This window comes from Elephas maximus, chromosome 4 (genome assembly GCF_024166365.1).
Source record: "Elephas maximus indicus isolate mEleMax1 chromosome 4, mEleMax1 primary haplotype, whole genome shotgun sequence".
NCBI lineage: Eukaryota > Metazoa > Chordata > Mammalia > Proboscidea > Elephantidae > Elephas > Elephas maximus.
The window spans coordinates 97,656,690-97,800,868 of NC_064822.1; the positions used below are offsets into that span (position 1 = coordinate 97,656,690).

At 38.9% G+C, this 144,179-nt stretch overlaps 1 pseudogene; it reads left to right on the forward strand.

Annotated features, from left to right (window-relative positions):
- Nucleotides 1-34,032: 34,032 nt before the first annotated feature.
- LOC126076295 (uncharacterized) lies at nt 34,033-118,766 on the forward strand (annotated as a pseudogene).
- Nucleotides 118,767-144,179: the final 25,413 nt, after the last annotated feature.

The window sequence follows — 144,179 nt, forward strand, 5'->3', positions numbered from 1 at the left end:
CTAGCAATGTGAATACAGAAATTTCTTCAGAAATTGGAAGGGAGGTTCTATGTGCAGTGACTGTTTTTCTCCCATTCCCCCAAACCTGGAGGTGCAGCAAATGTCCTCCTTGTTCTTCGTCACCTCTTCCAGATCATTGTTTCTCCCTCTTCTGTACACCCTACACCCCATATTTGCTGTTCCTGCCCTCAGACTATACCACCTATAGCCTCTCCTTGTTGTAGCTGATCAGAGAGCCCTGACCACTCTCCCTCATTACTTGAGAATTTTAGCTTTTGTTACTGGCTCTCCATCTCCATCGAAAATTCATGGGAATTTCAATATCCATGTAGATGACCCTTCTAACAACCTGTTCTCAAAGTTCCTCGATTGCCTGTCTTCCATATTCTTGTCCTCTATCCCTTCTCAGTCACCAACTCCTTGATCATACGTGCTATAGACCTTTTGATTACCAATAATGGCCCGTCTTTCGTAATATCAATTTCAAGCATCATACTCTCTGACACCATCCTCCTTTATTTCCAATTTACTCCATCTAGAAGTGGGTTCAAACAATTCTTTGACTTGCATGTGTTAAACAATGCACTGATTCTATTATCCTTTCATTTTTCTTAAAGGAGTTGTCGAACCTTCCAGGTAACCTCATCCCATATCCTAGTCTATTCACTAGCCCGTTCATATAGGTGCTATTTCATCACTTCTCTCCTTCTTTCAACTTCTAAACTTCCTCCCACATCTTCACTCTTGGCTTATTCTCTTACTGAGATTTGGAAAAAAAAAAAAAAAAGTTGCTGTTGAGTCAATCCTGACTTATAGTGATCCTATAGGACAGAATAGAAGTGCCCCATAGGGTTTCCAAGGAGTGGCTGGTAGATGGCAAACTGCTAACCTTTTGGTTAGCGGCCAAGTTCTTAACCACTACACCCCCAGGGCTCCATTTACTTACTGAGAACATTGTCATATATTACCACCACCCTACCAACCCATTAGCACTTGTATCCATATCATTAGTGTCCATTTGTTACTATGGAAGAAATATCCATGCTCACATCTATGGCCAGTCCTTCTGATTATGCAGTGGATGCCTTCTCCTCTCACTATTTCAGCAAAATTTCCCTCTCTCTGGAATCTACAAATTTTCCCTCTCTCTGGACACTTTTTTTTTTTCTGGACACAATTCCATAAAAATACAAACATGCTATATAATGTGCCCCAGCTAAAATGAAACAATACCCGCTTGATCCTACTTTCCTTTTTATACGTACTTCTCCATTTTTCACTTCATTACTGAAAACCTGCATCCAAGAGAATAACATTAAGGTTTTTCTACTGAATATGTGTTAGTGGCTAAGGGACCCCAACCAAATTGTAAAGCAAAAACAGCGCACGAGCATAAAGGGAAAAAGGCATGAGGAGAAGCAGGTGTTTTCTCGTCTAAACCAGTCTATTTGATAAAGGTTTCCATTTCTCTCGTCTTTCCCTCCATACACCATAATCATTAACATTCTTGTTCATGAATATCAAACTTAACAGAAATTAAAAACCCAGAATTCAGTTTTTTTCGCCAGTGTTATTTTATGAAACCTGTATTTTACCCCAAGCACTGGTACTTCCAGTAAACCTTGATCAGCATTTTGTTTGGTGAAAGCCTTACAGAGGGTTTGCTGAACAAGAAGTTCAGCACAAGAAATCGGGAAGACGAAGAGTCAGGTAAAGCCCATTCTGCATTTATCATAGTGTCTCTGTTAGAATTTTTGTTTTTTAATTTTTAGAATAGACTAGGTGTAGTCATTGAAGTGGCTACTGGATGACATAAGTTATGTGAAGGATATTTGTTCGCTCATAGTTTTTTGTTTTGTTTTTCTTAAGCTTAAGCAGCTAACATGAAATCCAGCTTTCATAACACTTTTTTTTTTTTTTTTGGTGTTTTTGAAAAGAATGTTTTGAAACCCAGTGCCCACCCACCTTGATATAAAAGTGACTCAAACAGAAGGAAAACAATGTCAGAGGAAAATTCCATGAATAAATGAAATAAATTGGAAAGTCAAAGGAAAACCCCTAGCCAAAGAACAGAGCAAAACAAAACAAGAAACCCATGAAGAGTTGTGTTTTTCAGGGGACCAGGTAATGAATTAGCCACCCTCAACATGGACCTAGAATTGATCCAGATTTCATTTTCATATTCTCGTGGGAAAAGATAAAATGTTGCTGCTACTAAAATGTTTTTGCACCTCTTAGACTTTCCGTCTGTAAAGTTACAGTATTTCATAATGTAACTAGGCACCTGACTAATTCCTGAGCCCAGAAATTAGCATACCTCAGTAGTCAAGAGACACAAAACTGCTGTTGAAATAGAATCTTTTTTGGAAAAACTATTAGGGACGCAGCTTTTTGAAAAACACTGGAGGGTCCCATTGATTTATACTTTTACAATTTATGTATATATGACTTCTGTATTTACTTATTCATTTTTTTCCCCCAGAAAACTCAGTATCAAAGTCATTCCTTGAGGCCATGTATAAAAATGTGAAATCCAAGGCAGACAAGAATAAACAAAAGCCATGTGTATCTGGGTGAGCTGTCTGAAGCAGGCTTAGGAGATGTTGTCTTTAGAAGTCCTTCTACAGGCAGAGCTAAAAGTCATAATCAAATATCATAATTTCTAAAAAACTAAAACTGTTTCATTTTCTGATCAAAACATATCTGTAACTGCCTCAGAGAGCTTGCTTCTTCCTCTTGTCCTCTCCTCCTTAAGAACACTGCATGGTAAGAAGGCGCAACAGTGACTTTGACTTTTTTTCAGTCAATGCCAGTCCCCTCCTCTTCCCTTTGGCACTTCTCAAGTCAGCAAAAGCCTTTCACAGCACTCCCTGAGCTGGGGCCTGACAGCTAGCAGGGGCCAGAGTTCTGGCAAGAATCCAGTTCTTATTATTCAAAGTCACTGTTGTTTCTTCTCTACAGGGGAGAGGAAAGGGAAGACAATTTCATGCATTGCTTGCAGCCAAAACAAGTCTTTATTTTATATCTGTTCAAATAAGATCTTTTCCAAAATTCCATGTATAAAACTTTATGTAAATCTTGAGAAGCCACTTCTATAGAAACCAGGTTTCCTAACAGTTGCTGTGTATAATTCATCGTCTGGCTGTGTAGAAACCTTTTATCCAACATAAAATTGTCTCTTATTAAAATCCTTGTACCAAAGATAAAGTATAGAAAAACCTATTTATAAGGCCCATGCTAAATCTGTTTTTCTCATCGTATCTTAACACAATTCTTCAGTCATTGGATTAAAGACACGAAATGGTATGAAATAATATAGTGAACAACTTTCTCTCTAGCACTCAGTGAAGAAATGCAGCATCGCAAGTGCAGTGGACACCCTCTGTGAACCCTCTCCAGTCCCCTTTCTCTCCTCTCTCCAATCTACCCTAATCCAGAGATGACTGTTGCCCAGAGTCCAGTGTTGACCATTCCTGGTGTGACTGTACTTTCCTTATGCTAAATCTCCAAAACCAATTTAACAACCAAAGTCAAAGCTTTGCCCTCCTATGAGTATGTGGCTGAAAAATATAAAGCTTTACAGTCTTTTACAACTTTGTAATTCCATGATTCTATGAAATGTGCACATCTCAGTGAATCAGCTAATTTGTTAACGTAAAATTGAATCACCATTTTGAAACTGCACTCCATCTGCCCCATTCCTTTAATTAATTCTCATTTATTCATATTCTTATATTGATTAGGTAATCTGTTCTTGGAAGTTGTAAGCTCTGTAATAGAACTGCAATCATAAGTATGTTGTTGTTGTCGTGTGCGGTGAAATTGATTTCAACTTACAGTGACCCTATAGGACAGAGTAGAACTGCCCCATAGGGTTTTCTAGGTTGTAATCTTTATGGAAACAGGTCATCAGGTGTTTTTGCCCACGGAGTTGCTGGTGGGTTCAAACTGCCAACCTTTCAGTTAGTAGCTTAGCACTTAATCATTGTGCCACCAGGGCTCCTCCTAATAATAATTTGTGAGTATAATTCTAAGTATACTGCTTTCCTAAGGACTGTGAGTTCTTCTACTGAATTATCAAATCTGAATTTGTAGCCAGCAGGTCAGAAGTGCAGGTGTCCTGGGAATCCCTGAGTTTGCGGTGGTTGTCCGTAGGGAGTAATCGGAGCCCCCAGTTTATAGCCAGTTGGTCAGAACCTGGAGCTGATGTCATAGTCAAGAGGACCATTTCCTTTAACCTGTGAGATATGACCTAGGTCCAGGTGGTTAGGGTCAGAAGAAAAACTCTATGTAGTCAGTATTAGAACCAAACAGAATTGAAGTGGTTGAAGATCGTGTCTTAGTAATAATGCCATTAGAGGTAGAGAGAAGCTGAAGGAAAAGAACATATGTCTCAGAATTGGCAATCAACTACCATGTTTTTTCTGATTAGTTAAGCAATAAATGCTTATTGTATAAGATTGGGAAATTGAGAAAGGTCAGAAAAGTCCCAAATGAAGAAACTGAATGAAGTTCACTGATAATTCTACTACTCTCCAGCGTTAACCAACTCTGATGTACACGAATGGTACTGCATGGCATATCATGTTTTGTATTTTATTTTTTTACTTAGTTCATTCAGAACATTTTATTTTATGAATAAACATCTCTTAAAATATAATTCTAAATTCTTAAGAAATGTTTCATTTTATGTATGGAATATAACTTATTTAATTATTCTCCTGTTGTTGGATATTTACTCTATTTCCTTTTTTTCTATCATAAATAATGCAATCCACATTTCCTATTATTTCTTTAGGATAGATTCCAAAAAATTGTAATATTAGGCAAAGAAGGCCAAGAGTACATATTACTGCATAGTACATCTTCCAGAAAGATTGTAATAAGTTACTTAATCAACGAATGAATAAGTGGAGATGGAAATTCCTACCCACTAAACATTTTTTTTTTTATTGTGTTTTAAGTGAAAGTTTACAAATCAAGTCAGTCTCTCTCACAAAAACCCATATACACCACTGCTACATACTCCCAATTGCTCTCCCCCTAATGAGATAGCCTGCTCTCTCCCTCCACTCTCTCTTTTCATGTCCATTTCACCAGCTTCTAACTCCCTCTACCCTCTCATCTCCCCTCCAGGCAGGAAATGCCAACATAGTCTCAAGTGTCCACCTGATCCAAGAAGCTCACTCCTAACCAGCATCCCTTTCCAACCCATTGTCCAGTCCAACCCCTGTCTGAAAAGTTGGCCTTTGGGAATGTTTCCTGTCCTGGGCCAACAGAAGGTCCGGGGGCCATGACCACCGGGGTCCTTCTAGTCTCAGTCAGACCATTAAGTCTGGTCTTATGAGAATTTGGGGTCTGCATCCCACTGATCTCCTGCTCCCTCAGGGGTTCTCTGTTGTGTTCCCTGTCAGGGCAGTCATCGGTTGTAGCTGGGCACCATCTAGTTCTTCTGGTCTCAGGCTCATGTAGTTTCTGGTTTATGTGGCCCTTTCTGTCTCTTGAGCTCATATTTACCTTGTGTCCTTGGTGTTCTTTATTCTCCTTTGGTCCAGGTGGGTTGAGACCAACTGATGCATCTTAGATGGCTGCTTGCTAGCGTTTAAGACCCCAGACACCACTCTTCAAAGTGGGATGCAGAATGTTTTCTTAATAGATTTTATTATGCCAATTGACTTAGATGTCCCCTGAAACCATGGTCCCCAAACTCTTGCCCCTGCTACACTGGCCTTCAAATCATTCAGACCACTAAACGTTTTTAAAAATGCACTTTTGCCACTTCATAATAAAACGTACTCTCAATTCTGTATTTCCTGTTGGGTTAATTAATGTCCAACATTCTTGGCTCTGAGAAACAATTTCAGTTATTAGGAAGAACTTGGAGGTGACAAATTTGGATACTTAGGAGTATATGGCTCTGCTCTACCTGCCTAGATTGGGCTTATCACCAGAGGATTTCTCTTAAATGACATAAGTGTGTTTAAAATGTTTTCTCTGAATCAATGCTTGTATTCTGGTAGTAGACACTTTTTAAGAGATGTAGGATAAGAGAGCTCTGCTCCCCAGTCCTGCTCCTGGCAGTGATCAAGCTTAAGAAGCTTCGTAATGCCAAAGTAAGCCACCGTATAACAAACAGTGCCAAGGTCTCTTTTTCGGAGGCATTTGCCAATAATGACTCACTAACCTTCATGCCATCACTGTGGGGTAGGCATAGCTAGTTAGGAAAAACTAATGCATGAGTATAAGGACCCTTTAAGATAAAAAAATGCTATCTAAATGCTAAATACCAAATCATAAACAACAGATTAATATTATTGTTCTGGTTTTTTAGATTGGAGAACTGGCCTTAGGTCTTAAGTAATCACTCACTGGGGCAACATAACCGAGGGTAGAGTTCATAATTAGAACTCAGGCATCCTTCAGTCAGAGACGCTGTGCTCAGAGGTTTGGACCAAGCCTTTTGGCGATGGTATTATGCCCTGGGAACTATTTACTAGGAAAGATCAGCTCCTTGAAAGCAAGAAATTCATAGCTTGTACTGAAGTACTCTTTACATTTGGCCACGAAAAAGAAAGATGCGGTCAAATTCACAGTAGGGTCATGGCAGAGTTCTCTCCTCTGAGCTCCCATTGCACATTAAATATGTTTATATAATAGTATCTATCTTTCATAATAGGAGAAAGATGCTGCAGCTTTCTTCTGCAAAGGTTTACAGCCTTGGAAAGCCTATGGGCAGTTCTACTCTGTCTTATAGAGTTGGAATTGATTTTACAACAATGGGCTTGGTTTTGGATCTTTTATGATAGTAGTTATTATTATTATTTTACATCTATGTCCTTCACTAAAGACATCCCTGAGAGCATGAATTGCATCTTATTTTTTGTATCCCTGGTGCCTAGACTAGATCTTAGTACACTGTAGGTATTAAAGTTCATTGAATGTACCAAAAAAGGAATGAATAACTAAAAATGTGGCAGAATCATACTTTTACACAACAAACTTTCTACCACCTGGAGAGAGTATTCCAGGGTTTCTCAACAGAAAGTTCACATCCAAATCAATTGTAAAGTTTTAGAAATGTACAGTGTGCAGCTCTAATCTGGACCTACTAATTTGTAATTTCTGGGGAACCTTTTGAAAAGTCTACATAATCGACCCCACTGTTCACTGCTGATTGAGAATATACAGTCTACTTTGAAAATCCTTCAGTATCCTGTAGCGACTCCACTACTAAATGACATAGACAGAAACACCTAATGCTATGCATTTAACTTAATGTGAAAAATACTGATAGAAAAGGAAAGGAAAATTGTATTGATTGAACACCGTCTGTATGCCAGGCATTGTCCTAGTTGCATACACAGGTAATAGTACTCAGTCTTCACAACAACTCTGCAAAATAGATACTGTTATGCTACTATTCTCATTTAAAGACGGGAAAATTTGATCTTCATATTTTGAGTTACATGTTAGTTAATATCATGGTTCCATTACATCAACTTCCCTTAAGTAGAATTGTGTACAAATAACAACTAGGTTTTACTTTTTGCTATTTTATAAAGGTTCTTAATGCTTTTGTACTTTTGTGCTTTATTCAGTAAATTTTCAATTTATTCCTAGTATGTTCCATGCACTATGCTAGGTCCTATCTTTCCCATTTTGGTTAAAATTTCTTCAAAGGCAGTACGTATCTCTCTATTCCCTTCCCTTCTTTGTTCTCTCTCTCTCTCTCCCCCACTTCCTCCTTCTTTTCTACTTCCCCTCCCCTCCCCTCCCCTCCCCTCCCCCCCCTCCCCTCCCCTCCCCTCCCCCCCCTCCCCTCCCCTCCCCTCCCTCCCCTCCCCTCCCCTTCCCTCCCTCCCCTCCCTCCCCTCCCCTCCCTCCCCTCCCCTCCCTCCCCTCCCTCCCCTCCCCTCCCTCCCCTCCCCTCCCCTCCCCTTCCCTTCTCTCTCTGTTTTTCTTCATATTCATACACAAAAGTCAATGGTCAGTGTGGAACAGGAGTAGGATTCAATACATCTCTTGCTTAGAACCTACAGGAACAAAAGGGAAATGAAGTGGTTAAAATGCCCTCTAGAAAAAGCAGAGCAGATTTCGACCTCAATGCCTTTTTAGAACTATTTCTCTTTTAAAGTAAGTTTTAACTTAGGAATTAATGACTATGCTCCAAAAGATTTAACCTTCTATTTAACTACGGTAAAAGTTTGGGAAATCAAAGAAAAATCACAACTGTGTCAATGACCCAGCTGGAAGCAAAAAGGCACAAACCTGCAGCCTTCTGTTCTTTGACAGAGACTGGAAGGAAAAAAGAAATCTCCAGTTCAGTCTTTGAGCTCAGAACGATGTTTTTCACAAGAACAGGCACGCTGATCCAAGGGCCTAGGACCAGTAATTACAGCTTAGCTCCATTTTCTTAACCACACTCCCCAACAATGGTCTCAGGACAATTTATGACCCAGCTATTCACTTTGGGGTGATAACATCAGCATGTAATTAAACAAAAGAGGGGGTCTAGGCTTCAGTCTATTGAAAATCCTTGAATAGTGTTAGGCCAACATAAGGCAGAATGGATCTAAATGTCAGGTTTGTACTTGAAAAAAATTGCTAATAATGAGTAACAAGGAGAAGGTGAATGAATCTACTGAAAAAATAAAAATTATTTTATGTTTTCCCTGGTAGAGTAAATCATAAATATGATATACAGGCCTGATTTTTTTTTTTTTCTTTTTCTGTAAGAGTACATTTTTATTCTAGGTCAAAAATAATTCAGAAGACAATTTCCATGATTGGAATATCAGTTGCTTATAAAAGTGGATTAAATGAAAGAAAACATACTCTGTGTGAGTGAAGGATTACCAGAGAGCAGGAGACCTCACTTTAAAAACCCTTCAAAGAGCCCCTCCTCTGAAATTATTATGAAATAAACTATCTCCATTTAAACTGTTGCATCTATCAATCTGTGCCTTCCTAATTATATTGAACATTGCTCTTAGAAGGGGCCAAAAAATGTCATTGTCACTAAAATGGTCACAATCAAAATTTCTGTGACCTTCTGCACATAAATTGCCTCATTCCATGCTTAGAAAAATTCTGTAATCCAGGTTATTGTTTTTATTTTACAAATGATGAAAGGGAAGCTCAAAGGCTTGAGTGACGACCCCAAGTATAAGCAGCTTGTAATTAGCTCAACTGGGATTCAAATTCTGGTCTTATTGATTATAATTCTCATGACCTTTAAACCACAACATCTTGCCTCCTTGCGGGTGCTTGATGTTTATTGAATTATACTGATTTGGATTTCAAATTTTGAAGGAATTCTATGATTATACAGAGCTTTATTTTCCTTAGTAATCTTTTTTTTTTTTTTTTAAAGTAGTCATGTGAGTAAAGAATGGGCTTGGTCCCCAAAATACTGGTAATTTTTGACTGGTGATAGGAAAATAGAACTAATAGACCCAAGACTGTAGAGATTCAACTTCCTGTGATTACTTTAACAAAATAAATTTCATCCCATGCCTTTGGGTATCCTGACCATTGAGGCTGTCTGCAGCTGACTTTGGAGATACATCATCTATTTCTCTTTCCCTTTCCTACCAAATGAGGGCCTAACTTTAGTCACACAATCAGTGGAAGAAGTAAAAGCCTCTCAGTCTTTGGGATGCACATGGAGGGGAAGGAAAAGAAAGAAAGAAAGATATGACTTAGGGTATCTGTCTTTGAAGATACAGATCATTTTAACTGCTGTGGACTTGAGGGATGTGCTCAGCAGTGGTGGCCATGTGTAATTATTTCTCTATGCTCACCTATCTCCTAGGACAGCTCCCAAAATGTTTCAAAAGCTAGTGATTATTCCATTGGTTTCTACCAGGTGGTACAGTCCCGTTCCCAGTCTGACAGTAGTCAAAAGCTGATGGCTGCTTCACTTTGGTTGGTCAGTCCCCTTCTAAGAATTAACTGTAGTGGAATGGGTACGTGAGGGTGTAACAGAGAGATATTGAAGCTGAAACACCAAAGAAATTTGTTTTTCCTAGAAGATGTCTCCTAGATTATTGCCTTTATTAGAAATGTCACAGAAAAGATTGTTTGTATCATTTTTTCTCCAGTCCCCAAAAGCCATTAGTGTATCTTTCACAAGCGACTCTTGTGACTCTAGAACCTGACATTGTTTTCCTTTTGGTATAGATCAGTGACTTGAGGCACCAGTTATAAACCAGGTAGACCCTTTTGCTTCTGGAATGTTCAAAATATAGATCATGCTTGCTTTTTCCTGTGGTCCATTGCAAATTGTTATATATAGTCAATAAATTAATTAGTCTCCTCCTCTTTGGGGAGAGCTTGGGGAGGGCAGCAAGGGAGGGAGGCAAATTAGATGACCAGTCCTTATGACATTTCCTGGCAATAATAAACTCTTGCATCTTTTTCTTTAAGGCGATTTATTTTGTATGCTCTTTCAGAGAGGAGCAGTTTCCTTTTGGCTCTCAAATTCGATGATTCTGTGACTCTAATATCAGTCTTCTTTCAAAATCTCAGCTGTATAGTTGCCCTCATGAATCTATATCCTTGGTTCCATATGGACTCTCATCTATCTTGCATTTAAGAAAAATGCTTTTCTAACATGCTCCTAAGCTCCTCCAATAAACTTAATGGCAAATCACCTCTCCCAAAGGTCAAGGGCAGCAGCTTAATCCAGAGCTTGAGCACTATGGGGATTTGATGTGGCAAATGCCACTAATGCTGCTTTTGGCAAAGCATTACTCATAAAGCTGAAATGGATGGCCTCTGGGTTTTATGCCCTGGGGATAAGATACAACTCGCTATCTCAAAAAAAATTGAGCAAATTTTTACATATTGGTCAAAGGGACATGGAACTAGTCATAGAAAACTAAAATAAAAGCTAAATCTGATTTCATTGTATCTGTGGAAGGGGAGAAGAGCAAGTGCAGAGAAAGACAGAAGGATTTTCATTTTTTTTAACCTGAGTAGTAAAAATTAGGTCAAGTGGTTAAAAACAGCAATGCACATCTAATGTGCTATTAGACCATACCAAGTAGTTTTACAAGCTGTAGCCTACTTACACAGGAGTCACTGTAATTGAAATTCCAAATTTTGGAAACATGGCCTACGGTACATCTACAATTTCTCACCTGATATCACATCAAGTGTTAACTGTTTTTCATGTTGCACCTGGCACATATAATTTGAAACTCTTTCATTTAATTATACTAATTGCATAACTTCAGTTTTAGGCCTAGCACAGTAAAAAATTCCAGTTTGTCAGCTGGAATTTTTAATTGTTAGATATGTACTGAACTTTTTAATAAACAATTAGGACAAGAAGTTTCCAGTCATAATAGAATGGGTTGGAGTGAAGCCATTAAATGCATTCATATCTGATTAATTATAAAGAAGCTCATAAATCATCATCAATACTTCTCAATTTGGATTTGCCCATTGGGAGTAAGGCCTATTTGCTTAGGATAAAAATGTTAAGTACAACTGCCCTGGTGAAATCAGGTGGCTGAAGAAAAATGCCCATCAAACTTGTTCAAAGTCACCAAAGAAAATTAATAAGCCTACACTACATTTCTAATTGGTCTTCAACATATCAATAAAAAAAATTGTTTCAATACACAGAGTGAAAATCTTGGAATTTAGCATCTATCAGGTAAGAATAAGACTGAAGGCTGAAGTTTGAAAGACGAATAGGAGGCAATATGTGCAACTGACTTCCAGTTGTAAGACTGCCTGCTATCAGATAGGATAGATATACAGAATGAGTATACAAAGTACATAAGGGCATTCACAATTTAATTAGTTGATGTTGAAACAAAAATGTCATTATACGTATAGTATTCTTTATCCTATTCAGAGCTTGACACATTTTGCCTAAGGATGTCGTTAAGTTGGAGAATGGGCTTTCTTGGAACCTAATATAGGCAGTTCCTGGGCGACCGACGAGATCTGCTCTCGAATGTGTCTAAGAATTTGTAGGTAAGTGAGAACAGGTGCGCATGGTTCTTATTTAGCCTCACTTTAGTGCAAAAAAAAGGCTGGAAGTCTTTTCAATGACTCAGCAGCTGCACGTGCAGCAAGTGAAGGTGATTGTGATGAAGAACTTGTTGCCTGAGAGTAGGGGTTGGTTCAACCATTTCAAAGCGAGGGCAAATTTCCATGACATTAAAGGGCAAGGACCAGTTGTTTGTAAGTCAGACATGACCTAGGGACTGCCTGTACTCAGGTAAGATCTCTTTTGTTTTTTCAATATAGTGGTGATACTGGTATAAGTCATATAAGCCAAGAATGGGGTGTCTGGCTTCTTCAAGCTCTTGGTTTTCAGGCCGAATAGCCATACGCCCCTAAATTAGTAACCCAAGATGAAAATGATGGACAATAGCTTCAGTGAGCAAAAAGTCATGGCATATAAATCAGGCTATAGTTAGCTCGAAAAGCAGGGCACAGAATACTTTCTAAAAACCATAAAATACCCAATGATTATAGCGTTTCATGTCAAAATATTCAGGGCTGAAATTACTAAAACCCGCAAGAGCAGGTGTTCTGAATGATAATCTAAGGTATAATTAGAGTTTCTGAAGAGCACTATGAGGTGCAGTTAATTGAAAGGGACTACATGGTTAATCATGGAATGATTTATTTTAAAAATTAAAAATAGACTGACAAGCTATAAAAAAAAAACCCATTTCCCAAATCTTTATTTTGACTAAACATAAAGCTGAAATATGTTGCTACTTTGATTAAAAAATGTAAACAATTTAGTTATGTCTTTAAAATAGCATATAATTATTTCACTTTTTATGATATTACACCTCATTATTTACATAATATGTAGGCTGTTTCCAAGATTCACAGAGTCATATTGAGCAGATAGATTATAGGGATAAGTGGTAGGACAGTGCTTTAAATTCCACGTGGATTAAAGGATTCAAAAAATGTAGAATGGAATAGAAATGTAGCTGTCTCCTCTTGATATTTGTAATCATTTTGGATATTCATATTTAAAGCACTGTAATTTTTCTGTGTCTATGAATAACTTCTTAGTCACCGCTTTGATTTTTTTTTTAATTCACCAAAAAAAAAAAAACGGATCCAAAGCTGGATAATTAATGTCAAAGGAATTTTAATGGATGATGTGGGCACTGATGTCACAAGTTTGAACAAGAATCCTTCACAGATAGGATTTCATTTGAATCCTGGTATGTGGGGATAGGGATCAAACAGTATTGATAAGGAGGGGGACAGAAGATTGGAGCTGGAAAGAGTATTATAAGAAGTCACATTGTCCCCTTTCATGAAAATGACAAAATCGAGGCCCAATGAGCTTAAGAGACTTGCCCAATGTTCTAATATGCATCACTAAGTTCATAGAGAAAATAATTTGATCAAAGATTGGTAGCTTGGTATGATTAATAAGCAAGGCACAGAGAAAATGCTGTGGCCCTCAAGAGAAAAGAGGGATCATATTAAGTAGCAGGAATGAAAAAGTCATCATGGAGGGAGTGGCATTCCATATGGCCTTTTACAAAGGAGGATATAGAATTTTCAGTGGTTTTGAGAGGGAACAAGAAAAATGACAATGGGGAAGTATTCTATGGCGAATAAAAATGTTGTGGCAGAAAAGATGCAATACATTAGAGCAGGGTTTCTAAACCTCAGCACCACTGACATTTGGGACTGGATAATTCTTTGTTGGAGGGCAGGTGGATTGTCCTGTGTATTATAGGGTCTATAGCCACATCTAGTCATGAGATGCCAGTAACACACCCCTCCCCCACACCCTAAGTTATGGCAACCAAAAACTATCTCCAGACATTGCCAAATGCCCCCTGGGGTGGGGCAAAATTTCTCTCCGACCTCCCTTGAGAACCACTGCATAAGAGTAACAAAGAACCCTGGGGGAAGAGTCTTTGGCATGTAAACCCAAGTCACTCCCTGAATGTTTGTAAAAATAAAGAAATAAGGAAAGAAAGGAGAAAGGGTAGGAGGGAGAGAGGTAGGAAAGAAGATGAAAGAGTAAGGTATATTAATTTTTTTCCTGAAAATCCTGTCACTCAGTTAAAAATCATTAACATGAAAATAAATATTTCCATTACTCTTGATAGAAAAAACTGTGATACATTCCATCTCAAATTGAGATATCCAAATAAATCCACAGATGGAAAAAATATCAATTTAATTCTATTGCTTTACTTTGAGACATAAAATCTAGTTTAAGGAAGATTTATTGTACTCAATAAAGGAGGAAGAGAAGATGGGATAGTAGGTGGTAGTTGGTGGTGGTCAGCTACAAAGGTGGTGGAGAGTCAGATGATCCACTCTTAGAAGGCAACCTCTTTGTGGTTTGTGGCTATTTTATAATTAAACCACATTTAAAAATAAAGTAATTGCACAGAAAAATATCTTTGGGGCAAAGTAAAGGTTAAAAATGACAGTGCTTTGGAAACAGCACAATAAGCACGCCAGAATGAAAAGGAGTAGAAGCTGATGCCTCTTTCAACCACTTACAAAGCAAAATGTTTTGGGGCTATTCAAATATGGTGGAAAATCCAAATTTGTTCCCTATGATAGACTTAATGGTCTTGCAAAATTCTATCATGCGATCTCTGGCATTGTTTCTATCACCAAGGCCGTCTTTTCCAACTACCGCTCCAACTTTCACATTCCAACCACCGGTAATTATCAATGCACCATGATTGCATGTTTCATCAATTTCCAACTGCAGAAGTTGGTAAAAGTTTTCAATTTCTTCAGCTTTGGCCTTAGTAGTTGGTGCGTAAATTTGAATAATAGTCATATTAAATGATCTTCCTTGTAGCCGAATGGATATTATCCTATAATTGATAGTGTTTTATCATAGGAGATATCTTGAAATTTCCTTTTTGATGATGAATGTGACACCATTCCTCTTCAATTTGTCATTCTCGGCAGAGTAGACCATATGATTGTCTTATTCAAAATGACCAATATTAGTCCATTTCAGCTCAATAATACCTAGGATATTGATCTTTATGCATTCCACTTCGTTTTTGATGACTTCCCACTTTCCAAATTCATATTTTGCCCATTTCATATTCTGATTATTAATGGATGTTTGCAGCTGTTTCTTTTCATTTTGAGCCATGCCACATCAGCAAATGAAGGTCCCAAAAGCTTTACTCTAACCATGTCATTAAGGTCGACTATATTTTGAGAAGACAGCTTTTCTCCAGCTGTCTTTTGAGTGCCTTCCAACCTGAAGCGCTCATCTTCTGGCACTATATCAGACAATGTTCCACTGCTATTCATAAGGTTTTCACTGGTCATTTTTTTTTTTTTTTTTTTTTTAAGAAGTAGATGGCTAGGTCCTTCTTCCTAGCCTGTCTTAAGTCTGGAAGCTCCACTGAAACCTGTCCACCCTGGGTAACCCTGCTATTATTTGAAATACAACTGGCATAGCTTCCAGCATCACAACAACACACAAGCCACCAGAGTACGACAAACTGACAGACAAAAGGTGGAGTTGCTCATATGTAAGTTCAAGTTGAAGCTGAAGAAAATTAAAACAAGTCCATGAGAGCCAAAGTATGACCTTGAGTGTATCCCACCTGAATTTGGGGACCACCTCAAGAATGGATTTGATACATTGAACACTAACGACCAAAGACCAGATGATTTGTGGGATGACGTAAAGACATCATGCATGAGGAAAGCAAAAGGTCGTTAAAAAGAAATGGAAGAAAGAAAAGACCAAAATAGATGTCAGAAGAGACTCTGAAACTTGTTCTTGAATGTGGAGTAGCTAAAGCAAAAGGAAGAAATAATGAAGTAAAAGAGCTGAACAGAAGATTTCAAAGGGAAGCTTGAGAAGAAAAAGTATTATAATGAAATGTGAGAAGACTTGGAGTGAGAAAACTAAACTAGAAGAACATGTTTAGCATTTCTCAAGCTGAAAGAAATGAAGAAAAAATTCAAGCCTCAAGTTACAATGTTGAATGATTCTACGGGCAAAATATTAAATGACACAGGAAGCATCAAAAGAAGATGGAGGGAATACACACAGTCACTGTACCAAAAAAATTGGTTGACATTCAACCGTTTCAGTAGGTATCATATGATCGAGAACCAATGGTACTAAAGGAAGAAGTCCGAGCTGCACTGAAGGTATTGGTGAAAAACAAGGCTCCAGGAATTGATGGAATACCAATTGAAATGTTTCAACAGGTGGATACAATGCTAGAAATGCTCACTCATGCATGTCAAGAAATTTGGCAGACAACTACCTGGCCAACTGACTGGAAGAGATCCATATTTGTGCCCATTTCAAAGAAAGGTGATCCAACTGAATGTGGAAGTTATCAAACAATATCAATAATATCACCCAAACCCAGTGCCATCGAGTTGATTCCGACTCATAACGACCCTATAGAACACAGTAGAACTGCCCCATAGAGTTTCCAAGGAGCACCTGGCAGATTCCAACTGCTGACCCTTTGGTTAGCAGCTGTAGCTTTTAACCACTATGCCACCAGGGTATGCAAGTAAAATTTTGCTGAAGATAATTCAAAAGCGATTGCAGCAGTACATCAACAGGTGACTGCCAGAAATTCAAGCTGGATTCAGAAAAGGACATGGAATGAGGGATATCATTGCTGATGTCAGATGTATCTTGGCCAAAAGCAGAGAATACCAGAAAAATGTTTACCTATGTTTTATTGACTATACAAAACTATGTGGATCATAACATATTACGGGTAATGTTGCTAAGAACAGAATTCCAGAACACTTAATTGTGCCTGTGTGGAACCTGTACAAAGACTGAGAGGCAGCTGTTCAAATGGAACAAGGGGATTCTGAATGGTTTTAAATCAGAAAATGTGTGCATCAGAGTTGTATCCTTTCACCATGCTTATTCAACTTGTATGCGGAGCAAAATAATCTGAGATGCTGGACGATATGAAGAAGAATGTGGCATCAGGATTGGAGGAAGACTCATCAACAACCCTTGATATTCATATGGCACAACCTTGCTTGCTGAAAGTGAAGAGGACTGGAAGCACTTACTGATGAAGATCAAAGACCACAGCCTTCAGTATGGATTACACCTCAATATAAAAAAACAAAAATCCTCACAACTGGACCGATAAGAAACATCATGATAAACAGAGAAAGTGTTGAAGTTGCCAAGGATTTTAGTTCATTTGGATCCACTATCGACACCCATGGAAGTAGCAGTCAAGAAATAAAACAATGTATTGCATTGGACAAATCTGAGGCAAAAGACCTCTTTAAAGTGTTGAAAACCAAAGACGTCACTTTGAGGACTAGGGTGCACCTGACCAAGCCAAGGTATTTTCAATTGCCTCATATGCATGCAAAAACTGGACAATGAATAAGGAAGACTGAAAAAGAATTGGTGCTTTTAAGTTGTGGTGTTGGCAAAGAATATTGAATATACCACGAACTGCCAGAAGAAGTAACACATCTGTCTTGGAAGAATTATAGCCAGAATGCTCCTGAGAAGCGAGGATGGCGAGACTTTGTCTCATGTACTTTGGACGTGTTATCAGGAGAGACCAGTTCCTAGTGAAGAACATCATGCTTGGTAAAGTAAAGGGTCAGCAAAAAAGACAAAGATCCTCAACGAGATGGATTGACACGGTGGCTGCAACAATGGACTCAAACATAGCAATGATTGCGGGGATGGCACAGCACAGCACTAGGTAGTATTTTGTTCTGTTGTATCCAGGGTCGCTACGAGTTGGAATGGACTCAACAGCACCTAACAACAACAATGATAGTCTCACACCAAATACTGTTATGTCAACTAAGTTAGTGAGGGTGCTTTGCCTGAAGCAGTAATGTCAGGTTGTCACTTCTTAGGTGCATTTTTCGGGGGTTAAAATATCATTAAACTGAGAAACTAAACTCATAGTTGTGTTCAAGAGCCTTTATGATAAAAAAATTAACTGAACAAATACTTTGTGATATAGGTCTATAAACATAAGGGCTAATGGGAGACAAAGCTACAAAGGTAGAATAGAGATATATGATTTAAGAAATATTATAGTCAATTGTATGGAACATAAAGATGAAAAAGACATGGAATCTGCTTTCAAAGGAACTAATAATCAGAGGGCAACACAAGGGTATAATCTAGGAAAAAATGCTCTAGGCACCAGAGAAGGATTAAATTAAGTGTGATCAGGAGACCTGAGAAAGTTTCACTGAAGTGGGGCCATGAATGAGAAGAGTCCAAATGAAGTGGGTTGGGGGGAATGTGTGTTCCAGGCTGAAGGAAGGATAAAATAATTGTGAAGAGACAGCAAGGACAGGTTGGATTTGCAAAATAGAAGTGCATCAGAGGTGTCTGCAACATGGTTTGGGTGTGAGGGTGACGTGGGATATAGGACCAGAAGCCAGGCCATGGGGCTGCTCGCATGCATTGTGAACAAGACGGCTTCTGCTGCATAACAAACACCTGAAAACTTAGTATCTTAAAACAGCAAACATCTGTTAGTTCTCACCATTCTATGGGTCGGTTGGTGGTTCATCTGGTTTGTGCTGGATCAGCTGATTTCTGTAGTACACAACTGCGTGGCTGTGGTTGGGGTGTCTAGAATGGCCTCATTCATGTATACAGTGTTTTGCAGTTGGTTGATTGAGAGTATGGGTCAGCAGGATTCTTCTGTAAAGGAATGGATAGTAAATATTTTAGGCTTTGAAGGCCAAAAGGCAAAATCAAGGATATTATCTAGATACATATGTAATAACAGAGAAAATAATTTCCACAAATATTTTTGTCATAATTCAAAATAAAATAACAATTGGGTATACTTTTTGCAATAGAGGTCTCTAGAGAGACAAATGGAACTTTCTTTGTTGGATAACATTGCACTTAATCGGGGTTCAAAGTTAGGGCTACCTATTATCAAATCAACTGTTAATATTTATCTATAAAAATGATTCTTAGCTTGGGCCTTACCAAAATAGCCAGCAGGCTGGATTTGGCTTGAGAGTTATAGTTTGCTTATCTCTGTTCCGGAGGGCCTCAGGTGGGAGGCCTTCTAGGGCTCATCTCTGCTCCATGTGGTCTCATTCTCCAGTACTCTAGAGTGGACTTCTGCACACGAGTTGATGCAGCATTCCAAAGATAACAAGAGAGGGTAAGCAATTTGCAAGTCTCAGATGTGTTGTATTTTGTTCTGTTCCATCGGCCAAAATAAGTCTTATACTAAATCCAAATTCCAGGGGTAGAGAAATATGTTTCATCTTTTGATAGGAGGAGTGGCACAGTCATGTGGCAAAGGGGCATGCACACAGGCATGGGAGAGTTGTGAACATTTTTGGAAACTATCTAGCACACATCACTAAGAATTTTGAGTTTATTTTGCAGGCAGAGAAGCGGTGAAAGTTTTCTGGGCTTCAGGAAAATTAATCAAGTAGCCATGTAAGTAAGGAGCCCTGGTGGCACAAACACCTAAGCACCTGGCTGCTAATCACAAGGTTGGTGGTTTCAATCCACCCAGCAGCTCCACAGGAGAAGGACCTGGCCATCTGCTTCCATAAAGATTACAGCCAAGAAAACCCTATGGAGGCAGTTCTACTCTGTCACATAGGGTCACTATGAGTCAGAATTGACTGGCTGGCATCTAACAGCAACAGCAGCAGCCATGTAAGAGACGTGGCTATGATGGTAACGGGGGCGACTAGAGCAAAGAAGACCAAGTGGTAGCTAATACAGTGCAAGCCAAGCAAGAGGTTTTTTTCCAAAGCCCTGAGCAGAGTAGCAACAGAAGTAGGGAGGAGAGGACGAATGCAGGAGTCACTGCAGAGGCTTCGTGGTGTAGCAGGAAGACACTGAGCTGTAAAGGTGGCCATATCTGGCTTTGAATCCTGACTGTCACATATTTTGTGAACATAAGTAAATTACTTAATCTCTGCTTGTTAAAATAGGCTCTGATGTTGTAAGGTTTAGAACAATGAGTATAATGTGTGCAATATTTCGAAGAAAAAACAAATACAAATGTGCCTATCTCCTTTGCAATTTTTAGCACATCAATGTCTCTCTAGTCAGCTCTTGCCATGCCACTGCATGGGGTCTGTGTGTGTGTGTGTGTGTGTGTGTGTGTGTAGCGAGGAGTATATTTACAGCAGGGATGAAAAGGATGTATTTTTAGAAGACAGCCTTTGGAGATGAAGCATTTAAAAAATTCCTTAATCTCCCACTTCAGCATATCAAGGGGCAGGCCTGGCTGAATTGAAGTTTTATATAAAGGAGATCCTATCCAGCCAGGAAAAGAAAGGCCAGGGGTGGTGCAGGGTGGGGGAGTTGGTGGTTTCAGTTCCAGGAGTTGTGGGAAGAAGAAAAAGATGGATTTAGGCAGGAAATCCAGGGGCAGAAATCCTTGACTGCCTGTTTCTCCCCTGGAGGGATGTTTGACTCAGGGTTCTCCCTACAGGAGTCTGAGGGAGTAGGTGACCCTTTACCAAAGCATCCCCATCTCTGTAGCCTGTTAAGGCAGAAGGAGAGCGAGAGTTTACGTTTTCTGTGAACTAGAACCAGAGCTTCCTCAAGGCCCACAAAAGGCTCAGAAAACAGTCAAGTAGAGAGCCAGTGTGGCCCTGCCATTGGCACAGTCACAATAAGGGACATGGCAACCCACATCAGGGGCTGCAGATGGATGGCTTAGGCCAGAGGCCAATGGAAGAAACTGGAAACAATTGAGGGCTTTTAGTGTCAGCAAGAAGAAAGGTGGTTCTAAAGGAACAGTAAAGATGACTGGGCCAGAGTTAAAGGTCACAGACTCCAACAGTGGATGCCATCAGAAGTCCTGGAAGTGAAACCAGTGACAACCTGGGGTTATCAGCTCAGGAGGCAGCCCAGAGAGCCACTCTGGGGCAGGAAGCACTGAGGAGACAGGAAACACTGTTCTGTCCATGGATTTCATCTCGCTTGCCACCATGAAGAGGGATCACCAAGATGCCATCTGGGAAGGAGCAGAGGGAGAGAGGTGGATATACATGAGAGACAGAACATTTTTACTCCAAGAGGCTTCACAGTACCTAAGGAACCCTTTAATTGTTGCGTTGGCTACATTTATCAGATTGGACTAGTATTTAGTTGTTTTCTGCTATACCCTTAAGTAGGCTTCCTGAGGAAAAACGGCAGTATTAGAGGATAAAAAAGCCACATTTTCTTTGCAAAATCAGATTGTAGTGTGAATAAATGTGACCCCATTTTATATAGACACTGAGGTTGGTACAGAACAGACATTCAAAAAATTGTCGCTATTTTTATAGGACTTGATAACTGATTGGATTTGGATGACTGAGGGAGACAGGAGATTCACAGAAGATGCCAAGATCTTGACCTGAATAATGTGGGAGAAGGAGGGCACACTGATCAAAACTATGCACGTCAACAAAATGAGTTCCTTTGGGGTCAAGTTTTGGTGCTGCTAAAACAAGAGGGCTGATGAGTTCTGGAGAGTGGAATGGTTAAGAATAATGACTACGTAAGTATAAAGTGCTGCATATTTATAATGTTAAGCAGTGGGGGGTCCTGAAGTTCAGGGAACAGATTATTTATAGGAACTGGATCCTTGTGGTTGAAGGAAGACTAATGAAAGTCTTGTGGTGAGTCATAGGCTTTATTCTTTCCTTATTAATTGCTGACTCCAAAAAAGTGGCCTTCCCATGCATTGATGTTGGGATTTTTGTAAGTGAGCAAATGTAACAAATCTTTAGCCATAGTTTGAGATGTGACAAAATAGTAAATGCTCAATTTATATTTAGAAGGTTATTATAGTTATTTTTTTTTTAATTTTGGAAACAAACTAGTTTTCCCTCTTTGACTCTTCAGTTTCACTGAATAGTGGGGGAGGGGTGCAGACACTATAAAAAAAAAAAAAAAAAGACACTATGATCCATCTTTTCTCACACTTTCTGTTTGTTCCCCTCCTCTGCCCCTCAATCTCCCAGCATTACCATTTATAAACACTCCTGGTGGGGAAAAAAAGAAAAAGCCTAGAAATTCTGTTCCTTAATTCTGAGAGATAAAAAGTCTAAAATTTAAGAGTCTGATTCACGGGAACTCCATTCCTTTGTTGTTATTTACATTTTAGTTCTACAGGCGTCTGTTCAAGTGAGCCTTCACAAGTTAATTAAAAAGTATAAAATAGAGGCGGAGCCAAGATGGCGGACTAGGCAGACGCTACCTCGGATCCCTCTTACAACAAAGACACGGAAAAACAAGTGAATCGATCACATACATAACAATCTACGAACCCTGAACAACAAACACAGATTTAGAGACGGAGAACGAACTAATACGGGGAAGCAGCGATTGTTTCCAGAGCCTGGAGCCAGCATACCAGTCAGGTACGGCACAAGCACAGAGACCTGCTCCACCCCCCTGAACTAACCCCGGGAGGGGGACTAGCCGGTTCCACGGGCGGCGTGGGACGCAGCCGTTAGGAGAAGTCCCCGGGAGGCAGTGACTGATCTTGGAGCAGAAAGAGTAGCATCCGAGCCAGGGAACCGTCCCACAGGGATTTGGACTGCACGCAGGTACGCCATAAACACGGAGAGTTGCTCCACCCCCTGAACTAACCCCGGGAAGGTGACCATCCGGGTCGCGCGGGCGGCGTGGGACGCAGCCGGTAGGAGAAGTCCCCGGGAGGCAGCGACTGGTATTGGAGCGGGGAGAACAGCGTTCCAGCCGGGACACTCGGTCGCGGCCCAAGCACGGGGAGCTACTCCACCCATCTGAACTAACCCCGGGAGGGGGCCCACCTGGTTCACGGGGGCGGCACGGCCACGCGGCTGGAGGGACGAGAAGTCCCCGGGAGGCAGCGACTGATTTTGGAGTCGAGAGTGCACCGTCCCAGTAGGGGAGCCTTGACGCTGGGCGTGGGGCTGGAAGCAGAGGATCTGACCGTGACTCCAGCGGGCCAGACCCCCCGGGGGCAATCTCCACACAGACAGCACACATAGGCGACGCGCCCACGGGAATCTCAGATATAAGAGTCATTCCAAGCAAGACAAGCAACTCTGGCTATATTCTGAGGTGCTACTCTCCTATCTCTCTGTTCCCTCCCCCACCCTCCCCAGGCGGCTTCATTAACATCTGAATAGCCTGAGCCAGAGGGAGAACTCTGATAGGGATCTGACTGCAGTTTTTTTTTAGCGGATTTTCTGGAAAAACTAGTTTCCCAGTGATGGCTCGGAGACAACAATCCATATCAAACCACTTAAAGAAGCAGACCGTGACAGCTTCTCCAACTCCCCAAACAAAAGAATCAAAATCTTTCCCAAATGAAGATACAATTTTGGAATTATCAGATACAGAATATAAAAAACTAATTTACAGAATGCTTAATGATATCACAAATGAAATTAGGATATCTGCAGAAAAAGCCAAGGAACACACTGATAAAACTGTTGAAGAACTCAAAAAGATTATTCAAGAACATACTGGAAAAATTAATAAGTTGCAAGAATCCATAGAGAGACAACATGTAGAAATCCAAAAGATTAACAATAAAATAACAGAATTAGACAACACACTAGGAAGTCAGAGGAGCAGACTCGAGCAATTAGAATGCAGACTGGGACATCTGGAGGACCAGGGAATCAACACCAACATAGCTGAAAAAAAATCAGATAAAAGAATTAAAAAAAATGAAGAAACCCTAAGAATTATGTGGGACTCTATCAAGAAGGATAACCTGCGGGTGATTGGAGTCCCAGAACAGGGAGGGGGGACAGAAAACACAGAGAAAATAGTTGAAGAACTTCTGACAGAAAACTTCCCTGACATCATGAAAGACGAAAGGATATCTATCCAAGATGCTCATCGAACCCCATTTAAGATTGATCCAAAAAGAAAAACACCAAGACATATTATCATCAAACTCACCAAAACCAAAGATAAACAGAAAATTTTAAAAGCAGCCAGGGAGAAAAGAAAGGTTTCCTTCAAGGGAGAATCAATAAGAATATGTTCTGACTACTCAGCAGAAACCATGCAGGCAAGAAGGGAATGGGACGACATATACAGAACACTGAAGGAGAAGAACTGCCAACCAAGGATCATATATCCAGCAAAACTCTCTCTGAAATATGAAGGCGAAATTAAGATATTTACAGACAAACACAAGTTTAGAGAATTTGCAAAAACCAAACCAAAGCTACAAGAAATACTAAAGGATATTGTTTGGTCAGAGAACCAATAATATCAGATATCAGCACAACACAAGGTCACAAAACAGAACGTCCTGATATCAACTCAAATAGGGAAATCACAAAAACAAACAAATTAAGATTAATTAAAAAAAAAAATACACATAACAGGGAATCATGGAAGTCAATAGGTAAAAGATCACAATAATCAAAAAGAGGGACTAAATACAGGAGGCATTGAACTGCCATATGGAGAGTGATACAAGGCGATATAGAACAATACAAGTTAGGTTTTTACTTAGAAAAATAGGGGTATATAATGAGGTAACCACAAAAAGGTATAACAACTCTATAACTCAAGACAAAAACCAAGAAAAACGTAACGACTCAACTAACATAAAGTCAAACACTATGAAAGTGAGGATCTCACAATTTACTAAGAAAAACGCCTCAGCACAAAAAAGTATGTGGAAAAATGAAATTGTCAACAACACACATAAAAAGGCATCAAAATGACAGCACTAAAAACTTATTTATCTATAATTACCCTGAATGTAAATGGACTAAATGCACCAATAAAGAGACAGAGAGTCACAGACTGGATAAAGAAACACGATCCATCTATATGCTGCCTACAAGAGACACACCTTAGACTTAGAGACACAAACAAACTAAAACTCAAAGGATGGAAAAAAGTATATCAAGCAAACAATAAGCAAAAAAGAAGAGGAGTAGCAATATTAATTTCTGACAAAATAGACTTTAGACTTAAATCCACCACAAAGGATAAAGAAGGACACTATATAATGATAAAAGGGACAATTGATCAGGAAGACATAACCATATTAAATATTTACGCACCCAATGACAGGGCTGCAAGATATATAAATCAAATTTTAACAGAACTGAAAAGCGAGATAGATACCTCCACAATTATAGTAGGAGACTTCAACACACCCCTTTCGGAGAAGGACAGGACATCCAGTAAGAAGCTCAACAGAGACACGGAAGATCTAATTACAACAATCAACCAACTTGACCTCATTGACTTATACAGAACTCTCCACCCAACTGCTGCAAAATATACTTTTTTTTCTAGCGCACATGGAACATTCTCTAGAATAGACCACATATTAGGTCATAAAACAAACCTTTGCAGAGTCCAAAACATCGAAATATTACAAAGCATCTTCTCAGACCACAAGGCAATAAAACTAGAGATCAATAACAGAAGAACGAGGGAAAAGAAATCAAATACTTGGAAAATGAACAATACCCTCCTGAAAAAAGACTGGGTTATAGAAGACATCAAGGAGGGAATAAGGAAATTCATAGAAAGCAACGAGAATGAAAATACTTCCTATCAAAACCTCTGGGACACAGCAAAAGCAGTGCTCAGAGGCCAATTTATATCAATAAATGCACACATACAAAAAGAAGAAAGAGCCAAAATCAGAGAACTGTCCCTACAACTTGAACAAATAGAAAGTGAGCAACAAAAGAATCCATCAGGCACCAGAAGAAAACAAATAATAAAAATTAGAGCTGAACTAAATGAATTAGAGAACAGAAAAACAATTGAAAGAATTAACAAAGCCAAAAGCTGGTTCTTTGAAAAAATTAACAAAATTGATAAACCATTGGCTAGACTGACTAAAGAAATACAGGAAAGGAAACAAATAACCCGAATAAGAAATGAGAAGGACCACATCACAACAGAACCAAATGAAATTAAAAGAATCATTTCAGATTATTATGAAAAATTGTACTCTAACAAATTTGAAAACCTAGAAGAAATGGATGAATTCCTTGAAAAACACTACCTACCTAAACTAACACATTCAGAAGCAGAACAACTAAATAGACCCATAACAAAAAAAGAGATTGAAACGGTAATCAAAAAACTCCCAACAAAAAAAAGTCCTGGCCCGGACGGCTTCACTGCAGAGTTCTACCAAATTTTCAGAGAAGAGTTAACACCACTACTACTAAAGGTATTCCAAAGCATAGAAAATGACGGAATACTACCCAACTCATTCTATGAAGCCACCATCTCCCTGATACCAAAACCAGGTAAAGACATTACAAAAAAAGAAAATTATAGACCTATATCCCTCATGAACATTGATGCAAAAATCCTCAACAAAATTCTAGCCAATAGAATCCAACAACACATCAAAAAAATAATTCACCCTGATCAAGTGGGATTTATACCAGGTATGCAAGGCTGGTTTAATATCAGAAAAACCATTAATGTAATCCATCACATAAATAAAACAAAAGACAAAAACCACATGATCTTATCAATTGATGCAGAAAAGGCATTTGACAAAGTCCAACACCCATTTATGATAAAAACTCTTACCAAAATAGGAATTGAAGGAAAATTCCTCAACATAATAAAGGGCATCTATGCAAAGCCAACAGCCAATATCACTCTAAATGGAGAGAACCTGAAAGCATTTCCCTTGAGAACGGGAACCAGACAAGGATGCCCTTTATCACCGCTCTTATTCAACATCGTGTTGGAAGTCTTAGCCAGGGCAATCAGGCTAGACAAAGAAATAAAAGGTATCCGGATTGGCAAGGAAGAAGTAAAGTTATCACTATTTGCAGATGACATGATTATATACACAGAAAACCCTAAGGAATCCTCCAGAAAACTACTGAAACTAATAGAAGAGTTTGGCAGAGTCTCAGGTTATAAAATAAACATACAAAAATCACTTGGATTCCTCTACATCAACAAAAAGAACACCGAAGAGGAAATAACCAAATCAATACCATTCACGGTAGCCCCCAAGAAGATAAGATACTTAGGAATAAATCTTACCAAGGATGTAAAAGACCTATACAAAGAAAACTACAAAGCTCTACTACAAGAAATTCAAAAGGACATACTTAAGTGGAAAAACATACCTTGCTCATGGATAGGAAGACTTAACATAGTAAAAATGTCTATTCTACCAAAAGCCATCTATACATTTAACGCACTTCCGATCCAAATTCCAATGTCATATTTTAAGGGGATAGAGAAACAAATCACCAATTTCATATGGAAGGGAAAGAAGCCCCGGATAAGCAAAGCACTACTGAAAAAGAAGAAGAAAGTGGGAGGCCTCACCTTACCTGACTTCAGAACCTATTATACAGCCACAGTAGTCAAAACAGCCTGGTATTGGTACAACAACAGACACATAGACCAATGGAACAGAATTGAGAACCCAGACATAGATCCATCCACGTATGAGCAGCTGATATTTGACAAAGGACCAGTGTCAATTAACTGGGGAAAAGACAGCCTTTTTAACAAATGGTGCTGGCATAACTGGATATCCATTTGCAAAAAAATGAAACAGGACCCATACCTCACACCATGCACAAAAACTAACTCCAAGTGGATCAAAGACCTAAACATAAAGACTAAAACGATAAAGATCATGGAAGAAAAAATTGGGACAACCCTAGGAGCCCTAATACAAGGTATAAACAGAATACAAAACATTACCAAAAATGATGAAGAGAAACCCGATAACTGGGAGCTCCTAAAAATCAAACACCTATGCTCATCTAAAGACTTCACCAAAAGAGTAAAAAGACCACCTACAGATTGGGAAAGAATTTTCAGCTATGACATCTCCGACCAGCGCCTGATCTCTAAAATCTACATGATTCTGTCAAAACTCAACCACAAAAAGACAAACAACCCAATCAAGAAGTGGGCAAAGGATATGAACACACATTTCTCTAAAGAAGATATTCAGGCAGCCAACAGATACATGAGAAAATGCTCTCGATCATTAGCCATTAGAGAAATGCAAATTAAAACTACGATGAGATTCCATCTCACACCAGCAAGGCTGGCATTAATCCAAAAAACACAAAATAATAAATGTTGGAGAGGCTGCGGAGAGATTGGAACTCTCATACACTGCTGGTGGGAATGTAAAATGGTAAAACCACTTTGGAAATCTATCTGGCGTTATCTTAAACAGTTAGAAATAGAACTACCATACAACCCAGAAATCCCACTCCTCGGAATATACCCTAGAGATACAAGAGCCTTCATACAAACAGATATATGCACACCCATGTTTATTGCAGCTCTGTTTACAATAGCAAAAAGTTGGAAGCAACCAAGGTGTCCATCAACGGATGAATGGGTAAATAAATTGTGGTATATTCACACAATGGAATACTACGCATCGATAAAGAACAGTGACGAATCTCTGAAACATTTCATAACATGGAGGAACCTGGAAGGCATTATGCTGAGCAAAATGAGTCAGAGGCAAAAGGACAAATACTGTATAAGACCACTATTATAAGATCTTGAGAAATAGTAAACCTGAGAAGAACACATACTTTTGTGGTTACGAGGGGGGGAGGGAGGGAGGGTGGGAGAGGGTTTTTTTATTGATTAATCAGTAGATAAGAACTGCTTTAGGTGAAGGGAAAGACAACACTCAATACATGGAAGGTCAGCTCAATTGGACTGGACCAAAAGCAAAGAAGTTTCCGGGATAAAATGAATGCTTCAAAGCACAGCGGAGCAAGCGCGGGGGTCTGGGGAACATGGTTTGCGGGGACTTCTAAGTCAATTGGCAAAATAATTCTATTATGAAATCATTCTGCATCCCACTTTGAAATGTGGCGTCTGGGGTCTTAAATGCTAACAAGCAGCCATCTAAGATGCAGCAATTGGTCTCAACCCACCTGGAGCAAAGGAAAATGAAGAACACCAAGCCCACATGACAACTAAGAGCCCAAGAGACAGAAAGGGCCACATGAACAAGAGACCTACATCATCCTGAGACCAGAAGAACTAGTTGGTGCCCGGCCACAATCGATGACTGCCCTGACAGGGAGCTCAGCAGAGGACCCCTGAGGGAGCAGGAGAGCAGTGGGATGCAGACCCCAAATTCTCATAAGAAGACCAAACTTAATGGTCTGACTGAGACTGGAGGAATCCCGGCGGCCATGCTCTCCAGACCTTCTGTTGACACAGGACAGGAACCAAAAGAAAAAAAATAAATAAATAAAAAGTATAAAATAGAGACTTCTAACTCAGTGTGTAAAGAAGTGAGCAAGCTTTACCTATTACCTGCAGACTATTTGGTTCATCTGAAGTGTACATGTGGGTGTCTGAGACTCAGGAGAGACCCTTGTTACTGAGCATCCATTCCTTTCTCTCATAAAACATATGACTAAAAATCTCACTTTCTACTCTATGGCTTTGAGGGTGTGTGGAAAGTGTGCATGACTCTTCGACTGGTGCTAAGTGGTTCCAACTCAAAGCAACCCTATGTATATCAGAATGAAACACTGCCTGGTCCTGTGCCAGCCCTATGGTCATTGCTATGTTTGAGCCCACTGTTGCAGCCACTGTGCCAATCTATCCCAATGAGGGTCCTCCTCTTTTTTGCTGACCCTCTGCTTTACCAAGTGTGATGTCCTTCTCCAGGGACTGATCTCTCCTGATAACATGTCCAAAGTATGTGAGACATAGTCTCGCCATCCTTGCTTCTAAGGAGCATTCTGGTTGTACTTCTTCCAAGACAGATTTGTTTGTTCTTTTGGCAGTCCATTCAATATTCTTTGCCAACACCATAATTTGAAGTTGTCAATTCTTCTTTGGTCTTCCTTATTCATCGTCCAGCTTTCACTTGCATATGAAGTGACTGAAAACACCATGGCTTGGGTCAGGAGCACCTTAGTCTTCAAGGTGACATGTTTGCTTTTCAATACTTCAAAGAGGTCTTTTGCAGCAGCTGTTGTTGTTGTTAGGTGCCAATGAGTAGGTTCCGACTCATAGAGGCAGGAAAAAGGAGACTATTGAAAGTTTGAGAAGGCCCCAACAGAAAATGATGTTGGAGGAATCTCAAGAGCAAAAGAAGATCTAAAGGTTGAAAACAGAATTAAGTCCATGGGAGGGGATTAAGCGTGGGGATGTGGTGTGATGTGGGGCTAGGATTAAGGCATTTCAGAAAATGAACTAAGGGAGAAATTAGAATAGGCAAAGTGTAGAATTTTTAATAATGTGAATATTTTGTTTTAAATCATTTCTTATAGTAGTATGAATATAAAAATAAGGAAGATGATATCCAACAGACTTTTTAATAGGTGACTATATATTTATTATAATGTTTATTAAGTTATCATAAAAGCAAAATAATCCAGGAAGACAAGCTTATCTCTTAATTATAAGAGGCTTTCTTTCTTTCTTTAATGAGTCATGCTGAGATGAGAGACCTTAAAACAGAATATTTAGCAAGCCATAAAGGGTTTTCCACCAGACAGAATTTGCGTCATTTAAATGTCTGCTCTTCAAATGCAGTGAAATATTTCATGTTATCAGTGATCCAGTGAAAACTTGCCCCCAAGTCTGAAACAGAAAGTAATGCTAGTACCTTTGCATGAGTTGCCAGCATCTCTGTTTGTCGTTCATAACTTTGTCCCCTGGGGTTGAATAATTAATTTAATGTCAACCTTTCTTTTCTTTTTCATCAGCAACAAACCTAGAGTATAACCAGGCGGCTGAACATTATTAATAATTATCACGTCCTGTTGATAATGAGCATACACTTGAAAGGCTCATAAAATAGCAAATTTTTGTTGAATGACACCCTTCCCACATATTCCTCAGCCTACTTCCATCCAGCTTCCACCCCCATCATTCCTGAAATGGCTCCTAAGGTCACCAATAATCCTTAGGGCCTCACATTTAAAGGACACCGTTCAGTCCTCATTTTACTTGACGTCTCAGCAGATTTCACAACAGCTAGTCATTCTATCCTTAAAACAATCTTTTCCCTTGTCTTCTGGGACAAAGCCACTCTCGTGGGTTTTTCTTTCCTCCTCCCCTTCTCAGACTCCTTTTTGCTCGTTCGTTTTACTCTACCCATATTGTGGAGTTCCTCAAGGCTTGTTTCTAGGTAGCTTTCTGTTTTCATCCTATACTCTCCCACATTGCTGCAATTATTATCTATATGGCAGTGACTCACTAATTTATATTTTCAGTTTTGGCCGAGTCTTCTTAGTCTTAGACCTGTATATGTGGCCGACTTGATACCTTCACCTGGCGATCTGAAGAGCACCCTAATACAACATGTCCGAAACCTAACTCATGATTTGACCTGAAACTTCCTTCAGTGCTCCTTATCCCAGCAAGTGGCACCATCACTCATAGAGATTCAAAAGTCAGAAATCTAGATATCATTCTTTACCAAATCTAATCCTGTCCACTCTCCATCTTCTTGTCATCACCGTGGTCAAAGCTACCATCATTCTTGCTTGGACTAATGCAGTTCCCTCTGAACTTTCTCCCAGACATTCATTCTAGCTCTTTATAATCTGTTATTTTAACTGCCACCCAAGCAATCTTTTTTAATGTAAAATTTATCACATCAATATTCTGCTCAAAATCCTTGAAAGACTTCCCATTTTTCTTAGGATAAAGACCAAAATCCTAATCTCCTGACACTTCCCATCATTTTTCCAAGCTTCCAGTGACTCAGCCATATGGCCCTTGTTTCATTCCTTTGGATGTATCATGTTCCCTCCTTACCTTTGCATATACCTGTCTCTCTACCTGGAATGCTTCCTCCTCTGCATGTCACTTAACTCATTTCTACTCACTCATCAGATTTCATATCTACTGTCATGGTCTCATGGAAATTTCCATGTTGCCTGCAATATAATAGATCTCTGTTCTTTTCTTTTGTAGAACTTGCTGGGGTTTGCAAATCTCTATTTATGGAATTATTTGCTTAGCGTATATCTTCTTCGCTAGACTACAAGCTCTATGACAGCAGAGATTTTTTTCTTTCTTTCTTGTTTTCTGCTGGTCATTGTATACCTAGTGCCGAGCACAGTGTCTGACACATAATTGATGTTTGATATTTACTTGTCGAATTAACGAAGAGGTTATTTTCTATTTTGTTTTCTGGCTCAAGCAAAAGGAAAAAGAATAAATTTTTTATGCTATGAGTCTTTAAATGAATACAAATTTGTAAAGCATGAGCATGTTAGGGAATGTACTAAAATAACTTTACCCACAATATGGATTGAATTGTTTCTCCCAGTAATATATATTGGAGTTCTGAACCCTGTACCTATGGATGTGATCCTGTATGGAAATAGTGCTTTTCTTTGATTATGTTATGAGGACGTAGCTGAGTAGGGTAGCATTATGAATTGAATTGTGTGCCCCCAAAATGTGTCAACTTGGCTAGGCCATGATTCCCAGTATTGTGTGATTGTCCACCATTTTGTCATCTGATGTGATTTTCCTATGTATTATAAATCCTACCTCTACTATGTTAACGAGGCAGGATGTAAAAAACGGTGTGGCAGCTTGTCTGCCCTCCTCTAACTTCACAAGGAAGAAGGAGAATCAAGATCAACAGCCCAAGGCCCATTCCTATAAGGCAGAGGTCAGATACGCCTCCTCTGTCTGCCATCTTTACCAATTCTGACACCAACCATCCCTCCCATGGCACTGTCTACTTCTCTGCTGGGTGTGATAATTTATTGCAATGGTCACACAGAACCCACAGACAGTACTCACAATTATGGGGTTTACTAGGGAAGTAACAGTTACAATTCAGGCTCAGGAACACTCAGGATACAGTTCTCCCATCAGGACAGCCTCTTCCCAGCTGTGCTCACATGCATGCCTCTCCCTGGCTCTCAGCCTCTGCCCATAGGCACTTTGCTTTCTCTCTCTGTGGCCCGGAAACTCACCATGCTGTGTCCTGCTGCCACGTCTCTGCATTTAGTGTTACATCTCTTTCTCTCTGTCTCCTGGATCCAGGATCTTCTTAACACAGAGATCTCGGGTTCAAAGGACATGCTGGCTCCCGGCTCTTCTTCCTTGGTGGTGATAGAATCTTCTATTTCCTACCTCTGGAGTAGCTTGTTTCAAGCTCAGCAGGGTGACAAAACTGACCAGTCCCTTTGATGGGCCACAATTATCCAATCAAATAGTCACACCCAGTCACCTGGGTGGGAATTACAAGACCAAAGCTAGAAAGGCCACACATGAAAGTGATCAATCACACCACACAGGATTGGAAGCAATTATGTTAATGAGACAGGACTCAATCTACAAGATGAGGTTGTGTCCCTAAGTCAATCTCTTTTGAGATACAAAAGAGAGAAGTGAGTAGAGAGACAGGGGCCTCATGCCACCAAGAATGAAGAACCAAAAGGGGAGTGCATTCTTTGGATCTGCGGTCCCTGTGCTGAGAAGCTCCTAATCCAGGGGAAGATTGATGACCAACAGAGAGAGAAAGCCTTCCCCTGGAGCTAGCACCCTGAATTCAGACTTCTAGCCCCCTGGACTGTGAGAGAACAAATTTCCCTTTGTTAAAGCCATCCCCTTGTGGTATTTCGGTTATGGCAGCATTAGATAACTAAGACAGCTAGGTTCTAAACCATATCACTTTTGAGTTAAAAAAAGAGCAGAATAGATATAGACACAGACACATACACGGGAGAACAGATGCCAAGAAAGACTAAGGAATGCCAAGGAACTGGAAAGGACCCTGCTCTAGAGTTGATGCCCTGACTTGGACTCCTAGCCTTCAAAACTGTGATCCAATAAATTCTTTTTCTTTAAAGCCACTCATGGTATTTTTGTCGTTGTTGTTATTGTTATTGCAACACTAGCAAACTAAGACACCACGGCCAGTGAGAAGACATTAAATCTAGATAGCATCCAGTCTAGAATTTCCTCTAAGATAGAAGTACATTTTTCTGTAGCCTTTAAGGAGCCAACTTCTATTTTAACTATTATTGTTCCTTTGCTGTGGTCCACAGATCAATGTCTGATGGAGAAGGGTGGTGATAGCAATGTGGGTGATGAGGAAGGAGCTTTGGCACAGTGAGCCGTATGCAGTTCCCAGCTCCACCTGCTTCGAAAAGGAATGTGGTTGTGCATGCAGCCAGAGGGAGGGTGAGTCGAGGCCACTAGAGACAAAGATAAGGTGACTGTTTAAAAAGCACTTCACAATTATTCCTTCATCCAACCTGAAGTGAAACATGTAGAGTGTCCAAACTGCAGTACTGTGATCGCATCGATAGAAAAGTCAAAGACTAAAAGTTGGAATCTGCAGGTGTTTCCTTTTAGTTTTTTGCCTCCAGGGAAAAACCAAAAGTAAATAAAAATTATGGTTATTCCACTGGCACCAGAATATGACGTTTTTATTTTTAGATTGCTGCATTTCAGTTAAGCTGTAAAGGATGAAGGTTGGAGCAAAAATGTTACAAAAGAGAACTATCCTTTCTGAATTTCCTGCTTATTTTAATAAGCTATCTTCAATGTGGATTTAATATTCAGAATCTGAATTCTTATAGCAGAACTTCAGCACAGACTTGCATAAGAGAGAACAGACTCCTGTATTTCAAATAACTTTGGTATAGCTGGCCTTGCAGTTTGGTCTGTTTTCTTTTTCAAGGTAAGAGATCTGTTTTTGTTCTGTTTATTTTGTTTTAGTTCTGCTATGAGGAAATGAGGTATATAAGTTAATTATTTTAATCCCAATAAATGATAACAAACTGTAACTACATGATACTCTCCCCAACTGGTCAATTTCCTTAAACAGTCTGTAAACAAGATTTTTTTTTTTTTTTTGGAGATTTGTAAACAAAAGGCCTAAATTGTTCCTCACGGAGGTGGATTGCTTCACAATCATGCTATCCTAGAGAAAATCTGAAACTGAACGAGATACCAACTCTCTTCATATTATATCCCAGAAGGCATTACTAGAATTTCAAAAGATTTAAAACAGTTGTTCAGACCCTCAAGAAACTATGCGAAATTATTACAATATTACCATTTTTACCCCTCAGGGTTACTTTTCTTTATGAGCCTCAGATTTGGTATAAAATCTCATAAAACTTTGTGAGAAAATCTCATAAAATAATCGTTGTCTTAGGGAACATGGATTCCCAAATTAACATCATGCATGTTTTTCATGAAGGACTCAATAATTTACCTTTCCAAGTGTAAAATTAAAAAAAAAAAAAGCAAGCAAACAAAAGCAACTTCCCTCATCTGTTTCCCAACCTCTTTCTCTATCTCACAGTTGTATTTATTGCAAGTGTTGTCTACATTTGCTGTTTCCTTTCATCACATAACATCCACTCCTCAACCACTGCAGTCTGGATTCTATCCTCATCATTCCACAGAAATGGCTTTTGCCAAGTTACCACTGGTCCCTCTTGGCTGAATGCAATGGGCACTTCTCAGCCTTTGCGTCATTCGACCCTCTGCAGCACTGGATACTCTTGACCACTTCCTACCTGGGTTTCTATTAATCTGCATCTACAATATTTTCTTCTTTCCTTTATGGCCACTGTGTCTCAGTCGTTGTTTAGGCTCTTCTTCTTCTATTTGTCCCTTAAATGTTGGTATTTGTTGGGATTCTGCCACTGGTCTGCTTCTCTTCTCTCTCTGTAATCTGTGTGATTTCATTGGCACACATATATTGGCTAATGTTTTCTAAACCTACCTTCAGACCAGATCTTCCTCCTGAGCTTAAGATTTCCTAACAACTCTACATTTTAGGTGAGACATCTCAAATATACCATGAGTCCCTCAAAATCAGTGTGTCCAAAACTGAAATCGCCACTTTCTCTCTCAAACCTGCTTCTCATCTTTCGTTGGTGACCCAGATTGTGGTACCATTTTTCTCCCAGCCATTAAAGTCCGAAACCTGGGAGACATCCTTGATTCCCTATTCCTCTCCTAACCTGAATCCCATCTCTTGATCTGCACAGACAAAACTCTAGGCCCTTTGGTCATCATCTCTCCCCTGACTTTCTGCAGGAGTGTTTTTTCCTTACGCACCTGTGAATGAACTTTGTGAAACATGAATTTGTTTATGTAACCTTCTTGATTAAGAGCCTGCAATATCTTCCCAAACTTTGTAGGGTAAAGTCCAGAGTGGCTGACAAGGCTCAGCGTGTTCCTCTGTGCTCAAGCCAAACGGGAAGCCTCTCAGACCTTCAAGTATGCTGAACAGTCTCCGGATCAAGATTAGATGTCACTCCTGGGAAGTCTTTCTAACCCCAAGCCTTCCTACAGCCATCATGGTACTTATCCCACTGCATTATAATTCTCTGCTTTCCCCACTGGTCCTCTGAAGGGTTAAGACCTTGTCCACCTAATTTACTGTGTATCCCTGCTGCCAACTACAGTGCCAGGAATAAAAAAAAAGTTGCCATCAAGTTAATTCTGACTCATGACAACCCTGTGAGTGTCAGCGTAGAGCTGTGTTCCACTGGGTTTGCAATGGCAGACCTTTTAGATCACGAGGTCTTTCTTCTGAGGCACTTCTGGGTGATTTGAAACTCAACCTTTATTTAGCAGCTGAGCACATTAACCATTGACATTACCCACGGACTCCACCTGCAATAGAGAAGCTAATAAATATTAGTTGACTGAATTCATAAATCCCCATAAATGAAGAAACCAGGGTTTGTAGTAATTAAGCCATTTGGCCAAGCAAATGCAGCCAGGGTTAGATTTTCCCGTTCTCATATATTTCCTTAAAAAAAAAAAAAACTCACATTATATAAAATTAAACACAATTGTTAGAAAACATCACTTAATTCTACATTATAACACATACAACTTAAAACAAATGAGAAAAACCAAGGAGGCTTAGTTATAAATGTTATACCCTGTAACCAACTTAAAGTTAGGTCTTTCTTCTAACTATTTATTGCCTTTGCCCTGCCGTGGGCTAACACAGCCTCTTTTACAGCTTCTAACTTTCCTCTTCAGTTTGTACTACTCAGCTGCTGGTTAGTCCACAGGTGTCAAATGCCACATTCTTCTCTTTGCTCACTCACTCCCAGCACTAGTGGTGCCCTCAAGATGCCTCCTGAACATTTTTAGCTTAATCCATCTATTTGTAAGCTCCGACTCCACTCTGAACTCTTGCTCACCTTGCCTGCCTCTGAGCTGCCTTTGAAGAGGAATGCATGTCGTGGGTCTGAATCTGCCCCAGCTGTTCCTAATTCCTTCGTTCCAACCACTCTGGCCCCAGAGCCCTGCTTGCTTCTTAAAGCAGGGGTTGCGCTGGGAAGAAGGGGGCACAGGCAGGAGCTTATCTCTGCCAGGGAGCCTTCTCCTCTCCTCCTGGCCTTGGGAAACTGCTGACCTAGTAGGTGACACAACTCAGTTGTCTTTTTTTTTTTCCAAAATAAAAATTACTCATGTTTAATAAAGAAAGATATGACTATGGAGAATTCAGGAAATAAATTCCATACACAGAAAATTTCACCAACCAATCACTCCTACCATTAAGATTTTGATATATTTTCTTCTAGTTTTTTTTTTTTTTTTGACCCATGTATAAAACTATGATTTTTGACATAGTTTTGGAGTCCTTGGGTGGTGTAAACAGCTAACGTGCTTGACTGCTAACCAAAAGGCACTTCAGAAGAGAGGCCTGGCAATCTGAAAAAAATCAACCAATGAAAACCCTATGGAGTGCAGTTATCCTCTGACACACATGCAATCACCATGAATCATAATCAAGTTAACAACTGGTTGGCTTTTTCCTCCCATTATGTGTGTAATTTCATATCTTTTATTTTCACTTAGCACTGTTATTAGTGCATTTTACGTAATATTCCGTTGAGTAGGTATGCCAGAGATTACCTGTTTTCCTCCTGTTACACTTTCAGACTGTTTCCATTGCCACTATGAAAAAATATCAGGGCAAATCCGATTTAAACATATAGAAGAAAAAATAAGTAAATAACTTTGTGATAAACCTTTCTAATAAAAAAAAAATCTAATACCCTGCCTTTATTTAGAATGTTTTCCTTAAGATCCATTTCCAAAGTGAACTTACCAAGTTAAAGAGAATGGATATTTGCAAAGATCTGTTTCATTTGCTCAAACTGCTTTTCAAACCTATACCAATTTATACTGCAACCGGCAATCTAGGAGAATGGGTGTTTTAGCCATCCTTGCTGAACTGTGGTATTATTATTTTAAAAAAATTTTCCCTAATTTTATAGATCAAGCATGGAAACATTTCTTTGATTTCCTAGAAAAGCTGAACATTTTCACAAATGTTAGCTTATTAATTGTATTTCTTCGATGAATTTTTTCCATGTCCCTTTGATCATTAATGGATTTGAGACTATTTTTCTTATCATTTTTATATCTCTTATTTAATAAAGAAGGTTAACTTTCATCTGATGCAAATGTGTTCCCTTTTTGTCGATTAAGTTTTGAATGTTTTAACTAGAGATTAAAATGTGTTTAATAAATCTATTTTTTTGTAATTTTACTAAGCTGAAGCTGAAAAAATATTTCTCATTCTGTACTCCCCCACACCGCCCAAATATTTAACAAGTATTCACTTCTATATCATCTTCTAAGATTTTATATCTTAATATTTTTACACATAACCCTTTAACACATCTGAGATTTATTCTGGTATAGAGCGTAAGGTGAGAATCTGTATTTAAAAAAAAAAAAAAAATAACCAGATGTCTCCAAGCCATTTAGGGAGCAATTTTTTTTCTTGTTCCTTTATTTGTGATCCTTTGTTAATCACATTTTCAATTCTCAAATATACTAAGATTCATTGTTGAACAATCTATTATGCTCCTTTGATTTATACTTGTTTTTTATGTGTATGTGTGTGTCATTAGTATTTAATGCATTTAAACTTAGTGTTCACTATTTTGGCTATGGTTTGTACTTATTTTACAAAATTAACAGAAAGCTTTCATTTAGTTTGGATTTGAATTAAATCTGTGTATTTACTGGAGGAAGGCGAGTTGCCATTGCATACAATATTTTGTCTTCCCTCCCAGAGCACAAAAAATCGTGTAGATTACGTTCCTATTAACAAAAATGTTAGTGTCATTTTCGATATTAGGTTACAAAGACTGTCACTTCTGTCTTGCTCTCTGGCTGGCTCACTTGGAGAAAAGTCAGCTGCCATACCGCGAGCCTCCTTTTGGAGACGGCAAAAAACTGAGGAAGACTTCAGCCAACAGCCAGTGAGGAACTGAAGCCTTCACTCCAATAATCCACAAGGAGCTGAATCCAGCCAGCAGCCCCTTGAATTTGGAAGCAAATCCTCTACTCATCTCTTTCCCCACTTGTCAAGCTTTGAGATTTGTGTTCTGGAAAGAAGAAGCAGGTTTGGTGAAAAGCTAGCCAGTCTTTGCCACAGTAAGGCTTCAATAAGTTGTACTTACTTTTCCATTCTCATTTTTTTTTTACTGCTTTCTTACACAGAAACTATTCTCCAGCCCAGTATACAGGTAGATTGTTAATTTCTCTCTCTCTCTCTTTCTACTCTTCCTTCCTTCCCTCCTTCCTTCCTTCCTTTCTTCTCTTCCTCCCTTCCTCTCTCTCTTCCTTCTTTCTCTCTTCTTTTCTCTCAATAAATATTTATTGAGTGCTATGTGCCAGTTGGAAACCCCGGTGGCATAGTGTTTTTTTTTTTTTTTTTATGTGCCAGTTGCTGATCTAGGCACTGGAATTAAAAACAAGAAAGAAAAACGATGTACAAAACACACAAAACCCCTGTCCTGGTGCAGTTTATGTTGTAGGGAAGTGGAGACGGACATTGTAAATATATGACGTGTCAAATTGTGATAGGTGTTATGGAAAAATATAAAGTAGATAAAGGGGACTAGGGAGTGCCAGGTGGGGTTATGGGTCTCTCATTATAAGTCAGGAAGGTTCTGCCTGAGAAGGTGATAGCTGAACAGAGATTTGAAAGAAGAGAGGCGAAGAGCCACTCAGCTATCAAGAGAAACAAGTTCCAAGTAAGGAAAGAAGCATGTATAAATAAAGCCCCCGAAGCAAGCATGTTGAACTCAGCAAGAATGTATCATATTCTAGATATTTACCAAAGGTAAAGCTCAAAAAATTTTCTTATGGATTGGGTATTGAGTGTGAGAAAATGAGGGACTCGAGGATGTTTCCAAGGTGTTTGGCCTGAGCAACTAGAGGAATCAATTGCCTTTTACCGAGATGGGGGAGCTGTGGGGGTTTTTATGGGGAGGGAGGATTAGGCGTTTGTTTTGTACATGAGTTTCTGGAATATGTGTTATCTTTCACCTTTGGCTCTTTGCATACACTGATCACTCATTCTAGAATGTTCTCTTGCGCACTCTTTGCCAGGCTAACACCTACAGGTTGTCCTATCCTTAGTGTAGTCCTCACTTGATTTAGCATCCCGTGTTTATCTAAGTTTGCCATTTGCCTTTGAGTCAACTCTGACTCATGGTGACCCATGTGTGTCATTCTAGAATTGTGCTCCATAGGGTTATCAATGGCTGATTTTTCAGAGGTAGATTGTCAGGCCTTTCTTCGGAGGTGCCTCTGGGCAGACTCAAACTTCCAACTGTTCAGTTAGCAGCCAGTCATGTTAATTGTTTGCACCATCCAGGGGCTCCTACCTAAGTTGTAGAACTGTTTCCTTACTTTCTTCCCAATTTCAATGCAGGCTTCTAGAGAACAGGAGTTAAATTTTATTTATTTATCTATATAAACCCAGTGGCTAGCACGGTCACCAAGCTGGTACTCAATAAAATGTTGAATGAATGAATAAATGTATAAAAGAAATTGAATAACTGAGATAATACAAAGAGTAAAGCATTTCCCAGATATGAAGCATGAAACGGCATGATGTATTTGGTGAACCCCAGGTAGATAAAAATTGCTGAGACCTAAATTATGCAGCTGTGTGGGTTGGTGAGAGTGGTGGGAAATCAAACTGGTGAGGTAAGAGTGGAAAGTGGAGGGGCTATAAAAAACCAGAACCAAATCCATTGCTGGCAAATCAGTTCTGACTTATAGAGACCCTATAGGATTTCCAAGCCTGTAATTTTTATGGAAGCAAACTGCCACATCTCTCTTCCATGGAGCGGCTGGTGGGTTCAAACTACTAACCTTTTGGTTAGCAGGCCAGCACTTAACCACTGCACCACCAGGGCTCCTTGGAGGGGCTACGGTCCATGCTAAAGTGCTTGGTAAATGTGTTGACTCACCGACACGAGTGAACAGAGCACTTAATATGTCTTAGATGATACGTCCTCTTGTTTCTGACTGAGAGATAGTACAGACATGCTACTTGTTTTAATTTTTTTCCCTTGTTTTAGTTTACTTGTTTTTCGATGTAAGTCTATTTTAGAGAAAGACATTTCTACCTAACCTATAGGATATTGTCTCCCTCCCCACCCCACCTTATGCTGAGAAACCCTGATGGCCTAGTGCTTAAGAGCTACTGTTGCTAATCAAAAAGTCTGGCAGGTTGAATCTACCAGGCACTCCTTGGAAATTCTAAGGGGCAGTTCTACTCTGTCCCACAGGGTAGCTAGGAGTCAGAATTGACTTGACGGCAACTGGTTTACCTTGTGCTGCAGAATTTTATTCATCTGCTTCATGCCAATTATCTCGTGTTTATTCATCTTTAAATAGTTAGAGAACAGTTAGGGTGTGCAGATGTCTCATGCTCTCCCACAATCCACTAAATTACTAGTGAATTGAAGCCTTTCAACATATTTATTGGTCATTTTTGTGTTGACTTGTCTGTGATCTTTGTTCATGTTTTTATTTGTATGATTATCATTCTTTATTGATTATCCAGAGCTCTTTATATATTAAAAGAAATAATTAACTTTTTAATAGGTTGTCATTAGATGTGACTGAATTATTTCTAGTATTTAGGAAAAAAAAAAAAGTATTTAGAGTCCCTGTTAAATTTACTGGGTTGAATTTAATATCTACCATCACCAATAAAACAGTTCCAAGGACAAACAGCTCAGTTGGGACCATGAGAATTACACTTTATTCTGGTAATACTAGCACTATTTTTTTCCTAAAAAAGCCAGGGCATATGCAAATGTAATCGTTAAAGCTGAATATTAAAGTCATCAATGTAGTTATCTTATTATTCGATTTTACATAGCATTACAATTTATTTAAAGAGAAGTATCAAGCTCTGAAATAAAAATTTAAATGGTGGGATTCAAGCTCTGAAATAAAAATTTAAATGGTGGGATTCTCACCAAACAGTTCTGTTCTTTAGGATAGCAAGCCTTGGCAAGTAGCATACAAAAAAGAAGCAATGAATAATTACAGAAATTGTTTTCTAGCTTTACAATTCTGTTTCTACTTTTAAAATTATCTCTTGCTTGATGGCATACATCCATTGTTAGAATAATAACCAAGAAAATAATCTTATAAAATGAACTGGGTAAATCAAGATAATGTAGAAGAGACTAGCTCACTTCTGCTCTTCCTCCCTCTGTCCTTCCCTTTTCTCTTTCCTCCTCCTTCTTCCCCCTGCCTTTCTGTCTTTCTCTCTCTCTCCCTCTCCATCTTTCTGTTTTCGGTAATGTGTAAATAAGCAGAGATAATGTGCACTGTGACTTGGGCTTTTTTTTTTAAAGCTTTTTTCATAGACACTATTTTGGTGATTCCAATACCTTCCCTCTTGGTGCCATTGAACTTGTCGTGAAATTCCAACGAACAGGATAGAATAAGTCAGGGAAAGCAGAAAAAATGAGTAAAAAGAATCCAAAGGACAAAGATACATGAAATCTAGACTTCCGTTGCAAATCTGAGCTGACTGCTCCTCGAAGGGGATCACTTACATGCTCTGCTGTCAATTTCCCTGCTGGCAGAGGTAGCAGCTGCCTCCCAGGCTGGTGCCACAACAAATGTGCGAACCTCTAGAAGATATTAAAGCCATTCAAATGCAAACTCTAATTATTAATTTCATTATTTTAACTTTAATTACAGAATACAATTGAAATCTGCAAAAAAAAAAAAAAAAAAACACTTGAGAGAGAAAAAAAAAAGCTATACAAATCCAAGGCATAACTGTTCCTCCATCCTCCTGTCTTGCTGTAGGGAACCAGAAGTGAGATTTATTATGGTATGGATTAGTACTAAAGTCCCTTTCTGACTTGTCCTGGAGAGTCTGGAGCAGGGAGTCACTTTGGCAGGTCAGCTTTTTATTTGTATCCTGGCCTCTCCACAGTCCTGTAAAGTCCTAAGAACTAAAGAAGAATATACAAGTAATAAATACTTACATAACTACATTCTGTTTTAAAAATTTTGTATCCTTCTCTTAAGGGACACTGGAATACTGACTGATCCACAAATCCCTCGTTGGTAAAGCCAAGTTTCTGCTACAAGAAGGTCCCTGGTTACTTCTCTCAGGCCAGAGTAGTTGGCAGGACCTTGCCATAACTGTAAATTATTTTTTTCGATTTGATTTAAAAAACTGAGAAGTGGAAGAAAATAATCGCTCCCACTGGGTTAACCAACCAACCCACTGCCATGTAGTCGATTCATTTCTGTGAACCAGTACCCGGTGCCATCACGTTGACTCCAGCTCATGGTGACCTCGTATGTGTCAGGGTAGAATTGTGCTCCATTGGATTTTCAACATCTGGTTTTGTTTGTTTGTTTGTTTGTCAGTAGATCACCAGAACTTTATTCCAAGGCACCTCTGGGTGGACTCAAACCTCCACCCTTTCAGTTAGCAGCCCAGTGCATTAACCATTTTGCTATCCAGGGACTCCCACAGTGGACTCGTCTGCACTATTATTGTTGTTGGAAACCCTGGTGGCGTTGTGGTTAAGTGCTACAAGCTGTTAACCAAGAGGTCGGCAGTTCAAATCCACCAGGCGCTCCTTGGAAACTCTATGGGGCAGTTCTACTTTGTCCTATAGGGTCACTATGAGTCGGAATCGACCTGACGGCAGTGGGTTTGGTTTGGTTTTTATTATTGTTGTTGTTAGCTGCCGCTAAGCTGGCCCCTGACTCATGGTGACACCATGCACAATGGAATCAGATAATTGTGATCCATAGGGTGTTCACTGGCTGATTTTTGGAAGTAAATCTCCAGACATTCCTTCCTAGTCTGCCTTAGTCTGGAAGCCCTGCTGAAACCTGTTCAGCATCACATACAAGCCTGCACTGACAATGAATGGTAGCTGCACTTGAGATGCGTTGGCCACTGTTAATGGATTGAACTGTGTCTCCCCAAAATATGTGTTGAAATTCTAACCCCTTTTTATATATGTGGATATAATCCTATTTGCAAATAGGATTTTCTTTGTTATGTTAATGAAGTTCTATCAGTGTGAGGTGTGTCTGAAACCTAATCACTGCTGAGTGATGTAAGGAGCAGCATAGATACAAAGGCAAGCAAGCACAAATGGGAAGGAGACAGGTGCCACGTAGAGATGACCTAGGAACTGAAGAATGCAGGGGCTAGAGACGCTGAGATAAGGATTTTCCCCAGTGTGAACAGAACACCTTCCCCTAGAGCTGGTGCCACGAATTCAGACTGCTATCCGAAGCTGTGAGAAAATAAATTTCTGTTAGTGTAAGCCATCGACTTGTGATATTAAAAAAAAAATTTTTTTTTTTTTTTTAAGAAGCTAAGCCAAAAATCAAACCCAGGTTTCCTGCATGAAGGGGAGAATTCTATCATTGGCCTATAACTAAAGTTACATTTTTACATCCAAGATATTTGCATGAGGTGACTGTTAATACAGATACATAAGAAAACAAATTAATAAATAAAAACTCAAAACAATCACAGCTTGAGATGCTTTTTGCTTGTATTAAGAAACCTAACAGCATAGGCTGGGTTTTGGTGAGTTTGGATGTAGATGGGTAAAAAAAAAACACCAGGGTAGAACTGCCCCATAGAGTTTCCAAGGAGCACCTGGTGGATTCAAACTGCTGACCTTTTGGTTAGCAGCCATAGTACTTAACTACTACGCCACCAGGGTTTCCTATAGATAGGTAGATGGCCATAACTCTGATATTTGTAATAAGGCAGTATGTTTTCATCAATAATTAATTGGTATTTCACATCTTCATTGGCAAAAGTGGTTTTCTCTGTGTTTCATCCTGGCCTGAAATATTGTAATTATTTTTCTGGAAACATATACAATGTGAAAAATATTTTGACAACAAAGGCAATTTTCTAAGGAATGTCTACATAATCTTTAAATTAAAATTTAGAGCTAGCAAATTAAAGGATAATTAAGGACTGTTTTGTTTTTACAATCTAAGGGTAAATGGGCCAATTCAAAAAAATAGACCCACTTCAACGTGAGGCATGGAGCTAAGCATTGTAGGGATACAAAGATGAACACAGGGAGTCTCTTACGTTGTATTGCATTTACAGCTTACTGTGCACCTTAAGATTTATTATTTCAGTTGGATTTTTTCAAACACCCTGTGAGCTAGACCAGACAGGTATCATTGTCAGTCTTTGTGGACACAGAGGACAACACAAGACTGGTGATGACAGGTGCCTTGCTCAAGGTCAAGCAGCTAGTGAGGAGTGGGGCTCAGGTTCCTAAAGCAGTGCTACCCCCACCTTTCCAGGTGTTTCTATCTCTGGCCCCAAGGGCAGAGTGTCTTCAGTGAATTACTAATGCGCTAGAGTTTCTATGAAGACCCTGACAAAAGAAAGGTTAATTCCAGCTGGGGGAAATGAAGACACTAAGAAGGACCCTAAAAATGGTATAAACTGAAAAGACTTGGCATTTCAGACAGTGGAAATAGTGTGAAATCAAAGCGTTGATTTGTGATAACTAGGGACCGGGTGATGGAGAGCCTTGCTAAAATGGTTGGACTAGATTTGTGGGTGGATGGGGAGCCCTTGTGTAGTTTTTTGAGAGCCTCGTGCTCGTTCAACAAGATTCATTCTCCCGGGGTTCGAATCCCAGTTCCACCACTTGCAAAATGTGTGATTTGGACTTCACCTAAACCTCAGTTTCCTCCACAGTAAAATGAATATAAACCAAACCAAGCCAAACTCGTTGCCGTCGAGTCGATTCTGACTCATAGAGACCCTATAGGACAGGGTAGAACTGCCCCATAAAGCCTCCAAGAAGCATCTGGTGGATTTGAACTGCCAACCTTTTGGTTAGCAGCTGTAGCACTTAACCACTACATCACCAGGGTTTCCAAAATGAATATAAGAGTAACTAATTCAAAGGGTTGTTGTGAGGGCCTAAAGGAGTAAAACGCACATGCCTGGGACATAGCACCTAAAACTAATTGTTATTATTGATAAAAATGACATGATCAGGGGTATACTTTAAAAGGCTATTGTGGTGTGGACTTACAAAGGGGGATGGGGAGCCAAGAGGAGTGAGTTAAGTTGGAGTTCAAACAGCAAGTTTGGGACCTATAGCAAGAGTTTACATGAGATGCAGTGAGGGCCTGACTTGGGCTCCAACAGTGGAAATGTTAGGTGTCAAACATTTAAAAGCCTCCAAGTGAGAAATAGTGAAAGGTGTGTGTTCTAACTGTCCAAAAATTAAAGCTTCTCCTTATTTTTTTTTATTGGCTAGCTTTAAAATTTTGATGGCCAAATTTGAAATAGTTTGTTCCAGTCCAAAAATCCTGTAAACACACCAGATAATTCTAGCCTTCGCACCTGTTCAAACAGCAACAAAGATAAAACGAACTAGTGGCAAGACCAGCCCCTTCCTTTTCTTAATGAGGCTCCACTGATTTTTGCAAACAAATGAAAGACAGTAAATTGCCCGAAATGCCCTTTTGAAAAGCCAGGCTACAGGACTGACCCAAGCGTTCCCAGCCTACTCCAGGTGATAAGGTCTCACAGCTGGACCATAAAATTCGTTTGCAACTCTAAGGATATTCTCTAAACCCCCTTTGTTCCCAAGAGAGCTTTGGGAGTTTGGGAGTATATCCTGTTGGCCCCAGGACTAACATCTGATTTTTTTTTTTTTCCTTTCACTGGTCAATGACCAAAGCTTCTAAAAAGTCACAAAGGACCTCAAGAGCAGGTCAGAGGCTGCCCCTTAAGCATTTGTTTTCTAAGCTAGGAACTTAGAACAGGCCTGAGGTGTAAATGAGATCTGGAGCTGGAGTAACTCTTAGCGACTTGTCGTTACCCCCGGAGCAGCAAGTTGGCCTCTTCCAGTGGCTTCTGTTTTGTATGTTCAACCCTGCCCAGAAAGCTGAGGTCTGTAACTGTGCTGTCCAACCCAGAAGCCACGCGTTACATGTGGCTGCAGGGTACTTGAAATGTGGTTAGGACTGAGATGTGCTAGAAGGGTAAAGTACGCACTGGATTTCAAAGACTTAGTACAAAAAAAAAAAAAAAAAAAAAACTCATTAATATTTTTATACTGATTACATTTTGAAATGATAATATTTTTGAAATATCGTGTTAAATAACATATATTATTAAAATTAGTTTTGCCTGTTTCTTTTCACTTTTTCCAATGTGTTACTAGAAAACTTAAAATTGCATATGTGGCTGGCCTTGTATTTTTATGGGAAAATGTTGCTCTAGAGGGAGGCTGCCATTAATCTCTCAGCTTCTCCTGATGAATTCAAAGCATTTGGTAATTCATAAGTATTTTGTTGACCACACATTGGTTGGGCATATCACCTCACTGTTAATAGGAGCTGATTTTATTGTCTCTATTTACATTTATCCTGCAATTTGCAATTGTCCTGTCAATCTGATGCTAGTGCCAGATGACTTCCAGTTTATCTTAATAAAAGCTGAAGGGGCCAATTTAGCTGGAAGATGAAAACAAATAAAGGCAGATAGAAAAATGAAAGGAAGAAAAATGCAGTAGTATGTTGGGAAATTTCTACTCAAAACAGCTCTGCAGGGCATATGTTATTATCTCCATTTTTATAGAGGAAGGAGCAGGTTCACACAAGCGAAGTAACTTTCCCAAAGTGATACAGCTCTTACCTTTCAAAGCGATGATTCAAACCAGTTCTAGCAAACTCCAAAGCACAAACCCTTTCTCTACATCACATTTCTCTATATCACAATGTCTCTCTGCCACTGACAACTTCTGAGAAAATCAAACAGCAACGATCAATTTTGGAGATATTTCTTTTATTAATCACATGTGTTCTTATTTGAATTCATGCTTATTGAAAAACAAACGAACCAGTTGCCATTGAGTTGATTCCAACTCATGTGGGTCAGACTAGAACTGTGCTCCATAGGGTTTTTTTTTCCAGAACTAGATCGCCAGGCCTTTCTTCTGAGGTGTCTCTGGGTAGGCTCAAACCTCCAACCTTTTGGCTCACAGCCATGTGTGTCAAATATTTCCACCAACCCAGGGACTCTTTATACCATTGTTTATTTATCGAATACTGCTAATATAGATTAAATTATGTCCAACAAACTTTATTCATGAGAGATTTTATTCATGGGAGATCAATAATTATACCATGAGTCTTCTTCTTTCAGTTCTAGTTGTATACCTTTAAATAACCACTTATACAGCATGAACTTATTGATATATACCTCATACGGCTCTTGAGGGACTAAAGTGCTTTGCAGAATGTAAGAATGCCAGAGTCAGCCTCCCCTCCTCCTCCCCTAGAGTGCCTAAGAGAATGATTTCTCCTTGTTCTGCTACACAGTTATATTTTATTGCCAGACATTTGGGGGCACTTTTCCTCTCTGTAAATGAGATATAAAAAAGCTAGATATAATTTCTGTGAAGTCCTTATGGGTCATCTAGTTCATCTCTCTCTTAGCATGGGAACCACAGACAGGTCTCATAAAGTTTCCCTTTAATAATCCAGTCCAACCTCTTTGATCTTTTTACTCAGGAAGATTTTTCCTCTGCTAACCTGAATTTTTCTCAGCAATTGCTCTGTATGAGAATGAGAAAGATATTGGAAGATTGCTGTCACCCCATAACTTCTTCTTCTCTAGACTAAATAATCCTATGGCCTTTAAGTCTTTTCTTTATATTCACTACTCTCCCCTGAAGCCCCTTGCATGAATTTTTGTTACTACTTTGAAAATACTCAACTGATTCTTATTTATTAAGTATGTATAAATTCTGGTTAGACAGATAGAGTGATGCATTGCTACCATTATTTTAGAAGGGTTTCCTTTGAAGTCGGCATCTTTTTTTTTTTTTAAACTAAGCTAGGCTCTAAAAGAATAATATAAGTTGTTAACCCGACCCACCCATTGCCATCAAGTTGATTCCGACTCATAGCGACCTTACAGGACAGAGTAGAACTGCCCCATAGAGTTTCCAAGGAGCACCTGGTGGATTTGAACTGCCGACCTTTTGGTTAGCAGCCATCTCACTTAACCACTATGCCGCCAGGGTTTACATTTAAGTTGTTAGGGGATAATAATCAATGGTTTGTTGTTTGCTGCTGTTGACTTGGTTGTTTTCCTATTTTAACATTTGAGACTAAAAGCATGTTAAAGGATATTGGAGCAGGAAAGCCAAGAAATAGTCTGTTCTGTTTATTAGACATGACATGGAGTCAGTGTCGCATACAGGTAGTGATGGAACTAAGCTGAAGTGATCATGTGTTTCATTAGGTCCCTTAGGCTATGAGGGCCCTGCTCATGCAAACCTACTCTCACTACCGGGATTATTGGCATTGCTGTAGGTGAATGTATTGATATTCGAGAGGAGAAGATGGAGGTAAAATATGAATGATTCCTCTCATTATTTATCTTAAGGATCCCCCTTGAAAACATTTTTTCTGTTCTTGTAACTTTAGTCTCTACTCATTTAGAGGACTGTCCCCATCAGGGAACACAGTAAAATTTCTACTGAACTAGAAGTCGAGACTTCTACCTGTCCTTTGAGGCTATTCATGCCACTGACTCAGCATGCCAAAGAAATGGGTTATGTTTTAGAAGAGCTGATTGACTCTATCACAAGGAAATTGAGTTGTTCCTACATAACAGCACAAGGAATGAACATGCTTGAAACTTGGAAGATTCTCTGGACGTGGTTCTCAGTTTTCCCTTGTCGGTTGGTAAAATGATACAGACAGAACTGCTAATGGCACAAAACCTGCAGGAATAGAGATGTAAGTTACTGTATCAGACAAACAACCAGGGGTAGCTGAAGTACTTGATGAAGTTAAAGGGAGTAAGAACTGTAGAAGTGCCTTGCTTTGATCTGACTATCCAGTTGCCCTTGGTTGTCTCTGCCTCATGGCGAGCCCACATTTGTCAGAGCAGAACTGTGCTCCATAGGATTTTCAATTTCTGAGTTTTTGGAATTAGATCACCAGGATTTTCTTCCAAGGTGCCTCTGGGTGGACTCAAACCTCTAACCTTTCAGTTACCAGCCAAGCAGTTTAACTGCTTGCACACCCAGGGATTGTGTGTATATATATATATATATATATATATATATATATATATATATATATATATATATATATAATTCCCCCCCTATTTTTTTTTACTCATATTACCTAGTTTAAGGTGTATGAATAATTATTAACTTTGTATTTCAGTATTAAACTATGGACTATCAAAGGGGAGTGTGAATCATCTAGAAGAAAAATCCTTGTCACCCGGAAATGAGTACAATAGCATATGGGACTTTGCATTTCATTTTTTTTGTGAAGGTCAGCATGTTTTCAACTGAATGAAGGATAAAAGGTTGCCACATATTAGGTGGAAACATAGCATTATTGTCTTTCTTTGGGCACTTCCTTGGTAAAGGATTGTTTGTGGATATTGAGTTGACCCAACCATCAACACTTCTAAAGTTGATAACTACGTTTCTCAGAATTTGTTTCCCTGTATGTTTCTGGTGCAGAGTTTGCCAATGAGAAGAATTACTGAGAGATTTAGAAGTTGTAAATAAAGTAGAAACCATTATTGGTGGGGGTACATGACAGGAAGGCATGGTGGTTCTCTAGATCTCTCCCTGAGCTTCTCCTTCTTGACCTCCACTTCCTCCAGTGCTGGCTTGTCCACTCCCTCAGTGCTGTGGCTGAAGTCAAGAGTAATTGTTTCTCCGATGTTCTAGCTGCAGCCTTTCAGGCTGCCCGGCTCTTCCTGCATTCATGAAACCTCTAATTCCTATTCATATCACTTTATTCTCAATGCGTGTAACGGCTCTGTTTTCCTAAGTGAACCCAAAGTATGTGATCATGTGACCAATGGACTATATAAATATTATTTCCTCATTTTGATTTCTCCAAGTTTAATTGTCATTAATCTTTGGGCCAAATATTTTAATATAATTATATATACTTATAATTTATGCTTATAAATTATTGAAGCTATTCTTATTTGTAAGTAAGTAGACACATACAATTTTTGATTGCTAGAACATTGACCTGGACATTTTTGGATACAGACTGGTTAAAAAGATGTTAACATTTAACTCCTTCTGACTCTTAATGAGTTATATTTTCCTTGTGTTAGAAAAACTAATAATAAGCCATGTGCATTTTCATACTCATAGAATTTGCTTCCAGGTAAGATGAATTTCAGTACGCAATAGTCCTACTGATTCAAACCAAAAAACCAAACCCACTGATGTTGAGTAGATTCCAACTTATAGCAACACTATAGGACAGGGTAGAATGGCCCCATAGAGTTTCCAAGGCTGTAATCTTTATGGAAGCAGACTGCCACATCTTTCACCAGCACTGCAGCTGGTGGGTTTGAACCACAGATCTTTCAGTTAGCAGCCAAGTGCTTAACCACCGTGCCACCAGGGCTCCTGTGTCCTACTGTTAGTGATACCAAAACATCTACTTGAATATTGAAGAAATCAACTATTATCTGAATATTGGTTTACATAGTGTTAAACATTTTGATGCTTTCAATATTTTAAAGTTTTTACATTTTGTAAATAAGCAAAACTGATTCACCAAACTTTTAATACAGACATTTGTCATGGTGGTCTTAGAGTAGAATAGGAAAAGCTAAACTGTTATTTGTTTTAATTCCCAGACTAATGCAAAAGAAATCTAATTAGTCTAAATGCTGACCCACTGAATTAAGCTCTGGTTGTATAATTCAGACAATTTCATCAAATGTTCTTGCTGTGTTTCTGGACTCATATCAAATCACTTTGGTTTAATGCCAGTTTCATGGATTTTCATGGCAAGAGAATGACTAGTTAAAATGTACCTAAACATGAATTATTTCCCATTACAGTATTGTAAGCTAAAGCATGTTTAGGTGTGAGGTGATAATAAAACATTAATAAATATGTTCTCAAACACAAACCTCCATCAAATCAACCCAGAAAATAGAGGCTTTGCTAAATAGATCTACTGTATCAGGATAATTTCAGCTCCAAATGACTGCGTATCTAATTGAAACTGACAATTAACACCGAAGATAATTTAGGATTTCACAAAACATGGATTCGGAAATTCCCAAGAACCAAGTTATGCTAATTCTTTAGACTTGTCTAGAAAATGTTTAGGCAAAGCCTCGGTGATGGACTTTTTAAGAAGCTACCTTGGAGGAATGATTTGGCTGCGAATTGTTCTGTTTGAGGGATCTTTGAACCTTTTAAAAGCAAATCTTCATTACACACTGTAAGTCACTGTGATTTCTGGAACTCTGTGTGTGTGTATATATATATTCAATAAAACTCTTTACAGAAAAATCTCTGTTGCAATTAGTGAAATATTCTGATTAAAAGAGATTTATCATATGTCAAATTTAGAATAATAGAATCTCAGGACTGGGGTGGATCTTAAAGTTAATCTATTACAAGAATTATATATACATACATACATACATATTAATGAATTATATTTAACATAAACTATATTAAAAAAATTTTTTTATATTAAAACTAAACAAAACCCACTGCCGTCAAGTCAATTCTGGCTCATAGCGACCCCATAGGGTTTCCAAGGCTGTAAATGTTTATGGAAGCAGACTGCCACATCTTTCTCCTGAGAAGCTGCTGGTGTTTTTGAGCTGCTGACCTTTTGGTTAGTATTCGAGTACTTTAACCACTGCTCCACCAGGACTCCTAAGCTATATTAAAAAAAAATTGCACTATTTAATTTTTGTTGTTGATAATAAGGCATTTAAGGATCTTGCTCACAGTCCTCTTCTGATGACCAATTATTATTTTCTATAAACACAAAAATATTAGTTAATGTAGTGTGCAGATAATAGAATGCTATATAAACCAACTCTATCCATAAATCTAAATATCATTATTTCCAAAGTGTTCTGGGAAAATCATATATAACACCAGACCTTTTTTGGTAATAATAATCAAGGTGGCACTATTAGTAAGTATTCCAGGACAATCGGCATAAGCTGGGACTGTCCCAGGCAACTCATGACCTATGGTCACACTAGCTACCCCTGGAGTTCCTGGGTGGTGCAAACAGTTAACCCACTTGGCTGCTAACTGAAAGGCTGGAGGTTCAAATTCACTCAGAGCTGCTTCAGAAGAAAGGCCTGGTAATGTACTTCTGGAAGTCAGTCACTGAAAACCCCATGGAGCACAGTTCTACTCTGACAAACGTGGGGTCGCCGTAAGTTGGAACCAGTTGACGGCAGCTGGTACCGGTAGCTACCACCAGGTCCTGGATTCCTCAGCTCTGTTACGCTCAGCAGTTGGTATGTTTTGTGCTGTATCTTCATGATTGATTGTCTGGCTGCATTTGTAGTTCTTGCAATAAGCTACAACCTTAAATTCTCTGCCTACTAAACCTTGTTATAATGCTAGTCAAGAGAAATACTATTCAATACTATTTATAAAAGTATACTTGCAGAGCATACAGCTTTCCATTTCTCAAAGATGTTCCAGAAGCCCTGGTGGTGCAGTGGTTAAGAGCTTGGCTGCTGACCAAAATGTTGGCAGCTTTCATCCACCAGCCACTCCCTGGAAACTCAATGGGGCAGTTCTACCCTGTCCTATAGGGTCACTATGAGTTGGAATTGGCTAGATGGCAACGGGTTTGATTTTTTTGTTTTTGTTTTTTTAAAGATATTCTAAATTAGGCCCTATATTAAACCAGGCCCTTAAGAGTTCTGTGTTCTTGGAACCTAGTAAATTGCAGAGTTAGTGTTTTTTTTTTTTTTTTTTAGGATATATTAGAGGCACATTTTAAAAAATAGGTGTTTAAAATTTGTTGCTTTATTAGTTTTAAGGAAGGCAGTTTTTTTTCTCATTGTGTCATTCTTGTGAGAACAATGACAGAAATTTCTCTTCAATCCTGATTTAAGGAGAAGCAGCGATGTCTCTTCTGGGCCACTAGTTTGTTTATATTTTATAGACACTGAGCCTTGTAACATTTTATGTTTCTCTCTTTGCTTTGGTTGCTAGGAAGCCCAGAGTCAAAATTTAACTCATATCTAGAAAACGTACAAAATTGTGTATATATAAATATATATATAAATTATACCTGGCTTTATTGCTTTATTGTCCTTAGTCTTCTTAGCCCAAATTCCCACTTCTAGTTAAAATTTTTTGTGGAAGGGAGTAGTATATAAGTAAGCAAATAATCAGCCAGAAAGTGCTAATTATAAGGAGAAATAGTAATACTAGATTTGGGGAAAAATTATGTATTTATAACAAAGTCACATTCAGGGTATTGCTTTTTTTTTTTTTTAACGTGAGGTCACTGATGCTGTATTCCTTCATGCTTTTATCTTTAATCTCTTCTCTTCCACAGGTTCCCTTCTATGAGTAGCTAAACAATACCGCCTTACTCTTTTTAAAAACTAAAAGCTTTTCTTAGCTCCAGATCCCTCCCATCCTCTGCCTTCTCTCTCTCCAGGACGAAAGAAGTCTCTGCAGTCACTGTCTCCGTTACTTTTTCCCGGTTTCCCTTTCACTTTCCAGTCCACCGAGACTGTCCTATTGAAAATCAGCAATGGTTTCCTTAACACTAAATCTTATGGTTACTTCTTAGCCTTTGACTTACTTGTCTTTCAAATCTTCTTCCTCAGAATATACCGTTCCCGTGGAGTCCCTAACGCCAGATGCCCCTGGAATTTTTCCTTACTTTCATTTTCTGGCTATTCCTTCTCAGCTTCTTTTGCAGGCTCCTCTACCTCCATCTTTTCCATAAATGTTAGTATTTCGCAGGATTTTGGCCTACGTCTTCTTTTCATTCTAGTCACACATCCTGTGTAGTCTCATTCATCTCCTAATTTTTATCCAGAGACTGATGTCTTTCCAGATTTCAATTGTCTATTAGACATGGTCATCTAGATAGCTTGCAGGTACTGCAAACTCAGCAGCTCTAAAACTCAACTTTTCATCTTGGTCTACCTTCCCTGAATCTGTTCCTTCTTCTGTTCTTCCTAGCTTTGATAATGGTACCACCAGAAACCTTGTTGCCAACTCCAAAAACCTAGGACTCTTCTTTGACCTCTCTCTCTTGGCATATCCAATCATCGTGTCATGGTGATGTGGTATCTAGACATCTCTTAAATTTGTCTACCTTCCACTCACATCTCTCCATCCCAACCACCACCGTTGTAGCCTGATCCTATCACAGGGACTATATTCTAGCCATCTTAAAGTCTCCTGAGCTTTACATACTGCCGGGGACATACTTTACTGTTACACAAATAAGGTGCACCTTCTACGAGGCATTTTTGTAAGCGTGCTATGCTGATTTTTTTAACCTCCCCCCAATGAGATATTTTCATAGGTACTGCTATGCCAATTTTTTTTTTTTTATATGTTTCTGCAAAAAAATTAGCCTAGTCCACTTGTGAGAATACCTTCTGAGGAGGGAGGGCACGGTTGGCAAACAAATGTAGAAGGCGGGTGTTGTTTACATAAAAATATGGCAGTAAAGTGAACAAAAAAAATGTCTTAGATGAGAAGATAAATTAATTTTAGAAATTAAGAATAAGAGCTAAAAGAAATGGAATATGATTAACAACAACAACAAAAAAAACCTTCATGTCATTAGTACAAGCCAAATGAGTCAAATATTTTTCACATTGAATTGTTTTTTGGAACATCTATGTCGAAAACATACACTTAGAAATATATTTTTAATGAATTCCAGAAGACTGTTTTTCCACGTTTTGTGTGGGAGAATGCTATACAATGAGTAATTTAGTCATATGAGCCTTTGGCTGAAATTTAACATATAAACATTTGATGTAAGAAAACACCAAAACGAAGCAGCAGTATATAAAATGAAGGTTGGTATATAAAATTTCATGTACTATTTGCATTTAGGGAAGCAAGAAACACATTTCTTAGTATCTTTGAAATCTGCTTATAAAATTCATGGTGAGAGAGGCTCTTTAATGCATTCTAATTGCAAAAGTAAGTCCAACTTCAGTTTAGTGATAAAATTCCAATTGTTCTACATACATATATTCATAATGAGGCAACAAAGAGTGTGGGTAATTGGGTAGCTCTTTTGAAAATTGAAGCCTGATAATTTCTTTTTCTAGTAATTAGTAACTCAATGCTCCACTTTCCCAAGACACTAGTTTCACAAAATTTACTGAAGACTTCTGAAAAGCAATATTCACATGGATATTCAGTCTTTCGGATCATCGCATGCTATGGGCCTTTAAAGACTGCAAAGATGAAAAGATTTCTTATGAGAGGTCTAGATGCAGAAGAGTGGAATTTCTTTTTTCAGTTGTGCTTACATGACAGATCTGTATAGGTTTTTCCCATTTGGCAGGGAAATTTTGGAGGCTCTAATTTGCCACTTTGGGTGAATATTTTGTTGAGACCCTTTATAGCCAGGGGAGGGTGTAGTGTATAGGGAGGTGGATTAGAGATTCTTTAGCCTGGGTGCTGTTTAGAGACTGATGTTTAGAGATTGATCTTTCCTGTGGTGAACATCCCTGTGAATATTCCTGGAGATAGAACAAAAGGAAAGACATTAGCTAAAGTCATCACAGTCAATGTTGTTAATAAAACATGTTGTTCTCAGTCTTTAGAATCTGGATGCTGATTTGGTAGTGTACTAAATGAACTCATTAACTTTAAAGTTAAGGTTGTTTCGACATTGGGTGGGCAGAATTCCAGTAATCACTGGATGTTCGCATTTTTTATTTGCTGGAGATTCCTTTGGCCTTGGTAAAAGCCAAAAGAGATGAAATAGAATTCAAGGAGGCAGAACTTAAAAATGAAAAACACATGAAATAGGAGCTCTCTGTGGAATTAAAGCATGGAATACTGACAGGGAATGTGGTGGTGTTTGCCGTTGCACAGTTTGGCCTGATCACATGCAATAGGCATGATGAAAAAGAAGTCATGACTTGGACAGTATAATTTCTTATATATTTTCCCAAAATATAAACATATTTTGATCATATATGCATGTCTGCAGCGTTCTGTGAATTTGTTAATGGCTGTTAAGTTCACATGTGTCTTTCATTTTGCCCCTTTCAAGACATCAAATTAAAAGTCCGTTGGTTCCTATGATCCTTCTGTATTGTATGAGGGAAAGCTTGTATAAAAAAAGTGTGTACTGTATTTACAATTTAGATATGGGAGATTTGTTACAGGTGTTTCTGACTGCCTTGTAGCAGATACAATTTTGTATTAAAATTACTTATATTGTTAACTAATATTTATTGTCTCATATGATAGCATTTTCCTTTAAAAGGAAGACAAATCAAATACCCATCAAAATTCATCTGCTTAAATTAGATTTAAAAAATAAATCCAAAAACAATTTTCTGCCACCCTTCAGGTAGAATATGAATTGTTGTGCACCCAATTTTTTAAAATTTATTCATTATATAACCAGTAGAATTTGTTTCAGCTTAAGTATATTATGACATCTTCTTCTAGTATTTTTTAAGATTTTTCTAATTTTACTTTAGATGACAGTTTATAAGAAAATTAGTCCCTTATTAAACAACTAATACAAATATTGTTTTGTGACATTGGTTGGCAACCCCATGACATGTCAATACTCTCCCATTCTTGACCTTAGTTTTCCCGTTACCAGCTTTCCTGGCTCCTCCTGCCTTCTTGTCCTTGCCCCTGAGCTAGTGTGCCCATTTAGTCTAATTTTGTTTTATGGGCCTGACTAAGCTTTGCCTGAAGGGTGAACACCAGGAGTGACTTTAGTACTGAATTAAAAAGGTGTCCACGGTTCATACTCTTGGGGTTTCTCCAGTCTCTGCCAGGATAGTAAGTCTGGTCTTTGTGAGTTAGAATTTTGTTCTACATTTTTCTCCAGCTATGTCTGGGGTCCTCTATTGTGATCCCTGTCAGCGCAGTTGGTGGTGGTAGCCAGGCACCATTTAGTTGTGCTGGACTCAGTCTGGTGGAGGCTGAGTCTGTGGTACCATCTGTGGTAGATGTGGTCCATTAGTCCTTTGGACTAATCTTTCTCTTGTGTTTTTGGTTTTCTTTATTCTCCTTTGCTCCAGATGGGGTGGGATCAGCGGAGTACCTTAGGTGGCCACTCACAAGCTTTTAAGACCCCAGACACTACTCACCAAGAAGAAAGTAGAACATTTTCTTTATAAACTGTGGTATGCCAACTGAGCTAGATGTCCCCTGAGACCATGGTCACCAGCCCTCAGGCCAGTAATTCAGTCCCTCAGGAAGTTTGGATAAGTCTATGAATTCTGCTAGTATTTTTGTCTTGAGTTTTTTAATGAAAGATGATGTTTATAATAAAGTTAATAAGTTAGATTCATTGCCCATTATAAAGTGCATATAACTGAACAAATGGCTTCTTATTAAATGACAAGTCAGCTCTATATAGGAAAGAAAATACTATTTCTTTCATCTTTTGTCTATTCTTCTAGTCAAGAATGATGAGGAGATTTTAAAACCTGTATTTCACATGACCTTACTTATCCTGTTTTCAATGTTAATTGGTATTTTCTTTATTCTGTGCTTGGTGAAACCCTTAAACTCTTGTACAAAAGTCATCTTCCCTAGAAACCCTCTTCAGAGGAGAATTCAACTTGCCTTTGCTTGTGCTCACCTAGCCCTTGGCCAAAGGGCTGGAGTAGCACATTTAACAAAGATGAGCTGTTTGCTACAGTTTTTAGTTAAGGTAGAGATGGCACTTTACTATATTCATGGCCTACTGGGTGGAACAGAAGGAGCCCTGGTGGCACAGTGGTTAAAGTGCTCAGTCGCTGTCTTAGTTATTTAGCGCTGCTATAACAGAGGTACCACAAGGGGATGGCTTTAACAAACAGAAATTTATTCTGTCGCAGGTTAGGAAGCTAGAATTCTGAATTCAGGATGCCAGCTCCAGGGGAAGGCTTTCTCTCTCAGTTAGCTCTGGGCTAGAGTCCTTGTCACCAATCTTCCTTGGTCAAGGAGCTTCTCAGTGCAGGGACCCCAGGTCCAAAGGATATGCTATGCTCCTGGCTCTTGTGTCTTGGTGGTATGAGGTCCCCTGTCTCTCTGCTCACTTCTCTTTTTTCTATCTCACATTATATCTTATGTCTTATTGCCTTAAGACAAAACCTAATCTTGTAGATTGAGTTCTGCCTCATTAACAGAACTGCCTGTAATCCCACCTCATTAACATTTTAGAGGCAGGATTTGCACCATTGTAAAATCACACGTGACAAAATGGTGGACAATCACACAATCCTGGGAATCATGGACTGGCCAAGTTGATGCACATTTTTTGGGGGAACACAGTTCAATCCATAACACTCCACCCTTTGACCTCCCAAAATTCATGTCCTTGTCACATGTAAAATGCATTCACCCCATCATATCATAGCAAAAATTTTAGATCAATTCCAAGTCCAAAATCCAAAAATTCCTCTTCATCTGTAAAATCTAGAATGCAAGTTATATGCTTCCAAAGCACAATGGTGGAACAGGCAGGCATAAGCTAGACATTTCCATTACAAACGGGAGAAATTGAAGGGAAAGAAGGGATAACAGGCACCAAGCAAGTCAGCAGAATATATTACATTAGCCATCAAGGCTTGAAAATAACCCTCTGTTCTCTGAGACCATTTATACAATGGCCCTGCCCTCCAGACTCTGGGTGTTGGCAACACTTTCTGGATTCTGAGGGGAGGTCCCTTGGCCCTGGGCTTCAGCTCCACCTTCCAGGTCCACCAGAGCACAACTCATTCTCCTAGTCCATCTGAGTGTTGACTCCACCCTTTAAGACACCAGAGGTTGTGGCCCTACCCTTTGAGACTGAGGCAGCCCTATTTCCTGTGTTCCTTGTTTCTTCAGCTTCTGCTTCCTGGTTCTTTGGACTCTTGGCCCCTTGGGCCTTGCTGCCAGCATTGACCCTGATAGGGCAAGTGTTCCAAAGCTCTGTAGCTCCACCAATAAGTGCCTGGAGGCACCCCACCCTGCTAGGAAACTTTGGCAGGAAGGCACTCAGCTCTCTTGCTCCATATGTCAGCAAGCCTAGCTCCACAGATAAGTGCCCAGAGGCACCCCACTCTGCCAGGAAGCTTTCTGCCAAAGGCAGTCAGCTCTCTTGCTTCATGGGTCAGCTCCAGCACCATCTTGTGCTAGTCTCTTGGTTCTGCTACTGCCATTTCTCTGCTGCTGCTTATCGCCAACTGCGCCACCTCCAATGTAATAGCTCTATTCACTTCCTTCTGAATCCTCACCAGAATTGTCTTTGATGTCCATAATTCTAAAAGTCTCTTCAAGGCAACCTAGGCTTTCACTTTATGTACTTTAAAACTCTTCCAGCCTCTACCCATTCACAATTTCAAAACTGCTTCAACATTGTAGGCACCTGTTAGAGCTGCACCCCACTTTTTCAGTACCAAAGATGTTGATGACTCTGATTCCAGTAGTAAAGAGGGCACTGTTAATCTATGCCATCAGGTGGCAATACAAATATGCAAAATATCACCACCAATAGATTAGGTATTGGTGAAAGATGAGGCTTTGGGTGATTGCATGTGTGATACCTTTTTAAATTTTGTCACAGTGAGAAGTGTAAGGAAGCTGGTTGGTTGGTATTACTATCTCTGGACACACTGGTGAAAGAAAATGATGAGCTCGGGGCATCAGAGTCAAAGCTCAAACACCACATAAAATGCCACACAAAAGTTTCCACTTGTGCCTTGAAAGAAAGTTTTATTTCTCGTAGTAACGGAGCTGATATTGCTGAAAACCAAACCCGCAATCTTATCGTAAGAGTGGCTGAATTACAAGACCAACTCAAGTGCTAACATTGAGAGGTGTCTGAAGTTAAAGAAAGGGCATTGACTGGGAAGAAACAGAGTCCCAAAACTTGGGATGGGGACAGATAATCAGGAGCTGGAGACACTGAACCCCAAATCACTCCTGCCAACAGAACCAGCCCTCTTACTCCCATCTGAAGAGATTACTCCATGTTTGTCTTCTAAACCACCCTCGCAAGTAAAATCATTAGCTCCTCCACCCCCATCTAATGAGATTAACCCAGCTGTGTCTAAAGAGCCTTTGTCTGAGTCATTGCCTGGGGCATCGCCTGAGGCAGATTCTTTTCAAGGCAATGCTGAATGTTCTCAAAACATTTCCCTACTACCAAGCTTGGCTTCTGGACCTATAAGTAGACTTAAGTTCCAGTGAGCCCCAAAATGTGAAGTGCAAAGTGTGACCCAGGAGGAGATACGCTACACTCCAAAAGAACTGCTTGACTTTTCTAATATGTATAAACAGAAACCTGGAGAATATGTGTGGGAATTGGTAATAAAAGTGTGTGATAATGGTGTGAGGAACGTAAAGATGAATCAGTCTGAGTTTATTGATATGGCCCACTAGTCACAGATTCTTCATTCAATGTTTCAGCTTGAGAAGTTAGGACAGGATCTAATAGTCTATTTGGTTGGGTCGCTGTAGCATGGATTATATGGTGACCTACACTAAATCAAGCTGAAGTACTAGACCTGCCTTGGTATACTGTAGAAGAAAGTGTCCAAAGGCTTAGAGAAATTGGCATGCTAGAATGGACTTATCAGGTTAGACCCACAGACCCACTCACAGAGGCCTCAGAAGACATAACTTTTACAACAGTAAGGAACAAATATGTGAAGGGAACCCCAGCATCCCTGAAGATTGCTATTTTATGTAAGTCAGATTTGACAGGGGGAACTGCCCTAACTGAATTAAGACACCTAACTACAATGGGGCTGATTGGACCCCATGATAGTAGAGGCCAAGTAGCAGTACTCAATCCACAAAGACAAGATGGGCATGGTTACCATAATGGACAGCAGAGTTGAAGCAGTAATCAGAATAGTCTGACTCCTATAGATTTATGGTGTTGGCTACTTAGTCACAGTGTCCCTAGGAGGGAAATAAGTAGGAAATCTACTAAATATTTACTCAATCTGTACAATCGAATGAATTTGAGATCAAGTGAACAGCAGTCTAACTCGAATCACCAGAATAGAGAATCACCGCACCTCAATCAATTCCCAGACTTGAATGAGTTTAAAGACCCACAATCCCTTGAGTGAAGGGGAGGCTGGGTCGACTTGAGGAAAGACTCCAATACACTGCCCAAAACTTATACTGTTAATCTTTCTCCCAGTCTTCCCCAAAGGGATATACAGCCTTTTATGAGAGTGACTGTTCATTGAAGAAAAGGAAATAATCAGACTTTTTGGGTTTACTGGATACTGGCTCTGAACTGACACTAATTCCAGGAGACTCAAAATGTCACTGTGGCCCTCCAGTCAGAGTGAGGGCATATGGAGTTCAGATTTTTAATGGATTCTTAGCTCACGTCCATCTCACAGTAGTTCCACTGGATCCCCAAACCCATCCTATAGTAATTCCCCAGTTCCAAAATGCATAATTGGAATAGATATACTCAGCAACTGGCAGAAGCCTCACACTGAATCTCTGACAAATGCAGTAAGGGCTGTTACGGTAGTAAAAGCCAAGTGGAAGCCATTAGAACTGCCCTACCTAGAAAAACAGTAAACCAAAAGCAATACTGCATTCCTGGAGGTAATGCAGAGATTACTGCCATCATCAAGGACTAGAAGGATACAAGGGTGGTGATTCCCATGACAACCCCATTCAACTAGCCTATTTAGCCTGTGCAAAAAAGAGATGGATCTTAGAGAATGACAGTGGATTATTGAAAATTTAACCTTGTGGTGACTCCAAATGCAGCTGCTGTTCTAGATGTAGTTTCATTGCTTGAGCAAATTAATACTTGTCATGTTACCTGGTATGCAGGTATTGGTCTGGCTAATGCCTTTTTCTCCATACCTTTTTTGAAAGATCATCAGAAGCAGTTTGCCTTCAGCTGGCAAGGACAGCAATACACATTCAGTTGCCTACCTCAGAGCTACATCGACTCTCCATCCCTATGTCATAATTTAGTCCGCAGGGACCTTGATCACCTGTCCCTTCCGCAAGATGTCACACTGGTCCATTACATTGATGACATTATGCTGAGTGGACCTAGTAAGGAAAAAGTATCAATGAAACTTACTGGTAAAACATTTCGCGTGCTGGAAGGTGGAAAATTAATCCCATAAAAATTCACGTGCCTTCCACTCTGGTGAAATTTCTAGGGGTCTGGTGGTGTGAGATATGTCTAGATATTCCCTCTAAAGTGAAGGATAAGTTATTGCATCTGGCTTCTCCCACAACTAAAAAGGAGGAAAAAGCCTATTGGGCCACTTTGGATTTTGGAGGCAGCATCTCCCTCATTTGAGTGTGCTACTCCGGCCTATTTATCAAGTGACTCGAAAAGCTGCTAGTTTTGAGTGTGGCCCAAAACAAAAGAAGGCTCAGCAACAGATTCGGGATGCCGTGCTAGGCATTCTTCCCTTTGGACCATATGATCCAGCTGATCCTATGGTGCTCGAAGTGGCAGTGGCAGATAGAGATGCAGCTTGGAGTCTTTGGCAGGCCCCTATTGGTGAATCACAGTGTACACCCTTAGGATTTTGGAGCAAAGCCTGGCCATTCTCTACAGGTAACTACTCTCCTTTTGAGAAACAGCTGTTGGCTTGTTACTGGGCTTTGGTAGAGACTGAATGATTAACCATGGGACGTCAGATCACTATGCAGCCTGAGCTGCCCATCATGTACTCAGTGTTGTTTGACCCACAGATTCATAAATTTGGAAGTGCACAGTAGCATTCCATCATTAAATAGAAGTGGTATATACAAGATTGGGCCTGAGCAGAACCTGAAGCACAAGTAAGTTGCATGAGGAAGTAACCCAAATGTCCATGGTCTCCACTCTTGTCACATTACCTTCCAACTCTAAACCTGCACTTATGGCCTCATGGTGAGTTCCTTATGATCAGTTGACTAGGAAGAGAAAACTAATGCCTGGTTTACAGATGGTTCTGCATGATATGTGGGTACCAGTCGAAAGTGGACAGCTGCAGCACTATAGCCCTTTTCTGAGACCTCTCTGAAGGACAGTGGTGAAGGGAGATCCTCCTAGTGGGCAGAACTTCGAGCAGTGCACCTAGCTGTTCACTTTGTTTGGAAGGAGAAATGGCCAGATGTGTGATTATTTGCTGATTCATAGGCTGTGGCCAATGGTTTGGCTGGATGATCAGGGACTTGGAAGGAATATGACTGGAAAATTAGAGACAAGACGGTATGGGGAAGAGGTATGTTTTATTCACCTAGTGCTGCTATAACAGGAATACCACAAGTGGATGGCTTTAACAAACAGAAAATTATTTTCTCTCAGTCTAGTAGGCTAGAAGTCCAAATTCAGGTAGTCAGCTCCAGGGAAGGCTTTCACTCTGTGGGATCTGGAGAAAGGTCCTTGTCATCAATCTTCCCCTGGACTAGCAGCTTCTCCACACAGGAACCCCAGGTCCAAAGGACGTGCTCTGCTCCTGGCACTGCTTTCTTGCTAGTATGAGGTCCCCTCATCTGCTTGCTTCCCTTTTCTTTTATCTCTTGCAAGATAAAAGGTCCATTAGCCAGTGAAAACCTTATGAATAGCAGTGGAACATTGTCTGATATAGTGCTGGAAGATGAGCCCCCAGGTTGGAAGGCACTCAAAAGATGACTGGAGAAGAGCTGCCTCCTCAAAGTAGAGTTGACCTTAATGACATGGATGAAGTAACGCTTTCAGGAACTTCATTTGCTGATGTGGCATGACTCAAAATGTGAAGAAACAGCTGTAAACATCCATTAATAATCGGAACCTAGAGTGTACGAACTATGAATCTAGGAAAATTGGAAATTGTCAAAAATGAAACGGAACACATAAACACTGATATCTTAGGCATTAGTGAGCTGAAATGGATTGGTATTGGCCATTCTGAATTGGACAATCATATAGTCTCCTATGCTGGGAATGACAACTTGAAGAGGAATGGTGTTGCATTCATTGTCAAAAAGGACTTTTCAAGATCTATCCTGAAGTACAACGCTGTCAGTGGTAGGATAATATCCACACACCTACAAGGAAGACCAGTTAATACAACTATTATTCAAATTTACACACCAACCACTAGGGCCAAAGATGAAGAAATAGAAATTTTTTATCAGCTGCTACAGTCTGAAATTGATTGAACATGCAATCAGGATGCATTGATAATTACTGGTGATTGGAATTCAAAAGTAGGAAACAAAAAGAAGGATCAGTAGTTGGAAAATATGGCCTCGGTGATAGAAACAATGCCAGAGATCAAATGATAGAATTTTTCAAGACCAACGACTTCTTCGTTGCAAATACCTTCTTTCACCAACATAAACGGCGACTGTACACATGGACCTCACCAGGTGGAACACACAGAAATCAAATTGACTACATCCGTGGAAGGAGACAATGGAAAAGCTCAATATCATCATTAAGAACAAGGCCAGGGCCAACTGTGGAACAGACCATCAATTGCTCATATGCAAGTTCAAGCCGAAACTGAAGAAAATCAGAGCAAGCCCACGAGAGCCAAAATATGACCTTGAGTATATCCCACCTGAATTTAGAGTCCATCTCAAGAATAGATTTGACACATTGAACACTAGTGACTGAAGACCAGATGAGTTGTGGAAGGACATCCATGAAGAAAGCAAGAGGTCATTGAAAAGACAGGAAAGAAAGAAAAGACCAAGATGGATGTCACAGGAGACTCTGAAACTTACTCTCAAATGTCGAGCAGCTAAAGCAAAAGGAAGAATTGATGAAGTAAAAGAACTGAACAGAAGATTTCAAAGGAGAGTTCAAGAAGACAAAGCAAAGTATTATAATGACACATGTAAAGAGCTGGAGACGGAAAACCAAAAGGGAAGAACATGCTCTGTGTTTCTCAAGCTGAAAAAGCAATTGAGATGTTTCAACAAACAGATGCAGCACTGGAGGTGCTCACTCGTCTATGCCAAGAAATATGGAAGACAGCTTCTTGGCCAGCTGACTGGAAGAGATCCGTATTTATGCTTATTCCCAAGAAAGGTTATCCAACCAAATGTGGAAGTTATAGAACAATGTCATTAATATCACATGCAGGCAAAATTTTGCTGAAGATCTTTCAAAAATGGCTGCAGCAGTATATCAACAGGGAACTGCCAGAAATTCAGGCCAGTTTCAGAAGAGGACGTGGAACCAGGGATATCATTGCTGATGTCAGATGGATCCTGGCTGAAAGCAGAGAATACCAGAAGGATGTTTACCTGTGTTTTTTTGACTATGCAAAGACATTCGACTGTGTGGATTGTAACAAATTATGGATAACATTGTGAAGAATGGGAATTCCAGAACACTTAATTGTGCTCATAAGGAACCTTTACATAGATCAAGAGGCAGTTGTTCAGACAGTACAAGGGGATACTGATTGGTTTAAAGTCAGGAAAGGTGTGCATCAGGGTTGTATTCTTTCACCACACCTATTTAATGTGTATGCTGAGCAAATACTCTGAGAAGCTGGACTATATGAAGAAGAACAGGGCATCAGGATTGGGGGAAGACTCATTAACAACCTGTGTTATGCAGATGACACAACCTTGCTTGCTGAAAGTGAAGAGGGCTTGAAGCACTTACTAATGAAGATTAAAGACCACAGCCTTCAGTATGGACTGCACCTCAACATAAAAAAAAATCCTCACAACTGGACCAGTGAGCAACGTCTTGATAAACGAAGAAAGACTGAAGTTGTCAAGGATTTTATTTTGCTTGGATCCATAATCAACAGCCATGGGAGCAGCAGTCAAGAAATTAAAAGACACATTGCATTGGGTAAATCTCCTCTTTAAAGCACTGAAGAGCAAAGATGTCACCTTGAACGCTAAGGTGCGCCTGACCCAAGCCATGGTGTTTTCAGTCACATCATATGCATGTGAAAGCTGGACAATGAATAAGGAAAACCGAAGAAGAATTGACGCCTTTGAATTGTGGTGTTGGCGAAGAATATCGAATATACCACGGACTGCCAGAACAATGAGCAAATCTGTTTTGGAAGAAGTACAACCAGAAGGCCCCTTAGAAGCAAGGATGGCGAGACTGCATCTTACATACTTTGGACACGTTGTGAGGAGGGATCAGTCCCTGGAGAAGGACATCACGCTTGCCAGAATACAGGGTCAGCGGAAAAGAGGAAGATCCTTAACAAGGTGGATTGACACGGTGGCTGCAACAATGAGCTCAAGCATAACAACGATGTAAGGGTGGCTCAGGACTGGGCAGTGTTTCATTCTGTTGTGCGTAGGGTCACTATGAGTCAGAACTGACTCGATGGCACCTAACAGCAAGAACAACAAGATAAAAGGTGGTGCAGGCCACACTCCAGGGAAGCTCACTTTACATTGGATCAGGGATGCAACATTAGCAAGGGTGTTACAATCTCACCCTGATGCCCTTTAACATAAAATTCCAATCACAAAATGGAGGCCAACCATACAATACTGGGAATCATGGCCTAACCAAGTTGACACATATTTTGCGGGGACACAATTCAATACATGGCAAGGTATGTGGCTAGACCTCTCTGAATGAGTCAAAGAAGTGAAAATATCTGTGTCCCATGTGAATGCTCACCAAAGGGTGACCTTCTCAGAGGAGGATTTTAGCAATCAAGCAGATAGAATGACATGTTCTGTGGAAACCAGTCATCCTCTTTCCCCAGCCACTTCCGCCATTGCTCAGTGGGCTCATGAATAAAGTGGCTATGGTGGCAGGAATGGAGGTTAGGGATGGGCTCAGCAACACGGACTTCTACTCACCAAGGCTATCTTGGCTACAGCCACTGCTGAGTGTCCAATCTGCCAGGAACAGAGACCAACACTGAGTCCCCACAATAGCACTATCCCTTGAGGTGATCAGCCAGCAACCTGGTGGCAAATTTATTATATTGGACTACTTCCATCATGGCAAGGGCAGTGTTTTGTTCTTACTGGAATAGACACTTTCCCTGGATGTGGATTTGCCTTCCCTGCATGCAATGCTTCTGCCAAAACTACCATCCATGAACTTACAGAATGCCTTATCTACCATCATGCTATCCTACACAGCATTACCTAGGATCAAGGGACTCCCTTCACAGCAAATGAGGTGCAGCAATGGGCTGATACTCATGGAATTCACTGTTCTTACCGTGTTCCCCATCATCCTGAAGTGGCTGGCTTGATAAAACAATGGAATGGCCTTCTGAAGATACAAATATGGTACCAGCTAGGTGGCCATACCTTGCAGGGTTAGGGCAATGTTCTCCTGGAGGCTGTATGTGCTCTAAACTAGCATCCAGTATATGGTGCTGTTTCTCCCATAACCAGGATTCATGTGTCCAAGAATCAAGTGGTGGAAATGGGAGTGGCACCACTCACTATTACCTCTAGTGACCCACTTGCAAAATTTTTGCCTCCTGTCCCTGCAACCTTATGCTCTGCAGGTCAGGAGGTTTATTTCCAAAGGGAGGAATGCTCCCACCTGGAGACACATCACGGATTCCATTGAACTGGAAGTTAAGAATGCCTCCAGGCCACTTTGGCTCTGTATACCTCTGGATCAACAGGCAAAGAAGGGAGTTACCATATTGGCTAGTGTGATTGATCTTGATTACCAAGAGGAAGTTGGATTGATATTACATAATGGAGGTAAAGAAGAGCGTGTCTGGAATACAGGAGATCCCTTAGGGTGTCTCTTAGTATTACCATGCCCTGTGATTAAAGTTAATGGTAAAACTACATGACTACTAACGGCCTAGATCCTTCAGGAATGAAGGTTTGGGTCACCCCACTGGCAAAGAACAACTACCAGCTGAGGGGCTTGCTTAGGGCAAAGGGAATATGGAATGGGTGGTGGAAGAAGGTAGTTCTAAATACCAGTTAGGACCACATGATCAGTTGCAGAAATGAGGACTGTAATTGTTATGAGTATTTCTGCTTTGTATACGTGCATCAAATATTTTTGTTTTCTTCACATATAAAATATGAGATGTAAACAAGGCTAGTGCATTTTTGGTTGTATGTGTGTGGTGCGTTGTATCACGTTAGGTGTGAGTACGACTTTATAATTGTCTTTATTCAGAGATTATGTTTGGTTTAAGGAGATAAGTATAGGTGCCACGTTGACAAAGGGTGGACTGGATGGTTAAGAATGTGTGTCAGCTTGGCTAGTCCATGATTCTCAGTGGTTTGGCAGTCATGATTTTGTGATCACTTCCATGATGAGATGTGATATAACATGATCACTCTGGATCCTTCAGCTGACTCCTGTTTGTCTGACTTTCAGTTCTTGGGACTTAAGCTAACAGCTTACCTGGAGTCTTACCTGTTGGTCTTGTGATTCATCGATCTTTGCAGCCTGTGAGCAAGAGCCCTGTTCTCTGACTTACTGATCTTGGGTTCAGCAGCTCCTGCAGCTATGTGAATCAGGAGATGCCTCTATCCTGACCCACAGACTTGGAACATTTCAGCTTCTGCAATCATGTGAGCCATTTCCTTGGTATAAATCTCTCTCTGTATAAATATGTATATGCTTTACTAGTTTTGCTTCTCTGGAAAACCCAGCTGAAGACAGTTGCTAACCCAAAGTTCGGTGGTTTAAATCAACCGGTTGCTCAGTAGGAGAAAGATGTGGCAGTCTGTTTCTGTAAAGATTTATAACCTTGGAAGTTCTATGGGGGTGGTTCTGCTCTGTCCTATGGAGTCCCTATAGGGTTGCTATGAGTTGGAATTGACTTGATGGCCAAGGGTTCGTTTGTTTATTTTGGGGGGGTATAGAACAGTACCTTTCACAGAGTAATGTTTATTGACGAATGAAGTATAATGGAAGCTGATGGTCTTTGGATAAGTTTCAAGTGAAAATACCATTCTTTTCCTTCTAACTCAAGGAAATAAAAATTTTACTTCAAAGAAATAAAATTTTATTACCTTCATGTCCCGAGTGATGAGGTCCAGGCTTTACGGCTTATATTTTATTTTGTTTCTCGTGGTGTACTTGCTTTGTGAATAGATAAAAGGCCAAAAGACTAAATATTGGCAACAGTTATGAAAAAAATAATTTAATTTGGCTGAAATGGCTCTGTTGTCTCCAATTTTGCTTAAGAATGATCTCTTGTTCCATGGCTGCAGATACACTATTGCTCAAAGAAAATACAATAGTCGGTAGTAAAGTATCTACTACCTGTAGCAGGATTTTTATTGTGCAGTTTGTCCTTAATTATGGTATAAAAGATAGAGAAGTAAAAACATGAAGGAAATTGTGAAAAGATAAAAAGTCTCTCATAACAAAGCCTAATACACCTCTCCATTTTTGCCTGTGACCGTCCCTTTTTATGTATGAATATATACTTTTATCTTTTTTGGGGGTACTTGTGACTATGTTGAAACTACCATTTTGTATTATGCTTTTTAACTGAACACTATGCCATAATGTTTCTGCATTATTATAATTTTAAGAACTGTATTTTTTTTTTTTGTCATTGCCTATACACACACAAACAGACAGACAGACACATGCCTATCAACCCATCTACCTAAATATCTATCCAAAATAAATCTTCCAGGCCATCAAAATGAAAAATACAATTCTCTCTATTTACTTCTATAAAATTTCATTTAATTTTCCTGAATATCTGTGGCTTGAAAGTGGTTTTTGTCAGAGAACTAAACTATTAGTCTAGTGATATGGGGAATAGTAAGATAAGAGCTTGCAGCTAAGAATCTATTTTTTTCCAGACTGAATGGAATATTTTATTTCCTTTAAAACATGTTTATTGAATACCTATTAAGTTTTTTTCTTTTTTAAGTTACAGGAATTGTGATTTTGCTGGGGCAAAAAAATGAATAAGATAAACATGTCCATTAATTACCAGAATTTATATTCCACTGAGAGTGAGAAACTAAAAACAGACAAATAAATAAAATACTTATAAATTGTAACACATCAAAGAAGGAAACAAAAAAAATCTCAGGTAGAAAATGTATGATTAGGTGAGCGGTTGGTGGACCCCTTTGGTAGCCCTCTAATTAAGTGTCGGTAAAGGAGCCAGGAAACCCTGGTGGCGTAGTGGTTAAGAGCTATGGCTGCTAACCAAAAGGCTGGCAGTTCGAATCCACCAGGCATTCCTCGGAAACCCTGTGGGGCAGTTGTACTCTGTCCTGTAGGGTCGCTATGAGTCGTAATTGACTCGACGACAGTGGGTTTACTTTGGTTTTAAAGGAGCCAGGCTGTATGGGGGAAAGATTTCAGACAGTGGGAAAAGCATAAGATAAAGCTCTGAGGTAGGAAAAAGCTTATCTGAAAAACTGGAATGGGGTGGGCAGCGTATTTCAAACACAGTGAACAGACTATAAGTGGCATGAAATGAGATTAAAGGGATAGTGTTGTTTTGTTGTTGGATGCTGTTGAGTCGGTTCTGACTCATAACGACCCTAGGTACAATGGAAGGAAACACTGTCTGGTCCTGTGTCATCCTCACAATAGTTGTTGTGCTTGAGCCCATTGTTTCAGCCACTGTGTCAATCCATCTCATTGGGGATCTTCTTCTTTTTTGGTGACCCTCTACTTTACCAAGCATGATGTCCTTCTCCAGGGACTGATCCCTCCTGATAACATGTCCAAAGTATGTGAGACGTAGTCTCACCATCCTTGGTTCTAAGGAGCTTTCTGGTTGTGCTTCCTCCAACACAGATTTGTTCATTCTTTTGGCAGTCCATGGTATATTCAATATTCTTCACCAACACCACAATTCAAAGGCATCAATTCTTCTTTGGTTTTCCTTATTCATCATCCAGCTTTTGCATGCACATGCATGAGGTGTTTGAAAACACCATGGCTTGGCTCTAACTTCTTGGCTTGGAAGCATAACGTGGGCTTTATTCTGATTGCAATGGGAAACCTTTGATAGGTTTATCAACCTAGTAACGTAGTCTAATTTTTGTATTGAAAATTTACTTTTCATGCAACATGAAGAATAAATTGCAGAGGGCAAGAATGGAAAAGGAGACCACACAGAATTTGCAATAACCCAGGCCACGAACATTGCCGTGGTGGACTATGGTGATAAAAGAACAAATGAAGAGAAGTGGAAAAAAACAAAATATGCTTTTGAGGTGGAAACAATGATATTTGAAGATGGTTGGATGTGAGGAGTAAAAGAAAAGAGAACTCAGGAATGACTCTGAAATACCTGACTGTCTTAGTTATCTACTGCTACTAGAACTGAAATACAAGTTTGTGGCTTTAACAAACGAATTTAAATCCAAATTCAGGGTGCCAGCTCTAGGCGAATAAGTTCTTTGATGGCTCTGGGGAAAAGTCCTTAACTCTTCTCAGTATCTGTAGGTCTGGTGTTCCTTGGCTTTTGGTGATCTTCATGAGGCACACAGGGCATCTATCTTCCCCCATCTCTGCTTCTCACTTGTCTGTTTAATCTCTTGTACATCTCTAAAGAGAATGACTTTAGACACACCCTACACTAATACTATCTCATTAACATAATGAAGAAAACCCATTCCCAAATGAGATTAAAATTACAGGAGCAGAAGTTAGGATTTACAACACATTTTTTGGGGGGACGCACTTCGATCCATAATACCTGACTTAAGCAATGAAATAACCAGTAACCATTGAGTCAACTCCTGTTCATGGCAATGTGATGTGTGTAGTTTTCCAGTGACTGATTTTTTGGAAGCAGATTGTTAGACTTTTCTTGTGAAGTGCCCCTGGGTGGACTCAAGCCACCAAACTTTCTGTTACCACCCAAGCACATTAACTGTTTACATCATCCAGGGACCGCAAGCAATAAAATGAAATAGCTAGTGGTAATTTCTACTAAGATGTGGGTTGGGTGGGAAGTAGGACATAATGAATCTATGACTAAGAGAAAATGTTGGGGCTGGAGAGGTTGTGGAATCCTTTGGAGAAGGCCCTATGACTAAGGTCTTCTGATAATTTTTGTGTCTTCTTAATTATGTCTTTCCACCTAAGGAAATGAATGAAATCATTCAGGGAGAAAAAGTATAGAAAGAAAAAACTCATCTTAAGACCAAGGAACATTTAAAGGTTGGGTAGTTTAAGGAATCTGGCAAAGGAGATTTGAGGAAAGGTGAAGCCTTAGTTGCCTCTGTAATGTCTTCTCTCTTAAAAAGTCTTGATCAAAAATTACAAAACCCTTTGTTGAGTCTGAATGACAGGTACATAGGTGTCTGTTCTATTATGTCGTGTAGTTACATATATATGTATTTAAAACATTACTTAATTTAAAACATTTACAATTGAATTATGGAAAGCTTTCCAAAAGTCATTAGTGACGTGGTAACATTAGATAATGCAAACCTCACTTACTCACTTATTTCTTTATTAGTCAATGACTTTAATAAGCTACCGATAGAAATGTCAGAACTTACTAGAACATTGAGATTCTAATACTGCTAAATAATGTGGATAATAAAGTATAATATGCAGGGACTCCTGCTAGATAAGTTTTAAAGTGGCCTTAAAAGGCAAGTTCCTGAAATGAAACTGTTGGCAATTCACATGCTTTGTCTGGTGTGAACCATAGATCCCAAAGCAGGAAGGGATTGGAAAGCCATCTGATACGTGTTATTTTCTGATGAAGAAACTGGCCGCTAGAGATGTTGAAGGGCTTGCTCACTCTATCAGCCAGATCTTCTGAGTTCTAGTTCAAGGCTCTTTAGATAGTATCATGTTAACACACATTTGGATGACATGTACCCAGGGAAGACTCAAGTATACATTTTAGACTACACGTTTAATTTACATGAAGTTATTAAAAAAGCCCAAATAGACCTTTTTATAATATAAGCTTTGATTATAACACATCTTTCTGCTTTCTGTTATTATTGGCAGGCTGTGGGAAATTTTTCTACAATGCTGTGAGGTATATTTTGATTTAAGCAAGTCCATTAAATAGCAATTAAAATGCACCAAAAAGACAAAGTTGATTAAACACATTACAAAAGGGATTTTTACTTTATGAAAATATTCCTTATGCTTTTTCATTAAACGCCAAGGCCCCTGCTGTAGGAATGGCAAATAGATTTAAAATGCATTGCAGTCAAGTCGATTCCGACTCATAGCGACTTTATAGGGCAGAGTAGAACTGGCCCATAGGGTTTCCAAGTAGCAGCTGGTGGATTTGAACTTCCAACCTTTTGATTAGCAGCTAAGCACTTAACCACTGCGCCACCGGGGCTGTGTTATCTCTAATTGACCAGTAGTGGCTGCCTGGAATTCAGAGGCCACACCTGAGTTCATTGGGCTCTATTGGAATGAATGCCTGCAGTGTGCTAAGGAGAGAAGAGTGGCATCATTTCTGCCATGTGTTTGCCATCCTTATCTTGGTTGCATTTAATTGTTCTTTTAATGTCAGAAGTCCCTTTTAGTGGCAAAACTTCAAGAATATTGTACTATGAAACCAAGCAACTCATGTCCAAAAGATTTTTTAATTTGAAAATCAGGAAGATAAAGACCTTATGAAGAGAGTTTTCAATACAGGTACATTTTACTTTGTTGTTACATTATTTTCTAAAGTGTTTTAAAGTCTTCCTATTATATAATCCAAAGTTTCAGCCCACGTTCACTATCCATCCATCTTGTGCCTCCTCACTCACCCATTGATGCTGTGAGAGGTCTCCAGTGGTAATATTTTGTACTCTTACTTAAAAAAAAGATATATTAAAAAATAAAAAGCCCCTTCCTCCCCTGCCCTCTCCCCTCCCCCCCAAAAATAACTCGTTGCTGTTAAGTCAGTTTCAACTCATGGCGACCCCATGGGTGCAGAGTAGAACTATGCTCCATGAGGTTTTCAAGGCTGTGACTTTTGGAAGCAGATCGTCGAGACATTCTTCTGAGGCACTTCTGGGTGGGTTCAAACTGCCAACCTGTCACCACTCAGGGACTCCATAGAGATATTAATGTCAGACTTTTTTAAAAGAAGTGTGGACAATTATATTCCCAAGATTAAAATGCAAACTGTCAAAAAATAATAATCATTCGATGGATCTCTTTCAGGCCATTGTTTTAGTTTTAATCTTTTGAGCGATATGACACATTGTAAACTTCTGTTGGCTTCATCAATGGTCTCATCTCACCTAATTATGACCTGCTCAGCTCATACGATTACATCCAATAATGCCTACAGTTTTAGAAAGTGGTGGGAGAAAGTCTCATTGGGTGAGTGGCTTCAGGTATACATTTTAGTTAGAGAAGATATGAAGTAAAATTTAAATAATAACCTTTGTTATAAAAACATCTTATAAGAAGATTCAAAGAGTTTCTGAAAAAATAAACCATTAGAAATAAAACAATGGTTACCAAAGGAATGATGGTTGGATAATATTTGAGTAAAACCAAATTCAACAAGTATTTTCATTAGAGCAGTCCTTTTGTGCCTCTTGAAAATGCTTTATACTATTGGATATCATATGTCCTCTCTGAATTTCAGTTTTCAGGCACGTTTCCTGCTAGGAACATATGGAAAGGATAAATGTCTAGAGTAAAATTTGAATGATATTATAAACTATGAGAGAGGATCTTGAAGGATTAATGTAGTTGAAAGGCTAAAACTATGTCTGCAGTTATATTTAGATAACTATTTTGCTTATCCTATACTTTTTTTTTTAATAGACTATGAAACAAAGAACATAAAAGGCAGATCTTATAAAATCTTACTGGTTTATGTGTTTACATTTTGATGTTGGTATCAATTTACTTGCCTGCAGATGCTTAGTATGTTTTGAACACAGAGAAATTTCATGTGTGTAAAATTGCAGAGAGCTCTAGTGGTAGACATTTATGAATAGGCAAATGTTTTCCATGGAGAACTTTCCCTGAGAACCTCAGTGCTCATTTGTGAATTCTCCTAAGCTTGGCACTTAATCTATTGAACATACTGAAGCATTGTGATTCTTGTATGTTAGAGGTAAATTTGAGAGTCACAGCCCAAACTAAGGGTAGATGTGAGCAATTACTTCAGTAAACCAGGTTTAAAGTATGTTGCTAGTATTTGGTTCACTTAGTCTTCAATTCTCTACTTTACTGTGGTTTTAAAGACATAGCCTTTCTTTCCTTTTACTATCTTAGATTTAGACCCCTAGAAAACAAAATGTACCAACCCATTGCTTTCCTGTGATGACTCTCTTCTCAAAACCATTGCTGAAGCTCAGTGATCAATCAGCCAATACTGTTAATGCAGGTTTCAGAGCCCAGGGCAGGTTGCACACCAGGATGCGGCTGGTCAGCCCAGGGAGATACTGCTATTGACCACGGGTGTTCATTTGATTACATGCCAGTTTGTAGGCTGCACATGATTTCAGTCAACCTCCCAACAAACCTAGAAGGTAGGTTTGTTTATCCTTATTTTCCAAAAAAGAAAGCTGGTTTAGAGGTTACTTGCCCAAGCCTACAAAACTTCAAACCTAGGATTGGAATCTAGCTCTGTTTGCAAATCCTGTTTTGCTTTTTGTTGTTGGTTTTGTTGTTTTCGTTATTGAAACCAGTCTTGTACATTTTGAGCCAATTTGCTAATGACTTGCTCCATTAAAAAAAAAAAAAAAGACAAATTATAGTGATCAGTACTAGGGACATTTAATATATCAGCAGCTTTCAAAAGCAGGTCATCGAAGCATTTGAATTCTTGTCATAGCATCAGCTCACAGAACAGAAATAAATAGTATAGGCTGTTAGTGGAAATGAGGAGTTCTGTGAGTAAGAATCCACAATGCTCTGAATTGATTTGGTTGGAGTGTAGGCTTAAAACAAGCAGTTATTCAAAATTCAGGGCAGGTGGTCGTTACAGTTTTTATGTACAATTAGGATTCGGCAGCATTTTCCCTATTCTATTAGGTAATTACATTAAAAAATATTCCTTATCACGGGAAAGAAAAACCCAATTACTAGATCTTGATTAAACCTTTTGCTAGAGGCTAACCTCTTGACCAGTGACATATGACCATGAGGAAAGAAAGGCAAGCCCGAGAGTGCAATAAATGGGCTTCTATAACCAAAGAGCACCCAGGAATTGACACAGTGTGTTTGCTTTTTCTTTGTCTTATTCTTTCTAGTATCAATGATTACAAATGATATTAGTAGCATTGAAACAACATGTATTGTTGACAACCATACATCTTTTCCTACATGTATATCTTGGTTTTGCTATGAATTCAAGGTCCATCAGAATAGAAGAAAAGCTTTGCTAAACGCTCAAGAGGATACCAGCAGATTTCCTTCCTTCTACCTCCTCTTCATATACTTTGGACAGGATGCATTAAACCAACAGAATTCTAAGGCTGCATTAATATACGATTAGAACATAACTCTTATTTCCATATTTGTTGAATCACGTCCAACAATAAACAAATCTCTTTGAAGCTCTTTTAGTCTTTGATACTTTTACATTTTACAATTTATTATCATCACTAGGCTAGATATTTCTCCTGACATATTTTGAATGTTTATTATTAGACATTTTATACCAGTGTGTTGTGGTTGCATTTATTTGTAATAACCCCAGGACTTGGTGTGGTAGGTATTTTTATTTTCTGTATTATTTTTAAAAGGATTTAAGGCCAAAAATGGTAAAGGAGTTTTCCTATTTTTTAACAAGGCAATATCTAAACCTTTTTCCTCTTTAACATTTAAAATTTACGCCCTGGGGGAATCAAGTTTGCAAATTCGTGTCATTTTCATAACAGTTTCTGTTATTAGTGCATATTCAAATAAACCCAGAAAGAAATGGATTATGACAGCCTGTGCTTCCCATGCTCCTGACCGTTTTTCTTCTGTGTGGAAGTGGACGGTTTCCCCTTGTGTGGATGTGCTTAAGTTAAAAGGTCCTTTCTAGTTTCGGCTCTTCTAAGGTATGTAGGGCTAAGATTCTCCTCCTTTAAAAGGCCTTTTTTGACCATCTTATGAAAATTAGCCTCCTCTTTCCTTCCTCTAGCAACCGTTTTATTATGAAAGCTTTATAAGGGCAGGGGCCACATCTGTCTCTTCCACCTTTGTTTCCCCAACAATTGTGATCCAATACTTAACACAGAGTGATGCTTAAGAAATCTGCAGCTGGAATGAATACATGAATGAGTCAATGTGTGAATGAATTGATGATTGAGGAAGAACTGGTAGAATCATGTGATCAGTGGTAGATTTCAACTGAGTCACTTCTGATGGGATCCCAGCATACTGAATATGAAATTCTGTACCCATGGGTGGTTGTAGGGTGATGACTGATTAACAACAATGCAACAAAAAAAACCAACAGGAGGATTTGCTGCTGTACGAAACCGACTCCCACGTATTAAACTTGTACTATATGCCAGACTTGGTGCTACTTGCTTTATTTTTCATTATTTTCTTCAGTCTTCTTGGAAGGTCAGGGCATGCATCACTAAGAAGGTGGTGTCTGAATAGGAGAAAAGGCAGAGAAGAAAAAGAAAAGAGACACAGATCTGAGCTATTATGCAAGTAACTGAGACATAAATTATGCTATTTGGCATATTTAGACTTTGGTTGTTTGCATTTCTTTGTGGAGAAATAGTCTTTTTTTTTTTTTTTTTTTGGTCCTTTTATTATTTTGAATTTGGCCTCACCGAGAATAAAAGACACATATTCATCGTCTTATGGTGAATGATTTGTTTCCACAGATCTAACCCGGTGCCATTGCCCATGTCAGTTGCAGTTTAATTGGCAGAGGGAAGAGGCAGCTCAATGACATCTGTGCATGTCCACCAGGTAAGCCTTGCATATTGCCTGTTGGGCCAATCATCTGGCAGCCCTGCTTGGTGTACAGTATTGGTCAATGCAATGAAAATCAGTGTTCAGGGAAGCTGTCTAAGAGGAGGGAATGGATGCAGCTTCCAGTCAAAAGCCATTGAAAAATGTCAAGCAGAAAGAGTTTTACTACCTTCTTCTCCCATCAGGAGAAAATTCAGATTCTGATGAGAAGTCACTGAGCATAGATGGGTTTTGAAAGGCCAGGTAGATTGACTCTATCTATTTAATTGTGTAAGGAACCATAGCAACTAGCTGGGTCTTAGGATGAATTCTGACACTTAAAGTACATTAATACAGCTTTATTTCATCAAGAAATATAAAAACCAGAGAAATATATTGATTGTACTCTGTTTCTTGGATAGTAGCCTTTCTTTGGAGGCAATAGATTAACAGATACATTTTATATCCTGAGCTAAAGTAACCAGAGAAAGGGGGCTAATGAAATTAAGATTAAGGCTAAGAAACATGAAATGTTGTAGCTGTGTGTCAAAACCTGTTATTTAAATAATTTGAAATTTCCAAAACACTGAAATAAAAGGAATCATCAAGTGAATAGAAAGAATGGGGGAAGAAAGAAGGAAGACAGACAGAAAAAGAAGAGAAAAACAAAAGCACAAATATAGTAGACAAAGAAGAACTGTCTGGTTTAGAATTTGTCTTGAATGACACGTTAGATGATATGCCCAGATGCTCACTTATACTCCGGGATTCAGAGGGTGATCATCTATTATTGTTTGATCTCTGAAATTTTGACTAGCATTTTTTTCTTTTTAATCCAGAAAATCCATTCCTGGAAATTTAGCTTAAAGAAATTGACTTGTAACAAAAAGTATGTACAAGATTGTATAGTGAGGCTTCATGGCTAATTTTGAACAACTGGAAATAACCTACTATTTTTTTTTTTTTTTTTTTTGCTGCTTTGTACACTGTTAGCCACTCCACCCTTCTTGAAACACTCCTTTCCCTTGTCTTCCAACACCTGACCCTGTATTGGCTCTCCTGACCTATCTAGGTTGTTGCTGTTTTTTGGTCTCCTTTACTGACCCAGCCATCCAATGTTGGGGCTTCTCATGGCTTTGCCTTAGGGCCTCTCCTTTTCCATCTCATGTTCTCTCCTCAGGCCAGCTCACCCACAACCATCACTTCAATTGTCTTATCTAACACTCTTCCACACATTTGTACTTCTAGACCAGATCTTTGAGTTCCAGACTTACAACTGCCTGCTTGACATCGCTTCTTGGATTTCTCAAAGGTACTATACCTCAAATTCAGTGCATCCAGAAGTAAACCCATGTTCTTCCCAACTCCAGATCTGGTCTTATGCTAATAGTCCTCCCTATCTTCCTGGACAGCACCATCAACATCCAGTTCGGTAAACCAGAAATCTAGGAGTCATCCTTGACACTTTTCCATGCCTCACTCCAGTATATCTAGCCATTCATCAAATCCTCTCAACTTTAAACAAAAACTTTACCTCCTCTTTATTCTCAAAGATGGCTGAGGCATGCAGTGTTGTAGCTTTGTGTCAAACTCCGTTATTTAAGTAATTTGAAACTTCTGAAGCACTGAACTAAAAGGAATCCTCAAGTGAATAGAAAGGATGAGGGAAAAAAAAAAGGAGGAAGAGAGAAAAAGAAGAGGGGAATGAATGTACATCTCCAGAATCTTCTGTTAGTCTGGACTATCACAGTAGCCTCCTAACAGATCCACAAGCAGCCAGTCTAGGCCCACTCCACATCATTCTCCTACATCCAGAGAGAGCTTTTCAAAACACAAGTCTAGTTTTATTTAAAACTCTTCACTGGATTCTCATGGCATTTAGAAATCTATTATTCTAAGGAATGGTTCTATCCACGGAGTTGGAAATTCCCTGCCAATGCTTTTGATTTTGAAAACCTTGAAGGAAGAAATGTTGGACTTGAAATATTATCAGTTTTTAAAATTTTTGTATTGATGTAAACAGCATTATTAAGTGGACAAAAAATTATGGTAACTTTAGAAGATTTTATACCTGTTTGTAGTTTCTGAAGCAAATCGCAGTGACATAAAATCAAAATCAATTTTGGCTTGATGGTTATATTTGAAGGTATAATAAAGTTTGTTATAATTTATTTCATTTATCTTTTTTTTTTTTTAAAGAAGCCAAGTTTGTATTCTTCTTGTATGAATTATTTTGTTTCACATGATAACTCTAAATAAAATCTATATAACTGGGATTTATTCCTTTCCAACAGAAAAACAAATACACAAACTTTTTTGACTTTGGCTCTTGCTTTTATTTTCTAAAGAATTTAGCTATCCCTAGTGGAATGCTGGAATAAATACAACCAGAATGTTCTTTAGAAGCGAGGATGATGAGATTTTATTTTGCTTATTTTGGAACCATCATCAAAAGACCAATCACTAGAAGAGGACATCACGTGTGGTAAAGTAGAAGGCTTTAAAAAATGAGGGAAACCCTCCATGAGAAGGATTGACAGAATAGCCTCAACAGTGGGCTCAAAGATATTAAAGATCATGAAGATGGCACAGGACTGGACAGTGTTTTACTCTGGTTGCCATGAGTTCAAGCTGACTTGAAGGCAACTAATACCACTGCAGTGAAATGGAAGTTTTCTTGGGTTTTTGTCTAATGACCTCGAGAAAGGCTGGCACCAGCCCAGGCAGCATTTTTGTGAGGGTTAGAGAAGGGCATCCTTCTCCATCAGATGAAGCCGTGTACAGGTGGATATGGGACAGTAGAAGCCATTGAACCAGGTCTGCTATCACTCTTGTTCTAAGACCTGGAGTGAAAGAGGAACACTCATCCATTTGGTACTGATGACTTATTCCATTCATTTTTTAATCACTTTAGAAAAAGAAGATCTTGCTGTTTGATGGTGATTTGTCATTTCGTGTAGAGGAATGCATCCTTGTGAATCTTTCACTCAACCACACAGTTCTAGCAGTGTCACCAAAACCCAGTGCTGTCAAGTCGATTCCGACTCGTAGTGACCCTATAGAACAGAGTAGAACTGCCCCATAGAGTTTCCAAGGAGCGCCTCGCAGATTTGAACTCCTGACCCTTTGGTTAGCAGTTGTAGCACTTAACCGGCACTTTGATATTACCTGGCCTAGGTATAAACTCACTTATGAATCATTTTGAGTTTGAAGAGTTTTTCTTTAACTCTCAGGAATCTATTTTAAACATAATTCCTTATGATTTTGCTTCCTCAGGTAAGCTTTCAGCTGCTAACCCAAAGGTCGGTGGTTCGAATCCACCATCTGCTCTTTGAAAACCCTATGGGGCAGTTCTACTCTGTCCTATAGGGTCGCTATGAGTCAGAATTATCTCGAAGGCAAAGGGTTTGATTTACAGGTGCCCATAATTTTTTTTTTTTTTTTTTATAATTGGGTATTAACAACTTATCATTGGATATCTGACTGATAGAAACTGGATTGCAGGAAATGAAGATGGGACTACTGAGAGAGAATTTGTATAAGGATAAGAGGCAGATGTGGCACAAGAGCTGTATGAAGCTAGACTACAATTACAGCCTGGACACTGATAGCATAACCACCCTAGCACTGTATGGGGGGAAAATAGGGTAATGTGTACGAACTGAAAATGTTGTTTTACAAAACTCATCATACCTGTCACATGGAGAAAGCATGGTAGCAACAAAGGCAGCTGTATAGCACTGAGACCTTAATGATGGTGACAGACTAATTGACAAAGCTTGTTTTGACTTGGAGCAGTGTCTCTACAAAGGGGCTGGGGCCAGTATCTTAGGATCCCAAGCTCAGGTAGGAATAAATTCTCTTGTCTCTATGGTAGGTGATTGATTTGACACTGATGAGCCCCTCTTCGGAGCTTTTGAGATTTACCTCTGGAGAATGTTGACTTAGCAATGACAGCAAGATGCAACCAAGACAATTCATCAATGCCCATTAGATAGTTTGAGGGGTCTCCCAAAATTTGGGGATGAATATTTTATGAGACACTGGAAAATCTATGTGCACAGCTGGGATATTACAATCTGCAGGACTTAGATATTTTTATTAACGACCACACACAGACTGGGGAAGCCTGAACAATCAGATTACATCTGATTTCTTCTTGTGAGTTCTCCCTCAAGAGGCAGTGATCTTATCTCTTCTTCTCTGAGCTATACTCCCATTTCAAAATATTATTTGCTCTCATATTTGAAAATATATTTAACTTTTCAGAGAAGTCTGGCAGGATTATGGTTGACAGTTGGGAAAGAATTTCTGAAAGAAATTCCGCTCCAGAGATCCAAAGGTCAAAAGATCATTGTGAATCCAAAAACTAAGCAAGCTGGGCCTCCATAGATAGAGAACCTTGGTGTAAACCTTAAGGAGTCCCTGGGTAGCACAAATGGTTAAGTGCTCGACTACTAGACAAAAGATTTGAACTAGTTCAGGGGCACCTTGGAAGAAAGGCCTGGAGATTGCTTCTGAAAGGTCACAGCCTTGAAAACCCTATGGAATGTAGCTCTACTCTGATACATATGGGGTTGCCATGAGTCGGAATCAACTAGACTGGCAACTGATTTAGTTTTTTGGGGGGGGAAAGTTCAGTCCCTGGATTCTTTGGTGGAATATTCTCATTGGTGATTCTGTCCCTACTACCTAGGGGCGAGTTCTTGGGATGTTGCCAGGTTGCTTTGGTTGCCTGGTGTTCAGGGATTAAGGCCACTTTTTTTAATCTTCACTTGTGAAGTTGTTGACTTGCTGAAGCTCCTCTGAACAAGAACGAGTTTGTGAAGTGAAGAAACTCATCATCTTTTTAACTGATTTTCGTTTTTATTTCCAACTATATGACTTACAAATGGTTCTTCTACTTCTTATAAATTTTTCATATCAGGTTGATTGTACTATGGAGAAACCTCACATCCTTAGGGCAGGCTTTGGAATGAGGTATGAGATGTTATAGTTACAAATCAGAAAGTGCAATTTTTACCCTTTTAAATTGGCCAGGGTTCTGGTGAAAGGATATAGCAAGTGGCTAGAAAGCATTACAATGAAAACACAAGATTTTAAATATTAAGAAGAGAAAGGAAGAAGATAAGTGAATGTATGTTACCCTGTAAAAACTGCAGAACTCATGCTTTACGGATTGTGAGGTACAGCTATTTAAGGGAATCCAAAAATCCAGTTACAGTACCCACCCAGTGCGGTCGAGTCGATTCCGACTCATAGCGACCCTGTAGGGCAGAGTAGAACTGCCCCATAGAGTTTCCAAGGAGCGCCTGGTGGATTTGAACTGCCGACCCTTTGCTTAGTAGCCATAGCACTTAACCACTATGCCACCAGGGTTTCCCAAAGTTATAGTACAGATTGCTAAATAACTTCATTCCTTGTATTTGAAAGACCTCTTTCAACATTTATTAATAAATAGTTTTCAAGTATATTAAGATGCCTTTCTCTATTATTTGTTCTTAAATACATACTCATTTCCCTTTTGAAAATTTAGGAATCATACTTTCATCTGTTATACATATATATATATATATATTTCCTTTTTTTTTTTTTGGCTGTATTAAAACTGCTTTAGGAACTTCTCCCTGGCCACCAGGAAACCTAAGTGTCATAACAAAAATCCAACTCTGCACAAAAGGCTCCTATCCTGAAGTTTTGGGCACAAACCATCGAGCAGAGGATAATTAGGGGTGCATCTCAAGGAACTGAGAGACAGAACCAGAAAAAAATGAGAAGGAAGTCTGTATATTCATTAAAAGGAAGAGAAGGAAAGAGAAAGATCCAAAAGTCATTTCCCAGAGGCCCATTTTCTCAGGATGCTTTTGTTCCTATGTTCCGTTTTCTCTCATTGGTCCTGCCGAGCCTTCCCTTATCCCAGACCCGCTGGAGACTATTACTGTTTACTGGTATATGGCCTTCTTCTCTTTCCTGGGGATACAGACAAATTACATTTCCCAGTGTCCTTGCATCTAGATGGGATCATGGAATTGAGGCTAATGGCATATAGACAAAGTGTCGTAAACTACTTCTAGGCTTGGCCATAAGGGATCTTCATTTCTCTTTCCATCTCCATGACTAGAAGAGAAGGTCAAGGACAAATACCCAGGAGTGCTTCAGGCCAGGAATATCTGTTTTAGACTTTATGTGTGAATAGCAACCTGTTTTGTTAAGCTACTGATACCTTGTTCTTGTTTTTACAGTAGCTGTTGCTACTCTTACTTGCTATAACAGCCAGCACTGAGTCCTTCTACATCTATCTCCCACTTCCAACCTGTTACCTCAAGCTCCCCCTCTCTTTTCCATCTGGACAAAATATCTTTCTTGTTTAGTGTGTGCCTACCATTTGGCTCATGTGACATTCCCAGAGGAAAAAAGCTACCTTCTCACTCAGTTGATAAATTTGGATTCATGCCACTATCACTGCTGTAATTATTCTCTTCTATTTGCAAAATTGTATTAATTAGAAGGGTTGGAAGAGATGATTGGCAGATTTGGTTTTAAGCTAATTGAGGACAGGGATTATGTAACTTTGTAGCTTTATATATATATATTTTTTTAATTAAATAAAAGTGAAAAAAATAGAAGATATAACTTGTCTGGCTTAATAAAACTGAGGCAAGCACTAGATCTGCCTCCAAGATGCTGATAAAACACTTAAATTGAATCATTTAATAAAAGCTAATAAATTTTTATCCTATTATGAACTCATTATTATAATGCACTTATACTTCCCAAGGTCAAAGCCATCTACTTTGTACAAAGATCTTAATGTTGGCGGTTCTAGTCAAGGCCAGATGTATTGCCTCGAAGAACTTAACTATGTACTGTCTCTTGTATAAAGCACTGGGGGCTGCTTATGACATATTTCGGGTTCTGTAGTTATTTTTCAGGGTATCCATATACACAGATTCATTTTAAATCCTTTAACACATTTTCTTCATATGGATGTTACTGTTACAGTCCCTTGTGAGAACATGTGTTGGTTAAGACTTAAAGTAAGAAATTGACTTCCTTTCAAATGCTTTAGAAAATTTTAACCCTCAGGAATCAATTTCTAATTAGGTAGAGGAAAATCGAGATCAAGTTAAGTCTTAGGGAGTCAGTGAAAATAGACCAGGGGATGTTTTCTCGCAGAGGTCTCTGTCTTGACCTATCCGGAGAGGTTGTCAGGAAACCACTGTCCACCCCTTACTGCCCTCCTCAGGTACCTGTTACATGTGATGGGTGTGCATAGGTAAAGGGGTTCTTAGCTGGGGAACAAAGGGCATCAGTAATCTGGGAAGCGGGGTATAGAAATCAATGTGGAAGGACTGCTTGTTTGTAAGAAGGAGAGATTTAGAGAAAGATATAAACTCTGCTGCCATTGCAAGCAAGAGTAAAGAATCAGCTCATTCTTAATAAATGTCCTTTTTAATTACACCAAAGAGACCATTAAATCAGGTGCTCTCTCTCCTATTTGTCTCCCGTCAACTGGATTCTCTTTGACCTACTCCAGTGCATGCTTCTATATTTTCCAATATGCTTTTATATGTATAATTTCTCATACATTATCTCATCCTTACAACAGCCCTGTGAAGTAAGCAGGAGAGAATTGGTACCATCAGTTTATAAATCTGGAAACTAAGGCTCAAAAGGTTTGTGAGGATATTTTGAATGTCTCACAAGTTATAAGTCTTAAGTTTGGGTCATTTTTTATAAGTCTTATGATTGATTCACAATATGTCTTCACTAGCCTGTAAGCTCCTCCATGATCTGGCTCTTCTTTTCTTCTCAAGTCTTGTATCTTACCACTTTACCTTTTTGCAGTCTATGCTTTAGAACATCTTTCAGTTCCTCAGTTTTGCCACAGCTTCTTTCACTCTGTATTTACTGGTGTTCACTCCTGCTTTTAGCATTCTGTCCACCATTTTGTCTGTTATAGTCAACCTTCATATTTCATCATGTATGCGATCAGTTCCAAGAAACCCTTCCTGACAGTCCCTTTGCTCTAAGTCAAGGCTACCTGCTCTCTGCTGTACCCTCGTAGTGTCTTGCTTTTCCTCCATCTTCATATATGTCACTTAATGTGTTGTAACTTTATCCGCCACTGGTTTGAGAGCAGCCAATCACATCTGCTTTGAATCTGTATCTGGATCACAGTAGGTGCTCAACATCTATTCGTTGACTGACTTGAAGGAGTGAATATTTCTTACCAAAATTTACTTTTTCTTCCCACCAGCTTCCAAGCCACCCTTACTGTTTTTTCAAATGTTCTAGTAAAATAAAAAGTAATGGTTAGTTTGACTTAAGGATGTGCCCTCCATATAAAGTCTCCTTATTCACTGTGTGACCTGAGAGTAATGGGAAGATCAGACATCACTTTCAGTAAGGAAAAAGAATAAATCAAAGATCCCACTTTGCAAGTTCTCTGGTTCCACTTTTTTCTGCCACTTACTCTTCAGTCTTGGATTCCAGTTAGTTCTATTTTTAGCCCATGCATCAAGATTTGTTAAAATTTTCTATGAATCATTTGTTACCTATAGGGAGCTAACTCATAGGTCAAAATAACAATAAAAATGCAAATTTAAAGGAGTTTTCCATTATACAGAGAAGGTTATTTGAATTCTTGGTCAGAACGTATTGCAATCTTAGACCTTGTTGAAATAAATTCTCCTGAGATTTCTTTCATCCATAAGTTTAGCAATGTCTTCTCACAATTCTTTGTTAAATGTCTTAGTCCTGACATGCAACTTTGAAAGCTTGGGCACACTCTGGTAGGAATTTTTTAATCCAAGGAATAAAAACTTCTTGAAGGTTATCTACCTTGAACTATATCCAACTTTTCCACGAATGAGCTATATAAAATCATGCCATATGTTCCTCTGAATAAAGTAAGATATTTATAAAATGTTCTAAGTATATTCACTCACTTATGAAAGTCATTAGTTCTGAGTACTCGGATAACTCAATATCTGGCATCGTTTGATTTACCTAGACAAGTGAAATGTGGTTAAAACAAACCTATAGGGTCTTATGCCTATGGGGCTTTTTTTGGTGGGGGGAGTGTAAGGGGTCTGTGGTGCAGCTGGCCACCAGCTGGAGCCTCAAACTGTTTTATTGAAGTGGAATTGGGGCTTTAACAAGCTTAATTACAGCAAGACTTCACCTGCATCACAGAACGCTTTGTTTTTTAACACACTGCTGGTTGTTTTGAGGCCTGTTGTTTTCCGTATTGCCACCCAGCCCATATTTGATCTGAAAGCTTTATAGTGGCACTCTTGGTTTAATTACAATGGCACAAAAGGGTAAATTAAATTTGGTTCATTTTGTCTTGGTAAGATCAGGAATAGCGTTCAGGGGACTTGGAGATAATAGTGAATAATACGTTTACCTTCCCAGAAGGTTATCTATAAATTTAATTTAAGTGATGGATTTGGATAGATCTTCTATTACAATTAGTTGATGAAGGAACCATGTGTCAAATCATTAGTTCCTCTATCCTAAGGGTTTACCCTTATTTCACTGTATGATTCTCTTACACATATTATATATTTTGAGCTGCTTCTTTGATTGCAAGCACCTCAAAGTACTTCCTAATGTAGCTGATGTAGTTCCCGGCACACAACTGACACTCAGGAAATGCCATTGACTGATTTATTGGAAGTCTATTTGAATTTATAAAACAATATTGCTGGACAAATATTTTTAAATTATGTTATAAGCACTTGTAATTTCTTTTAGCGTGAACTGCTAAATGATGATTAACTGCGGCTATTTCCTTTGTGTTGTGCTTTTGTTGCATGAACTAGTGATTGCTAACCTCTTCGAGATGATGAATTGGGGGAGAGTTTAGACAGAGATTTAAAACTACCTTTCAAACACGAAGAGAAAAAAGTGATGAGAGTCTCTGGTTGGTGATAATTGTAATTACATGATGTTAAAACACTGGTAAAAAGTAAGAATCCCTTGTTGCTTTTTGTGCTAAAAGATTTCTCAATCCCAGGAAGCTCAGAAAGGTACAAGGCTACATAAATAAATTAGACTTCAGCATAAAATAAGTGGGTTGACCCTTTTGGGATTGTTTTTATAGCTTTTTTGCTGTCAAGAAGTTAATCACAGTTCTATTTGCCTGTAACATGGGATTAGAGACATTCATGGGTTTTAGAAAAGACGCTGGGGGCAGTTAGCTCAGTCCAATAATATTGCAACAGACAGGGTTTTCTATTTTGAAAATTGTGGATGAATCCATCATCTGGGATATTTACTGCACACCCAACTTTAAGAGATTTAGCCGATGTGTAATATTGAATAGAAAACAGTCAAATGCCATGTTGTTTTAGACAACCTCATGAGAGAATGGTCCTGTAATAGGAAAGAAACAGTTTCTTACGAGTATGTAGTGTATTGCTTTTAGTTTGTTTCAAATATTTTAATGATTAAATTCAATTTCTCTCACGGCCAAAGATTTAGATTCGAACATTATCTCTTCTCTGTAGCTTTCTCAGACTATTCTTTATTCTGTCCCCATCTTCCCACCCCAGCAGGCTTATCATCTCTTTAATCTCTGCTAACAGGGCATTCCTTCTTTCTTATAGCACTTCTCAAATTGCATTGTAATTATTTGTTTACATGTCTGTCTCCTTCACCAGACTGCAAGCTCTTTAAGGACGAGACAGGGTTTTATTTAATTTACTTGGTATACCCACAGCCTGGCAGTGTCTGGCACATGAGAGGCACATGATAAACACCCAGCAAAAAAAAAAAAAAAAAAAGAGAGAGGGGGAGGAAAGATATTAGTGAACAAATGTAACTTATGGTCATCTCTGATTTATTTGAATGTAAGATCATAGTGTGCCAAAAGAAACATCCATCTAATTACTCCTTCAATGCCAGGTAGCCTTTTCTGGAGAATTGCAGAGTGTTTAACAGGCTTCTCAACTCATATTACATAATCCCCCAGTAGTGGTAACAGTGCTGTAATTAAAACGCAAGCACTACAGGTGTGGTTGTATGTTTCAATTGTAATTCATTCATTTTTAAAAAAGAGATGATGTCTGGGTACATAAAACTTAATGACAAATGGTTAAAATTTTATAATGCTTATTTTGACAAATACAAATAAAGTTTTCATTACAATATATTCTTAACAAAAACAGGGGGTTTGTTAAGTAAAGTTGTTGAGATGATCAGGTAGGCTTGTTGGTAAATGATACTGTTGTTCACAGACCAATATTAGCACTAACTGTTGACGAGTAAGTAGAAGGTAGCTGAAAAGTCTACTGAATATTAAGTGTATCTTTTGAACAAATGTTTTGGTTTCATTGAAAATGGAGATGCATTCCACCCAGGTTTTCCTGTTATTTGTTAGTTTGTGTATGTAAGAGGAAATTAATGATTCTATTTGATTCATTTACACTCGAGTCATTAAGAAGGTATTTGGTAATGGATAAGAAGGGCCCCTTTGTTGGCTTCACTCTATTATTTTAAACAACCTGAGACATTTTTTTTCTGATACTCAACAAACTTAACCAATTAGGTGATCTGGCAGTAGCACAATCATCTCCAATATCAATTTTGACTGAAGAAATGGAGAAAATTTTTACAGGCATACCTTGTTTTTTTGCACTTCACAGATATTGCATTTTTTACAAACTGAAGGTTTGTGGCAACCCTACATGGAGCAAGTCTATCGGCACCATTTTTCCAACAGCATGTGCTCACTTTGTGTCTCTGTATCACATTTTGGTAATTCTCACAATATTTCCAAACTTTTTCATTATTATTATATCTGTTATGGTGATCTATGAGCAGTGACCTTTGAAGTTACTATTGTAATTGTTTTGGGGTGCCACAAACCACACCCATATAAGAAGGCGAACTCAATTGATAAATGTTATATGTGTTCTGATCGCTCCACTGACTGGCTATTTTGCCATCTCTTTCTCTCCTTGGGCCTCCTTATTCCCTGAGATGTGATAATATTGAAATTAGGCCAATTAATAACCCTACAGTGACCTCTAAGTGTTCAAGTGAAAGGAAGAGTCACACGTCTCTCACTTTAAAATCAAAAGCTAGAAATGGTTAAGCTTATTGAGGAAGTCATGTTGAAAGCCAAGACAGGCGGAAAACTAGGCCTCTTGCACCAAACAGTTTGCCAAGTTGTGAATGCAAAGGAAAAGTTCTTGAAGGAAATTGAAAGTGCTACTCCAGTGAACACATGAATGATAAGAAAGTAAAACAGCCTTATTGCTGATAGGGGGAAAGTTTTAGTGGTCTGGATAGAAGATCAAACCAGCCACAACATCCATTTAAGCCAAAGCATAATGCAGAGCAAGGCCCTAACTCTTGTCAATTCTGTGAAGGCTGAGAGAGGTGAGGAAGCTGCAGAAAAACAGTTTGAAGCTAGCAGAGGTTGGTTCATGCGGTTTAAGGAAAGAAGCCGTCTCCACAACAGAAAAGTGCAAGGTGAGGCAGAAGGCGCTGCTGTAGAAGCCACAGCAAGTTACCCAGAAGATGTAGCTAAGGTACTCGATGAAGGTGGCTACACTAGGCGACAGATTTTCAGTGTAGATGGAACAGTCTTATATCGGAAGAAGATGCCATCTAAGAATTTCATAGCTAGAGAGGAGAAGTCAATGCCTGGCTTCAAAGCTTCAAAGGACAGCCTGGCTCTCTTGTTAGGCGCTAGCTAACGCAGTTAGTGACTTTCAGTTGAAGCCAATGCTCATAGACTGTTCAGAAAATCCTAGGGCCCTTAAGAATTATGCTAAATCTACTCAGTAAGTGCTCTATAAATGGAACAACAAAGCCTGGATGACAGCACATCTGTTTACAACATGCTTTACTGAATATTTTAAGCCCATTGTTGAGACCTACTGCCCAGAAAAAAAAAGATTCCTTTTGAAATGTTACTGCTCACTGATAATGCACCTGGTCACCCAAGAGCTCTGATGGAGATGTAAAAGGAGATTAAAGTTGTTTTTCATGCCTGCTAACACAACATCCATTCTGCAGCCCATGGATCAAGGAATAATTTTAACTTTCAAGTCTTATTATTTAAGGAATACATTTTGTGAGGCTATAGTTTCCATAAGCAGTTATTCTCTGATGGATCTAGGCAAAGTCAATTGAAAACCTTCTGCAAAGGATTCACCATTCTATATGCCATTAAGAACTTTTGTGATTCATGGGAAGAGGCCAAAATATGCACATTAACAGGAGTTTGGAAGAAGTGATTCTAACCATCATGGATGACTCGGAGGAGTTCAAGACTTCAGTGGAGAAAGTTAACTGCAGATGTGGTAGAAATAGCAAGAGAACTAGAATTAGAAGTGGAGCCTGAAGACGTGACTGAATTGCTTCAACCTCATGATAAAACTTCAACAGATGAGGAATATCTTCTTATGACTGAAAAAAGAAAGTGGTTTCTTGAGGTAGAATCTACTGCTGATGAAGATGCTGTGAACATTGTTGAAATGATAACAAAAGATTCGGAATATTACATAAACTTAGTTGATAAAGCAACAGTACGTTTGAGAGGATTGATTCCAATTTTGAAAGAAGTTGTGGGTATAACGGTATCAAACATCATCGCATGCTACAGAGAAATATTTCGTAAAGAGAAGAGTCAATCAATGTGGCAAACATCATTGTTGTCTTATCTTAAGAAATTACCACAGCCACCCCATCTTTCAGCAAATACCACCCTGATCAGTCAGCAGCCATCAACACTGAGGCAAGAAGACCATCCACCGGCAAAAAGATTACAACTCCCTGGAGCGTCAGATGATAGTTAGTATTTTTTAGCAATAAAGTATTTTTTTGATTAAAGTACGTAAGTGATTTTTTTTTTTAGACATAATGCTATTGCACACTTAATAGACTACAAAAAGAAAAAAAAGACTTGTTGCTGTCGAGTCGATTCTGACTCATAGCAACCCTATAGGACAGAGTAGAACTGCCCAATAGAGTTTCAAAAGAGCACCTGGTGGAATTGAACTGTCAATCTTTTGGTTAGCAGCCATAGCACTCACCCATTACACCACCGGAGTTTCCTAATAGGCTACAGTATAGTGTAAACATAAGTTTTATATGCACTGGGAAACCAAAAAAATTTGTGTGACTTGCTTTATTGTGGTGATGTGGAACTGAACCTGCGATATCTCTGAGGTGTGATGGCAATCACTATCCTTAGTAAGGAAGCCCTGGTGGTGTGCAGTGGTAAAATATTCAACTGGTAACCAAAAAGTCGGTGGTTGGAACCCCCCAGCCACTCTGCTGGCGAAAGCTGTGACGGTCTGCTTTCGTAAAGATCTACAGGGTTGGAAACTCTGTAGGCAGTTCTACTCTGTCCTACAGGGTTGTTATGAGTCAGGATCAACTCAATAGTAATGGGTTTGGTTTTTTTGGTGTCCTTAGTAAATGATGTCAGAGAAGTTATATTGCTGTTTTTTATAAACAAACCTATGTAACATAAAACATAAAACTGCAACATGAACACTTATAGTTTTCCAATAATAATAATATAAAACAAACAAACTCATTGCTATTAAGTCAATTCTGATTCATAACAACCCTATAGAGCAGAATAGAATTGCCCCATCGTGTTTCCAAAACTGTAGATCTTTACAGAAGCAGTCTGCCACATCTTTCTCCCTTAGAGTGGCTGGGGGGTTCGAATCCCCAACAGCTTGGTTAGCAGGCAAGTGCTTCACCATTGTGCCACTAGGGCTCGTTTTTTCAAAGCAGGGATCGTAAGTTCTTGTTCATGCTAGGTCATCAGATCCTAGCAGAATGCCTGAGACGAAACAGAGTTCAATAAATACGGAATATGGATTAATTGATGAAAACATCAACAAATGCTATAGGATAACATAAACTTTTTGTTTAGTGATTAAATCAGAGGAGAATGCGACGGTCTTTTTCATACTGCAGGCATAGAAGGCATTTCATTTAGTATGTGAGGTCTGCAGGGAGAGAAACAGTGATTTATATGCAATGCGTATTTTGTACCCAGGAGAGAAGATAGGAGTTGAATAGAACAAAGCAGATTTAATTAAGATGAGAGTTTCTGAGTAGCCAATATTGGGACTGGGAAAAGTTGGGAGGGGAAGATGAGAAATATTTCTTCCTTTTCTTTTCCCAATATCTCTAAGCTGACTAGCACAAGTGTGGTCTCCTGGGAAGGGGCAACAGCCAGTTGCCCTGGAATCAGATTTATTTTTTTCCTCTGCTCTATGATTTTTAAACTCTCTAGAGAGTCTGTTCCATTTACAACGTGATTTCCAAAGGGTTGTGCATGCTTCACAGTGAGTTATTCAGAAGAGTGTGGGAAGAAGCCGACAAAACTATCATTTATTTTTATTTTTATTAAAAAAAATAAGAAAATGAATTCAGTTTTGCATTTTTGGGGGGTTTATTTTGGTGTGTAAATTTTTTGTTAAATATGACATGCATACAGAAAAGTGTACAATTCAAAGTTATACAGTTTGATAAAATTTTACAAAGTGAACACACTTGTGTAACCAACACCCAGATCAAGAAAAAAACGTTACCACAGAAGACTCCCCCCTTACGTCTTCTTCCTGTGATTACTCTCTCAAGGGAAATCACTGTCCTGACTTTCAATGCTATCTATATACTAGTTTTGCCTGCTTTTGAAGTTTACATAAATGGAATCTTTCGTATATACTATTTTGTATCTGGCTTTTCATACTCATATTTGTGAGATTTATCTGTGTTGTCACATCTAGGTGTAGTTCATTCATTTTCATTGCGGCATATTATTCAATTTTATGAGTATACCACATTTTGTTTATCCTATCTACTGTTGAGTATTTGGGTTGTTTGGTTGTTGCCATTTTTGGGTCTCATAAATAGTGCTGCTATGAATATTATTGTCTATCAACATTTCTGTTGGATGAATATCTAAGAGTGGAATTTTTGGGTTTTAAGCTTTAACAGGCATAGCTAGTTTTCCAAAGTAGTTGTACCAATTTATACCGACTACAGGAATTAACCACCATGTGTCTGTCAGTTTGCTGTACTGTGGGGGCTTGCGTGTTACTGTGATGCTGGAAGCTATGCCACTGGTATTCAAATACCAGCAGGGTCACCCATGGTGTACAGGTTTCAGCTGAGCTTCCAGACTAAGACAGACTAGGAAGAAGGGCCTGGCAGTCTACTTCTGAAAAGAATTAGCCAGCAAGAACCTTATGAGTAGCAGGGAAACATTGTCTGATACAGTGCCAGAAAATGAGCCCCCCAGGCTGGAAGGCACTCAAAAGATGAGTGGGGAAGAGTTGCCTCCTCAAAGTAGAGTCAACCCTAATGAAATGGATCGAGTCAATCTTTCAGGACCTTCATTTGCTGATGTGGCATGACTCAAAATGAGAAGAAACTGCTGCAAACATCCATTAATAGTCAGAATGTGGAAATTTGGGAGACAGCTTTCTGGCCAACTGACTGGAAAAGATCCATATTTATGCCTATTCCCAAGAAAGGTGATCCATCTGAATCATTACTATCACATGCAAGCAAAATTTTGCTGAAGATCATTCAAAGCGGCTGCAGAGTATTTCGACAGGGAACTGCCAGAAATGCAGGCCAGATTCAGAAGCAGACATGGAACCAGGAATATCATTACTGATGTTAGATGGATCCTGGCTGAAAGCAGAGAATACCAGAAGGATATTTTCCTGTTTTATTGATTATGCAAAGGCATTTGACTGTGTGGATCATAACAAACTATGGATAACACTGCAGGAATGGGAATTCCAGAACACTTAATTGTGCTCATGAGGAACCTTTACATAGATCAAGAGGCAATTGTTCAGACAGAACAAGGTGATATTGCATGGTTTAAAGTCAGGAAGGGTGTGTGTCAGCATTGTATTTTTCACGATACCTATTCAATCTGTATGCTGAGCAAATAATCTGAAAAGCTGAACTATATGAAGAAGAATGAGGCATCAGGACTGGAGGAAAACTCATTAACAACCTGCATTATGCAGATGACACAACCTTGCTTGCTGAAAGTAGAGAGAACTTGAAGAAGAACTTACTGATGAACATCAAAGACCACAACCTTCAGTATGAATTACACATCAACATAAAGAAAACAAAAATCCTCACAATTGGACCAATAAGATACATCATGATAAACGGAGAAAAGATTGAAGTTGTCAAGGATTTCGTTTTACTTGGATCCACAGTCAACAGCCATGGAAGCAGCAGTCAAGAAATCAAAAGACACATTGCTTTGGGCAAATCTGCTGCAAAGGACCTCTTTAAAGTGTTGAAAAGCAAAGATGTCACCTTGAAGCCTAAGGTGCACCTTACCCAAGCCGTGGTATTTTCATCACCTCACATGCATGTGAAAGCTGGACAATCAATAAGGAGGATGGAAGAAGAATTGATGCCTTTGGATGGTGGTGTTGGCGAAGAATATTGACTATACCATGGACTGCCAAAAGAATGAACAAAGCTGTCTTGGAAGAAGTACAACTAGAATGCTCCCTAGAAGCAAGGGTGGTGAAGCTTCGTCTTACATACTTTGGACATGCTGTCAGGAGGGATCGGTCCCTGGAGAAGGACATCATGCTTGGTAAAGTACAAGGTCAGCAGAAAAGAGGGAGACCCTCAATGAGATGGATTGACACAGTGGCTGCAACAATGGGCTCAAGCATAACAACTACTGTGAGCATGGCACAGGACCCAGGAGTCTTTCGTTCTGTGGTACGCAGGGTCACTATGAGTCGGAACCAACTAGATGGCATCTAACAATAACAACAACAACAGCAGTAATTGAGGAGCTCTGGTGATGCAGTGGTTAAGAGCTTGGCAGCTAACTGAAAGGTCAGCAGTTCAAATCTGCCAGCTGCTCCTTGGAAACTCTATCGGGCAGCTCTACTCTGTCTTATAGGGTCGTTATGAGTCTGCATGGCAATGGGTTTAGGTTTTTTTTTTTTTTTTTTTTTTTTTGCCACTGTTTGTTTACAGTCATTGTATGAGAGCTTAGTTGCTTCACATTCTCACCAACACATGATATGGCTTTTTTTTTTTTTTTAATGTAACTATTCTTTTATGTGCATAGTGGTATTGCATTGTGATTTTAACTTCCACATCCTTAATAACTAGTAACAGTAATCGTTTTTTTCAAATGTCTAATAACCATTTGAATATCCCTTCCTTGTTCAAATCTTTTGCCCATTTTTCTACTAGGTTATTGGCTCATTTCTTTACTGATTTGTAAGAATTCTTTATACCAATCTTTTGTCTGACACAAGTACTACAAATATATTCTCCCTCTCTGAGTTTTGTCTTTTCAATATTGAGTGAAAAATTAATAGCGAAACTTTACTAGTTTTTATATGGAATAAAATTGACATCCTCACTCTACCTACATTCAGATGGTCATGTAGCACACGTGGGAAGTATGCAAGGGGGAAGCTGGGATGGGTACTTAACAGTGATGCCCTTACATGAACCTTTGATTTCAAAATACTGCTATGTGTTATAGCTTAATATGTTCCTTAATAAATGGAAAGAATGATTACACAATCCAATTTTAACCAAACTAATCCTTACAAAATGGACCAATGGGCTCAAAATATTCTTGCAAAGCAAATTTAGATTGAAGATAATGTTGATAAAGCAACCTCTTGGGGGTTATAAGAAAACCACTAAACTCATAGCTCTTCTTCAAATAAGAGCTCTTCCTTAGCTAGGTAAAGAAAATGGCAATCTGATAATATCTGAGAAGTTAGACCGAAAAAAAAAATTATCAGGAAAGTCGTTTAAAATAAAGATTTATATCCACTCAGTTAATAATGGACCTTGCCCTAATGTATTTTTCCTTGATATGTTAAAGTATAAAGTCATCATGATAAAAACACACGAAAACAAGAACAACAAAACAGTTAACATTGAGTAGATGCCAACTCATGGCAACCCCATGTGTGTCAGAGTAGAACTGTTCTCCATAGGGTTTTCAATGGCTGATTTTTTGGAAGTAGATTGCCAACCATTTCTTCTGAGACACCTCCAGGTGAACTCTAACCTCCAACCATTTGGTTAGCAGCCCTTTATCTTATGCTTTAAAATTTTCTCGTTTTGTATATGCGTGTGTGTATGTAATATATGAATAATTTAATATACATCTATTAAGTTCATTATCAAAATAGACTGGAGGTCACTGCTCTAGAAAATGATTCCTGAAAATCAAAACTACTAGTGTACTGCTAAGTAGGAGTACTGTATTTTATGCAAATAACGTGCACCTTCTACGTTTGTTTGCCAACCTCACACTCCCCTTCTGAGGTATTTTTGGAGGCATGCTATGCTAATTTCTTTTTTTACAACAATATGTAAAAAAAATTGGCATAGCAGCCCTTATGAAAATATCTTGCAGGGAGGTGGGGGAAGGGAGTGGTTGGCACGCAAACATCAAAAGTGTGCGTTTTTTTGCATAAACATACAGTAATAATGTGCAGATCTACAGGTAACTTTTTTTTTTAATTTTTATTGTGCTTCAAGTGGAAGTTTACAAATCAAGTCACTCTCATACAAAAATTTATATACATCTTACTATACACTTCCAGTTGCTCTCCCCCCAATGAGACAGCACACTACCTCCCCTCCACTCTCTATTTTCTTGTCCATTCCGCCTACTTCTGACCCCCTCTACCCTGTCATCTCTCCTCCAGACAGGAGCTGCCCACATAGTCTCATGTGTCTACTTGACCCAAGAAGCTCACTCTTCACCAGTATCATTTTCTATCCCTTAGTCCAGTCCAATCCCTATATGAAGAGTTGGCTTTGGAATTGGTTCCTGTCTTGGGCTAACAGAAGGTCTGGGGACCATGACCTCCGGGATCCTTCTAATCTCAATCAGAGTATTAAGTCTGGTCATTTGACGAGAATTTGAGGTCTGCATCCCACTGCTCTCTCCCTCCCTCAGGGGTTCTCTGTTGTGTTCCCTGTCAGGGCATTCATCGGTTGTAGCCAGGCACCATCTAGGTCTTCTGGTCTTAGGCTGATATAGTCTCTGATTTATGTGGCCCTTTCTGTCTCTTGGGCTAATAATTACCTTGTGTCTTTGGTATTCTTCATTCTCCATTGCTACAGGTGAGTTGAGACCAATTGATGGGCCTTAGATGACTACTTGCCAGCATTTAAGACCTCAGACACCACTCTCCAAAGTGAGGTGCAGAACGTTTTCTTAATAGATTTTATTATGCCAGTCTGACTTAGATGTTGCCTAAAACCATGGTCCCCAAAATCCCACTCCTGCTACACTGACCTTTGAAGCATTAGGCTTATTCAGCAAACTTCTTTGTTTTTGTTTTAGTCCAGTTGTGCTAACCTCGCCTGTATTGTCTGTTGTCTTTCCCTTCACCTAAAATAGCTCTTATCTACCATCTAATTAATGAAAACCCCTCTCCCTCCCTCCTCCCCACTCTCGTAACCATCAAAGAATATTTTCTTCTCTGTTTAAACTATTTTTTGAGTTCTTATAATAGTGGTCTCATACAATATTTGTCCTTTTGCAACTGACTAATTTCACTCAGCATAATGCGTTCCAGATTCCTCCATGTTATGAAATGTTTCACAGATTCATCATTGTTCTTTATCGATGAGTAGCATTCCATTGTGTAAATATACTATAATTTATTTATCCATTCATCCATTGATGGGCACCTTGGTTTCTTCCATCTTTTTGCTATTGTAAACAGTGCTGCAATGAACATGGGTGTGCATATATCTGTTTGTGTAAAGGCTCTTAATTCTCTAGGAGTTTTTTTTGTCTTTTATTTCTCTGGTTAGATTTATTCCTAAGTATTTTATCTTCTTGGGGGCTACTGTAAATGGTATTGATTTGGTGATTTTCTCTTCAATGTTCTTTTTGTTAGTGTAGAGGAATCCGACTGATTTTTGTATGCTTATCTTGTATCCTGACACTCTGCTGAACTCTTCTATTAGTTTCAGTAGTTTTCTTGAGGGTTTTCTGTGTATAAGATAATGTCATCTGCAAATGGAGATGCTTTTACTTCTTCCTTGCCAATCTGGATGCCCTTTTTTTTCTTTATCTAGCCTAATTGCTCTGGCTAGGACCTCCAGCACAATGTTGAATAAGAGTGGTGATAAAGGGCATCCTTGTCTGGTTCCCGATCTCAAGAAAAATGCTTTCATAAACTCTCTCCATTTAGGATGATGCTGGCTGTTGGCTTTGTTTAAATGCCCTTTGTTATGTTGAGGAATTTTCCTTCTATTCCTATTTTGCTGAGAGTTTTTATCATGAATGGGTATTGAACTTTGTCAAATGCCTTTTCTGCATCAGTTGATAAGATCGTGTGATTTTTGCCTTTTGTTTTATTTATATGATAAAAAAAATGGATTACATTGATTGTTTTTCTAATGTCGAACCGTTCCTGCATACCTGGTATGAATCCCACTTGGTCATGGTGAAATATCTTTTTAATATGTTTTGGAATTCTATTGGCTAGAATTTTGTTGAGGATTTTTGCATCTAAGTTCATGAGGGATATAGGTCTGTAATTTTCTTTTTCGTGGTATCTTTACCTGGATTTGCTATCAGGGTTATGCTGGCTTCATAGAATGAATTTCGGGGTATTCTACCCTTTTCTATGCTCTGAAATACCTTTAGTAGTAGTGATATTAACTCTTCTCTGAAAGTTTGGTAGAACTCGGCAGTGAAGCCATCCCATGGGCCAGGGCTCTTTTGGAGGGGAGTTTTTAAATTACCTTTTCAATCTTTTCCTTTGTTATGGGTTTATTTAGTTTTTCTACCTCTGTTTGTGTTAGTTTAGGTAGGTAGTGTGTTTCTAGGAATTCATCCATTTCTTCTAGGTTTTCAAATTTGTTAGAGTGCAATTTTTTGTAGTCATCTGATATGATTCTTTTAATTTCATTTGGGTCTGTTGCAATACCGCCCATCTCATTTCTTATTTGGGTTATTTGCCTCCTTTCCTGTTTCTCTTCTGTCAGTTTAGCCAATGGTTTATCAATTTTGTTAATATTTTCACAGAACTAGCTTTCGTTCTGTTTCAATTGTTTTTCTGTTCTCTATTTCATTTAATTCTACTTTAATTTTTATTCTTTGCTTTCTTCCGGTGCCTCTGGATTTCTTTTGTTGCTCTCTTTCTATTTGTTCAAGTTGTAGGGATAATTCTTTGATTTTGGCTCTCTCTTCTTTTTGTGTGTGTGCATTTATTGATATAAATTGACCTCTGAGCACTGCTTTTGCTGTGTCCCAAAGGTTCTGATAGGAAGTGTTTTCACTCTCTTTGGATTCTCTGAATTTCTTTATTCCATCCTTAATGTCTTCTATAATCCAGCCTTTTTTGAACAGGGTATTGTTCAGTTTCCAAGTGTTCAATTTCTTTTCCCTGCTTTTTTTGTTATTGAGTTCTACTTTTATGGCCTTATGGTCAGAGAAGATGCTTTGTAATATTTCAATGTTTGGGATTCTGCTAAGGCTTGCTTTATGACATAATACGTGGTCTATTCTAAAGAACGTTCTGTATACACTAGTAAAGAAGGTGGAGTATTCTGTATATGTCTATGAGGTCAAGTTGGTTGATTGTGGCATTTAGATCTTCTGTGTCTTTATTGAGCTTCTTTCTGGATGTCCTGTCCTTCATTGAAAGTAGTGTGTTGAAGTCTCCTACTATAATTGTGGGGCTGTCTACCTTACTTTTAAATGCTGTTAGAGTTTGTTTAATGTATCTTGCAGCCCTGTCACTGGGTGCGTAAATATTTAATATGGTTATATCCTCCTGGTATATTGTCCCTTTAATCATTATATAGTGTCCTTCCTTATCCTTTGTGGGGGATTTAACTTTAAAGTCTATTTTGTCAGAAATTAATATTGCCACTCCTGCTCTTTTTTGATTGTTGTTTGCTTTATATATATTTTTTCATCCTTTGAGTATTAGTTTGTTCGTGTCTCTAAGTCTAAGGTGGGTCTCTTGCAGGCAGCATATAGACGGATTGTGTTTTTTAATCCATTCTGCAACTCCCTGTCTCTTTATTGGTGCATCTAGTCTATTTACATTCAGCATAATTATGGATAGGTATGAGTTTAGTGCTGTCATTTTGATGTCTTTTTTTGTGTGTTGTTGACAGTTTCTTTTTCCCACTTAATTTTTTTAAAAATAATTTTTATTGAGCTTTAAGTAAACGTTTACAAATCAAGTCAGTCTGTCACATATAAGCTTATATACACCTTACTCCATACTTCCACTTACTCTCCCCCTAATGAGTCAGCCCTTCCAGTCTCTCCTTTTGTGACAATTTTGCCAGTTTCTAACCCTCTCTACCCTCCTATCTCCCCTCCAGACAGGAGATGTCAACACAGCCTGAAGTGTCCACCTGATACAAGTAGCTGACTCTTCATCAGCATCTCTCTCCTACCCATTGTCCAGTCCCTTCCATGTCTGATGAGTTGTCTTTGGGAATGGTTCCTGTCCTGGGCCAACAGAAGGTTTGGGGACCATGACCGCTGGGATTCCTCTAGTCTCAGTCAGACTATTAAGTCTGGTCTTTTTATGAGAATTTGGGGTCTGCATTCCACTGATCTCCTGCTCCCTCAGGAGTTCTCTGTTGTGCTCCCTGTCAGGGCAGTCATCCTTTGTGGCCGGGCACCATCTAGTTCTTCTGGTCTCAGGATGATGTAAGTCTCTGGTTCCTGTGGCCCTTTCTTCCCACTTAATTTTTTTATGCTGAGTAGTTTATCTTTATGTATTGTTTTCCTCTTATTCATTGTCATTGATTTTGTTTCTGCTGAGTCTATTTTTTTCTTGTGTTTTATTTTGATGAGTGTGATTGTTAGTCTTCTTTGTGGTTACCTTAATATTTACCCCTGTTTTTCTAAGTTTAAACTTAACTTTTATTTCTTTATATTGCCTTGTCTTCCTCTCCATATGAAAGATCTATGACAATATTTCTTAGTCCCACTTTATTGTTTTAATGTTGTCTTCTTTTACATAATTACATCGCTGTTTCCGTTTTGAGCGTTTTTTTTTTTTTATCTTTATTTATTTTTGTGATTTTCCTATTTGGGTTGGCATCTGATTGCTCTGTCCAGTGTTCTAGTCTTGGGCTGATATCTGATATTATTGGTTTTCTAACCACAGAACTCCCTTTAGTATTTCTTGTAGTTTTGGTTTGGTTTTTATGAATTCCCTAAACTTCTGCTTATCTGGGAAATGTCTTAATTTCGCCTTCATATTTGAGAGACAGTTTTGCTGGATATATGATTCTTTTTTTTTTTTTTTTACACTTTTTTCAACTTTTATTATGGGAAATTTCAAATATATACAAAGTAAACATACTAAAAAAGCTTGATGAAATCCCGTGTACCCATCGCCCACTTCCTAGAGTTTTGAACATTTTGCCATTCTTATTTTATATGTATCTCTACCCACTCCCTATCCCTCCATTCAATTGTTATTATTTTTTATGGTTTAGTTTTCCTTGAGGAAAAATTTACGTACATTTAAAACCAGTTGCTGTGGAGTCGATTCCAAGTCATGATGAGCCCATGTTTGTCAGAGTAGAAGTGTGCTCCACAGGATTGAAGTGGCTGATTTTTCAGAAGTAACTCACCAGGTCTTTCTTCCTAGGTGCCTCTGGATGGACTGAAACCTCCGAGTGAGAGCACATTAACTGTTTGCACCACCTAAGGATTCCTTATATATATTGTTTCTGTTAGGTGCCGTTGAGTTGGTTCCAACTCATAGTGACCCTATGTACAATATAATGAAACACTGCCTGCCCCTGCACCATCCTCACAATCATTGCTATGCTTGAGCCCATCATTGCAGCCACTGTGTCAATCCATCTCGTTGAGGGTCTCCCTCTCTACCTTACCAAGTATGATGTCCTTCTCCAGGGACTGGTCCCTCCTTGTGACATCCTTAATTGTACTATTTTGACAAAGGGTGTGCCCATGTAACCCCCTCTCATCATGATATAGACACTTCCTTCTCCACAGAAGTTCCTTCATGTCCCTTCCTGGTCACCCCAGCATACACACCCCTTGTTGTGTTGTTGTTAGCAGCCCTCTAGTAGGCCCCCAATTTATGGTAACCCCATGCACAGTGGAACAAAATGCTGTCAGGTCCTGCACCATCCCCAAGATCGGTTGCAGATCAGAACGTTTATGAGTCGTAGGGTTTTCATTGGGTGATTTTTGGAAGTAGATTGTCAGGTCTTTCTTCCTAGTGGATATATGATTCTTGGCTGGCAATTTTTTTCCTTCAGTGCTTTATAGAAGACATCCCATTGCCTTCTTGCCTGCATGGTTTCTGCTGTGTAGTCTGAGCTTATTCTTATTGACTCTCCTTTGTGGGTGACTTTTCTTTTATCCCTAGCTGCTCTTAAAATTCTCTCTTTGTCTTTGGTTTTGGCAAGTTTGATTATAATATGTCTTGGTGACTTTCTTTTAACATCTACCTTATGTGGAGTTCGAGGAGCATCTTGGATAGATATCTTCTCATCTTTCATGATATCAGGGAAATTTTCTGCCAACAAATCTCCAAGTTCTCTCTGAACTTTCTATTATCCCTCTTTGTTCTGGTACTCCAATCACTCGTAGGTTATTTCTCTCGATAGAGTCCCACATGATTCTAGGGTTTCTTTATTTTTTTAAATTCTTTTATCTGATTTTCTTCAAATATATTGGTGCCACATGCTTTATCTTCAGTCTCACAATTCTGCCTTCCACTTGCTCAATTCTGCTCTTCTGACTTTCTATTGAGTTGTCTGATTCTGTAATTTTATTGTTAATCTTCTGAATTTCTGATTGGTGTCTCTCTATGGATTCTTGCAGCTTATTAAATTTTTCATTATGTTCTTGAATAACCTTTTTAACTTCTTCAGCTGCTTTATCTGTGTGTTCCTTGTCTTGTTCTACATATTGCCTGATCTCCTTCTTGATGTCTTGAAGAGTTCTGTACATTAATCTTTTGTATTCTGCATCTGGTAATTTCAGGAAGGCACCTTCATCCAGGAGACCCCTTGATTCTTTGTTTTGAGAGATTGTTGAAGCTATCATGGTCTGCTTCTTTATGTGATTTGATATCGACTGTTGTCTCAGAGCCATCTGTAAGTTATCGTATTGGCTTATTTTATGTTTGCTTACTGTATCCTAGCTTCTTGCTTTGTTTTGTTTTGATATGCCCAAATAGGTTGCTTGACTGAGCTGGCTTGATTACTTTCAACTTTGAAGCTCTGACTTCTGTCACCAGATGGCTAGAACTGTTACCAGGTATATGAGCCTAGGAGTCCATTCCCTTTTCTTGTATGGATTCAGCTCAGGTATCCACGTAGTTGGTCATCAAGTGTGTGGTACAGGCTCTGTCCTACAGTCTTAGAGGGGTCGAGGTGATAGGTGTAGGTACTGGTATCTGGTTGCTGCAGGTGGTCACACTCTGAACAAGGCAGGGAGCTGACAACCATTCCCCGAGTGTCTCTGAGGAAAGCGCATCACTGTTCCCCAGATCATACAGGTGGGTGGGTTCTGCAGGTGGACCATGGGCATCTAATGTTTTTGGTTGTAAGGACTGGGAGATACCAGTTATCCTTGGACCCCTGTCTTGGGTGGTTGGGTGACCTGAGTGGAGCCACCAGTCCTTAGGCCCCTGATGTGGGTAGGTGAGGACCCATTTTAATAGGCAAAGCAATGCCAAACATCAAACACCCACCTCTCCACTGCAGTCTGCCAACAAGGGCCTGTTCTCCTAAAGTAAGCCCACACAGGTCCATGCAGGGGGGAAAGGTATTCAAAGTCCATGGACTGTTTATGCCTGGACATAAGCCACTTCTGTTCTGAGCTCACTAGGTTAGTGGAGTTGGCAGATTATCTTTTCCCCCAGTTGTGAATTTATTCCTTCTCCAAGGCCGGGAGAATGGCTCAGAAGGATCAGAAGGACCTATCTCAGGCCCAGAGAAATCAACAGCCACTGAAGCTGGCTAATGGGCTGGGGTGCAGTAAAATATACATAAGTACTTAGGTTTTGCCGAAAGAACCATTCTTCTCTGGTCCCGGAGGTATGAGTAGGTTGTGTGGCTGGCTCTCTCTCCCTGAGGAAATTGTGGCTGAACACTGCCAACAGCCCACCGCAGTTGCTCCTGGGATGGTGCCTGAGGGTTCCTGGAGAATCAGGTCTGGCAACTCCTCCCTGCCTCTGTACCGTCTCTCCCTCCCCCTGCCACTCAGTCTGTTTTCTAACTTTGCCTTTGATGTTTAGGGTTCCTAGCTTGTCATAAACATAATCTTTTTACTTGTCTTTTTGGATCTTTGTTGTAAGAGGGATCACTGGAAGCTTCTGACAACTCCGTCATCTTGGTCTGGCCTTCTGCAGGTAACTTTTGAAATGGAAAATTAGAAAGCACTCTTTCCATCTTAGTTTAGACTTTTCTATTTGAAAAGCATGGCAAAGGCCTTCACAGTTCATGCTGGGTGATGGAGATGCCTGGATCAGAAGTCTGATAAGCTTGTAAGTAATAAAAGCCATTGTTCTGAACTCTCCATTGTTCAGTAAAAGCTGCTTTGAACACCCTCATATTCTCAGGTAAAGGCTGATTTTTGAGAATGGAATATATCTACCAAAGATAGTGAATTTCGGTTTGGAATGTGGGATTAAGAGCCACAGTCTGGATACCTAGGAATATCTAGCCATGTCTTAACTATGGCTGGAAATCAACTAATAGGGGCTGTTCCTACAGAATGAAGCTTGGGAAGTCAGATAAACTGTATTAGTTTCTCAGGGCTACTTTAACAAAATACCACAAACTGAGTGATTATAAGAACAGAAATATATTGTCTTACAGTTCTTGAAGCCTGGGACTCTGAGATCAGAGTGTTGTCCATGTTGATTCCTTCTGAGACTTTGAGGGAAAATCTGCCTCTCTCCTAGAGTCTGTTAGCTCCAAGCTACAGCAAGGTTATGAAATCCTTCCTAAGTCTCCCTGTCTCTGTGTCTCTTCCCTTCTTTTAGGAGCACCACACCAATTAGATTAGGATGCATCTCCTACTTTGGTATGACCTCATGTTAAACAAACTGATAACATCTTCAAAAACCCAATATCCAAACTGGGTCACAATTACAGGTCCATAGATTAGAGCTTCAATATATTTTGGGGAGGAGGGGACACAATTTAATCCATACATTTCTCTTCTACTTGGAGTGTAAATATAAATATAAACACAAATAAAGGGAAAAAAGTAATATATATATATTTTTTTCTTTTATACATAGGGATTTTGTAAGATTTGGTAAAACTAACTGGGCAAACAATTTAGTTTGTGGATATTTATTACAAATGTCTCCTTTCATCTGATGAATGGAAAGAGATTTATGAAATCACTAAATACAACCTGTGGGTTGTTGGCAGGCTTGAGAAAAGCCACCCTGGGTGGCTAAGTCTTCAGGCTCTCCAGGAGAGGGAGGAGTTCCCAGATTCTGGCCACAACCCATTCCAGTCCTTTTTGGCTGCACCCTTGGCAGACATTTTCCTTTCAGCTGAGCTTCACATCATTTACTTGGAATGGTACGTCCTTCCTCATCCCCATTCCAAATGCTGTGAGCACTTTGGAAGAAAATATTATGGAAATGTAAAGCATTATTTTAGGAATGAAATCTCTGTAGCCCTGGAGCTTTTGCAAAGCACTGCGTCTATAGGCGACATATCTGCCACATCTGTTTTTGTGTGTGGGAGACACACTATATTTATCTTTCAAGATGAGTCACCTCGTAAAGCAGCATAATCTGCTTCAGCTTTTGTGTTTAAATTGCTCTCTGGTAGCATGAGCTGTAGTATTTAAGTCTTAAGTGGTACATATCCAGGCCTCCTGGTAGCATCCTGCCAAGAGCAACAATAACTACAGAGGAGAAAAATGTCCTTTCCTCCATTTCCTCTCAGCCTGTCTTTTTAATGATATTACTGGTAGGGTAAAGGCAATGAGGAGCCTGCAGGGGTGCTGCTGTGAAAGACTGAGCCATCCCACACCTGTACTGGGATCAGAGCAACTGAATCTGGCAAAGCGAGAAGATGCAAAAACAAAGTATACAAAGGACCAGAAATGTCACAAAACACCAATAGTCACATACCTCTAATCAATCATTAAATATCCATAGTATTTGATAATAGGGATATTAAGTATGGCTTTCAGCACAGAGTACCCAATATGCAACCCTTGCTATGTATCATCCTGAAGATTTTTATCTAGTTTCCTAAGTCTAATAAAAAATAGTGGTTTTTATTCTCTGTGCTGTTCTATCCTGGGCACTCTCAAAAAAAAAAAAAAAAAAAAACTTTGGTTTCATTGTAGATCATTCATTTGAACAAAGACTATAATTTTTCTCAACTCTAAAATGTGTGTAAGGTATTTCAATAGCTGTTTGTTATGGAATGAATTGTGTCCCCCCAAAATGTGTGTCAACTTGGCTAGGCCATGATTCCCAGTATTGTGTGATTGTCCATCATTTTGTGATCTGATGTGATTTTCCTATGTGTTGTAAATCCTACCTTTATGATGTTAATGAGGTAGGATTAGAGGCAGTTATGCTATTGAGGCAGGACTCAATCTACAAGATTAGGTTGTGTCTTAAATCAATCTCTTTTGAGATAAAAAAAAGAGAAAAGTGAGCAGAGAGACAGGGGGACCTCATACCACCAAAAAAGAAGCACTGGGAGCATAGAGCATCCTTTGGACCTGGAGTCCCTGTTTTAAGAAGCTTCTTGACCAGGGAAGATGGTTAACAAGGACCTTTCCCCAGAGCCAACAGAGAGAGAAGGTCTTCCCCTGGAGCTGACACCCTGAGTTCAGTCCTCTAGCCTCCTAAACTATAAGAGAATAAATTTCTGTTTGTTGAAGCCATTGGCTTGTGGTATTTCTGTTATAACAGCACTAGATAACTAAGGCACTGTTGATATATTGTATCTATGAGGCAATCATGTCTTTCAAAATAAAACGTGTAGCTTGATAACTTCCTGAAGTGGAAATTAACATCAACTGGCTTTCCCTACTGTGCACTATGACTAGGTTGGTCTTCTATATACCTACACTTGAGTAGGAATCCTCACCCAGACCAAAACAGCTGCTTGAATCTATCTTTTTTTTTTCTTCACTGCCCTAGCCAAAATGAAACCAAATGAACAAAGACAAATTCCCAAAATGAAAAAAAAAAAAAAAAAAAAAAAATCCAAAACACTTGTGAAAAGAATTAAAATAAAAACAATGCATCAACATAGATCATCAGAGTGTAGATTATAGCTGGGAAAGAATTACTTAGTCAAGGTCATGTTTATTATCCTGGAATTGAAGCAAATATTTGAAATGAATTAATAATGGATAAAGCAGTGTCTGATTTTTTCCACATAATTCGTTTTAGATCAAGAGTACTTTGTGGCAAGAACATGAAATCAGTTGAGACCAGCTGACCTTTGCAAGGAATTGTAGCTGGTTAACTTCATAGTTCACTTCATATTATATCTGAAACATGAAAGAGAAACCTTCCAGTTCCCATCTGCTGCATTATTTTTTTCCTTTCCTTCAAAGTCCTCACAGAAACCACCTCTACCACAAAGCCTTCAAATGGAAGATGCCTGTTAAAACTCTGTCCTGTTCTATTAGAGCAATGAAACAACCAGTTGAACAATTTTGATTAATTCAAGAAAACAAGAAGACAATTCAGTAATAAACATGATTAAATATGCAGCAGAGCCTTCTTGTCTTCTTTTTAAAATTTTTTACTGTGACTGCTAGTATAGTTTGTTAAATCAGCTTGGAATTAAGTATATGATAAAGAGCTATTGATTTTTTTAGGGGGGTCATGTTTAAAGTTTTTGGGTTAAAGACATAAATTCAACACAATATCTGCTAAGATCACAACATACACAGCCAGACTGTTTAAAATTATAGCTTCTGTTGGCTGATATTAAACTTTTTCTAAATGCCTGTTAGCAGAATCCTCCCAAGTACTGCTATCCCTATAACTTTTCTTCAATTTGAGTAATATAAAGCTTTCCAAAGCTGAAAAAGGTACTTTTATGAGAGCATTTCCTTCCACCTGGTCCTGATCCTCAATGTTTTCAGATGGGCCATAGCTGGCTGAATACCAACACTACCATGCTTCACATACTTGGCTAAATGAGATAGCTTACAGAAACTCTACCACAAAGACATTCCAGTGGTGTGGTGCCATTTGAGTTTGGTCTTGTGCAATGTGCTTTCGTGTGTGCATCTGTCCCTACTTTCATTTCTGAACTTGGACTGTTATTTCTTCAACTTTTCTGCAGCGAGGTACCTTATGGAAAATGCCCTTCTCTCTATTTGTACAAAATTATCTTTTTTTTGCAAATCTATTTCTCACCTAATGGAAATATGGATCTCCCACAAAGAATCTGAATCCCATTTCCCTTTCCCATGGAGATCTCACCTCCCACTGGCCCACTGGGATTGTGGTGAGAATTGGCTTTCTTTTTATACATCATTTTTTGATCAATGAACTAGCTGTGTGGGCAAGTATGGAGTGAAACAAAGAAATTATTTTGCTTTATTTTATTTTATTTATAATATTTTATTGTCTTTCCCGTGTTCACAATTGGATTGAAAGGACCTTGCTTTCTGAAGCACCTCCCATTATCATCACTTTAGCACCATTAATTACTTCTTTCTATGAGACCTTTCTTACAACATCACTACTATTGTCTACCACACCCTAGAGTGTACTCCAGGTTATATAAATGACTTGGCATGGTGTTCCTTTCCATCCTGTTCCCAAAAATCGTCTTCAGTAACTTCAATACTTACACTGTTTACCCTTAAGATTCCTTGATCTGGTTCCTTTCATTCCAGACCTTGTGAACCTGCAGCTTGTTGCTTCCTGAGCCACACAGCTTGGGATTTATCATGATAAGGCAATATTTTTCTTTCTGAGATCTTTAGTTTAGCACTTCTCAGCCTCAGTTACAAATTTACTTCCTGTATTTTCCCCCATTTAACCTAATCTTTATTCTCTGTCCTCTTTGACACCTTAACATGCTCAAATGCCTACACTTGTCTCTCCTTCCTCACCCAGCTCGTATTTACAACCAACTCTTTAAGCTGGCCTCTCTGATCCTTCTTTCTGCCCAACTCATCAAATCTTAACCTGGGATAACCTCCACCAGCTGGTTTTCCTTTTTTGGGGGTGGAAATCACACAATATTTTTGGAGAAGGAGGATAAAAAAAATATGAAGACTTACCTGACTATTGAAGACATTCTGTTTTCATTCTCAATACTCCTGAATCTTGAAAATTCTTGTCATAATTGAACCTGGCATCCTATTTAACAGTATTGTTTTCCTTTCATCTCCCCAACACCATCATGATACCCCATTACTTTAGGGAGAAAAGAACATCAGGTTTGCAGGTTTTCACATATCCTATCTTTATCTCACCATACTGCTCTCTCCCACTCCTCTTCAGTTTAAAATTCATGACTCTGTCAGTATTCTGGACTCCAAACATTACAAGTGTTTTCAGAATATTACTAACACAAGTACATACCTACTTTTCTCTATTATCTTCACTCCATCCCCATCTGTAGACACATTTTAAATAAAAACTAAAGCAAAAACAAAGCTAACTCATTCAACAAATATTTACTGAGTACCTACTATGTACAAGCACTCTTGTAGGTGCTTGGGACATGAGGAAATGGAACTCAGTAAACACAGATTTTCGTGTACTTGCTACCTTTCATATTTACCATCTGATTTCTCTACTTTTCTTCTCATGTAACACCTTTCAAATATGGTTCTAAAGTCACTTCCTTTACTTTTTTTCTAACCCTTCCCTTTAGAAGTCTCTTACAGACTCGGTTTTGTCTCCACTGATAACCATTTTCTTAAGGATTGAGAAAAACTGATGTCTCTTCAGTCATGTTAGAAGATCTCTTCTCTATCCTTCTCCTTGTCCACTTCACTTTATCTTACATTCTGTTTTCCGTTTTCAGCTTCTCCTATCACCTCTCAGGAAACCCTAGTGGCATAGTGGTTAAGAGCTATGGTTGCTAACCAAAAGGTTGGCAGTTCGAATCTACCAGGCACTCCTTGGAAACTCTATGGGGCAGTTCTACTCTGTCTTGTAGGGTTGCTATGAGTTGGAATCGACTTGATGGCAATGGGTATCACTTTTCAGACCTCTCCATCTATATCATCTTTGCTGTCTTTTTGAAATCTCATCACATACCTTAAGACTGGTTACCATTAACCCGATAATATTTTCTCTTTAGTCACCCTATCAAGGAGCAATTGTATATTAAAGATTTTTCACCATCATACTTATGTCCACCTTCCAAAATTATATCTCACGTGTATCCTTTATACTCCCCCTACAGCCCGTATTTCAAATGACCTACGCAGTAATTCTACTTGAATACCCTGCCACACTCTAATTCAGCATGGCCATAGCATGGATTGTTGAAAGGCAGTAGCTCTAGCTGGGATGAAGAGGCAAGCCTGAGTCTGGAGCACAGGGGGAATCGAGTTAATTTTTCTTTAGTGTCAGCCCCAGAAAGATCAGGGAAAATATCCCAAGGCATAAGCCTAAAGGATGTGGTTCTTTCATACACTGTTCAGGTAAGGCCAAACCAGTAGGTCTGAAATATTATTAGGGATATGGTGCCAGGGACTTTAGGGAGAGGGAGAAAATGTAGGAAGCTGTTTACACTTAGCAAGGCCTCAATCCATGGTTGGACCTCTCTTCAGCATTGACACTACTGACCAGACATTGGATCTTTAAAATCTCTACTTTTTAAACCTCTATTTGGCTACTCAAAGAGCCGTGGTGGTACAGTGCTTAAAGTGCTCAGCTGCTAACCACAAGGTCAGTGGTTCAAACCCACCAATTGCTCTGCAGGAGAAAGGTGTGGCAGTCTCTTTCCAAAAGATTACAGTCTTGGAAATCCTATGGGGCAGTTTAACTCTGTCCTACAGGGTCACTGAGTTAGAATTGACTCAACAGAATGGGTTTATGAGGCTACTCTTTTCTGATTCTTCTTGTACTTCCCTGAACATTTCTTCTTAATCTTTCTTATGAGCCACTCCTCCTTTTTCACTCTCAATTTTTGGTGTTCCCTTGCATTCTGTCTTTGGCGCTCTGCCTTTCTCTCTGTCATCACTTTCTGTGGGCACACACATTCACTTCCTTTGTTTTTTACTGTCAATATATCCTGTTGATTTATAAACCAGATCTACAGCTCTGGTACCCCCCTTGAGCTTCAGACTCATATTTAACCAACTAATCTCCTTAGACATCTTACTCATCATGTTCAAATACAACACGCTCAAATCGGATCTGAATTCTCCAAACTCACTCTTTCCTCTTTCCAAACCCACTCTTCCTTCCGATGTTTCCTATTTTAATTAATTGCAACATTATTCACCTAGCTTCCTGAGCCAGAAACTTGGAGTCATCCTAAACCACTTCCTCTCTCTCATCCCCCACATATAATCAACTAGCCAGTTTCATCGATTTTGCCTCATGATTATTTCTCAATCTCTTACTCTCTTGGCTTAGTTCATCGTAATTGCACACCTGGAATTTTACTAACAAAATCACTGCTCTCCGTGATTGCTGCCTGGCCTCTCAGCATTCCATTGCCCACCAAGCACTCTTTGTGCTGTATCTAAAATACAAATCTGGCCAAGTCACTTTCCTGCTTATAACCTTGCCATGGTTTACCATTATTTATTGGCTTAACCCAAGTTTCTTAGTATACCTTAAAAACCCTTCATGATCTGACCCCTATAGAGGTTTTCAGTATAACCTCCTACCATACCTTACTTTGAACTTTATCTTTTAGATTTACTATATTATGTATAATAATATATTATGTATAGAGTGGATAAAAGAGACACAGTCCCTGCTTTTATAGAATTAGTTTGTTGGAGTAAACATACAATGAACAAGGAAACAAACACTATGTACATAACAGTTCAGATAAGGGTGATGCAGGAAAAGCGCATAGGCCATGAGAATGAATGATATGAATATGTCAGTTGCATGGCCACTGAAGGCTTCCCTATGGAGATGATATTCAAGTTCAGACCTGAAGGTTAAAAAGCAGCACACCACATGAAGAATGAAGGAGCAAAGGTTAGAGGCCAGAAGGTAAGAAACAGTTTGACTCATTGAGAAACTGAAAGATGAGTGCAGTGGATTGCAGTGAGCAAAGAAGACAGAGATGTGAAATGAGTCTGGAGACAGAGTGTGGCCTTCTTAAACTTCATCTTCAATGCATTGGGAATTCACCGAAGGGATTTGAGCTTATATGTGACTTTAATCCAAATTACATCTTAAAGATCATGCTACCTACTGTGAGGAGAATGAATTGAAATGGGAAAAGAGAGGCAGAGGTGATACGTGATAAGACAATTGAAAAACTATGTGGTCTAGATTTGGGTGGTTGCACTGCAGGTGGAGAAGTGTTAGTGAACTAGAGATAAATTTTAAAGGCTGAATTGACAAAACTTGATAATGAGTTGATTATAAAGAGTGAGGACGAGTCAGAAATCAAGTATATATGACTAGGTTGATGGTGGGTTCATTTTTCAAGTTGGGAAAAAGAATAAATTTGGAGAAGAATATTTTCATTTTTGAGCCTACCGAGTTTGAGCTTCATGTGAAAGCACAAGTGGTGATGTCAAGTAGGACCACTGGGTATACGAAAAGCTCCAAAGCAAAGCCTGGACAGGAGACACACATTTGAAAGATACAAATATGAAAGACAAAAGATAGTATCGAAAGCCACAAGAATGGATAATGCCACCTAGACAGAGTAATAAAAGACACGAGGAGAGTCTAGAGCTGAGTCCGTATACTGTGATCTTTATATTCCTGTTTTGTTTGTATTTTTATCTTCCGGCCATTAACACCTTTCATACTTTCACCAATAGCTAACTAGTTATTCCAATTTCTAATAAACAAGGAAGAATTAACCAAGTCAGCTCTTGCTGGTATTCAAAATTGGGTAAACTCTGATTTGCATCATGTGGACATGGGAGGCAAAGGAGTTGGGGTTACCTAAGGAATTTTTAGGTTATTCATATACACCATTTCCATGTCTTTGCTCAGATATTTTCCAAACTGTCATTCAAATAAGAAACAGGGATATTTCTCTGCTATCAGAGGCATGGTTTATTAATCACACTTGGTATTTACAATGACAGATCCTAAGTTTTTGGAGGTGTGTGTGTGTGTTTCTCTCTTTGTGTGTGTGTGTGTGTGTAGTATGAATGTGATGAATGTGTATGTGTGTATGTGTGTGGTCTAGTCCTTCAAGTTTAGACCTTCTAACAGACCTTGTGGACTATTATAATAGATAGTCAATAAATATTGGACTGCTTTTGAGCTACCCCTTTTCTGATTGATTCAGAAATTCTAGCAGGCCTGTATGGAGGCATGAGTTCCTTTGTCACTTGATTTTGATGTACAGCTTTGGGAGTTGTCCTCAGCTCTCACCAGGATTCTGTAAATCATTAATAACTGTAACTATATCTCTTTTTGCCTAAAGCAGCTAGAACATATTCTATTTTCTGCTATGGCCCCTCACTAATACCTTCCCAATTCTATTGCTCTAGCCCAGGCCCCCATTACTTCATACATGGTTTATTGTAACAGCTTCCTATTTGGTTTCCTTGTCTTGAGTTTTACCGCATTGTAAACCAGTAGTTCTCCAGTTGTGATCTAAAGACCACTGTGGAGTCCACGAAACTTTTTCCAAGGGTCCCCAAGGTGAAAAAAAAAACCATTTTTATAGTAATACTAAGATGTCATTGGCCTTTTCACTAAATTTCTCAGAACTGTACGGTGGAGTTTTCCAGAGGCTAAGTGGCATGAGATATGGCAATAGATTAAATGCAGAAGCAGCTATCTTATATTGAGTCAGATATTAAAGAAATCTGTAAAAAAACAATACCACTCTACTCATTAAATTTTTCTTGTTTTAGAAAACACCATTTTCATAACCTATGTTAAAAAATTATTAACATAACTAACCTATGTTAGTTATGTTAATATTTGATGGTTTTTATTATCAATATTTAAATAAATTAGTACATAGTTGTTTATTTTATCAGTTTCCATTGCTAATATGACAAGTATCAATAAATATAACTTACATTCATCAATGGTCCTTAATAACTTTTAAGAGAGTAAAGGGGTCAGGAACCAAAATATTTGATAACTACTGCTCTAAGCTAACTCGGACATCCTTCCTAGGTCAAATAGTGCTTGTTCAAGATTCTCTATTATATCTCACAAGATCCACACGAACCTTTGTAAAATTCAAAGGCAAAACAGAGGGAAAAGCTAATGTTACCTGTTATAAAACCTCAGGACAAGAATGTAGGACAAAAACTTAAAGATATGACGTTGCAAATGGAAGATGTATTATCTGTGTGATGGTTAAGGTTGTGTGTCAACTTGGCTGGACCATGATTCTCATTGTTTTGGCAGTTACGCAATGCTGTAGTCTGGCAGTTATATAATGATGTGATCATCCTCTTTGATGTGATCTGATGTGACCAGCCAATCAGTTGTAAGGGGAGTTTCATTGGGGGTGTAGCCTGCATCCAATATATATATGGGTGTTCTGGAAAAGCTGGCTTGCTCACTCTGAATCCTGAATCCAGATTGTTATTATCCAGCCTCTGGTTCTTGGGACTTGAGCTAGCAGCCTGCCATCTGACCTGATTCATCAGCTTCCTCAGCCTTGTGAGCCAGCAACCTGTTGTCTGACCTGCAGATCCCGGGATTCACCGACTTCTAAAGCTCTATGGGCCAGCAGACAGTCATCTGACTTGCTGATTTGGGATTTGTCAGTCCCTGTCACCACATGTGTCAGGGGAAGCCTCCAGCCTGATGTCTGACCTATGGATTTGGGACCTGTCAGCTGCCACAACTGCATAAGTCATTTCCTTGATATATATATGAAATTTACATATACATACATATACATAATTTGGGTATATATATATATATATATATATATACACACTTCATTGGGATTGCAGAGATTAGTCCCACCATCAAGGACTTGAAGGATGCAAGAGTGGTGATTCCCATCATATTCCCATTCAACTTGCCTATATGACCTGTGCAAAAAACAGATGGATTTTGAAGAATGGCAGTGGATTATCAGAAACTTAACCAGGTAGTGACTCTAATTGCAGCTGTTGTTCCAGATGTGGTTTCATTACTTGAAAAATTAATATGTCTCCGGGTACCTGGTATGCAACTATTGATCTGGCCAATGATTTTTTACCAATTTTGGTTTCAAGAGAACACCAGAAGCAGTTTGCCTTCAGCTGGGAAAGCCAACAATACATCTTCACTGTCCTACCTCAGTAGTATATCAACTCTCTAGCCCTACATCATAATTTAGTTTGCAGGGAACTTGATCATCTTTCCCTTCCACAATTATTCCCATCATTGCTCAATGGGCTTGTGAACAAGTGGCCATCATGGCAGGGATGGAGGTTATACATGGCCTCATCAGCATGGACTTCCACTCACCAAGGCCTACTTGGCTACAGCCACCGCTGAGTGCCCAGTCTGCCAGCAGCAGAGACCAACACTGAATCCCTGCTATGGCACCATCCCTCAAGGTGATCGGCCAGCAACCTGGTGGCAAGTTGATTACATTGGGCCACTTCCATCATGGAAAGGGCACCATTTTATTCTTACTGGAACAGACAATAACTCTGGATTTGGATTTGCCTTACCTGCACGCAATGCTTCTGCCAAAACTACCTTCTGTGGACTTACAGAATGCCTTATCCACCATCACGGTATCTCACACAACGTTGACTTGGATCAAGGGACTCACTTCACAGCAAATGAAGTGCAGCAGTGGGGCCCATACTCATGACATTCACTGGTCTTACCATGCTTCCCATCATCCTGAAGCAGCTGGCTTGATAGAACAATGGAATGACCTTCTAAAGACACATTTTTGGTGCCAGCTAGGTGGCAACACCTTGCAGGGTTGGGGCAATGTTCTCTAGTGGGCTGTATATGCTCTAAACCAGTGACCAATATGTGGTGCTCTTTCTTTCATAGCCAGGACTTATGGGTCCAGGAATCAAAGGGTGGAAATGGGAGTGGAACCACTCACTATTACCCCTAGTGACCAACTTGCAAGATTTTTGTTTCCTGTCCCCATGATCTTATCCTCTCCAAGTCTGGAGGTCTTAGTTACAAAGGGAGGAATGTTCCCACCTGGAGGCACATCACTGTTTCCATTGAACTGGAAGCTAAGAATGCCACCTGGCCACTTTGGCCTCCTTATGCCTCTGGATCAACAGGCAAAGAAGGGAGTTACCATACTGGCTGGTGTGACTGATCCTGATTACCAAGAGGAAATAGGATTGAAATTACATAATGGAAGTAAAGAAGAGTATGTCTGAAATACAGGAGATCCCTCAGGGCATCCCTTAATACTCTCATGCCCTGTTGATTAAAGTCAATGATGCAAATTACAGTGACCCAATTCTGAGAAGACTACTAATGGCCCAGACACTTCAGGAATGAAGGTTTGGGTCACCCCACCAGGCAAAGAACTATGACCAGCTGAGGTGCTTGCTAATAGTAAAGGGAATATGGAATGGGTGTTGAGAGAAGGTAGTTCTAATTACCAGTTATGACCATATGATCAGTTGTAGAAATGAGGACTGTAATTGTTATGAGTATTTCTTCCTTGTTTTATTATATGTGTATATGTATATGTATATATATATGTGTTTGTGTGTATATATATATATATACATATAGCAATCATTTTTGCTTTCTTTCCTCTCATAAAGTATGAGATGTAAATGGGACTAGTACATTTTTGGTTATACACATGTTAGTGGTATCATTTTAGGTGCAAGTATGTGTTTGCCACTGCCTTTACTTAGAGATTGTGTATGATTAAGGACATTAGTACAGGTGCCAATTTGACAAGTGGGGCACTGTGATGGTTAAGGTTATGTATCAACTTGGCCAGGTCATGATTCTCATTGTTTTGGCAGTTATGTAATGATGTAGCTTGGCAGTTACATAATGATGTAATCACCTCAATGATGTGATCCGATGTCATCAGCCAATCAGTTGTAAAGGGAATTTCCTCAGAGGTGTGGCTTGCATCCAATATACAGACATTCCGGAAAAGCTCACTCCTGCATTCTGGGTCCTGCATCAAACTTGTTGTCATCCAACCTCCAGGATTTGAGCTAGCAGCCTACCATCTGACCTGATTCATCAGCTTCCACAGCCCTATGAGCCAGAAACCTATCATCTGACCTTCAGTTTCTGGGATTTGTCAGTTTTTGTAGTTCTGTGAGCCAGCACCCTGTTGTCTGATTTGCAGGTTCTGGAATTTGCCAGCTCCTGCAGCCCTGCGGTTCATCAGCCTGTCATCTGACCTGCCTATTTGGGATTCATCAGCCCCTGTGACCACGTGAGTCAGGAGAAGCCTGACTCATGGATTTGGGACTTGTAATAACTTCAAGTATGCTCACATGCTCTGGCACAATGAATCTTACACTATATAGTTAACTCTTAAAATTATCATGGGCTTTTAGACTAGAGGTGACTAAGTTCTATAGACCAACTGGAAGCAGAGAAATTCACAATATCCTCAATACATATGAAAAATTTTTTATTTTATTTTTCTTGGCTTTTATTTTACACCATATTTTTAAAATAATTTGGTCTAAATTACTTCTGGAATTAATCTGTTGTTTTAAATTTCTAAATTGTCCTCATATCCTGGACATTAGTGCTCATTTTGATGAATGTTTCATTATATAGTAACTAGTTACTTCTCGGCACTGGGTTAGGGAGTTACTTCTCTAGTCCTTTCCTTTTTGTAAAATGGGTTTCATGATAGGAATATTAGGAGGATTAAATGATGATAATATGTGCACAGTGCCTGTCATATAATAAATGCTCATTAAATGTTACCTTGTAGTATCATTTTTATTGTTCCTATATCTAATAACATTGATGTTCCAATATCAAATATATGTTAACACTATAATCATCACTACAATATAATTACTACTAACACCTTAGTGTTTCATAATCTGGCTATATCCTACCTCAGTTTTAATGGCTCTGCAACTAGCCCTTCTCTCTGCTTCATTGCCCATTACCCACACCATATTCATTCTTCTCTTCAGTCTCATGGGGATTTCCCTGCTTCAGTGTCCTCTTTCTTTTCTGTTCTCTAGCCAAATCATGCCTCCATTCTTCAGGGCCTAAAGATAATTCCACTTCCTTTATGGAGCTTTTTAATTAAATTCAACTCACATTAATATTTCTTTGCAGTTCAAGCAAAAACATCTCGGTACCACAGTGTTTAACTTTCTAGGGATTTGATGGCCCTATCCTGTGTTGTAGCTTTGCACGCCATTTGAAATGACTGAGTAGTCCTGGAGAAAAGTGACTTATCATAGGTATATATGTTACCACTAGGTCCAAAATAAGGAGCCCCACTGGTGGAATTGTTAAGCACTCCGCTGCTAACAAAAAGGTCAGTGATTTAGACCCATCAGTTGCCCCTCAGGAAAAAATACCTGGTGATCTACTCCTATAAAGATTTACGGCTTAGGAACCCCTATGGTACAGTTCTACTCTGTCCTATAAGGTTGTTATAAATCGGATTTGACTCGATGGCACACAACAACAACAGGTCCAAAGTAGGTACTTGGTTGTTAGTTGCCATTGCGTCAGTGTCTGACTCATGGTGACCCCATGCATAATGGGATAGGACTGTTGTGATCCATAGGGTTTTCACTGGCTGAAGTAGGTTACTGATTTATGGAAGTAGATTGCCAGGCCTTTCTTCTTAGTCCATCTTAGTTCGGAAGCTCTGCAGAAACATGCTCAGCACCATAACAACATGCAAGCCTCCACTGGCAGGTGGGTAGTGGTCATGCTTGAGGTGCACTGGCCAGTAATCAAACCCAGATTTCCTGCTTGGAAGGTGAGAATCTAACACTGAACCACCAATATCTCGATTAATGTATAATAAACATAAATTATTGAGATAGATAGATATTGACATATATGTGGTCAGAATCCCTCATCCATCGTTTGTGAACATAGGGTTCCATTTATTTCCCAGTTTTTTTGGTAGCAGGTGGGACTAGCATAACATTATAAACATGGGCTATGTTTTCCTTCTAACCAGGAATCATGGATAATTTTTTTTTTTTTTGAGTGAAGAGATGTGGCAAAATGTACACCATCTAATAATCTCCATGCATTCAAGGAAATCACTGAAGCCTCTCTTCAACTTCTTGCCAAAAGAGTGGTGTGAATATGCAGAACGTGTTTGGAAGTCATCTAAGCTTTTGTAAAAAATATAAGTATCTTGACTTCTCAAAGTTTGTCGGGGAGAGAATCATTCAAGGGAAGCTTTCTTTCTGGAGATTTGGCATTCCCTGTTTTTGACTTGACCAAATATGCTGTTAAAAATCAACTTTCTGGAAAGTATTTTCCATGAGAAGTCTCTTACTTTTCTTTTTCTTCCTGCCAATTTAGTAAAAGCAGCTCCAAATTCAAGTCTTAATTTGAGCCTCGATGAAAAACTACATGCTTTTAATAATGCAATAGCTTCACAAATGGCCCCTTAAGGCATGCGACCAAAAGTAATATGTACCGTTAATGAGAATGGGAAACTTTTAGAGCGTCGTAGGCATGACCCTGCCTTAAAACTGAGGATGTTATAGAGATGCTCTCCGTTTCATAAGTTGCGATTACAAAAAGTGACTGCTTAAAATGTCCAGAAGAAATCTTTCTGCTTATTTTGTTGGAAGGTACAGATAGTTTGCACTTTTCACCAGTTCAATTTAGGGGTACTGCTTTTCACCATCCCTCTTACTGGACGCTTAATAACAAAGACTCGTATTTCATTTCTTGCCAACCACAGTTTCTCATTTGGCGGCTTCCACCCCCATCTGACAGCACATAATCAGGATGTAACGTAAGACCAGCCAGGCTGTGCCTTAGAGTAATAGTCTTTACGTTGCATTTGCATAAAACACATTGTATCTGAAAGTGAGGATTGCCTTTAATGCTGGCAAGTTGCTGATGGGGAGGAAAACAGAGTCTGACTTCTCTGAGAGGATAACCTTATCTTGAGTGCAAGTTTGTCTGGAATGTCAGTAGCCAGGCTGAACAAAGAATTCCTTGTAAGGTGAAGACCCTTTTGAATTTACTTTTCCTTTGAAGAAAATAGTCTATGAGAAAAACAGAGTTAAAATATTAGCTGCAATTTAGGTTGCTGGCATTTACAATTAACATGAGCTTTATTTTTTCCTGGCTACTAAAATGGCAGGTATATGCCATTTTGATTCAATTATCTACTTTCAGCATTTTTCTCATACCGCCAATTTAGACAGTCTAGACAGTGTGGTTGCTCTCTGGTAAGTGGACTTCTCTCTGGGAACTGATTGCTTTTGGATCATTGAGCAATTCTCAGCAGACCTGGATTACTCTCCCCACACACTTTTTTGTGCCAATATATTTCAATATCTGTGACGCCATAATAAATTAATACATCTGTATCCTATTAATACTACATTAGAGCAATGCAACAGTAACCTGATACAATAGAAACACTGCTAACCCCCTAAGACTTTCACATGGCTTAGCTGGAGCAAAACCATTACTGTCAATTCCAGCTCACAGACCTTACGTCTGCAAGCAAAATGAAACAGCAAACTAGACAGTGTCCTGGGTGCCTTTGAGCTGTATAGACGTTCTTGTTATCAACACCAATGCTGCTGTCAAGAGATAAGGAAAGCAGACGCTCAGACCAGTTACTCTTTGGGCCCTACACTTTTTATAACCCTGAACACCCTCCTCTTTAGCATTATTGGTTTGTCACCCTCTGAATAATTGTTCATAAATCATTGCTCCAGTTGCTCATGACTCCGTAATATTTCTTGCCCAAAAGCATTTCACTAAATATTTGATAGACTTTCCAAAATAGTTTACCGTTAAGATACTTGGATTTCATATTTTCCAAATAATAGAGAAAAAATTAAGGCTCTTTCTAAAAGTTGTGCTTATTGGATGTGGTTTTATGTCCAAAGCGCACAGCACAAATGAGTGATCCTAGTTAGGCCTCTCCTTTCTAACCACAGTGCTAAATAGCCATGCCTTTGTTCTAGTACAGTCTGGGCACAGGGCATTTCTCTTCTACGGAAATTGATTATTTTGACAAAGGTTTCCAAAGAAATACCATACTTTTTGGGGTTAAATAATGCCATTGTTTTATAAGGACTAACATAAACCTTTTATGCTGCCTTTGAAACCCATTGTCCTATGCTTTTACCATCCTAAATAAAAACAAAAAACAGTTGCTTACCTCTGCTTATTCCTTTTCACATCCTTGAAGAATCTTAGTAGGTCACCCCCTTCATATTTCCACACTGAATAGCCCCAGTTTCCTTGACCTTCCTTCAGAGAAACAGTTTCCCATCTATTTAATTATTTTCATTGTTCTTTGGACCTACTCCAAATTTCCTTTCCTTGGGTGGGACCCAAATGGTCACAGCATTGTGCTACAGACTCTTAAGCAGTGTTCACCAACGTACGGAGTTACTTCATTAGAGGCACACAGTACAAGCCTAACGTCACTCTTTCCATATGGCTACACCTCATTTTGAGGCAGTGGTAGAATTCTCTCCTTACAGGAGACCAGGGTTCAATTGCCAGCTGATACAACTCATGCATAGCCATCACCTGTCTGTCAGTGGCTTGTTTGTTGCTATGATGCTCAACAAGTTTCAGCGGAGCTTTCAGACCAAGAGAGGCTAAGAAAAAAGTCTGGCTGTCTGCTTCAAAAACTCAGCCAGTTAGAAACCTATGGATCACAATGGTACAATCCACAACAGACTATGGGGAGGACGCAGGACCAGGCAGCATTTAATCCCATTGTGCATGGGGTCACCATGTGTCAGGAGCCGACTCAATGGCAGCTGACCATGCACCTCATTTTGTACAACCCCACTATGTGAAAATCCGTGTATATATTAAAAATGAACTTGGCAAGAAGATTCACCATAGGAGAACTTTTAGAAAAACACTCTAATATATTTAAAATACGATTTTTTCCCCAATATCTACTTATAAACAACTTTTTACAAAACACTTATCTCGTGAGGTAAAATATTTAACATCCATGGATTCATCCGTTCATTCTTTAATTTGTTCGACAACACTTTCGAATGCCCATTGTGTTCTGATAGTCACTGGGGATATAAAAATGGATACCTTACCTTGCTTACCTTGGCTGATTATCTTGAGGAGCATGTAGTTCAGAGGACCAGTGTGTAAATGGTTTGGCCTTTGAATAAATAAGATCTGTGTTGAAATTAGCCCCAGTGGTACTGTGGTTCAGGTCTCGGTTGCTAATCAAAAGTTCAGTGGTTCAAACCTACCAGCCTCTTCTCAGAAGGATGTGGCAGTCTGCTTCTGTAAATACTACAGCCTTGGAAACCCTATAGGGCAGCTCCACCTTGTCCTATAGAGTTGCTCTGTGTCGGAATCTACTCAATGGCAACAGGTTTTCTGAGAGTGTTAAAACTGCAGCCTTGACATTTACTGGCTGCAAATCACCCAGCATATACTTACCATCTTCAAACCTTAATTTCATTATCTTTACAATGAACATAATGATAATTTTGATCTCATGGGATGTGGCCAAATTTATATAAGAAATATATATGAAATTTGGTTATTTCATTCCAGGCCTTCACATATTACAGATAATTATGCTTGTTGACTGAATGAATAAACAAAAGAATGAATAAACAAAGAAAACACATAGGAAAACTGATTATTATAATACAATATTAAAAGAAATATTATAATAAATCTATAAACAACATGTCATAGGAGAACAGAGGAGCAAAAAGCTAAACCTACTTGCAGAGACTCTAGCAAACTATGTGTAGGAAGTAATATTTAAATAGCATAATTAGGAAGAAGTAGACACTTGCCAGATGGAAAATGTGGAGAATGGCATTGCGTACAGATGAAAGAGCATGTTTGTAAATTCATTGAAGTGCAAGTAAATATGGTAGGTTAAGGAACTGTAAGAAGTCAGGTGCATTCTGAATGGAAGGGCTGGGTAGACGAGAATCACAAGCGATGGACCTGGAGAAGTAGGCCAGGGTCACAAACACAGTGTTAGAATTTATCCTTTAGGCATTGGAGAGACAGTGAGGTTTTCATCAAAAGAATGAGGTTTCAAGAGAACTTGGAAAAAAAAGATTAGTAGTATAATTGATAATGGTGTCACGGATGTAAAGGAATGAGAAGAAACTGATGGCAGAGAGACCAATGGTAACTGAGATGTTTCAACAAACGGATGCAGTGCTGGACGTGCTCACTCATCTATGCCAAAAATTCGTAAGACAGCTACCTGGCCAATCAACTGGAAGAGATCCATATTTATGCCTATTCCCAAAAAAGGTGATCCAACAAAATGCTGAAATTATCAAATAATATCATTAATCACACAAAAGTAAAATTTTGCTGAGGATCATTCAAAAGCAGCTGTAGCAGTGTATCAACAGGGAACTGCCAGAAACTCAGGCTTGTTTCAGAAGCTGATGTGGAACCAGGGATATCATTGCTGATGTCAGATGGATCTTGGCTGAAAGCAGAGAATACCAGAAAGACGTTTACCTGTGTTTTATTGACTATGCAAAGACATTCAACTGTGTGGATCATAACAAAAGTATGGATCATAACAAAGTATGGATAACATTGTGAAGAATGGGATTCCAGAACATTTAATTGTGCTCATGAGGAAGCTACACATGGATCAAGAGACAGTCGTTTTAACAGAACAAGGAGATACTTACTGTGTGGTTTAAAGTCAGGAATTGTGTGTGTCAGGGTTGTATCCCTTCACTGTACTTATTGAATCTGTACGTTGAACAAATAACCTGAGAAGCTGGACTGTATGAAGAAGAATGTGGGATCAGGTTTGGAGGAAGACTCATTAACAACCTGTGATACGCAGATGACACAACTTACTTGCCAAAAGTGCAGAGAACTTAAAGCATTTACTGATGAAGATCAAAGAGCACAGCCTTTGGTATGGATTACACCTCAACATAAAGAAAACAAAAAAATCTTCAAAACTAGACCAATAAGCAACATCATGATAAATGGAGAAAAGATTGAAGTTGTAAAGGATTTCATTTTACTTGGATCCACAATCCATACCCATGGAAGCAGCAGGCAAGAATCAGAAGACACATCGCATTGGGCAAATCTGCTGCAAAAGATTTCTTTAAAGTGTTGAAAAGCAAAGGTGTCACCTTGAAGACTAAGGCACGAAAGCTGGATAATGAGTAAGGAGGAACGAAGAAGAACTGACACCTTTGAGTTGTAGTGTTGGTGAAGAATATTGAATGTACCATAGACTGCCAAAAGAATGATCAAATTTGTCTTGGAAGAAGTATAGCCAGAATTCTCCTTAGAAGTGAGGATGGTGAAATTACTTCTCACATGCTTCGGACATGTTATCAGGAGGGATCAGTCCCTGGAGGAGGACATCAGGCTTGGTAAAGTAGGTCAGTGAAAAAGAGGAGGACCCTTAAGGAGATGGCTGCAACAATGGGCTCAAGCATAACAATGATTTTGAGGATGGTGCAGGACAGGGCAGTGTTTTGTTCTGTTGTCCATAGGTTGCTATGAGTCAGAACTGACTCGACAGCACCTAACAACAGCAACAGAGATAGTGAAAGTCCAAATTAATAGTGCTATGGGAATAGAGGAGCTCCCATGGTGCAGTGGCTAAGAGCTTGGCCCTAACCAAAAGGTTGGCAGTTCAAATCTACCAGCTGTCCCTTGGAAACCCTATGGGAACAGTAAGTCAGAATCGACTCAATGGCGATGAGCTTTTTTTGTTTTTTTGGTAGGAATAGAGTAAGGAGCGCTGGTGGTATAATGGTTAAGTGCTTAGCTGCGAACCAAAAGGTTGGCGGTTTGAACCCACCCAGAGGCTCCATGGGAGAAAGACCTGGTGATCTGGTCCTGTAAAGATCACAGCCTAGAAAACACTGTAGAGCAGTGCTACTCTGTCACATGGGGTTGCTATAAGTTGAAATCTACTTCACAGCATGTAACGAAAGTAACAATAGTAATAGAGTTCAGGGCCCAGATTTGAGAAATATTTTCTGGCATAAAATTAATCAAATGTGGTGAGCAACTGATTGGGGTTATTGATAAGGGAGGTAGAAGAGAATATGTGTACCTGCTCTTTTCTAGTTTAGAAGACTGGATAAAATGAAACAAATATAGAAGAATGTATATGCTTAGAGGATGAGAGGTAGATAAAAATAAACATGAATTCAGTTTTAGGAAAGTAGCTTAGAGATGACTCTATAGAGTTAGAAACTCGAATCTGTAGCTTGGAAGAGAGGTTTGGAATAGAAATGTGAACTTGAGAACTATCAGTTTAGTGACAATTGAAGCTTTGGAAAGGACGAAAATTCATATAGTGTTTAGGGTCCCTTATGCCATTCCTAATCCATCTCATAAAAAATATTCTTCCTTCATAAATATTATAATAGAGATATAGCATAAATGCTATATCTTATAATTATCTCTTTGGGATAATCTAATCACATTTCTTCGTGCTTCTAGTATTAATTCTTTTAAAAGTTAATTCTGATTCCAAGGGACTAACCTCTCTGCTAAAGACATGTTTCTGTCCTACAAGCCATCTGTCAAAAGGAATCTAGTCCAGAGGTATAGAACTACAGGATTTAGTGAATTCTCTTTCTTGAAGCACAGATGACAGGAATGTGTAGGAATACTGGGCTACATAATATGAGCAGGAAGTATTAACTGAAATGGAAGAAAACAATAGCTGCTTGTGATATCACTGTAAAGAAAAACATTGATTAAAGACCCATTTGGAACCATTTAGAACACTCTATCACTCAATCAGTTCTATTGTTCCTGAAATTCAGATGTATTTTAAACCCGCCTCCTCTGTTTCCTAAGCCAGAGTAAACTTATCCTATCTGACTCGTGAGTGTTGGATTGCTCTGTCAACATCCCCCTCCACCCCGAATTCTTTTGTTAAGAAATCAAATGACTGAGCAGCCGAAGAAATTCAGAGCCATCATAAGCTATTGCCTTCTGTAAATCCACCACAATTGTGTCTGGAATTCTTTCAAATGACATCATATCTAAACTATAAATAAAGAACGTTTAGAACATTATTTTTCAAAATTCCTGAATTTTCTTGCCTTTCTCTAATTTGAATAAATCTGCTTTCCAGGTTTTACTGAAATTAAAAGAAATATTTATTTCAATTATCCTTGGAGTCTTTTTAGAATGAGACAATCTTATTCATGTCCCACTTCTATTTTTTCCAGCCTCTGGACAGAGAACAAGGGACAAAAGTTCATGGCAATTAAAAGATAAAGTGTTAAGGATCTGTCTAAAAATCGTCATTAAAAAATAATAATAAAAGCTAAAAGTCTGGCTTGATCAGGGACAACTCTGAAGAAGGGGATGTTTTTATAGTTCTAAACTGTTTCTTCCTAATGCCCTGTTGCTCCCATGTTCTAAACACTCATGGTCTTTTCATAGCAAGGTGTGGGCATTTGCTCCTACCTTTTTCTAATAAAAAAAAGTCCAAACCTTATAAGGGTAATCCTTTCCATAGCTGAAGGAAGTAAAATGCTTGCTTCTTGAAGGAAGCTTGTTGTTTGGAAATCACATCTTACATTTAAAATTATTTAAAATGTTCCCCTCGCCCCCAGCTTTCATTTCCCAGCAGCCCTGTGACTCATTTCCCCTAGCCCTGTTCCCAGCAGGTAAGAGCCAGCTAAAATTGTAAATTGATTCATGTGAATGTATTTATGGATAACGGTGTACAAACATACATTTGAATATAGACCTTCTAGGGGACAAAATGGCTTCCTACAAAAGAGGGATTTCAAAGGTGAGAGCTGGCTGTCCCTTGGCACATTTGCAAGAAGCTAATTCCTGAGAAGAAGGATTATTGATGACTTTTTCAATCAGACCACAGAAGTACACACCCACAGGTGCTTAGGCCAATCCCAGATGCTTGCGATGCAAGGATACCCAGACCTCCAGCCTTCTCTATAGCTGCCTTTTAGTTTAGGCTTTTCTACCAACTTTTTCCTGAAGCAATTCAATTTGGACCATTTTCACCAAAGGATTCTCTTTGCAAGATATTTTCAGACATACGCAATGAAACCAGCAAAAACTGAGCATCAGAAATATTTTCTACTATAAATAAGATTCAATCATTTCTTTTATAAGTCTCCTCATTAAAATAATGACAATGAATTTGTTATGACAATACAGGTATTCCTAACAAAGTAACAGATATTTTAAGGTTTTACATAACTTGACACATACTGTCTATTTTGGTTATTACACATGTATTTCTTATAGACATTCTTCAATCTCTAAGGAAAGTCTTTGAATAATTATTCAGTTGTTGCCTTGAAGTATATTATTCAGGGGAAACACAGATACCAAATAAACCAAACCAAAACAAAACTCCTGGCTGTTGAGTTGATTCTGGCTCATAGCAACCCCATAGGACAGAGCAGAACTGTCCCATAGGGATTCCAAGGAGCAGCTAATGGATTCGAACTACTGACCTTTTTATTATAGCCGAGCTCTTAACCACTGTGCCACCAGGGCTTCCGATACCAAACAGTCATTTAAGCTTTATGTTTATAGTTTCTTACTTTTTGTACAAGGACTTTAGTAATCAAATGATTTAGCTGCTGATGCTTCCATGGATTAATAACACGTGTTTCTTAAATCTAGAAACATTTCCTGAGAATTAAATCCAGACCTTTTCCTCTGTCATACACACACACACAGACCTATATATATATGTATGTATATATTCTTTTCTGGAGTCATCTGCTATATCTAACAAATGGTAATTATGAGGATTCTAGAAAAGAGTAACCAGAGAAGTCAACTGTTAATTCTTTACTAACCTGGATATTCTAACTAGCTTACTCCAAGTCTGAGGCAGTGAGATATAAGGAAAAGAGCAGAAATTTTAAGTCAGAAGACCTGGGTTTAAAATCCCAGATATGACATTACTTTTATTCATGCATTCACTAACAAGTATTTATTGAACACTTATTATGGGCTAGCACTGTATTAAATAATAGACATATGCTGCCTACATGAGTAGCTTTGAATAAGTTATTTAACTTGTGTGAGCTTCAGTTTTTGAACTGAAAAACAGAAGGGATAATAGCTTCATGTTAGGGTTGGGGGGCAGAGGCGGGAAGATTGAGTATGACAGAATAATACAGCACCTGGTATAGGAAACACCATAAATGTGCCCACTGGTTCCCAATTCACTGGCCCTAACCTATCTCCTGAACTAGAGAGAAGTGTATGAAAATGAAAGATTTAAGTAGCAGATATTGGACTGTGTGGTCATGGTCACTTGTATCTTTGCAGTAAAGAAAAGAAAGAAGGAATGAGGAATGAGAAGGACCCAGCAGGGTACTATTGTCCTTAGGGTCTTTGAGCAGATCTGGACTCAAATTTTGGACCTGCCTATTAGCTGAGTGACTCTGTGTTAATTACTGTCCTCTCTGAGTCTCATTTACTTCATCTGTCAAATGAGATAATAACAGTGACCCCAAAAGGTTGTTGGATTAAATATAATGATCCTTGTAAGGAACCTATCACATCATAAGCATACAATGTTGTTGTTCTTGGTGCTGTTGAGTTGGTTCCGACTCATAGTGACCCTATAGGACAGAGTAGAACTGCCCCATAGGATTTCCTGGACTGTAATCTTTATGGGAGCAGGTGGCCAGGTCTTTTCTCCTGAGAAATCGTTGGTGGGTTCAAACCTCCAATCAGTCAGTTAGCAGCTGAGTGCTTAACCATTGCACCATCAGAACTCAATCATTATTATTGTTGTTAGTGTTATTAAGAATTCCTTGGAAACTCTACTAAGTTTGTCAGTATGTTTTCATTTGACCTTATTGATCAGGTTTCACCTGAGTTAGCGGTGGGATGACTGGTGGAATCAGAAGATTGCAGGGAAATTTGAGCAGTCCATCTCTATCTAACAAAAATCACTTAAAAATACTTCTTTTTTTTTTTTTTTTAAACTATTAGGACAATCTCTATACAGAATGATGATTAGTTTGGATATACAGGCAAAGCCATGCATAAACTTAGTGTTAGACCTCTGAGTGGAAAAGTTCAACACTTTTCTATTTAAAATTTAATACACTTTCTTTGAACAAGTTCATGGCATCTCCTAAACTATAGCAAATGTTGTTACCTCTTAGTTTTTTTTTAATAAAAGAATGTTACCTTCTTGAATCATTACTTGTTCATCTATTCATATTTTGAACTCAGTTTAGAAAAGGATTATCTATTTTCCTATGTCAGCATTCTGCTTTTTGTCATGCATGCATTGTTTATCCACAAAAAAATGATGGAAAATCCTCGGTGTGAAAGGTTTAGTAAAAGTAACAGCACCAACATTCTTTCATCTGTGATGATGGAAAGATAATCCACATGTGAAAGCACTTGGTGCTTCAGCTTATTTTGAGTGACAGAAGCAGAATAGAATCTCCTAAGCATTAACATTCTACAATAACACAGCATTGTCATCGTTTGTCTGATTCTGGCTCACACAAATCTCTCTCAGTGTTGCAAATTCCTAACAAAAACTAGAGCAATACACCTCAAAGCTATTATGTGGAAATGGATTAGGTACAGCTCTAAAACTTTAACAAACCCTTAATGATGTAAAAGACCTATTTATGTACTACTTATGGGATGTTTATGGACAGAATAAAAACATAGAATCTGAATCTCACAGGCAATTTGCATGCCTAAATCCTGTTTATATTTTACTTCTCTAAGTATTAGCCTTTTCTATCCTTTCTTCACATTTGACATTTTGGCTTCTTAGTGCTGTTTTCAAAACTATCTTTAGAATGCTGAGAGAAAAAGTCTACATCCATTTGAATTTAGAATTAAGGACACCAAGCAATTTCCATTATCTCCTGATTAAAACAAAAACAAACAAAAAAAGCTATTACCTTTTGTTTTGACCCAGGTCTGGTGATCCTAAAGGAATTCGTGAATTAGGAGGAATTTGTCTTCCATGTCATCCTATGTCTCTTCTAGTGGCCATCTTCTAGGACTGAGGTCCCTAGTGTCACTTCCTGGTTGTTCTAAATTATTGTCTTATACACTAAATCTGGACCTTCCTTTTCAGTCAGTACTCTCACCTCCAAAGCTATTCTTTCTTTATGCCCATCAAACCTTAACCATCTCACTGCTCCTTCTCTCTGCTTTGGCTTCTTACTAGTGCTCAGGGAGGCAGCATGGTGGGTGCGGGAAAAGCACAGGACTGGGAGATGAGAGACAGGAGTCAAAGGTCTGGCCAATACTTATGAAGTGCTTACCTGTTCCAGGCATTATTCTAAGGGCTTGGAATGTAATAACTCATTCAATCCTCAAAAACTGTCCATGAAGGCAGGTACAGTGGGAATAAATCACTTTCCCAGAGTCGCCCAGTTAACAAGAGAGGCAATCAGGATTCCAGTCCAAGGTAGTCTGTCTCCAGAGTCTATATGTTTAAATCACTATTCTATAGTGCCAATAATTCACCCTGTAGTCTTCTCTTGGCTTCAGCTTCTTCTTTTGTCAAATGAGAAGGTTTGAACAAGAGAAAAGACCCCTTGCCACTTTAAAACTGCATGAGTCTAAGGAGAAACTCAGTTGAATTGCCCAAGTTACTTTTAAGGCTAGACTTACAAGTGCTTTTTTACTGGTGACAGAGGGTACCAGATAAAATTTTGTTTTAGCTTCTGATGCTAGTATCAATACTAGTGTCAGTCTTTTCTTGTACCACCATTGGTGTGTGTGTATAAATGATTTTGTATCTGTCTATCTATATGCATATGCATTTTGGGTATTTAATCTAGTGTGGTCAGTCAGTTAGAATTAAACCTAGATGCATATACAGAAAACCCAAAATATGAGTGACTTGAACAAAACAGAAATTAATTTCTGTCATGTAAAATAAGCCTGAAGATAGATGTTCCAGAAGCTTTAGTTCCTTAATTATCTACTAGGTTCCTTCCAAATTTCCACTCCATCACATTAGCTCATGGTTTCCATTCTAGAGGTCAACTTACGGTCCAAGATGGCTGGTTTCCCTGCTGAAGGAAGAAGAAGGGAGAATGAACCAAAAAATTTCCTCCCAAATTGGTCATTTATCTTTAAACAGGCTTCACGGAAGACCATTGAACACTTTCACTCAAAATTTTCACTTTTACGTATCTTTGGCCGGAACTTAGTCACATGACCAATCTTAGCTCCAAAGTAGGCTGGGACGTGCTATCTTTTAGCTTAGTAGTGCTTTGAACTCTGAATAAAATTATCATTCTCTTACTAATGAAGAAGGAGAGAGTGCATATTGGGTGGCAAAGGGAGGTCTTTCAAATAGAAGAGGATAATAAGCTATGGGATAGTTATAGAATCCAAGGAAAAACAGTATCAGTGACACAGGGAGGTGACATTTGGAAGATATTTTAGAGACAAGAGGACTTGATGATTGATTAGATATGGAGATGAGTAAGAGGCAGGAGTCATTCAATTAGGAATGACTAACTGAAGTGACAAGGTGGGTAGTCGTACAATTCTCTGATAAAGGAGAATAGAAGGAGAAACTTATTACGTGGAGGAGATGATCAAATAACTTACTTTTGTTGAATTTCAGGCATTCAAAAAACAATGTCAAGAGGAAGTTGGATACTGAGGACTGGATGGAGTGCAATAAATAGATCTGGGCTAGAAGTACGTATATGTGTGAGCTGCTGGCATAGGGATAGTAACTGAAACAATTGGAGTCAATAAGTTAATCTGGGAGAGCTCACCTGTGCAGACTAAGCACAGAATAAAGACTAGGATTGTGCCACCAAAGAAACAAACACATTTAAAGGTGGGAAGAGAAAAAAAACCCAATAAAGATACAGAGAGGTAGGAGGAAAGCCAGGAGAGTTTAGTATCACTAAAGTCAAAGAAAGAGTTTCCAGTAGAAGGGAATGGTTAATGATGTTACATGCTGCTGAGGGACCAAGTAAAATAAGGACTAAAAAGATATGTTAAGATTTAGTCCCAAGGAGATTGGCTTTGAGGAGAGAAATTTAGTGGACTCTTAGTAAAGAAACAAGAAAAGAGTGAAATAAGAAGTGCTTAAAGGGTTAGAAAACAGAGAAAATGTGTCCAGACAATATATTTATGAAGTTATCACGAACAGGAAAAAAAGATGACAGCTAGAGGGGGATATGAAATCAAGGGAGAAGATAATCAATACAGTGACTAATTATTTTTAAATGAAAAAACTTCCAATTCATTGCAATAGGAAGGGAGAAAGAAAAGATTTAGAAGCAGTAATCTTATTTTTTAAGGTATTGAGAATTTTAGAGAGTTCCAACCTGATGGCTTTTATTTTCTCTATGAAATAATAGTGAAGCTTATCTGCAGAAGAAAGGAGAGGTTTCAGAGGTAATGGGGCCATTTGAAATAGACTCTGGAAGATGTGGAAGGGCCCTGACCAAGAAAGCATAAGGACTACTGGAAACCGTTAAGGGCCTGAGTTTGTGGACATTTCCATATTTCTCATGAGTTTCTTCTTAGGCATTTTATATTTTTATTTCTATTAGGAGTTTTTCATAATGTTTTCCAACTAGTTATTGCCAGCATAAAACAAATCTATTTCAAGTTTTTGCTTTAATTTCTGACCTCCATACTGAAATTTATTATTGATTCTGATTGTTTTCTCATCTATTATCTTAGGTTATTTAGTTAAAAAAAGCAACTTCTTGAAGTAATGACCAATTCATCCCTCTTTCCTAAAACTTGGACTTCTCATTCTTTTCCTTCCTCAATTCAGTGGCTAAGGCTACTGAATAATGATCAATCACAAAAGCTACAGAAATAATCTTTTTCCTGTTCCTGTCTTTAATGGGAATGCCTCTGGTATTTCGCGATGTGCTAGGATTTGTTTATCATAAATATTTATTGAGCTCCTATCATGTGCAGTCATTTTATTAGACATTCATTACATAGGGTTGAAACAATTGACACAGTTTCTGATCTTATATAATTTAAAGCCTAGTGGACAAAGGCTTTAAAAAATTACAAAGGTATGACCACATAATTATAACTTGTAATAAGGGTTATAAACGAAAAAAAAAAAAAAAAAGAGGGTGCTATTAGAGGAAGGAGCCCTGGTGGCACGGTGGTTAAGAGCTACGGCTGTTGACCAAATTGTTAGCAGGTCAGAATCCACCAGCTGCTCCTTGGAAACCCTATGGGGCAGTTCTACTCTGTCCTATAGGGTCGCTATGAGTCGGAATGGACTCGACAGCAACTGGTTTGGGTTTTTTTTTGGTATTACAGGGGGAAAAAAAGTCCCTGGGTGGCTCCTATGGTTTTGTTCAGCTGCTAATCTGAAGGTGGACAATTTGGTGCCACAGAAGAAAGGCCTAGAAATCTGCTTCTGTAAAAGAGTGCAACCAAGAAAATCCTGTAGAGCAATTATACTCTGTAGCACACGAGGTCGCCCACCGTGAGTAGGGATCCACTCAATGGCAATGGGTTTTTTGGTTTATGAGAGAAAAAAATACAAGCCCTAATTTAGATGGGAGGATAAAGTAATTCCTCTCTGAAAAAGTGATAAAGCTAAAATACAAAGATGGAGTCAGAATTATAGAAAAATCAAGTCAAGGTGTCAGGATAGGAATGTGTAGAGGAGCAAGGTGTTGTAAGAACAAATGAGATTACAGGTAGAGATTACTTTGTATAATGCAAGACATGTTGGGCTTTTAAAAAAATCCAACCCCGTTGCCGTCCAGTCGATTCCGAGTCATAGTGACACTATGGGACAGAGTAGAGCTTCCCCATAGGGTTTCTAAGTAGCGCCTACCTACCTGGTGCGTTTGAACTGCTGACTCTTTGGTTAGCAGCTATAGCTCTTAACAACTATGCCACCAGGGTTTTCATAGGGCATTTGATAAGTGCTTAACAAATGTTAATTTTAAACGTAATAATTTGAAACTTTTGTTATATTAAGAAAATAAACTTTTACAAAATTAGGAACGAATGTAGAATTTTATTAATAGGACTTTTCTTCTTACACCCGTGGATGTGATAAATTATGTGAACAAATTTTATAGTACCAACCTCTTCTCTTATTCCAAGAGTAAATCTCACTTGGTCATAATATATTTTTCATTTATGTAATTTTCGACTTAATTGACTTATAACTTAGGAATTTTATAAATATACTAATAAATGGTTTTTAAGAGTTTTTTTTTTTTTTAACTTATCTCTTTTTGGGGGGTCATTTGGTATAAGTAACCGTCAGATAGATAATTACCAAAGTTATACAAACTTCATACAATCAACTAGAATTTTTCCATCTTTTCAAACATTGGGAGACAGCTTAAATAGCATGGGAGTTTTTCAAATAACATTCCAGTGAAAACATTTGAGCTTTGTGTTTAGGGGTACATGTATTTCTTTTACTATTTTATCAGTTATTTCTGGTTTTATGTTAATTAAGTTTTCATGCATTTTTCAGTCAGTTTTGGGAGTTTATATTATGCTAGTTTAGGTTGCCATTAGTTCTCCATTAGATTGTTTGCAACTGATTTCTAACTGATCTTACCCAACTCCAGTTCATTCTTTTCACTTTGTGGTGTGATCTTTCAAAAATGTTGCTCTGATTTATCTACTTCTCTGAAAACTCTCCATTAACTCTCTGTTTCCCTCAGTATTAACTTGCTAGAAATGCCTGGTCAATGCTTCTACTCTCACATATTGCTCTAAGGTAATTTATTGCCTGCAAAAATTCTGTTGAAAAACTTACCCCTAGTATTCAGATATCAACCAGGAAACTTGCCTCCCTTTCCATGGTTATAGGATCTTAAGTGTACATGTCATTTGAGCAGAACTCTCTCTCCCAGGAATTGGGAGTTAGAATATCGAGCCAGCTTGTTGTGGATATGGCATGGGACAGTTACCTAGAGCTGGACTTTGAGTTGGTACCAACATCAACGAAAGCCATATTTAGGAAGAGCTAAAACTAAAGAGCCTTTCCAAGACAACAGGTTGAAAATAAGGCAGACCTGCAGAGAGAAGCAGAGATGGGATGTGACTACAAAGAGGCAAAGTAGCTGCCTGATAACTTTCTGATCATTTGAAACCAGTTATCCTGCCAGTGCTTTATTTCCTGAGATTTCTTAATATCTTTTCAATGTACTTGCTAATTTGCATCGTTTAAGTGGGTATATGGTTCTTGCAACCAGGTGATTCCTGGCTCATTCTTTGTACCATATTGAGAATTTGAAAACAAATTAGTAAACTTTCAGAGGGAAAAAATTTGACTTGTTGAAAAGACAGGTTGAGGAGCAAGAAAAAGATCTTTCCTTCCACCCCCTCTTCACACCTTAGATATTTTTTCTTACAAATTGTGGGGCTCAAGTCCCATAAGAGGCAGATATCAAAGTCAGAATTTTGCCTTTGATGCTCTTATTTTCTCCTTTATCCATACCCAAACTTAAAGATGTACTCTCTCTCTTTTTGGTACCTAGGGACCCACACTCTCATCTTTCTCCTGCATATCATAACCAATTTCAGAAAAAACATCTCGTGAATTTATTTATACAGACAGAAAAAATGATTTTAAAGCGTTCTCTCCCTCCCTGTCCTATTATATATGTATATATGTCAGAGAATTTCTATTTTAACTGTATTCTATACGCAAAGACACAAAATTGATCTCAAATTGGGAAATTTCAGCTTGTAAAAGGACAGGTATGGGGGGGTGCTAGGAAACCTGAACATGTTTGAAATCACACTACAGAAGGTATTGTCTCCTCTGCTTCTGTGTTAAGGCTTGCTATGTTTTGAGGTATGTCTGTGGAATACAGCGTGTGGAATGCGACTATTTGAGAAGAGACCACCCTGCCTGTTTGGTTTCGTGTCTGTATCTATTTTAACAAGTATGGTGCCTGGGAGTTCAGTTGTTATGAGTTCAACTCTAGTTTGGGATTCTGCATACAGTTCAAGGGTAAAGGGCAAAGTACTTGTAGTCTTTTCTCTATGCTTCATAAGGCTCTTTGAAATGTAATATTTTTTCTTAAGTGGACATGTCTTCAAAATGAGCCAGCTAGTTGACAGATAGCTTGCATATGCTTATGTATAATACATTCAAAACATACAACTATTTAAAAATGCCAGAACTGTTTTCTCAAAATTCAATTTTGCATAGTTCTGGTAATTAACTCACTGTCAAACTGCATAAATTTGAATTGTTTCAGTCTGCAATTTCCAAGTTTCTAAAAAGCTTGAATGAAGATCAAAAAAAAAAAAAACTCTAAACTTCACTAATGCAAATGACAATGTAACTTCAAATTTTTTTCCATCATGTAATCAATAAAATCATGAATTTGTAAACAGCCCTGTCAGATCTAGACATATATAGACCTAGACTTGAGGTAGCTTGGAAGGTCGCAGAAAAAAGTTAGATGAAATTTGGTTTTTTGTTAAGCTTGTCCAGACTCAGCTTAACTCCAGAAGGTGACACTAACCTGGTGTGCTTAGATTTGTTTATCTTAAGGTATCATGTCATAATTTCCTGCTACTGAATAGCAATGCCAAAGAAGTCTTACTAGAATAATCTGGAGAAGAATATGCAGTTACAGAAACCCAAGTGAGGGTATTAGACATGTGACCTTTATCTCAAGCTGGGTTCAAGACTCACGATAGGATCATACATTTTATTCCTAAACCTTTCCATCGAATAAACAAGATTAGCAATGTCCAGCGTACTCCAAGGAATCACAGTGCTGGGTGGTCTGTTAAGTAGAGATGTTAATCCAAAGGAGAGACCTTGCTTTTATCCCTCGATTAGTAAATTGTTTTCTAATATGAGGTAATTAATTCATTTATTGGACCCACTAATATTTTTGAATTTATATTAGCTGCCAAGCCCTGTGCTAGGATAAGAAATTCAGAGATGAATAAGTCACAGTCCATAAGATGGATGTACAGTGATAGGAATATAAAAGGGTATTATGCAAACTCCAAAGAATGGTGCCTAGCCCATTTTAGGAGGGGGCTGAGGGAATGGAGAGGAGAAGGGAAGATAAACTGAGAAGTTGATGATGCTTGTGTTGAATCATCGAGAATAACCAGGATGTAACCAGGCACAGAAAACAGCAAGAACAAAATAACCCATAAAAGAACTATTGGTTGGTGCCAGAGAATAAGCATTTGATGTGTTGAAGTTAAGGGTAGGCAAGAATGCTAAGAGATTGGTGAGGCTGGAAAGAAACCAACATCAAAAAACCAGTTGCTGTCAAGTCAATTCCAATTAGAACTACTCCATAAGTTTTCTTGACTGTACAGAAAACCTTTATAGGAGCTGATTACCAGGCCTTTCTTCCACAGGTCCACTGGTTGGAATCAAACCATCAACCTTTAGGTTAGTAATCGAGTACAACCTTTGGTGCCACCCCAGGACCTTTGAAGAGAGAGGCATGGACCTAACAATGGAGGACTGTGGGTGCCATCAAGTCCCATAAAATTCCTAACTCAAATATCTCTCACCAGATTATGGGGAGATAAGCCATTTCTTATTCATCTTTCTAGCACCTGAACACTGCACAGACCTACCACTGAGTAAATGCTTAATAAGTATTGCCAGATATGATCCTCATATCTCCAGCTCTTTTTGTCTTGTTGCTACTATATAAAAAGGCATTTTTGTTTTTTAGATGATCTCACAGGTTTAATCAATCATAAAATGGGCTGAAAATTTTGAGTATATAAAATAATGTCAAACATCAGCATTTCATCCATCGTTTCATGTCTTACCAAATATAAAAATATTTAAAGCGACACTAATCGATGAGCATAAACACCCCCCATATGATTGAGCTGTATCTAGGTCCTAAACCTTTTGCTACAACTTGACGTTGTATATCGTCTAATATATTATCTAATTCACACAACAATCTCATGAAGTATGTTTTTTTATCCCCACTTCACAGATGAGAAGATCAGTGTCAGAGATGTGAAACAACTTGCCCACGTTAAATTTTTACGTACCGAGACAGGGTTTGAACTTTAGTCTATTTGGCTTCAAATGCCTATTATACTCTAGCAGGCTAGATGCCCAAGTAAGTAGGAGAGAATCTCCATTTAGATTAATGCGGACTGCTTATTGCTAGACTTTTTTTTTCTTCATTTGGTGATATTTGAGTTTTAATGACTAAATAGTTTCAGGAAATGTGACAAAAATTGTGCTAACACTATGCTTTATATCAATTGAATAGATACGAACCTTCCAATTTAGGATTGCTGAAAAAAAACTCAATAAAGCATTCCTCAGTATTTTGAAAATACCCCTTGATTGGAACTATTTTAGATAGAGTTGAGAGAAAGAATCCTGTCTCTTCTTCTGTAGTTCTTGGAAGGTTTCCGCTGTCTTTGTGGTCAGACTGCTCTTGGCCTTTGGTGTTTTTTCTTTCCAGGGAGACTGAATAGTAGCATTCAATTTGTCAGGCCTTTCTCCTGGTCTGGGAGTGTAAAGTGGTTAGCTATTGGGCTTGAGTGATTATAGCAACATACTCAATGTCCATTCTAAAGAGGAATGAGTGGAAGAATAAATGGAGGAGGATATTCCACCAAGGTAGGAAAATAATAGTAGCCAGACGAGGTTTATATTTGGAGAAAAAGCAATGAAGGACAATAGCTTTCATACCTGGGGTTGTTTATAATTTTTATGTTTTGTTTTTGCTGAAAAAGAGAAAAACAACTCTACCATCTTGGCATATGGCTCAATATAGTTCCAGTTTTGAGCAGTTCTTTCACTAAAATATTTGAATGAAGAGTTGCAAAGAGAGATGAAAATCAATTTGTTAACCTGCCAGTTAAAAACTTTCTTTCTCTTTAGTAGCTTTCCCAGTATATTAACCAAAGAATGATTTATTCCTGTTTGTCTATCCCTAACCTTCCTTATCTTTCCAAAAGTCATTCTTTTCTCTTTGTCTTTTCTGCTCTCAGACATTCTGCACATTCCTCTCGAGAGAAACACAGTTGCAAGTTCAGAGCCTCAGCTAAAGGCCTGGACGCCCCACAAGACTAACTGAGGGACAGAAGGTGTTATGTGTTGAATTGTGTCCCCCCAAAATATGTGTTGGAATTCTGCCTCCAATATCCTATTAGAAATAGGATTTTCTTTGTTATGTTAATGAGGTCATATCAGTGTAGGGTGTGTCCCAAATCTAGTCATTTCTGAGTGATATAAAGAGTAGCATAGGTGAGAGAGGGTTATTTACTGATTAGTTAGTAGATAAGAACTACTTTAGGTGAAGGCAAGGACAATACTCAATACACGGAAGGTCAGCTCAACTGGACTGGACCAAAAGCAAAGAAGTTTCCAGGATAAACTGAATGCTTTAAAGGTCAGCGGAGCAAGGGCGGGGATTTGGGGACTATGGCTTAAGGGAACTTCTAAGTCAATTGGCAAAATAATTCTATTATGAAAACATTCTGCATCCCACTTTGAAATGTGGCATCTGGCGTCTTAAATGCTAACAAGCGGCCGTCTAAGATGCATCAGTTGGTCTCAACCCACCTGGATCAAAGGAGAATGAAGAACACCAAGGTCACACGACAACTATAAGCTCGAGACAGAAAGGGCCACATGAACCAGAGACCTACGTCATCCTGAGACCAGAAGAACTAGATGGTGCCCGGCCACAAAGGATGACTGCCTTGACAGGGAGCACAACAGAGAACCCCTTAGGCAGTAGGAGATCAGTGGGATGCAGACCCCAAATTCTCATAGAAAGACCAGACTTAATGGTCTGACTGAGACTGGATGGAATCCCGGCGGTCATGGTCCCCAAACCTTCTGTTGGCCCAGGACAGGAACCATTCCCAAAGACAACTCATCAGACATGGAAGGGACTGGACAATGGGTTGGAGAGAGGTGCTGATGAAGAGTGAGCTACTTGTATCAGGTGGACACTTGAGACTGTGTTGGCATCTCCTGTCTGGAGGGGAGATGGGAGGGTAGAGAGGGTTAGAAACTGGCAAAATTGTCACGAAAGGAGAGACTGGAAGGGCTGACTCATTAGGGGGAGAGTAAGTGGGAGTATGGAGTAAGGTGTATATAAGCTTATATGTGACAGACTGACTTGATTTGTAAACGTTCACTTAAAGCTCAATAAAAATTATTAAAAAAAAAAAAAAAGAGTAGCATAGATGCAGAAGCAAGTGAGCATAAAGGGGGTGAGAAAGATGCCAGGCCGTTTGAAGATCTCCGAGGCACTAATGAATGCTGGAATAGGCAAAGATTTCCCCCCAGAGCTGACAGAGAGAGCCTTCCCTTAGAGCCGATGCCTTAATTTGGGCTTCTAGCCTTCTGAATTGTGAGAAGATAAATTTCTGTTCTTTAAACCACCCACTGTTGTATTTCTGTTACAGCAGCACTAGGAGACTCAGAGGGCATGTGTTTCTTTTTAGCCTTTTCAAGAATATAATCTCTTCTTGTCTTCCATAAATTTTCATTTTGGTCTGTAGTGCACAGGCCCAAGATGACACACAGTCTGACAGGCCCGTACACACTACGGCCTTTCAGTATTCCTTCCTCTGTCTGTCTTCTTCTTCCTATGAAAGTCTAGTTATGACTGAAAAGTAAACCCAGTCTGTTGCCAGGTCTCTTCCTTCCTTCCTTCACCCTCCCTCCCTTCTGTGTACCCTTCATCCAAATTGTCCACACTCTGCACCCACTGGGACCTTGAACCCCATCATCATTATCAGATGCAGCTTGGCTGGTCATCTTTCTCTCAAGTCCAAGAGAAGTTTATTTGTAAAATGATTGGAAATAAATTATTGATGCTTTATAGTCATAATACATTAAAACCACTTAACCATTTTAAAGGAGTAAGTGATTTGAGATTCTGATACTCTTTCACAAATGAAAGAAGAGGGCCTTCTCAGAAGAAATAGCCATTTTATACATTTAAGCAATCATGTCTTCACCTCAGGTGACGGCCTCCTTTGACCATCATGGTTTGGTCCTACTGCTCAAACACATTGCCCCTCAAAAGATTTCTCCTTTTGAGAAAGCTGGTCTCTCCTTTAAGAGCAAAAAATGCTCATCAGCATGTGAGATGCTTCTGCATTCAATTTCTGTTCTTTTTCCATTAAAGCAGGAGAGGTCAAATCAATTCTAAGGAGTCTATGAATCAGAATTGACTCCAAGGCAGTGTTTTTTTGTTTGCTTTTGTTTTTCTGATTGCACCTATTAATGCCTCAATAAAAATTTTTTTTGCACAAAAGATGAAACATTTCAATCCAAAGAATGACCCTAAAGTAAGCATACAGGGATGCTCCTCTTACCTTAAAGGAAGAAGAAGAGATTCAGTTTGAAAACATGGTATTTTACCATGGAACACATAAGATTTCAGCATTAACTCTTGGTCCAAGTGGCCCTTGTCCAACATGCGTGTTTATATTGGCACCTTCTTTTGATTTTTTTTTTAAATAAACAACTGATCTCTCACCATAACTTTCCTCTTAGCATTTTCTAAAAGAGCCATTAGCACAATAACATTGCTTATGATACAGAATAACATTACTTTTCTTGTAACTTAGTAAGAATCTTAGATCTATAAAACACGTTATAATTTCAAGAACCTAGGCTATATATACCACATAAGATAAGAGCTACTCCCAAACATTTAAACCCTTGTCGTATTTTCTCTCTCTTGTAAATGTATCCATTTTTTAAATGGGCTTAAAATGCCTTAAGAATCATGGCTCTGGTCTCTGCAGACTTTAATTTGTTCAACAAACAGCTCAGTTTTTCCTTTCTGTTTTATTTTGTCCTAGGTGTGTCACTGAAAGGAATAGTTTAGTCCTTAACAGCAATGAGGATGGAAAAAGCTAGGTTAAAAAAAAAT